We start from the raw sequence: 143,143 nt of genomic DNA on the forward strand, positions 1-143,143 counted from the left end.
GCAGTGTCTCGCCTTAAATGTATGAATGAAAAGTCAAACTCCCCCCAAATAAATACAGAATGCCAAATCAAGTTGGAAGTTGGTGTTTAAGATCTTTGTTTACATTATAGTTTGTATATTACATTTTAACCCCTCCTGGAACCGTCACCTTCACATGGTGGAGGGGTTTGAGCCTGAATGATCCTGGAGCTCTGTTGTCGGGGGCTTCGTGCCCCTGTAGGGTCTCCCAGGGCAAACTGGTCCTATAGGTGACGGGTCAGACTAAGAGCGGTTCAGAAGCTCCTTATGAGGAACCAACAGGCCTGAGAACCATGAGGCCGTCCTTCTGTGGACCCACCACCTGCAGGAGGCGCTATAGCGCCTGGTGCAATGTGATTTGCAGCTGCCTCCACGACCTGGCAACGGACAAGTGGAAGAAAATAGATGGATGGACATTACATTTTTAAAGCTGTCACTACTCATACAGAATATATTACAATTTTAAAATAACTTGCCCAACACTCCCCGTGTCTGCGTAGGTTTCCTCCAGGTAAATGGCATTTTTCTACATTTTTCAACCTATCTTTTTTACCTTCATTAGACCCAAAGTGCTGCAATGTACACAAACACTGGAGTCAAGGTGGGTGAGGTGTCTTGCTCAAACACAGAAGCGGTATGTATATTACATTTTACCCCTTCTGGAACCGCCACCTTAACGTGATGGAGGGGTTTGAGCGCCCGAATGATCCTGGAGCTCTGTTGGCTTCGTGCCCCTGGTCAGGTCTCCCAGGGCAAACAGGTCAGACAAAAAGTGTTTCAAATCTGACACCACTAAATGTCGTCCCTACAGTATTTGCAAAATGTGCAGAAACACCGGAGAAAATGGAGATATTAAATATACAGCGTGGCGTTCTGTGAAGCGGTACATTTGTCTAGCGGCCCATCTGTGCTTTGTAAATCTACTGTTATTTATTTATTCATTCTCCGTTACTCTCTTCACAGTCACAGCGGGAGGACAGCCCCCTGTGGAAGAAGATACATATTTCCTCGTTAAAGGATCCGCACTATTGTTCCCTGTTTGTTCCCTGAAAGTTCAACAGCAAAAGTGAGTATTTTCCCCTTGAGCTCAACCCTGTGTGGCCTTTACGGTGAAAGATGACAAAGGATTAGCATGTAGACGTGTCGGTCTGTGCACTCTCAGAAAAAAACAAAAACCAAACCGAGTGGAACAGAGCGTCTGGTCGAAGCCTCCGACGATCCAACATAGTGACATTTGAAATTACAGCTTTCATCTTCGGCCCGGGAGCATCAAAGTCGTCTGTCCGTCTGTGATCGGCTTCAAAAACAGCCCATTACGCTGCATTAGGATCTATAGGATCATCATAATGACCATGTCCATAGGTGAGATGGTTCACATGCTTTTAACTTCACGATAGCCGGACGCGGGAAGTAGGAAGGAACGAGGAATTATGCAACAAAGGCACAAGAATAGCCCTTCGGTTTGATTCTCCAACTGTGTCTGGAACCATAATGGTATATAGTGCTTTTTCACCTACATTAGTATAATAGCAAGGAACCACTCACCCATTCACACTCTCATTCATACACCAGTGTACGTAGACACTGGAGGCAAGGAGGGTGAAGTGTCTTGCTTCAGGAGGTGGGATTCGAACCCCCGACCTTGCGATCATGAGACGACCCGATCATGTTTTGTTTCTCATCATTTGTCACAACTGAAACATAAATCAGACTTTTACGCTGAAAGTTACTCAGTGCTCAAGTAACATTTTCTCCAAGTGCTTCTGTTGTTTTAAAGTACTTTGTGATTCCATATGAAAAGCGCTTTAAAAGGTTTGATTGATTGACCATGACCGTGGTAAATATTTGGGCGAAAAGGCTTCATTTGACACTTCCACTAGTACAGAAGATGACTCAAGAACCTTCATTGAAGATGGACAACTGGATGGATGGTCGGTTGGATGGATGGATGGATGGATGGATGGATGGATGGATGGATGGATGGATGGATGGATGGATGGATGGATGGATGGATGTTTTGATGGATGGATGGTTGGATGGATGGATGGATGGATGGATGGATGGATGGATGGATGGATGGATGGATGGTTGGTTGGATGGATGGATGGATGGGTGGTTGGATGGTTGGATGGATGGATGGATGGATGGTTGGATGGTCGGATGGTCGATTGGATGGATGGATGGTCGGTTGGATGGATGGATGGATGTTTTGATGGATGGATGGATGGATGGTTGGATGGATGTTTGGTTGGATGGGTGGATGGATGGATGGTTGGATGATTGGTTGGATGGATAAGATAAATCTCAATCTCCTTCTCCCATCCCATCCTCAGTGTCCAGGGTCCGGCAAAAGACATCCTTAACTCTCTTCTAACCTATTAACAAATCCACTCATAGCACCATTGTATGTCTCCTGTCGAGGTCTGAGCGCCAAAACTTGAAACCCACCATTGAAGACTGATTTAGGCTTTCTTATTCTTTACAAACAGTCATGGGGTCATACTGGACCGTTGAGAAGATTTACTCTGTGAAACATTTCAACCAAACATTTGCATTCATCTATTTCAGTCTTGTTCAGTGGGTAACCCAGAAGTTTTAAAACCATCTCACACGTTTTTTTTAGTATTATGATCATGATGTTCTTGGACATTTACAAATGGCTTATTGAGTCCTTATAAGGTGTTAAATGCTAACCTAATCATTATTTTGGCAGTGCACTATGTTCATTCATAAGTGTACATTTATTAACTCTGTATTTCATGTTTTCTACAAAGAGCTTTAGCTTTGAGCCATGTGCGAACAGAAAGGCTCACGATAGGTATTGATGTAGTTTAAATGAAAGTGTACAATATATTCATTTCATTTCCTTCGCTCCTGGCAAGGTTGATATATTTTGCACAAATTACTTCTCATGTTTCTTGATGAGGAACACGTGCAACATTTCAGTTAAAAAAAACCTGCTGTCAACCTTGCAGTTCTACAATGTGAACATAAATACTCGATCTAAATCTGGATATTTTCTAATGTTTTCCACTACATTTGTCGGCTGCTCATTAGCTCTACTCCAGTGATATTTCGTAATAGTACTTTTACACCAAACTGCTTCAGGAGAACACAAACTCCCACTCTGTGATCAAACTTTAATGGCGTCCCTGCGGTGTGTTGTGGGTATTTTTCAGCCCTGATCGAACCCCGTTGGCTGCAGGCGACCGGCGACAAGACGAATGGCCGTCGACGGGGCAGGATGCATGGTGGGTCTGCTGTAGCGTGGCCCGAGCTACATGACAAACAATCCGACAAACGAGCGTGTTTTTTACCTTTCAGTGCACCCCGGCTGTTTCCCCCCCGCGGCACTGCACAGAGGAACAAAGCGAGCGTGCCGTTTGTGAAGCGCTGTCAGGTGGATGGAGCCCAAAGAGGAATTTAAACTGGCTTTCCAAAAGTCAGGTTTGTAGTCGTAGTTATGAGGGTATTTTCATGAGTCACGAATAGTTTGGGGAAGAAAAGGGTGAAGGATTTCATGAAAAGCCCTCCAGCGTTGGGGTAGATCGATCGTCCTCTGGGGTTGTGTTGCAGCCAGTGGCACAGGGAACGTTTCAGGGATTCAATTAATTTACAACAAATCCTGGAGGAAAACTTAACACCATCTGTGAAAAAGCAGATGAATCCTTTAAATGGGTAGTGATTACCTTAAAATCCATGATGGACGACCTCAAGAGGAGCAGACTGAGGGTTTTGCCGTCGCCTCGTGTGTGGCTCTCAGCGTTGTCTCAGGAATCAACTGTACTTTTAGAAACATTAAAAGTCTTAAAGGAACAGGACACCATTTTTTCCATACTGAGACATGTTCTTACCTGAGCTTAGACAAGTTGATGCGTACCTGTCTGGTCTTTGTGCGTGCCCTCAGTCACACAAAGCGACCAAAGATGTTGTTAGCATTTGGACTCTCCCATTGTTTTCCTATAGCTCCAAACGGGGTGAAGTTAGAAGCGACCAGGCTTTTCCAAAGACCAGACAGGTGCATCAACCTGTCTATGTTGTTCTTGTTATGTCTCTGAAAGGCGCTATATAAATAAAGATCTTCTTCTTCTTCTTCTTCTTCTTCTTCTTTTTCTTTTTCTAAGCTCAGGTAAGAACATGTCTTAGTATGGAAAAACGGTGGCCTGTTCCTTTAAGAGCCAGACTTTAAAGTTGTTTTTGAAACATGTAAAGTCCCCATGCATTTTTGAATCTTCTGGAGTCACCCCTAGCCACTAGGAGGTGGTATTGCAGCAATGCCAGCCCCCTGCCATGAGGACCAAAGAAAGGCGCTTTCCATTGTGTTGCCTGGCGAGGTTTAGGTTTATTAAATTTGACATCGCAGGAAAGAACAAAATGTTTAACCTGAACTATGTCAATTACAATAGATTAAAAACGCAATATACAAAAAAATGAATAAAAACATCTATAAAACAGATTAGTAAAACAATGTTAATGCTCGAGGAATAAAAGACATTTCCTGTTTTTTTGTGTTGCTCTTCTTGGCTGTATATGGCCTTCGGTGCCTGAGCTGGTATCCAATGGTGGGGGCCTGAGTTATGAAGGTCTGCAGAGGAGAGGAACTGTCCTTCATGATATTCTGGAGGGCCTGCAGTGTGGCCATGTCCCGCCTCTCACTCAGAGATTGGATTGAGGATGGTGGGATACCAATAATCCTGCAGCACCTTTTCTGCACCTGCTCAAGTTCCCCTGACAGGTTCTTAGAGAGGCCGCCCCACACAGGACTGGCACACTCTAGAACAGGTCTGTTGAAAGTCCACTCCTGCTTTTTGTATCATCTAGCAGGACCGTCTGGAACTTTGCTAACAGCCAATCAATAGTCATAAAGTTGTCTCTCTATCCAATCACAAAGCACATGTGGATTTTCTTCTTGTTGCCGTCAATCAATAGGTGTGTTTGAGATGAGCCAGACGGACGCAGTTTTTACAGCCGACTGCAGACGCACGGTGCATGCCGGTTAGATTTCTGTCCGACTTGCTCCAGACGGGCTCTGATGTCACGGGCACGTGGGGCACGGAAAGATCGTGAGACCCCAACGAGAGCAGCCGACTCGATCAGCCGCTGCATCTCTCCAGAGGCAACTGCAGCGGCTCCACGGCCCCGTGCATGACGGGAAAACGCCCACCTGTCCGCGGCTCACGCTCAGGTGATTGGATATGAGTCTGCTGTGATCAGAAACATGCTCCTCGCCCCCTCCCCTCTCCTCTTTAGATCTGAACAAATAAACTATGACTGAAACTATTTAAGTTTTGTATCGCCCCTAAAATAGAGCTCATGTTTGATGCTTTTCAGAACAAATTAATGATTTAAAAGGACGTATTTTATCTCACAAACTTGAACAAACAAACGAATGGGAAAGTTTTCTCTGATGAAGAATTATGTCTCTGGAGTAAAGGAAACAGAGCAGGTGGTGAATGACTTTTATTTAGGATAAACTTTAAATTAACGCGATATCTGAACGAGAAGCTGCGTGATCAGAGGCCACTCTCGTTGTTCTCTGCATGTGGAGGGTCGGATTGGCTTCAGACTTTTTTTCTCCGCCCCCGTTGCGCCGGCTACTCTCGCCGATCATCCAGGCGAGCCGCAACGGCATCTTAAACACACCTAATGTTTTTGTCCCGTTCCAAACATGGATTTATTGGCAAAGCCGTTGCACATTCGTGTTGATTTCTCCTACGTTTTAAAATCTGACCCGATTTGCTAATGGCTAGGCGGCACGATAGCGCAGCCATTAGCTCGTGCTTCACAGCTAGAAGATTCCGGGTTTGATTCCCACCTGGACGGGGCCTTTCTGTGTGGAGTTTGCATGTTCTCCCTGTATCTGAGTAGGTTTCCTCCAGGTACTCCGGTTTCTCCTACACTGGGGGTGTTTCTGACCATCAGCCTGGCTCCATATCTGAAGACGGGTCCCTGGGTGCAGCACGTGTTGGGTCAAATGTAGAGGAGAAATTTCCTTGCACATGACTAATAAAGCACCTTTACTTTTATCCTTTGTGGCAAACTCTTTATTACCACTCACTTCCTTGTTTACAAAATACGCCGCTTGATTTATATCTGGCTTGTCTCTGATTGGGTGATACGCTTGTCAATCATGCCCATCGGAAACACCACAGTGAGAAACGCCTGGACACGGGTCCCTGGTGAGTCGGTGTGTTTGGAGTTGAAACCGAGGTCAGAGGTTAAGTTGTGTGGAAAATGCAGTTGAAGCCGAAACCTGTTTTACTTTTAGCCTAAAGCCATGTTTGAAATAGCTGCGAATCCTGCTTCATTATGAGATTAGAGAAGCAACTGTCAACAAAGACCCAATTGTCAAGCACTTAAAGTCATGACAAGATGCCAGCAGCAGCCTCATCATTCCCGAAATGCAAACCACCCTCAGCGACTGCTATTGACAGATTGGATATATGGTGATGTAAAAACCGACCTTGCCAGCGTAATTCGGCTTTGGCTAAATTTCCCTCTCGAGAATCTCCCCTTCTTTTCCCACACACTGACTAATTTATTTTGGTTGAGGATGCCGTGGGCCGTGAGACGCTGCTGTCCACTGGAAGTGTGCTCTGAGTGGGAGAGGTGAGAGAGACGAGAGAGGGGAGCTGTGGGCGAGGAGAGACATGAAGGAAGGAAATACTGTAAAAGCAGGGAGGGATTATGATGTTCTATAATGTATTCATCAACTACCCAAATGTATAGAGGCTAATGACCTGAATATCCCTGATAAGTAGTGCTGCAGGCTGTAAAAGTCCTCTGGTTAATGGTGTTTGTCAATAACATTCAGGAATATAAGCGTTTTATCTCTAATTTAGGCTGTTACTGCATCCCGTTGGTCAAATCTATAGAATGAGGAGGAAAGGGATGCAACACCGCCATCGTGTGGTGGAAAAGTTCATTCTTCAACATTGAACTGAAGGGTTGGTTTTGCATAAGGGGATGGTTTTGTCCTGTTGTCTACCGCCACCTGCTGGTTTATACTTATTGACGCCTGAAGAAATACCTGACCAAAAAAAGGGTAGGAAACTATCACGATTAACAGTATGATCGAAGACCTAATAATATACTGCAACAGAAACTAATTCTAAAGCTTAAAAAATACAATTAACCTCTGTTCAAAAAGTACTTCAACTTAAAGTATCTCACAATGAACATGAAATACGATGAAACACAACATAAGTTTGTAAGTATTTATTAGAAAATTGGGGGGAAATGCAAATAAATGCACAGATAATACATATCAAGCCCAAAAATGTATCCTTCATCTGTTATATATTTCAAGTGCATATGACAGGTTGTCAAGTTTTTGTTATTCTTCTTGATTTGGCGGGATAATAAACCTGTGTTGAGCAAAATATCACAGTTTTAGACACGTAAAGTATCAGTTTGTGGAGAAAATTTGGTTAAAAAGTCAAAACTTTGGTTGAATTCATAGATACAGGCGGCATCTCTTGAATCACCCATATATGGTCATGTTTTAAAACAGTTAAGGGGGAAAACAATTTGGAGAAAACTCTGAACTTTCTCTAATTATTCAAAAACTACTTTAATAAATGCTGAATTATGAATATAGTTTTCCATTAAATAAAGATACATAGACATGGAGAGGAGCGAAGTGGTTAAACAGCCCATAAATACATTTAAAAAAAATGTATTTATTTTATGAATAATGGAGAATGCTAATGCTAACGGTTAGCTAGTGCTAGCTACAACTGCCGTTTTTTTTTTCCACTTCTACTAAACAATCTGCTGTGAGAAAATATCCATATGACCAATTTACACTTGACGTTATTAATGTGTGATGAATAAGTTTATATTCTACCAGAAAATGGCTAAAAAGAGAATGTAATATCTATTTCCCCCTTGGCGAAGCCACGCCCCCTTCTATGACGAGATGCCGTCTGAAAATACAGTAAATGGCGCTTTTTTTTCACGACTTTTTTCTTCAAATACTTTTTATCAGAATTTATGATTAGCTATATAAATATTAAAATGCTTTGGTAATTTTAATAATTTTAAGTCATTATTGGTTCCTGGCAGCGGATAAGCTCCTCCTTCACTTGCACAGGTGTAAAGTGTAAACAAAGCAGACCATGCTGACTGGACACACCTGCATCTGCATCTGGAGGAACAGCTTAATAATAACAGGACTTTATCTGTGCACACTTTGTTCTGCCTGCAGGAAGATTTCGTTTTTTACTTTACCAGGATGGATATTTTAGCCTGCGGGGACTGAGGAGCCGATGTTTTCAAAAATTTGGACTAGTTTATTTATGGGATATTCGCTTTGGAGGCTTTTACACAACAGAAGAGCGATGTCTGCGTTTGGTGAGTAACTTTTTGTTTTCCCGCATGTTTGGTGAATCAACAGTTGGCTCATACTGCTGCTTTGTGGTGGTTAGCATGTTAGCTTGTTAGCTTCTTACAGCTGGTGTTGACTGTGCGATTTGTTTTGGCCTAATAAGATTTTAAGGTGTCACATTGCATGACATTGGGTTTGTTTTAAGTGTTTGTGTTTGTGAACCTTTGTTTTGTGTTTGTAAGTGTGTGGATGTCATTTGTGGTGTTAGCTTTGGCTACTGTGTGCTACAGTGCAGAGCAGGGGTCTCAAAGTTTTTTCTCTGGGGGCCACATTATCATTCCTGACTGGGTGGCCGGGCCGGTTTGGCTTTAACATATAATTGTATGACCCAGACCAAAATACAGCAGCCTCATTGTGAAGTAGAGATTACTACCCTGGCACAGTCACTACTATATCCACAAGATCAACACTTGATTCAGGCACATATTTGTTTTGCTGCAGTGGTTTGCAAAAATACTAATCAAGTCTTAACACTTTTTTATTTTCATTGCGTAAAGTGACCAAAGTAATAACTGCTTATACTTGTATTGTGCTTGCCTGTGTCACAAGTTTCTCAAAGTATAGTCATTATTCATTCACTCCAAGCTCCATTTACCACGTGGCTATAATGTGTTGTTTATATCCTGCTCTCTAATGTCAGTGCCCTCTGCTGGACAAGTGTGGAAGTCTTTTTATTTGTTTAAGTTGCCCCCTAGTGGCTGAGCATACTGCTTATTTAGTAAAAAAAAAAATCATAACTCCACACGGGAAGGGGCTAGAGACTAAGGGATTTGTGCTCCACAAGTCAAGGGCCGGGTTAAATCATTTCGCAGGCCAGATTTGGCCCCCGGGGCCGTAGTTTGAGGACCCCTGGTGTAGAAGCAGATCATGTCCGGCCAAGTTTTTCATCAACAACTGTCATTTTAAGTCCCTATCATGAGCTAATCACTCTCCTGTGAATGTAAAGCACAACATAAAGGTGGTGTATTTTGTATATGTAAAGAAAAAAGTATTGTTTGGGTATCAGTATTGTATCATTAAAGTACTGGCATACAAAAAAGCTCATATTTCGAAAAAATCCTACATAACCTACCCATAACTTGAATGTAAATTATCTGGGGCTATCTTTACATTGTTTTAAGCAGCAATTTGAAGATACTTCCTGGAAAATGGCAGTAAACCAAGTAGCAGTATAAGTTGTAGTAGTGCCAGCCCTAATACTGTCATAGTGCTTGTAGTAGTGTTGTAGTTTTTGTTTTCTAGTAGTTTTCCTTTTGGATATTTCCTGTAAAAATACAATAGTACAGATTCAGAACACACTAACATCTCATCATTAACCAACACACCGAAACCGACTTTATATGGACTTTTATTTTGAAAAGTTTCCAGTCACTTTGCCTTTTGAAACACAGTCACTTCCTTTTTCTTTTTAAATATATCCCCTCTTCTTTTATTTTTTTTTGTACAAACCAGATCATTGGTACGTCATGCATGCAGTACCGCATTAGCCGCTTAAGAGTTTAATTTCCACATAAAAGAAAGAAAAAAAAAGACCAAAGAAAGAGGAAGAAAAGAACCAAACGTTTTCCCCTTTTTAAGCTGCTTGGAAAATGTCCGTTTTTTTTTTCGGAGGAGGAAGCGGGAGCAAGAAGCCATGTCCACGTTTGCATAGACAGTCAGTGGAGATCCTCGGCATGCCTTTTTGTATTGCACGACTCTTCTGCGGGAGCAAATCTCTCGAAAGACAAAGTATGTACAGGGATTCGATAGAAAAATAAAACATATTCAAAACCTTCTACTCGGGAGGAGCCTCTTTTCGCTCGTCTTTGTGTTTGCAAAGAAATACTGGAGAGAAATGTGTGTGGGATGAATCAAGCAGAACATTATGACCACTGCAGAGATGACTGGGCGGAGTAAAGTATAGGATTAAATCAGGGCCAGGTTGTTTTTAACGTCATAAATCCAACACAGTTTTGCATTTATCATTTGTAGAGATTTGGAAACATGAGAAATGAAGCATAATGTGGATATTTGACATTTTGGGCAACTTTGAGAACAAAAACTGGGTCAAATAGAGAGAAAATATCAGCAAAACATTCACGGTTCACTATGCAATTTCACCGGATTTTTGGGAAGACTATCAAAACTTTATTAAAGCAGAACTAAGTAACTCGTGCCCCTAGAGGTCATAAGCGCCACTGTAGGTGTCGTGGCATGTTACGTTTTTTTACTCATTAATTGTCCGTGAGAGTAAATACTACGCTGACAGAAAACACAAAGGGACAGAGGAATATTGTTCATCCAATTACACAATGGAAATAATTTTTTCACTCAAACTTGGCTGTAAATGCTGTTTAAGTGGTGCTAGCCCACAGTTAGCTTTGCCCGTTAGCCTGTTAGCTTCTTCTTCCTGATTCCATTACTGTGTATTGGTGACTCCGACCCAGAAAGGTAAAAAAGTTACTTAGTGCTGCTTTAAAATCAGAAAAAACAATGTTTCCATTTGCTCTGATATGTATTAAAAATAAAAAATAAAAACATTTATATGGGAAATAAAAAACTTAGTTTGGCGGAAATTTACATTTGGTCGTTCCAATAAAAAAAGTCAATGAAACCCTTGTCGTATTTTTCACGGTGTTGCCGTAGCGACGACCAGAACTCCCCATTTACTCTAATGGGAAAATGGAATAATTGCACAATTTCACCAAATGACAAGGGCAAATGGAAACATTGTTTTTCTCATTGCTTAGACCATAAAGTTTCCAAAATTATATAGTTTTCATAAATACTCTCTCAACATTGGAAATGTAAACATAGTGAACCGGACTATACAGTTGAATGTGTTTTGGATCATAACTTTTGTATTTCATTTATGATTATTTTTAGTCTCTTAATCCCCACCTGAACCGAGAACATTTTCTCCAGTTTGGCATTACCCAATTCTAAAAGCTTCTTGAAAAAAGAGTCAAAATAGCGACAAAAAACTGGGGGGAAAAACTTCAAAAAAGTAACAACACATGAGGAAGAATATCGGTTTTGTTGGCCTTAGCTTTCAAATGAGGCGTTACACTGGGCTATAGGCTGTGAGCTCCTGTTAAGAAGCCGAACTGGAGAAAAGTGTGGGTTATTAAAGAAATTGAACCCCTGAGGACTAAAGCGGGGCGTGTCAGTGGTCATAATGTTATGGCTGATCAGCTCATTACTCACACTGTCGTCCAACTGATCAATAAAGTCACTTTTTCACATTGTGGGAACTCAAATGATAGTTTTGCCCATGGATTCTCGGAGCAGAAACACTATTCAAGATTTAAATAAGGTCCGTTTAGCCTGTTTTGTTTTCTAAGGTTAAAATTGAAGCTAAGTAATAACAACTAGTCGACAAGGATTTATAAAAAATACAGCGATTTGAATAAAAGCTAATCAAATATTCAACCTGCAACGTAAGCGCTACCATGGGAAAAACAGCCAACGAAATCAGCGTGTTTGGTCCTTTCAAAGCAAGTAGCAAACGGTGATATGTTACCAAATACAGATATGTACATGTCCGAGCTTTGTTTAGGCAAACTCATCCAGGTCTTTCGTCATGTTTTTTAAAGTGATTTTTGGCCCTACTTTTAGCATTTTAGTAGAAAATTGTGGTGAAAAACGTTAGTACTGCTGCCCTCTATCGACATGCAGCTAACCTCGAAACCCGGAAGTATTTCTCCCATTCATTTTTCCCATTGACGATCCGTAAAAAGAGTTATTTTCAAGTATTTCTTTGATATTACGCTAAATCGACTTGATATACTGTTGTTCCCTTGTCATTCAGTTTCATCCTATTCACTTTGGTTGTTTCTTCTTCTCCTGCTGAAGCGCTCAATCTGTTCTTTCTTGATTCTTTTAGGGATGTGCCGATCCACTTTTTTGAGCTCCCGATCCGATATTTTGACACTTCATCTGGCCGATACCGATCCGATACCGATCCAGTGCAGTCTTTTTGTATTATTATGTTTTTATATAATTTATATCAGGGGTAGGCAAGTTTTCTTGGCGGAGGGGCCGATTTTCTTTATTGGAAATAGACCGAGGGCCGAAGCCGCTGATTATTAGCCCAAATTAAAAGTTGAATTAAAGTTCTTCTATGTTGAATTTGAATCGGTTTGAACTAATCCAAGATACAAATGCTATAGCGCCAATGGAACAAGAATAAAAAAGAGAATAACTACATAATATATGACCTAATTGGGTGTATTGACAGTATTTCTACCTATATTTCTACCCATTGAACTCTAATAATGTTAAAAGTACTCTCTGATTTGTGTAATAATGTTACTCAAAATCATCTTGAGGGCCAGAGGTGTTGTGCTGGAGGGCCGGATTTGGCCCCCGGGCCTGACGTTGCCTACCCCTGATTTATATCATTATATGTTATTGCCTATGGATATTACAGTAGTTTTACCAGCTTTCTTTTTTTTTATAAGAGATTTTGGCTTTAGCTTTGAATTTTAAATGAAAACATTTTTCAGAAGCAGGTGTTGTAGGCAAATGAATTTATTCCCTCCTGTGTGATGTGGATGTTGTTCTGTTAGGATCGATTGTACAGTTTTTGTGATTTTATTTTGGCAGCCTCTGAATTCTGTTTTGAAATGTGTCTTGTAAACCCATGAGGGCACTTACTGATGTGCAAGACACAATAAGAAGAAGAAATCAAATCAAATCAATCAAATCGGTAGCCTAGCTTAGCGATAGCATGAAGGAATCTGTGGTCCTGGATCTGCAGCGGCTCCATCTGCAGGTTTACCACTGTACTGCAATACACCTCAAAGCACTGCAGATCCATGACCGCAGATTCACGGCCGACTTGCATCGGACCCATCCAGTCATCAAATTCGATCCAATCCGATACTGAACATCGGATCGGTACATCCTTAGTTTCTTTGCATCATCGAGGGAACACACACTTCTTTAATACCCATAATCCAACCTGTTCTGAGTTGTTCTTCGCTCAAAGTGTGTTCTTCACTGCTCCTTTGATCAATCAGCATACCATTCACTCGTTAGCCAAAACTGAAAGCTTGTTTTGTAGCACGTTTTCTCACTTCTGCCTGTCAGAGAGTTACCACGAAAGCAGATAAACCTCCTTTAAACCTCCATTAACTTGATATGTGGATATTCCTCGAGGTCTATGGGGAAAATGAATGGTTTCAGTTGTAGAAACAGTGGATTACGAGGAAGGCAGGACTGTTTTGAGCTCTACATAGCGTTACACAGTGGCTACTTCGATTCATACTCTCTAACGTCGTGTTACGATGTAGTAGCATTAACATTTTTGCCAAATTAGTATCCGTCTTCCAAGCTTCTGGCAGTTAAGGTCTACACTACAGGCGTGAGTTCACCGTTTTGCTAAATTTTGTTAGCGTCGAGCTACATTATCGTCTGACCGTTTTTGACAAATAAAACCCTGCTTCATGCGTCTGTTGCAATTTGAGTGGATTTTCGACCATTTTTGTTCATGTTTTCGCCCACTTCTAAAGCTCTGCAGACGTCAGGGAAGCATGCTCTGCGGTCAGAAACCATGCCAGCTACAGAAGAGCCCGAAAAGAAAATCAAGTTATCAAAGTTTACAACCTCGAGAGAAGACTTTTTCAAACAGAATCTCCAGCACAGACGGTAGAAGGATAGAAGTAGTTGGGCTGATAGGACATTCTGCAGGTATTTTACTACTTTCTTGTATTTCACTGTTTTTTGTGGAGTCTGTTGCCCCCTGGTGGTACTCAGAGGCACTGCAGGGGACCTCAAAGCTTGTTTACAAAGAATTACATTGAAACATACTTGGTTTAGATGTTTTAAATGCTAAAGGAAAATGGAAAATGTTTGCTAGCATAGATACGGACGGCATCTCTGGAATCGCCCATATATGGTCACGTTTTAAAACAGTTAAGGGGGAAAACAATTTAGAGAAAAATCAAAACTTTCTCTAATTATTCAAAAACTACTTTAACAAACGCTCGATTATGAATATAGTTTTCTACTAAATAAAGGTACAAAGACATGGAGAGGAGCAAAGTGGTTCAACAGCCCATAAATACATTTAAAAAAAGCATCGTGCTAATGCTAACACTAGCTAGGGCTTGCTAGGACTTGCTAGGACTGCCGTTTTTTCACTTCTACAGAACAATCTGCTGTGAGAAAATATCCATATGGACCTGATTTAGACTTGACTTTATTTGTATGTGATAAATAAGTTCATATTCAACCAGAAAATGGCTAACAAGAGTGAAAAATAGAAGCCACGCCCCTTTCTGTGACGAGATGCCGTCTGTATCTATCTACAAACATGTCGGATTTCCACGGCAACAGAGGATTTATAATAGTCCGATCCAAAATGTACTGGTAACTGGTTAATTTATGAACTCCGGCACTATGTAGCTAAACTCGGAGATGACCAGAGTGCTCCGTGTTCGGATACGAGATGAAGACAGCAATGGCGCCCCCAGTGGGGAAGCGCAAAACTTAGCTGCTTTGTTTACATACGAGTTTATTCGGATAAGTCTAGTGTTTTTTGGATGTAAAATAATATTCCAAGTACTCATAGTGAAAACTGTAAAGCGTCCTAAGTCAGCCGTCCACACTATCCTCGTACCGTCTGTGCTTTGTGCCCTATTTAGCTACAATTTCATCTTGCATTCGCCTCACACGCTCCGTCTAAAAACCGTCTAAAATCCATCCACATTGTCCAAAGCAAACCCCCAAAACAGAACCCTATGCTACAGAAAAGCTGACCCCAAAAAAAAAGACCTGCTTCTTCTTTTGTTCAAAATAGCAAAATAGTTTGGAAATGTAAAGCACCAGTTAGTTTCGTCGTTGTTCCACGTTCGATATTTTTAGCAGCCGTACCTTTCGCATACCGTCTACTGCCTACGATCGGGCGTGAGATTTTTAGAAAAAAGTTACTATGTACAAGCTCCACCCAAACGTTTTTTTTTTTTTTAGGTAGAAAACAGAGATGATGCAGTAGGCTAACTAGCATGCAGTAAGCTAAGTTGGTATTTTACACGTATGGGGGCTTTCGGAAGAAGCGGACGCCAGCGGCATTTCGCAGTCTATGTGCGGCGGACTTCCCTTCTGAGTCCCCAGGAAAATGGAGTCGCTTTAAGTCGCTTTAAATGATATTGTTTTGAGTTTGCTTTGAGTGGTACGGCACAGGTTGGATCAGTCGGTCGTTACCTGAAAGCGAGAGCTTGTTTTACGATTTTGTAGGACTGTCACAATGCAGTATTAATGACGATGTGTAGGGGCCCGTACAGGCGGCCATCTTTGGAATTGCCCATATATGGTCACGTTTGGAGCAGACAGAGTGGGAAAAAAATTAACTTTGTCCCTTTTCACCACCATTTCTTTAACAAAAGCTGAATTATGAATATATTTTTTCTACTAAATAAAGATACAGAGACATGGAGCGGAGCAAAATGGTTCAACAGCCCATGAATACTTAAAAACAGACAATGCTAACCAGGAAGCTACAAGCGCTGGGTTTAATTTTTCAATTCCGGTACTCCTAAACTATTTGTCAATACCTGTCTTAAACATTTGTATCATTTGTTTGAAGTGAAACAGCCAAGAAACTTCCTTTAGCAGTACTAAGTAACTCATGCCCCTAGAGGCCATAAGCGCCACTGCAGATGTCGTAGCATGTTGCATTCTTTTTTATACATTAATTGTCCATGAGAGTAAATACTACGCTGACAGAAAAGACAAAGGGACAGAGGGATATTGTACATCCAATTACACAATGGAAATATTGTCAAACTTGGCTGTAAATACTGTTTAAGTGGTGCTAGCCCACAGTTAGCTTTGCCCGTTAGCCTGTTAGCTTCTTCTTCGTGAATCTATTAGTGTGTATTGGTGACTCCGGTTGCAATTGTTGGTAATTTTTCATTTTTTTCCAAGTTATGCCAATTTTTTTTCCACTTTATCCCTTTAAAAAAAATGGAACATTTAACTTGTCTTTCACTTTTTTCTTCTTTTTACGTTTTAATGACCAACAGCATCAAAACTATAAATATAAAGATGTTCTATTTCTTTTCAATACCTGCTTTCGATACTTTTATTTTTCCGATACCAGTAAACCTTATTTATTCGATACCAGACTGGTATTGTTTAATGGTACCCAGCCCTAGAAGCTACGTTAGCTTAATGTTAAGTATGCTAACTTTAGCAACAAATTCTGTTTTCCGCTTTTACTGCAATTTGCTGTGAATAAACATCCGTATGGACATAATTTTGGCTTTATTAGTGTGTGATAAATATGTTTACAGTCCGCCAGAAAACGGCTAAAAAGAGGAAAAAATTTTGATTCTCATGAGAGGTTTACTTCCCCCTCGGCTACGCAAGTTTTCCATGGACTGCAAGTCAGCAGAAACTGATCTGTATCTATCTCTAAAAGTTTTAAATTACATAATTAAACCAAATTACTTTTTTGGAGAGCAGTGCTTCCTTATACACTGAAAGTTTCAAACATTTTCACGGCATATTTTAGTCGCTAGAAGACTTTTAAATGATGTTCGACCTGTTAGCTAGCCACAGTTGCTAATCATTCGTTAGCATTTCAGGCAAAATACTTCATAATATAGCCTATAGCCTAATATAATCCCTCTCTGTGACGGTAAAAAAGCGAGAAAGGCAGGATAGATGAGCAGTTAGTAGCTTTGTGATTTCAATTCAGGTTCAGTTTGACATTATTTGCTTTAGAAACATGATCCAAAATGGCGGCTGGCGGTGTTTTTGTTGCGTCACTCTCAAAAAAACATAATCTGTTCTGCTCCAGCCCAAACCGTACCACTCAATTAGCAACCAGTTTTTTTTTTTAAGTCTTGCCTCGAAGTGATCGGCATAATTTCACATCTTGATCGTGTGAAACGAAACCAAACGAGAGAAAAGGAAATTTGAAATCTGTTGGAAGAAAAGTGTCGGCACTCAGAGTCGATGCCTGGACTCGTGGCTGTAGTCCCCGGGCGAGCTGCGGTTCCTGTGGGGCTTATACGAGTCCTGGTAGGGGTCCTGGTAGGGGTCCTGGTACGGATCCTGGTAGGACTCGGTCTGGTCGCGGCTGTGCTGGGACCCCGAGGACATGCGGTTGCCGCGGTTACCCTTGTGGGCGCGCTCGTTGTGGTAGTTCTCGTCGGCCGTCATCAGGTTGCGCCGCTCGTTCGGGGTGGAGTGGTCGCCCGTGTGGTTGCTCTGCGGCCGGGCGGGTTTTTGGCTCTGCTGTTTCGGGACAAGAGAGGGAATTACGGAGGAATCTGTGTGTAACGCCCTCCCCTTTAACTCCTGCCTTAAAGGGGAGGCACTACACTGCAAAAAGTCATTAACTAGATGAGCATAAATGTCTCAATTTGAGCTTAATTATCCAAATTTGAGATGTAGTCGGGCATTTGTACTAGATTATCTCATTGGCAATTTTACTTTCTTATTTAAAGCAAGATTTATCTTAGAACTCGTCTGAAATATCCTCGAATTAACAAAGTAAATAGAGAAGGATACCACTTTTTCTAAAAACTGATACGAGTACTTTGATTTAAGTACTTGCTGATACTGAATACCGAGACGAGTACAAGGCATTTTCTTCAACATACTTACTTCTTCACAGCAGATTGGTTAGTAATTAGTTAATTTACTCATTTACATTTCCTTGAGTAAACTAGGCGACACTTTTAACCTCTTAACTCCCGCCTGAACCGAGAGGATCTTTTTCCTCACGTCATCAGATTTTTTTCCATCATTTTTTTGTTGGGTATTCGACTCATTTTTTTTTGGTCACATTTTTGTCATTTTTTCGTCATTTTTTTAAATCACATTTTTGTCATTTTTTTGGTCATTTTTTGTCTTTTTTTTGTTGTCAAATTTTTATCACATTTTTGTCAATTTTCTGTAGCATTTTGTCACATTTTGGTCATTTTTTTTGTCCATTTTTTGTCAATTTCTTGTGACATTTTTGTGACATTTTTGCTACTTTTTCCATCAATTTTTCGTCACTTTTTTATCACATTTCCATCATTGTTTTCGTCTCAGTTTTGTTGCTACTTCCACAGCTTTTTTCCAGAAGCTTTTGGACTGGGGTAAAGCCAAACTGGAGAAAATGTGCTCTGTTCAGGTGGGAGTTAAGGGGTTAAGAGTATCGACCCGATACTGGTATCGGTGCATACCTAAAAGTAAACTGGGTCAGATCAGGAAAAAAGTCTAAATGAGTGAAAACCGCTCAAAATAAAGTACATTTTCTTAATTTCAAGTCATTTAAGCCAATGTTTGATATTTACTTTTTTAGAGTGTACAGGCAAAACTACACTGGAAAAAATGAAATATTATCTCAAACAACAATGACTTAAAAGTGCTTGAATTATAAGAAATTGTTCTGATTTTGAGAAGGTTTGGACTCGTCTTGAAATAATAATACATTTTAATAATACATTTTATTTATATTGCACTTTACATTTCATGATTGCCAATGGAACTAGACAGACTTTTTTTTTCTCATTTCAAGGTTATTAATGCTGGTTCCATTGGCAATTATATACTCAATTATATACTCAATCATATACTCAAAATCAGCATTGAAAGTCTTTTTTCAAGCACACTTCAAGTCATTTTTCTAAGATAAGATGGCATTTTTTCCAGTGCATGTTTTCACTGCAAAAAGTAGTCTAGAAATAAGTGACTTTTTTTTAATCAGTAGATTTTTCTTTAATTTAAATAACTTATTTCAAGAGATCTTCCCATGAAGTACTTTTAAAACTTGAATTTATATCACTTTTTTTTGAGTGCGATGAAATCTATTCTTGACTGAAGTATAAAAAACATCACTCACTTCAAGACCAGAACAGAGCAACAAAAAAAGTACGATACTAAAACTACTACAGAATATACATTAGAAATACCTGCAGTCCGGTCATGTTGGCGGAGTACTGCGTGATGTTGGTGGGCGCCGCGTTCCGTCCAATCAGGGGGTTGAGGGGCGTGGCCAGCGACGTGTGCGTGGCTTTCCAGTACGCCTCCAGGTACTCCGCCAGGTGTTCGCAGGCGTCCTCCAGCTGGTTCTCATCCAGGATCACGTCGAACATCTCCTACGAGAGCAGACACAGGACGTCAGCAGGAGTAGAAGTAGTAGTAGAAGTAGCAGTAGTAGTAGTTTAAGTAGTACTAGTAGGAGTAGGAGTATTTACCGGTGGACACTGAGCCAGTTTGTCGGCGGCCACGAGCTGCACGTTCAGGTGTTTGCTCTGGCTCTTCCCTCTGGACTTCACCAACCGCTGCAAAACCTGAAAAAAATCACAATATTACAGTTAAAATGTAATAATAATTTAGATATTTTAAGTGTCTTTTTAAATATTTTGTTTCCTTATGTCAAGCAGTGATCATTTCATGCTCAAAGTGCCAAGTCATCCGGTTCAGTTTGTCTGGTATCAACCCTCCCTCACCGAGAAAACCTTGAATTGAAAGTGCGTATGACAAGTTTAAAACTCATAATTCCATGTTTTAAACTCGTCATTTTGAGTTATGAGTTCTTGTGTCGCAATTATGAGTTTTAATTTGAAAACTCATAATTTTGGGGACAGAAATAGACAATAGCAAACTGTCCTTAGGGCGTCATGCAGACAGCGCCTCCATGTCCTCAGGAGGTTCAGATCTTTTAATATCAACAAAGACATTTTATTTTTAGTGTTCACTTCACTCATTGAATCCTTCATCACATACAGTAACAAAACTCCATAGAAAAGTAAACCAGGCCAGTAAGATCATCAAAACCCCTCAGACCCGACTCTGTGACCTGTACAGAACATCTACATCATTCAGTTCTCTTTTGAGCAGACAATATTCTATATTTCTAAGTTTTTGTACTGTATATAAGATACCTCCATTTACTATTTAATTGTTTCCTGTCTGTTCTGCACCGGAGTGTTTCTTGAGAGCTGAATAACAAGTGAATTTCTCCATTGTGAGATCGATAAAGACTTATCTTATCTTCCCTCTTAACAGCAGTAAACCCGACACTTCTCTCTCGCTCTCTGGAAAGATCGAAACAATTGAGATTTTAACGTTTCTCTGAGTTTTTAAATGTTTAAAATTGGTCCAAGGACGACTGAGAAACATCCTGTTAAAGTCTTCAGTCCGAGAACCAGGCTGTTTCAATGCACACGATTGAGAACACGCGTGTTTCAAAACATGTCAACAATGTCGTCCTTGAAAACTGACTTGAAACTGAGATATTTAGGCATTTGCCTTTTCCCATAACGTTAGTGTCCGTCCAGAGAGGAGAGAGTTTCATGAAAGACGCAATATCTCCTAATCTAGAAAAAAATCTGTGATTTTTGATCAAAACTAGCCTCTGCTTAAGTTAGATTTCTCAGGAACCGAGGCACGTAGAATTAAACTGTTTTCACCTATGGGGAGTTTAGAGTCTCACCTTTCAAACAAGCTGAGTCCATAGCTATAACATAGAATACACTGTGGTGCTACAAATCTCATGAAAAATGGTCTGGATTGTTGGCACTCTACAGCTAAAACAGCGCGGCCTCTATGTGTTAAAAAGTAATATTATATATTATGAGTTCTAAAGTCAGAAATGTGAGTTTATAATGATGAGTTTTAAAACATTCAAACTCCACATAGAAAGACCCACACGAGGACTGAACCCAGGACCTGTCCACTGTGAGGCGCTAACCACTCACCTTTACCTTCAATGAACTGAATAAGAAAGTCAAAAAGTTATATATCATTCTGACATTAAGTAGAATGTTTTGAAATGTGCAATAATATTAATACCTATCCATGCAGTTGTGCCTTGATGGACTGTGAGACTTTTGAAACTCAAAAGATAAACTACATGTTAAAGTTTCATGCTGGTTTTGCAGGTGCTTGTGTCGGGAGCATGACCTCAAATGAATCCTATTACCTTGGCTCCGCCCCCTCCCTGCCTGTGCTCTAAACAGGACAGCGTTGTTAGCTTAGGTTTGAGCTGCAGGTGTGCGTGGTCGGGGTTTGCTGTACCTTGGGGGAGGACACCTTGACGTGGACGATGATGGGGGCGAGCGAGGTCTTGAGCAGCTGCGCCGGGTGGTTGATGGTGTCCGCGTCCAACACCACGAGCTGCAGGGACCGGGCCAGCTCGAAGATGCGCTCGATCTCGCTCTGCACTTCAGCTGCGGAGACGAGGGGAAGAAAGTTACAGTAAAAGTAGTTTTGTACATAAGTATTGTGTTTTTAACCAGCTTGGCACAACTAATTGAATGACTCTTAATCATGGACTGTAGAAAAACATGGACGAGGCATCACTTTTTGCTGCTGAAGCCAAACAGGAAGTAGCAGCAGGCTCCAGAAGCTCCTTGCTCTAATGGACTTTCCCTTAAAACCTTTTGCCTCTAAGTTATTATTGAACACAAGCTTCTCATCGTTCTATCAATTTTATTTTTGCCCTTTTCTAAATAAAGCTGGCTCCAAAAACCACAATGCTAGCATGACCGAGCTTCAGCTAGCCCACGCTGAACACTATGGGGTAAGCCACCCTCACTTATTTCAGGAGTTCAGAAGTATGGGTTAGAACAGTGGTTCTCAACCTGGGGGTTGGGACCCCCAAGGGGGTCGCGAGAGTGACAAAAATGTCACAAAAATGTCACAAGAAATGGACAAAAAATTGACAAAAAATTCACGAAAAAATGACAAAAATGTGACAAAAATGTGACAAAAAATGACATTGTTATCGTTTATTTCTACGACAATATACCACTTAGTATTTTAGTATAAGATTTACAACTGTACACAACATGACTATGCAAATGTGCCACTTACAATAACTATTTACAACTGTAAATCCATCTAAATAGTCCCAATAGCGAACCACATGGTAGAATAAATAACGTTATATAGTCCCAATGTCCTCAAACCAGTGCTTCACATTCACTGATGTCCTAGCGGCTACAATTACTAAAATACGTCAAATTTTAATCCCCACATGATGATAGAGACAGTGATAGAGACATAAATAAATGTCTTTTATTCATATAATTTGGATAGATTTTTTTCCTGGATCATTTTTCTTTCGAGAACTGGTGTAGAAGGATTTTGCTGATATTCCCGCCATCGTCTTTTCACTGACATTGGTGTAATGTTATGATATTACCACAAGATGGCGTGGGCAGTGTCCCCAAATGTGGCCAACAGGTCAAAGATGTACAAATATGACTATCAGTGTGTGAAGAGGCAAAAATGTAATGTCCCTGTGTATTTATAGGTGATAGCATCTTCATACCCAGACTGGAGCGGGTGTTGGAGCGCTCGATGATGGCTCTTTTACTGGGGTTGTTCAGGACCGACCTCTTGGCTAAAGAAATGTCCGCCGTGACCCGAGTGATGGAAATCCTGCAGGCGATAAAGTCGGAGACGCAGAAGTTAGTATTTAAAGTGAATCATAATAATGTAAAGGGTTTTGGTGATTTACCTTCCGTCGAATCTGTGTTTGAGGAAGTCAAAGAGGGCTTTCTGCATCATGTCCGTCACCTGCGAAAGGGAAGCAGAAACTCGTCACCATAGAAGGGGGCGTGGCTGCGCCGAGGGGGAAAATAGAATAATCTTTTGGGAAACACATTTTTTCTCTTTGTGGCCTTTTTCTGGTGGAATATGAACTTATTTATCACATATAATAAAGTCAAGTGTAAATCAGGCCCATATGGATATTTTCTCACAGCAGATTGTTCAGTAGAAGTGAAAAAACGGCAGTTGTAGCTAACCGTTAGCATTAGCCCGATGCAAACATGTAGCATTCTGTTAGCATTCTCTGTTATTTATGTATCTATGGGCTGTTAAACCACTTTGCTCCTCTCCATGTCTTTGTATCTTTATTTAGTAGAAACTATATTCATTTTTCAGCATTTGTTGAAGTACTTTTTGGATAATTAGAGAAAGTTTACATTTTTTCTTAACTGTTTTCAAACATGACCATATATGGGCGATTCCAGAGATGCCGTCTGTATCTATGGTTTAGAAAAATATATATTATATCCATATCCAAAAGCTGTGTCTCACCTAAAATATGTAGTTTGTTTCAAGCCTCTTTTTCCCTCCTCCTGGTGGATAGTTTGTGTATTGCAAGCAATGTTATTAAATAGGAACAAGGCACAGAAAAAGTGGGGGAGCACCTCCTCACCAAAATAAGTTCCATGTCACTGTCTATTTGAGCCAAATTTGTTTTGTTTTTTGCAGAGGAAAACTGTAATATTTCACAAACAAAAACTACACGCTAAATAGTGTCAGAAAACGATCATGATGGAATTATACTCAGGCTTGTTTGGATAAAATGATTCCGTTTCCATTCGCCAGTTCTCTACATACTTTTTTTGGCTCTGTCCACAGCTTTCAAAATGATTGTTTATTGAATTAGAACTGGATGTGTTCAGGGAAAACAAGAGTCCTTTTATTGCCCTGTTCGATAATGCACTCTCTCAATTACTTCCTCCCAAAAACCATCACTTCCTGACTCCGCTTGTACGTCCAGTAACGGAAAGCCCCGCCTTCTTCTCCAGAACGTCCGTAACTTTCCTCAAATTGAAGAGTCTGACCATTCCTCACCTCGTATCCTTTGAGCGAGGGCCCCACCAGGACCACGGGCCTCATGGAGGGCACCACATCGTAGGGCGGGACATGCTCCGTCTGTCAATCACCAACAACAACCGACCAATCACAAAACGGGACACGGCCACTTCACCGAAAGCTTCCACCGACACAAACGACGCAAGAAAGGCGGAGTTTACTCACATGCAGCAAGTTGTTCGGTATCTATTTCCACTGTTAGCCAAAATGTAGCACCGATAATTCATTTTTAACTCTTCTTTCTACTCACGGCGACTCTCAAATGAGGGAAATATTATCGTAAATGAGATGTTTCGTTTACATTTTGACTTGGAAATAAATGTGTCGTAATTTGCTGCATGTTTAGGTGGATATGGCGTTAGCTACAGTCGTAATGTGGAGAAAGAGAAAGCGCTGCAGCGTTGGCCAGGTTTATGGAGGCTGTTCCCATCCCAAGATGTGCCAAACCGAAGCTGAGGGAGGATCTAATGCTGCAGGACTGACCCCACTTAAACTATACGTCCAAACTGCATTACTGATCGTATCTCCAGGATGAGTATTTTTATGCTTTTTCGAAATATTCAGATATATGGACTTTAAAGGCAGGACGGCGGCTAATCAGCGGTATGCTAACTGTCATCAAGCAGATATTTTACAAGAAAGAAAAGGCTCAATACTTTATAGAGTTTTAGATAAATCTTAAATGTAACATTCTCTCTTACCCTCATAACTCCCACCTGAACCCAGCACATTCTCTATAGTTTGGCTTTACCCAAATCTAAATGCTTATTGCCAAAAAGTGTCAAAATAGCATCAAAAATGAGGATGAAAATGTGACAAAAAAGTGACAAAAATGTGGAATAAAACCCATCAAAAATGCGACAAAATTGACATAAATGTGACAAAAAAGTAAGCAAAAAGTGACAAAAAAGTGTCTCAATAGTGACAAAAATTAGGATGAAAACATAAACAAAAAAGCTACAAAAAGTGACAAAAAAGTGACAAAAAAGGGAAATAAATGTGACAAAAAAGTGACAAAAAAGTTACAAAAAAGTTACAAAAATATGACCAAAAAAGTGACAAAAAAGTGAAATAAATGTGACAAAAAGGTGACAAAAAATCGACAAAAAAGTTACAAAAAAGAGCGACAAAAACACATCAAATATGTGACAGAAATGCGGCGACTACATCGGTTTTGTAGGCCTTAGCTTTCAAATGAGGCATAACACTGTTCACTCTCCAGTCCAGCATTTAGATTTGGGTAAACTAGAGATAATGTGCTCGGTTAAAGTGGGGTGTAAGAGGTTAATATTAGAAGTTTCCAAAAAATGAAAAGTAATTTTTACTTCCTGCTCCCAGCATGTGACCGGAAGTGGGCGGGACTGTTGAGCTCTATTGGAATCTACTTTTGCTGCAACAACAGTAAAGATAAGGGAAAAAAAGTGTATTGCCATGGTAATGCGAGGGAACATTTGGGTTGAATTTCATTATATCGGTTCGCAGTTCCGTTGACATGTCACATCTTGGGTTGAGAAAATGTTAAAGTTATGAAAAAGTAAATAAAGTGCGTTTTCCCAGGACCAACTTACCACTTTCTGTTTCTGCTTCCCTGTGAGAGAGGAGAGACACAAGGACGGACATGTCAGAGCAACATCACGGCTGCGCTGACTTTATTTATTCACATGCTTCAAAAAACATCACCAAATAAAACCTATCAGTGTAAATGTGCGGTGGCCAGGAAGGCTCAAAACACACAAAAGCAAAACACAAATGGAAATATGTTTTGTTTCCACATGTTTGAGCCTTGGGGGCCACCGTACTCTCTACAGGCCTAAGTTACATTCAGGAGACGGGGCCGAGCGCTGGACTCTGGTTTAGGCCCAGTCTGTGAAGCTGCGCCCTCTACTGGAGAAGAGGAGGAGCACATCACCGTCAACTTGGTGTGAGTTTCTCTTAAACTCTACAAACTTAGCTCTACAACAGTTATCTATGGGGTATGGGAGTGGGCATAAGCACTGTCCACACAAATATGTTTGTAAATGAATATTTCACTAAACAGATACAGGCGGCAGCGCGTCATAGAAGGGGGCGTGGTCTTGCCGAGGGGGAAACTGGGAGACACCGTTTTTCAGAACATCACATGGACACTCTTTGCCATATCCTGGTGAAATATTAACTTATTTATCACATACTAATAAAGTCAAGACTAAATTGGGTCCATATGGATGTTAATTCACAGCAGATTGTTCAGTAGAAGCGGAAAAAACAGCAGTCGTAGCTAGCGTTAGCATTAGCACGATACTACTCTGCTCCTCTCCATGTCTTTGTATATAGAAAACTATATTTATAATTCAGCATTTGTAGTAGTTTTTGAATAATTAAAGAAAGTTTACATTTTTCTCCTAATTGTTTTCCCCCTTAACTGTTTCCAAACATGACCATATATGGGCGAATCCAGAGATGCCTACTAAATAAAGATGCTGAGGCATGGAGAGTGACAACAGCCATAAATACTTAAACGACAATGCTAACCAGGAAGTTATGTTAGCTTCAGTGGCGGAGCCTGGGGCTTAAGCCACTGAAGCTAACATATGTTTTTTCAAAAGCCCCAGGTCTTTTTATGATTTATAATTAATTATTAAAAAAAAAGATGTATAAATATAGATAAATGAGTTATAAATCAGTGTCAGGCTCCGCCCTGGTTAGCGTCATGCTACATATCGTTAGCCACATAGCATAACTGCCTAAGTCATTTTGTATTGTTAAAATGGCAATAAGAGAAAAACAATGTGTTTCCTATAAAACGTCTTTTATCTCTACATGTTTTCCAAAATCAAAACAAAAATTAGATAGGCAATTATGCTATGTGGCTAACGATATGCTAACGTTAGAGAATGAGTGGCGTTTTTCGCTTCTACGGAACAATGTGCTGTGAAAAAACGCCCATATGGACCCCATTTAGGCTTTACTATATTTGTGTAGGATAAATATGTTCATAGTCGGCCAGAAAACGTCTAAAAAAGCGTTTGTTAAGTGATAATGTCACCACTCTACTTCCGGGTCCAAATGAACTGTCGCCCTATTCACTATAATGGGATTTAGCTGAATTTGACAAGGCTCTTTCTAAAGATATACTACGTTTACTCTGGATTTCCTCTTGTGATGCTTTTCTAACATTAATCATCAAATTTGTGAGCTATATTATTCTAATGTAAAACAGTTTTCAGGCTTTTTTCTGTTGTTATTTCAGCAGGAGATTCAATTCATGTTGCTTTTTTTGCTGTATTTTTCTATAGAAGGTCAACTATTTGGACCCGGAAGTAGCTTATTGTTGTGTGTGATATCACGCTTAACAAACATATAGCTAAAATTGTGATTCCCATGAGAGGTTTTCGTCCCCGTCGGCTTGGCCACGCCCCCTAGTCTGTATCGTCTGTAGCTATAGCAACAGTACAAGGGTCCTTCTCGACATAAATATTCATTTACAAAACAATTGCAGGGGGGACTTCATACCTGACACTCCTAACCCTTCGCTTGCCCCTCACCTTAAAGCCACACTGCGGAACATTCTAGTTAAGAGCAACTAAACTGTTGTAAAATATGAATGAACATGCTAAGCTAGACAACAACAATGCTAATTCTGCTGTCGAGGCCCTATATTAAAGTATGGCGACGTATGACATGCCTGTTTTATGGCATTTATATAATTTCTGTGTAGTCTTTTTCATTAACATAATATTAAAGAAAGTTTAGCGGCTATTTCTTGTGTATCCGACACCACAAAAAGCAGAAACTTGACTGAATATGAGTTAGCATTTAGCTAATTCTTACCAAAAGTCAAATCTAAAAAGATCTGTATGTTGATTAATGATTTCTAACTAGGCTTTGACATGAGGTAAATGTGGACAATGGGTTGACAACAGCTAAAAACATCTGGATCGTTCATAATTTGCGATGGCTAAATGCTAACGGCTATAGGAAAAATGCACTGAGCAGGCTAGCCAACTTGCTAACTTGCTAGCTTCTTTTTATTCTTTGATATAAACCTCATATTTGACATAAAACCTTATATTTTGTTCAAAAATGTCACACAGTGTGGTTTTAAGCCCCTACGTGTCCTTAACCCCCTGCCAAGCGACTCGTCTGACACATTAGCGCCCCCTGTGGCCGGCCCCTCACCTGCGGAGGAGATGAGCGGGCGGATGGAGGCCGAGACCTCGTCCTCTACACTGGAAGAGGAGTTTCCCCCAGACTTACTGCAGAAGGAGCAGAGACACACAAAGAGAAAGAGAGAGAGCGGCCTGGCATTAATGCACACACACACACACCCCACACACCTAACGCTACAGGGACACAGCACTGAAGCCTTGTGTAAACACGCCTACATGTGTTCCGGGGACCTGTGAGCTCCACTTTTACATCCTCACTGCTCGCTTTAACGGAGGAGAGGAGTCGAGACAATGAGGGTTTGTAAGTCGTGGAAGGGCAAGAGCAAGCTATACGTTTCTTGACTGGAGTCTCATTTGAAAGCTAAGACCAACAAAACTGATTTGAACTGACCTTTTTCCTTGTGTTGTTGCCGTGTTGTCGCCTGTTTGTTTTTTATCGCATGTTTGCCACTTTTTCCATCACTTTTTATCACTTCTTAATAATATTATATAAATTAGCAACTTTTTTAGCTTGAATTCAGTGTTTGTTTGGGCTTCGTGTTTGTTAATGCGGGGCTGATAGAGTTTTGGCTCTCAACGCCTTAAAAACACAACTTTTACCACCTAAATCTAAGTGAATATGGACATGCTGTATATCATTTTGAAGCTAAGAACCGGGAGAATACAACCGCTACGTTAGTTTTAACCTCCGCAAATGTGTTTTTGATCGCCGCGCAAAACTCTTCAGCTAGCAATAGCATGCTAACGCTGGCGGGAGCTAATGCTAGTGAAAGCTAATCAAGGCTGGGACAGAAACTAACATAGAAATACCTAAAGCCACTGCTGAAGCCGAGTGTTTGTGTTTTAGTTAAAGAAATAGCTAATATATTTGTAGGATATTTAGTGTAGAAAAGTCCAGTGATCCTTGTTAAATGTTCATCCAAGTGCTTATCAGTAATTGATAATTGATCTGTAACATCATGACAACAAAATATGACTTTATTGACGAATAAGCCCCTGGGCATAAAATGCCGTAAGAATCTCCAGAACTGTTAGCCGCGAGTTAGCAGCTACTTAGCAACAATAGCAACGTTAGCCTGTATCTTGTAAACACAACATTTAGCTCTGGTTAAATCCAGCACAGACTCTGATTTAGGGAGTGTTGTCTGTAATAAAGTCAGCTCTATGTGGAATATTGGATTTACACTAAACAATCCTCCAGTTTGTTGCTATTTTCTCATTTTACTTTTGACATGATTTCATTCTACTTTTGCCTTTGACCTGGTTAAAAGCACTGACTCCAATTTGACTTGACAATGGAGAAAGTGGAGCTACTCGGGCTACTCAAACTTCAAACTGTATTAGCCCAACACGGTGGAAAACATCACTGGGGCCACGGTTATTTAAAAAAAATACTGACTACGGCTCGTTTTACATTGATAGAAAACAAACAACAGTAAAAAGAAGTCACTGGACAAAGCTGGATAGAAATACACGGAAATATTCAAGAATGTGTTGGAGTTCTTACCACTAATTATGGGAGCGCCTTTATACCGGGAAGCAACACGAGTCTATGTAATAAAGTATTGTTGGCCTGGAGGTAATGGACAGAACATTAGTAAATAAACTCTGACTAAAGTGAAAAGCAGGAAATCAAGTTTTTACAATCTGTTTATCTGTAGTGTGTCTTATTATGAGGCCTCGATCTGCTGACTCTTAAGCCCCGCCTTAAAGCTCTTAGCCCCGCCTTAACCGAGAGCATTTACTCCAATCAGCTTTAACCGAATCTAAAAGCTTGAAACAAGTGTCAGATAGGGACGAAACAAGATGTAAAGGAAGATGAAAAGAATGCATCAAAAGAGAGACAAAAATGCGAAAAGGAGGCAACAAAAAAGAGACAAAAAAGAGACAAAGAAGTGACAAAGATGAGACAAAAAGGAGACAAAGAAACGACAAAGCAGCGACAAGAAAGAGATAAAGAAGCGACAAAAAAGAGGCAAAGCAGTGATAAAAAAAGAGACAAAGCAGCGACAAGAAAGAGACAAAGAAGCGACAAAAAAGAGACAAAGAAGCGACAAGAAAGAGACAAAGCAGCAACAAGAAAGAGACAAAAAAATGATGAAAAAGCAAAAGAAAAACGCTACAAAAAGAGACAAAAACACCACGAAAAAGGGGACATAAAAGTGGTGAAAAAGCAACAAAGCAGGCAACAAAAAAAGCAATAAAAAAGCAACAAAAAAGCGAGAAAAATGCAGCAAAACAGGCAACAAAAAGTGATGAAAAAGCAGCAAAAAAGCACCAAAAATACAATGAAAAAGTGACGACAAGGCGCTGACAATACAAGGAACTCCAGTCGAGAAGCTTTTAGATTTGGCCAAAGCCGAACTGGAGAAAATGCACTCGGTCAAGGTAAGTAAGAGTCATGGACCTCCTCCTAAAATAAGCCTTTAAGTGTCTCATTTACAGGGTTTGACTTCCGTTATTCAGACAAACCTGTTCCTATAAGATTTCTCCTGCACCTTTAATAATCACACAATACTTTATCCTTCAACACATGTACGACTCATGATCTTTAGGTCTCGCTGTGGTAGAACTGATCTATGGAAAAGCGTGTGTGAAGTTTTGCGGCTCACCCTTGAACGCGTCCTCGCTTCTGCTCCTGCTGCAGCCGGATGTTTTCCAGTTTCAGAGGACTGGGGATGAACCCGATCTCGCAGCCCTCCTTCACCAGGCGCCCGATCCACCAGTCGTTGTTGAACTTCTGCAAAAACCACCCGGAGAAAGCTGGTTACGATCTATCAGCCACAAAAACTTAAAGTGATGAAAGAGTGATTAAAGAGTTTGCAAAGTGAGTAGATATAGAGTGAAATCTGTAAGTAAACAAACAAATCCCTCCCCTTTTTTACCCAGAAAGCCCTTCTTAGTTTGCAAAATGAGGAGAAGAGGAACAGAATTTTCAAAAGTAAAGATCAGGCTCCTCCCCCTCCCTCCTGATTGGACCTGACAGGCTGGTTCACAGGAAAAGCTCATCTAATTGGTCGATGCAGGAGGATACTAGAGTCTGATTGGTTGCTGAGATCCGGGAAGGAGGGACTTTACAAAAAAAATATTACTTACTTAACATCAAAATGCAAGACCAGGTCGATTTTGCACATTTTATACAATCTGTAGAACATTTAGACTTCCAGACTACCGATATATCGGCCGGCCGATTTTATCTTTTGATCTTGATACTTCTGCATATAATTTCGAAACCATAAGAGACAGAGATTTACCGTTCGACTGATTTTTGTCTTTCAAACAAGCTCCCTCTGAAGTAACTACTGAACATGAATATTCAGCGCCCCCTGCTGTCACAGTTCAGCACTGACACATTTAGAAGCTTCATACACAGGATTATAAACAGTTCTAAAATCTGACCGTGTGCAGTTACTAGGGCTGTGCAATTAATCGAAATTCGATTACAATTTCGATTATTCCACGAAACGATTACAAAATTAGCATAATCGGAAAAAAAAGTTTTTTTTCCCACTTTTTTTTCTTTCTTTTTTTCTTTTTTTGCAAAGCAGACTTGCATATTTCATGGCGCTGGGATTATTTCCCCTTCGCATTTCACGTGCCATGGCTCATGCTTTTGCCTGACATAAAAACAAACAGTGCTGCTCAGTTTGCTTGCGCTGGTGTGAGGGCTGGCCAGCAGGGGGCAGGTGTGAAACAGAGACCTCTCCTTAATCGAGGCAAACTTGAAATCATTTGTACTTTTATGACTGTTCAGAAAACAGAAAATATTCAGCATCGTTTTTTTTAATAATAAATATATAAATAAAATAAAGACCTTTTTTTTAATAATCGTTATTTCAATTATGATAAAAATAATCGTGATCATTATTTTTTCAATAATCGAGCAGCTCTACCAGTTACATTAAAAAGATGCTGCACCAGATTTAGCACTATGGAAAATCCCACATAGGTCTATCTATATATTTATATGAAGAAACCTTTACTATAATAATAAATGCTTAACTTAAGGCTATTTGAGAGATGGAACAAAAAACAACATCATCAAATTAAAATATCGGCCTTTAAATCGGCTATCGGCCATGCCAACCCCGTTCGTATCGGTGTCGGTATTGGACCCCGAAAATCCATATCGGTCGGGCATTTTGAGATTTGATCGGCCTGGCAATAGTTTCCCTCCTACTCTAACTTTGGATTATTTACAGTTTCCCCATTTTCAGTAAAACGATGCAAATTCTCCGTCATCCTAACCTGGCTAACGCCAGGCTGCTGTGTGCGCTCGAATTATTTCAAACTGCACAACAGCCTGGGGACCATGGCCGAAATCTCCGGTGGATTTGGGAACCAATCACAGAGCGAGGAGAGACGGCAAGACGATGACGCACTATTCGATATACGGACGTTTGTAGTTTATTTACGGATTAAAAAAAAAAAGTTTATTTACGGATCCAACATGACAGCAGCAGACACGATGGTATTTTTCGATCAAGCTTTAGACCTTGTTCTAAATAATTTAGCTCAAAAGTTTACAGCGGGTGCGTCATACGTCATCGGATACGATGATACGATTGGCTGTGGCTACGTGCAGACACATGATAGACTTTTTTTTTTTTTTTTCGTATCGCCCAATAAACGAGTATGGACGATCGTAAACCACACCTCTCCTACGAGAAAATGAATTGGTGGTCCCCAGACTAAATATCACTTGTGATTTTAGTCTGGTGTTAGCCAGGCTACCGTCATCCAGTGAGTTAATTCCATCTCCCGGGTTAAAAAACAATTCAGCTGGACTGAACTTTGAATCCCGAGAGCTTCCTCATGGCATTTCTTTGTGATAACAATAGTGGTTGTAATGATATGGCTCTTTGTTCTTCATGTTTTTACCTCTTTTATGTGCAGAAAGTCCTTGGCGTCGAAGGATATCGCTGTAGCCGGGACGGGGACATCCTCGTCCAGAGCTCCACAGTAGCTCACGTTGGTTCTGACGGCGAACGCTACTGGTTTAGTCTGACAAGAAGAGGGGAAAAGTAAGTGAAATATCTGTGTTTTTGTGGTTCAAAGCTCAGTAAACCAGGCTAAAGTGGAGATATTTTTACAGGAGAACAAGAACATGGTGTGATGGTACCTTGGCCCTCTCGAGCTGCACCGTGGCCTGCTGCTCCCTCTCCTGTCGGCTCTGCCCCGGGCCCTGGACGTGGGCCGGGCTCGGGGACTGGACCTGCGCCTGCACCAGGTCGCGGTCCTCCTCCAGAGACACATCGGAGTCCGAGGGCCGGCTGGTGTACGAGTCGGCTGAGCCCTGCGCCGGGAAACACAACCACACAGGAGGTCAAGGCACTGCAGGTGAATGAGGAAACTTTCTAAATGCAGAGGTATGAGTTTGAAACGTTTGCTGTGGATTAGTGGCGTGAATATCAGAAAAAAACGGAGGTGTTTGGAGAGGTCGAGTCCGGCGTAAAGGGCAGTGCAATAGTCTGTGCTCGAGCTGAGGCCTGAGGAGCGAGTCGAGGTCGGCCCGGGACAGGCGTGACCTTAGCGAGGACGGGGAGCCTGAGGTGGAAAAAGCTCGGCACAAAAATAACACCCAGATTTCTCACAAAAGGAGCAAAGTCAAAACTGCGAGAACAAGGGGGTGTGTTCAGTCTTTCCTTAAAGGGATATTTCAGGATTTTGGACATAGGGCCTCATTTCCTATAGTTATCCAGAGTGTTGTTGATTTCGGGAGATATTTTTTTTGTACTTTATGCACTTATATTTGAAGAGCTACGTGGCACTAGGCTAATGCAAGGCTAGTGCATTTCTATGGTATCAGCTAGCCTGCATTAAAAACAGTGTGACCCGCTCCACAGAGCACCTGAGGCAAATCACTTTAATGGTTATAGAATATTTTATGGAATATACTTGCATCACATGAATGATCGCATTTTGAGGGACTATTTTCTAGCAGATCACTCCACCGCTCCATAGCTTACAGCCAGGAAGCTGCTCAAATATAAGTTCTTCTAAATGCAGAATAGTTTAAATGATTCTATCGACACAGACATTTATATGGTTAGTCTGGTGTTATACGTGATTTGCCTCAGGCAGGGGCGGACTGGCCATGTGTCCTGTATTCTGGAAGAGCACAGAAGGGCCACTGGCTCTAGGGCCACCGGTCTGGCCTCTCACTTTACCTTATCCTCACCCCCGGGCGTAACCGAGCTTTACCCAAATCTAAAAGCTTAAAAGAAAAGCATCCTAAAACAAAAATGTGCTGGAAAAGCAACAAAAAAGTGACAAAAACACAACAAAATGTGACGAAAACGTGACGACAAAGCAATGAAAAAAGCGATGAAAAAACAACAATAACATGAACAAAACGAAAACAACGAAAACGTGCCAAAAAGCCACAAAAAAGTAATGAAAAAGCAACAAAAACATGACAAAAATGCAGCGACAACGTGACAAAAAGTTACCGTCACTTTCCTAGATTTTTGCTTTCAAATGAGGCGTTACAGCGTTGCTCTCCAGTCAAGAAACCTTTTGATTTGGGTAAAGCCGAACTGGAGAAAATGCTCTCGGTTAAGGCGGGGGGTAAGAGGTTAACATATGTATTTGTGGAAGTGTCACATATACGCTAATTTGGGCCAGGCTGACCAGAGTCCAGGGCTGTTTTTCAGTCCCAGTCCGCCCCTGGCCTCAGGTGCACTGTGGAGCGGGTCAGACTGTTTTTAATGCAGGCTAGCTGATATCGTAGCAATGCGCTAGCCTTGCACTAGCCTAGCGCCACGTAGCTCTTCAAATATAAGAACTGCATGAATTATAAAAAAATGTCCAGAAATCAGCAACACTCTGGATCACTTGGAAATGAGGCCCTATGTCAAACATCCTGAAATATCCCTTTAAATGAAGAGGAAAAGCAAATCACGTGACAAAAATGTGATGAAAACATAAATAAAACTTTGATTACTCCAGTAGCTACAGTAACATTGTACATTTGGAGATTTGAACTTGAAGGTAGGACCTCACACTACACAAAAAGGCTCCGTCCGTCATATAACTTTAAACATTGATAAAGAAGTCAGTATTCAAACACTCAAATCAGAAATGAAACTCATCACCAAAAAGATCAGTTGAACAAAGAATACAAAGGGAGGGAAATCACTATCCTTATTCTCAGGAGAAATACCTGCATGGTTTGCCAGTCCGAGAGTCTCCTCAGTCTCCTCAGCTCTGCTCCTCAAAGTCTCTGAACTGAACATCCTGAACTCTGCTTTTGTTCTTGCTAATGCAAGACTCTGCTTTGCTGTGGACCACTGACACCAAGGGCATCAATTCTGGCTTTTCCCCCTCCCCATTTCTTTAAACGAATGGAAGCTGCCCTCATAGTTGTGTTCAGACATCGTATGTGTTCCTCGTGGTTTACAAATCTGTGATATTACAACTCAACCTGCCTTACTTTAAGCTGTAAAGACTCAAGTTTGTGTTTGCAGACTGGTTTTGGCCACAGGATCGAGATAATCATTATTTTAGATTTATGACTTTTTCTAAGGCTGATGTTTTTTTTAATAATGGCTCGTGTAAAATTCTGTGTATCAGGCTTCTAAACTGTAAAATGTGTTGAACTGTGACAGCAGGGGGCGCTCTATTGAAGGTGTAGAGCTGATTTATTAGGATGTTAATGCTTAGTAGGCACTTCAAATGGAGTTTGTTTAAAAGAACAAAAAAGGTCTCTATGACTTATGGTTGCGAAGTTATACACAAAAGTCTACAGCAGGGGTAGGCAACCTCAGGCCCGGGGGCCAAAATTGGCCCTCCATCATCAAACTCTGGCCCTCGAGATGATTTTGAGAAATATCATGATCCAAATCAGAGCTCAAATGCCTGTTAAAGTACTCTAGAAATGTTAAAAATACGGTCAATCCCAAAAGACTACTCTAAGAATACTAAGAAATGATTTAAATCTACTTGAATTAAGAGATTAAATCTAAAGATTGAGTGGATTTGGTCTGGCCTCAAAACAGATGAAACCTATTCTTGCCACTGGAACAAGCAGAAGTTTCTCTTAATTCAGATTATTTTGTATAATTGATCCTTTTGGCCCTTGGTCTTTTGACGATGAAGAAAACTGGCCTTCCACCGAGCAAACTTGCCAACCCCTGGTCTACATCATAAAATATATGAAATACCGATTACCGATACTGAATGACCGATTTTCAGCGCGATGTGTCTCATTTCCCCTGAGGCCTAGGAAGTTGTGGGTGGGCTCATTTTAGGCAGCATAGCTCCACTGTTTATTTGGAACTGAAGTTTCACACAGAGAGAAAGTGGCTGCGGCCTATGCCAGGCTACATTTTAAAGCAGAGCTAAGAAACTCATGCCCCTATAGGCCATAAGCGCCACTGCAGGTGACAATGTTTTTTTTACTCATTAATTGTCCGTGAGAGTAAATACTACGCTGACTACATCCAATTACACATTTTTTGTCACTCAGACTTGGCTGTAAATACTGTTTAAGTGGGGTTAGCCCGTAGTTAGCTTTGCCCGTTAGCCGGTTAGCTTCTTCTTCCTGATTCTATTAGTGTGTATTGGTGACTCCGACCCAGAGGCAGGAAAGTTGCAATTGTGGTTTTCTGGCCAGAGACACCAGGGGGAGATGAAAGACCCTCCAATCATCCCATTAACATATTAACATATCCTTAATTTATTAATGTAAACAAGTTACTTTTTTTATTTTCGGTTCTACTGGTTCTACTTCTACACTGCAAAAAGTAATTAACTAGACTAGTATAAACATCTCAATTTGAGCACAATAATCCAAATTTTAGTTTGTTTTGACTAGTTAAGAAGTTCTTGGGCATTTGTCCCAGATTATTTCACTTGTTCTGAGATGTTTCTGACTCGTTTCGATACATTTCGTCCTTATTTCAGGTCATTTTCTTTGCCAATGGGGTAAGAAAATTGGTCTTATCTCATTGGCAATTTTACTTTTCTTATTTCAAGCGAGATTTACCCTAGAACTGGTCTGAAATGTCCTCAAACAAGCAAAGTAAACTTGGTCCGATCAGGAAAAGTGTCTAAATGAGTGAAAACCGCTCAAAACAAGATACACTTCCTCAATTCAAGTCATTTAAGCCAATGCTTGATATTTACTTTTTGTAGTGACTTGTAGTGGAGCGCTTAAACTGTAAGCCATTATTATTATTACATGGCAAAATCAAACAGTAACACATTTCCAGCTCAAACTGTCACTCAGATTTTACCACTCGATTCAGAATGTTATAATATGATATTTTTCTCTCTAGAAATAAAGGAAATTGCAGTATTTTTAGCATTTTCATCAGGTATTTGATTGATATGTGAGCAAATATTCCTCTAAATCATCTTGAGGGCCAGATGCTGGAGGCCTGACGTTGCCTACCCCTGCTCTATAGGTCATGTTAATGAAATATACACACAAAATCCTCCATTCCCGACCTTTAAAGGCTGTGCTATATGTTAGAACAGACCTTTAACAGTCGCCACCTTCACACTGTGCTTGATAAACTGGCCCCTCGGTCGGAAACCTGCACTGGAAGCATTATTTCTTCTAGCTCATCCTGGACTCATACAATGTTTAAAATCTGAAACGTTTGCCCCCGCCCCAGCCTAACCCCCCCCCTCTGCTCTCTCAATCCTGCCCACCGTCCGCTAATGACAATTCAATTAGGAGAGACCATTAGCCGGGCCGGTCGATGCTGCAGTCATCACTAGCTAAGCACTTTACACGAGCCACAGCAGCACAAGGAGCGCTACGTTAGCAGTTAGCATGGTTTAGCTTAGCCAGGGCCGGGCCGTCCCACACAGCAGAAACAAACGCTGACTGGACCACAATATATCTATAGGCGGAGAGATGAAGAAATGTACAAAAGTGTTGCATCTTGGGGATTGTAGGAGTACATGTGGTCAGTCTGGGGTTGTTAGCCACGGTTAGTTCGAATTAGCTAAAGTAAAAGTGGCACATGTGTTTTTAGACATGGTTTATAACATAATTTAGAGAAATCTGTGGCTGTTTGGAACCAGTTTAGTCCCTGTTTGAGCTGGATCCAGGTCTGGTGGTGATGAATTGATAGAACTGAAGCTTTTATGACTAATTTCCAGGGGGTTTGTCTTATTTTATAGTGACACATTTGACACAGTCTTTGCTGAAACGTAGTTAACACAATTATATTTAAGATTTTGCTAAAGATTGTCCCCAGCTTTCTTTAGGAGAAAGCACAATGTCTCGAGTTCGTGTCTCCGATGGTAAACACACTTCTCCTGTATAAGACATCCAGACTGCGGCCTATTCTTCATCCATCCTCTCAAACACCATTGTTTACTCTCTAACATTGTGGCTGGAGTGAGTATTCTGGCCTCTGGACTCCACACAGGAATCAATCAATCAAATGTATTTATAAAGCGCTTTTCATACCGAAAGGTATTAGAAAGTGCTTTACAGATTACAACATTTAAAACAATACGCCTGGCACAACCTCCCATATATATATTTTATATATTAGGATTATAAATAGATAGTCAGTTAAAAGCTAAGCTAAAAAGGTGGGTCTTGAGCTGCTCTTAAAGACATGAACGTTCTCTGCAGCCCTGAGCTCCTCCTCGGCCCTGAGCTCCTCCTCAGGTCTGAGCTCCTCCTCAGGTCTGAGCTCCTCCTCAGGCCTGAGCTCCTCCTCAGGTCTGAGCTCCTCCTCGGCCCTGAGCTCCTCCTCAGGTCTGAGCTCCTCCTCAGGTCTGAGCTCCTCCTCAGGTCTGAGCTCCTCCTCAGGTCTGAGCTCCTCCTCAGGTCTGAGCTCCTCCTCAGCCCTGAGCTCCTCCTCAGGTGGTTCCAGATTCGAGGGCCGTAATATTGGAAAGACGCCTCACCATGAGTCTCTTTGTTGACTTTAGGAATGGGCCAGAGACTTACTTTTTTGATTTTTTTGACATACTCATGAATTTGTGCTCTACAAGTCAGGGACTGGATCGAATCATCACGTGGGCCGGATGTGGCCTGTGGGACCTCTTTGGAGACCTCTGATATACAATATTCGCGTATAACCTAATATTTTATTGTAGCTCGTGTTCACAATTTTACCAGAGTGCCATTATTTGTTCATAATTTGATGAATTTATTTCAGCCATTTGTTTTTTTTCCTTTGTTTTTTCAGAACTATATAGGCTAATGTTCCTATTTCTCACGGTGTGACCCGGGCGGGGGGTCACAAACCCCTTTACCTGTTATAATGGGGGCCGCGGCTCCAAAAGGTTGAGAACCACTGCACTATTCCAATGGAAGTCTGGTTGAAAGCACTGATAGATTCAAATATTTGGGACTGTGGGTTGACCAAGAATGATCCCTTTAACCCCACATTCAATATAAAACAACAAAACAAAGTAAATGCTTGTCTTGGTCGACTCTACAGATCCATCCACTGCTTCACCCTCCATATTGTCATTGTTTACTGCAGATTTGTACTTCCATGTATTTGACTCATCACTATACCCTACATTTCTAACACAACATATAGTTTCTTCTATTTTATTGCACAATCACATTTTTTGAAGACTGTGGCATCATTTTATCTTGATACTAGTCCAGCTTGTCCCTCATTGCTTTAAATACATCCTTGTTTGCTGTAATACCTTCAAATCACACTGTTCACAAAGCTCCACCATCTTCCCACTAATTGGACCTCATTTTCTGCCGGATTCGCTCCTTCAATCCCCTCCCCATCAGGTGCATCATTTCTACCAGAGCCACATCTCGACGGCGGCGCCTGAATCCCCCTCATCCCCCTCATCCCCCGCCTCCAAACCCGCCGCACGTCCCCGCGCTCTGAGCAGCATTCATCATTTCCCTGCGTCTTCTCCGGGGCCCGGGCTCGGATGCAGCTGTAGCACATGTGAGTCATCGGGCACACAATGACCTCACGACGCTCGCCGCCTCTGAGCGAGAAACCGGGCGCCGCGCGTCACGCCCGACGTCACGCGCCACGACACACGGGGGGGAAAAAACACAAAAAACACCCCGGAGTTTTCACCATAGCGCTGGTTTTACCGGGGTTTAAGGCTTCGGGTTGGAAAGGGAAGTTGAAGGGGAGATGAAAATGCAGGTTTTTGTTCAGTCTTTTCCCTGATTTCGTACTGCAAGGCTTCTCCTAACTTCCAACTAATAAGGCAGACATGTTTTCTTCTGCTTAAATCCTCCATCTTCCTGCTTGCTCTCCTTCATTTGAATCCAAACTCTCCATCACTTTGCCTTTCACCTTTAATTCAGTTGCTCCACATGCTTTTTCACATTCATATTCCCTCCTGAAGACCTGGTTTAGTCCTGGTTTAGTCCTGGTTTAGCCTTATTCTTCCCATCTCCAAGCCCTGGGGCAACCTTTTGTATATTGTATCTTGTATAGGAGGAAAAATGCCTTCTTATTTGGCTAATCTGCAGGTTATGTGTTCGATACTTCCTTCTAATACACTTCCAAAGATTTTCCATGAACTTTGCTTGATGTTGAAGCTCCCAGACTATATTTTAGGTTTGTGTTTCCTCATTTAAAGGCCTGTGTATGTGATTTATCCCCGCTTTAGTCTCACAATCCCCTTCCTTTCTTCCACACGCTTTCCCCCTTTCTTTGCCCCTTTTTCTGCCCGATTTCCCCGGCTGAATCGAGCCTTACTCCATCGCAATGCCTCCTAGCCTTAACGTCACGCTAGCCTAATGGTTCCCACCCCCTCCTCCTCTTCCTCCTCTCCCTCCTCTCCTCTCCTCTCCTCTCTCTCCCACCCAACCCCCTCAATGCACCGCACCGCGTAGCATCCGAGCCCATCCGCCTCCACCGCTAGCATCCGAGCAGGCCCCTGTACGACAACACACCGAAAAATAAACACTCACCGCCTCTGAATCTTCAAATCCATGCAGGTACAAGTTGTCATACATGGAGGTCGGCTATCCCAGTCCGCCTGCTCTCTTTTCTTTGCCTTCCTTTCCCAAACGACAAGGAGGAGGAGGAGGTGGAGGACGGGGGGAAGAGGGGGAGGAGGAGGCTACGAAGCGTCCGAGAGGGTGAAAGGCTCGGGAGTGCGGGAGATGACGCCAGTGTGGTCCCTCCGATGCGGCCGGCGACGCTCATGCATGGGTGTGCGGGCTCGGGAGTCCGGCGCGGGGGGGAGGACGTGGGTGAAGGGAAAATAACAATAACAACATCCGACGGAGAGAGGAGAGAGGAGTCGACAGCGCGGGGGGGGGGTTAGCGGGTGGTCAGATCCCCACCGGCGAAGGAGAGATCGCTACCGGGAAGAGGAGGAGAAGAAGAAGAAAGGCTTTCCCGACAGGAGGCGAGAGCATCCTCAGCGCGAGCGGCGGAGAGAGGGGAGCTTTCCAGCGTCCAGGCTGCTGCTGCTGATGCGAGCGGAGAGCACAGCCCTGATTGGACCAGAGCTCAGAGAGGGGGGGGTTATTTATTTATTTATTTATATATTTGCCGAGGGAGGAGGGAGGAGGAGGGGGGGGGGAAGAGACCACCATTTTCCTCGCACAGAGATGGCATCATTAGCAGCACCGGGCCCGGGCACAGATTGGAGGATAACAGAGGAGGGGATGGAGATGGGTTTAGTCATCGGGTTTAGCTCCTATTCTTCTTTGAGTCTTGTGTCAGTCCTGAATCATAGTCTGCACACAGTCAAGTTAATGCTACAACGCCAAATACTATATATGATTAGACTCATTTTAGAAGATGGCCGCTGTGAGGAACGTGAGCTGAGACCGTCTCTACACAAGTCCCAGTATTTAATGTTATAAATAGCATAAATGCACCAGTAACATAAGATCGAAGTCGTTTCGTTATATATATCCACCTCTACGCAATTGGTGAGATAGATAACTACTCACGAGTGTGATTTGGCTAAAGATAAGAAGCCTCCAACGCTGAGTGGCCTATTGTTCCCCTGCAGCCATGCCAAAACGCGGATCAAGGGAACCTAAACGCATCCGTGATCAACTATCTTCGAGTGATCTGGACGAAAATGCAACATTTACTCCGGACGATCGAAAAATGTTGCAAGCCATGGTTGAAAAACTTGGAAAACTGGACATTTTGGATGAACTGAAAACTGACGTTGCAGAACTAAAAAGATCAGTCGAGTACAATCATGCTGAAATGGAGGAAATAAAAAGGGAACAGGCAACGCAAAAAGTAGAGGTAACAAGCCTGAAACTAGAAACTACTAGACTGACAACGGAGAATGAGAAGCTAAAGGCGGACCTGTTGGAGCTCCGCTGCAGGAGCATGCGGGACAACCTGCTGATCATGGGGATTAGCGAAGATGTAGGAGAAACTTACAGCATCGCGGAGAACCTCGTCAGAGCCTTTCTGCAGGAGCAACTCGGAATCCCGGAGGAAGACGTCAAGAGGATCCAAATGGAACGAGCACACAGGATTGGCAAGCGCAAGGAGGATGGTAAACCGAGACCTATGGTTGTGAAGTTTACTAGCTCCAAATGCAAAGACGGAGTGCTTGCTCTCTCCAAAAGGCTGAAAGGCACTACATTCTTCATAACCAGCCAATACCCAACGGAAGTGGTGGAGAAACGACGTAAGTTAATTCCAATTATGAAGTCCTTTAGGCAGAAGGGACAACAAGCTCGCCTTGTTGTCGATAAACTGTACGTTAACGGTGAACTGTACAGACATGGGGATACACGTGAGGAACAATAACAATGTCGCGCAGTGATTGCGTCATCGCGACATCACCATGACGACGGCTTGACTAACATGACTTGACATTTCGTTTTGGAGCTTTTCAGTTTATTCTGGGACTGGACAATGTAGTTAGATGTTGGGAAACGGTCAACGAAGGTTTTATTTTGGGGGGTATGTGTTTGTTTGTCCTGTGTGCTGTGGGTGTGCATGTGGGGTGAATGGTGTGTCTGTGGGTTTATTAGAGGGGATATTGATTTCCTCGGACATAGCAGGTGATACTGTGGTTTTTAGTTACAAGATTTTCATGGTTATGAAACTTATGGTATTAAAGGAACCAATAAAATATAATGAATTCACTCAGGTCTCATGATTTATAAGAACGATAATGAAGTTGGAATAATTAGTTATAATTGTAATGGTCTTGCAGACAACAGAAAAAGAAAACTTATATTTATGTGGCTGAAGGAAAAAAAACAAGATATTTTTTGTCTTCAAGAAACGCATTCAACAAATGTAGATGAAGAAAAATGGAGAAAAGAATGGGATGGTCCGATTTTCTTTTCACATGGTCACAGAAATTCAAGAGGTGTTATGATTTTGATAAAAAAACAAGTTAATTTTCAATTTAACTCTATGGAAAACGACTTACAAGGACGCTGGTTAATATTAAATATGATCATTCAGGGTCAAAATATTTGTGTTTTGAATTTGTATGGGCCAAATGGTGATGAACCTTCTTTTTTTAAAGAAATAAGGGAAATGTTGCAGAAACAACAAGGGGAAATTATTACTGTGGGGGACTTTAATGTTGCCCTGGATAAAGTTATGGACCGAAAAGGGAATTCTTCAATAGATTATCATCCTCAGTCTTTACAAAAGATTCAAAATGTTATGGATGCATTTGATTTAATTGATATCTGGAGATTAAAGAATCCTAGTTTAGTTCGGTATACATGGAGAAGACAAAATCAGGCAAGTCGTATTGACTATTTTTTAATATCATTTTCATTGCTAAGCAAAGTAACTGCAATATCAATCGATGACAAATTGCGCTCAGATCATAATTGTATAGGATTAAATATTGCAATTGAAGATAATACACGTGGGCCTGGATATTGGAAGTTTAATCAAATGCTTCTAAAGGATGATGAATTTATTGAAAAAACAAAGCAATTTATTACTGACTTTTTTAAAAATAACGTAGGATCTTCAAATCCCCAAATAGTCTGGGAAGCCTTCAAATGTTGTTTTAGGGGATATGCCATTGCGTACTCTTCATGGAAAAAAAAACAACTTAAAATGGCAGAACAGGAATTAAAGAAAGAAATTGAGGATTTACAACAAATTATTGATAGCAATGATAATCCAACTAATGAGCAACTGAATTTTGTAGCAGCCAAACAGGAGGAGTTAGCAGACTTAGTTGAAAAACAATTATTGAAAAGTTATGATTGCAATAGAGCAATCTGGATGAAAAAAGGTGAGAAATGTTCAAAATTCTTTCTAAATATCCAAACAAAAAATCATTCAAAAAAGAACATTTCCAAGCTTATTCAAACAAATGGAAAGGTATTGGCTACACACACCACATTGTTGAAAGAAATGGAAAATTACTTTAAAAATATTTTTTCAAAACCGGTAATCCCTCCTGAAACTACACAATTTTTTCCAGAAAATTATGAAGAAAAAAAATTGAATTTAGAAGAAAGCCAATCGTGTGAAGGCCTCATTAGAGAAGAAGAGCTCATGGAAGCTGTTAAGTCCTTTCATCCAGGGAAAACCCCAGGATTAGACGGAATACCTATTGAGGTTTATCAAGTATTCTGTGAAGAGATTAAGAAACCATTGCTTTCTAGTTTCAATTACTCATATACAATGGGTTCTTTGTCTAACTCTCAAACAGAAGGTCTTATTTCTTTGTTATTGAAACAGGAAGCAAATGGTCAGTATAAAGACCCAGTTTATCTAAAAAATTGGAGACCAATAACACTTCAGTGTTACGATGCTAAGATCCTGGCTAAATGTTTGGCTACAAGACTAAAGTCTGTTTTGTCAAACATTATTCACCAAGATCAATCGGGTTTCCTACAAGGAAGAAACATAGGAAACAATATTAGACAATTATTAGAAATTATAGAAAATTATAATACGGAAAATAAAAGAGGATTAATCTTTGTTGCCGATCTGGAGAAGGCATTTGACAAAATTAGCCTAGATTTTATTTGTAAAAGCTTAGCTTTTTTCAATTTTGGTGACTCCTTATTGCACTGGATCAACACGTTATATAATAAAACAAACTGTAGGATTATCAATAATGGATACATCTCTGGGACAATACCTCTGTTAAGAGGCTTAAAACAAGGGTGCCCTCTGTCTCCATACTTATTTATTATTGCTATGGAAATATTGGCGATAAAAGTCAGATTGAACAAAAATATTGAAGGGCTCAGTAATAATAATATTGAAAGTAAAATAACAATGTATGCAGACGATACAAGCTTCTTCATCAGTCCCAATCCTCATTGTTTACAAAACCTTCTAAATCTTTTGGACATCTTTTCACAGCAATCTGGACTAAAGCTTAATTATGAAAAATGTAAAATATTAAGGATCGGAAGTTTAAAGGGAACGTCGTTTAAAATGGAATGCAAAGTGCCTGTTGTGTGGACAGATGGACCAGTTAACATACTTGGTGTTGTTATCCCAGAGAATCTGGAAGACCTAGGTTCAGTAAATTATGATAATCGACTAAGAAAGCTGGATAAAATACTGCAATTATGGAAAGGGAAATCCTTAACTTTGTATGGTAAAATATCTATTGTCAACTCTTTAATTATTCCTCAGTTTATTTATCTATTTTTGTCATTACCAGCTCCATCACAAAACTTTTTTAAGGTTTATGAGCAGAAGGTATTCGATTTTGTCTGGGACGGCAAGCCAGAAAAGATCAAAAGAAAGGTTTTGTACAATGAATATGAATATGGGGGTCTGAAACTTCTAAACCTTGAAGCTATGTGTCTGTCTTTAAAAGCATCAATTGTTCCAAAGATGTATCTCAATACCGAGTGGTACACAAGTGTCCTGCTGGACAAAAAACATGTACTGTATCATAAGAAATTGTATCCGTTTCTCCAAGTGATGCCTTCCCATTTTCCATATGTAGTGAGTCTGCTGGGAAATATCTCGGGGTTCATAAAAGAAACAATCCACTCATGGTGGTGCTTTCAATTTTATGTACCAGAAAAAAGAGACGACATTTTGCAGCAGATAATATGGATGAACTCTAATATTCTAATAGATGGAAAGCCTTTCTTTTGGAAGAATATGTTTGAAAGAGGAATCATTTTTGTCAATGATATTATCAATGAGAACGGTAAGATCATGGAGTATGATGAATTCAGAACTACGTATGGCGATGCCTGTTCCAGCTTTTCATTTACTCAACTAACAGGAGTAATTGGGAAAAAATGGAAGCAAGTAATTAATTATGGAACTACTAAATTATCGGTCTGTAAACCTCCAATAAGAAACTCTAGTTGGCAAAAAGGAACAAAAATAAATAGAAAAATATACAATTTTTATTTAATAAAGAAATCTCTGAAGGCTGCCCCATATAGTACATGTGGAAAATGGGAGGACTACTTTGACTCCCCGTTGCCATGGGACGCAATATTCAAATTAATCTACAAAACTACTATCGATGTGCAAAATCGTTACTTTCAAATTAAAATTATTTATAACTTCTTACCCACGGGTAAAATGCTAAAACTGTGGAATATGATAGAATCAGATGTTTGTCGTTTTTGTGGTCACGAGTCCGAATCTACCCTGCATTTGTTTTGGTATTGTCATATTGTGTCTTTGTTTTGGGTAGAAGTTGAAAAAATGTGTTTAAGGATTGGTTTGTTTATGAAGCTTGATGTGGTTTCTGTTACATTAGGAGAATTTATTGACTGTCATGATTTAGTTAATTTAATTATTGTACTCGGTAAAAGGTTTATTTTTAAGGCCAAAAATAGATATTCACTTAATATTACTTTCTTTAAAACATTTATTCAGAATTTCTTAACTTTAGAAAAGTATATGGTTGAAACAGATAATGATGCCAAAAAACACAAAAGTAGATGGGATGGTCTCAAATGCTTATTTTGAAAGTGTCATTTTGATTAGATTATATGAAATCTGTTGTTCTCCTAATTTGAGTGTACATATAAATGAAAGTGTGTGTTGCTGAGCCCGACCTGGACATGATCTGGATTGGACCTGGTTTTAAGAACCCTATATAGACCTGGTCTGGTGAAGATAATGTCCTATAGTTTTTTTTTTGAAAAAGAAAAAAAATAAAAAATAAAAAAATAAAAATAAAAATAGACAAAAAGTACCTAAAATAAAATTAAAACAATTATGGATGAACTTGTAGCTAATGAAAATGGTGCCGTCAATGGACCAGCAACACACACAGTTTCCTGTGCCACGAACTTTGTTTCTTTGCTGACTGCAGTGATGTTTACTGTGGGAGCCTGAGTACTGTACTGTAGGTAAAAGCCCTTTTTGTGTGAATGAGTGTGAATGAGTGAGAATGAGTGTAAATGGGGGTGGAGGGAGGGAGGGAGGGTTTTTTGGGTTGGTGCACTATCTGTAAGTGTATCTTGTGCTTTTATGTTGAATGAATAATAAAAAAAAAAAAGAAAAAAAAAAAATAAAAAATAAAAAAAAAAAAAAAAAAAAATACTATATATGAATGCCCCTAACGCAGAAAATAATCAGCACACAATCCATTTCTTCAGATTTGCGACACAGAATTGGGCAAAAAATGGGTCAATTATGGGGTCGGTGTGTTTTAAACCGTCATCCTGGTGTTTCCAATGAACATATGCAGTAAAACATGTGGAGCAATGTCATAATTTTCCAATACATTAACATTTAATGCTTGTATGAATGACTCTCAGTGCATTTTAATGTAGCGTAATGATCATTAGTGTGACATCGTCCTCATTATTTCAGTGTTTTTCATTTAAATACATCAGACAATGTGTTCTGCGTTCAGTAGTTTTTATTATTGTGAAGTTTGTGTGTGTGTGTGTGTGTGTGTGTGTGTAAAGGCACTGTCAGTCAAGTCTATTTTTATCCCAGGCGTTTGGTGCATTGTTTCTGTGTTCCGCGCGCCGCTGGCCCCCTCTGCTGGCGGCGGGGCGGGACTGCGGGGGATTTACCTGTCGGAGGATGAAGCTGGTGGAGGTGGTGCTTCCGTCCGAGCGTTTCAGGCGACTCCTCCGGGAATAGGTCCCTCTGTTCACCTGGGGAAGAAGCAAACACACACAGGTTTATTTACAGTTTCATCTGCCTCAGTTTTACTTTGTTTTGTTTCATCACAGGTTCAGTAAAGTCTAAATCTGACTAAACATTAAACAAATGAAGTTGAGAATGTGGTGGTTTCAGGGTTAGCAGGATTTACACACTGCCTGAGCAAAACACAAATGATGCCACTCGGATTTAACATCTCCATCATCAATACAACACTGGATCTTCTGACATTGAAGAAGCTTTTTTGTGAATGAGCTGTAATGAGAGATAAAGGCGTCCGACCAGGGCGATGGAACCCTAACTTTCTCAACATCGATGATGAAATTATATTTTTGCACAATCAGAATCAGAAATATGCCAAATGTGCTGGTAAGCATTAAACGTACATTGCATAGTCGCTCAAAAAGATAATTGTTCTGAACAGACAAAGGGCAGAAAAAATTGTTTCCCTATTTCTTCCCTCCCCCTTTTTTTCTCTCTATTAATTTCCCATTTTTGGAAATTTTTCCCAAAATTTGCTTTATTTTTTCTGAATATTTCCCATTTTTTTCCCCCATTTTTTGTGCAACTCTCCTATTATTTTCTCATAGTTTTTCTCAATTCTTCCAATTTTTGTTTCTCAATTAATTTCCCATTTTTCCCAATTTTTCCCCCAATTTTTCCTGAATATTTTCCAGATTTTTTTTCTAATTTTTCCATTTCTTTTCCCCCCCAGTTTTCCTCAATTCTTCCATTTTTTTCCTCAGTTAATTTCCAGTTTTTCAAAAAAAAATCCCAAATTTTTCCCAAATTTATCCCAGTTCTTCCTGAATATTTTCCAGATTATTTCCTAATTTTTCCATTTTTTTTTCTGCAACTTTTTTTTCTTCTCTTTTTTTTATTAATTTATTTTTCCCTATTTTTTTCAGTCCCCCCATTTTGTTTCCCTATTTCGCCCAGTCCCCCTTTTTTTCTCTCTATTAATTTCCCTTTTTTTTCTGAATATTTCCCATTTTTTTCCCTAATTTTTTTTTCCAATTTTTTGTGCAACTCTATTTTTCCCCATAGTTTTTCCTCAATTCTTCCATTTTTTTTCTCAATTAATTTCCCGTTTTTCCCAATTTTTTCCTGAATATTTTCCAGATTTTTTTCTAATTTTGTTTCCCTATTTCGCCCCTCCCCCTTTTGTTTCTCTATTAATTTCCCCTTTTTGTAAATTTTTCCAAAAATTTGTTTTATTTTTCCTGAATATTTCCCTTTTTTTTTTCTAATTTTTCCATATTTTTTGGGGGATTTCTTTCCCCCCAGTTTTTCTCAATTCTTCCATTTTTTTTCTCAATTAATTTTTTTCCAAAATTTTTCCCAAATTTAGCCCCGTTTTTCCTGAATATTTTCCAGATTTTTTCCTAATCTTTCCATTTTTTTCTGCTACTTTTTTTGTCTTTTCTTTTTTTTTTCCTTCAGTTTTTCTCAATTCTTCCCATTCCCCCCCTACTTTTTATTTTTTATTTTTCTTCCCACATTTTGTTTTGCAACTTTTCTCTCCCCACACACTTTTTTCTCCATCTTTTTCCTTTGTCGCCCCTCTGTGTAAATTCTCATATCTCATATCTGAATGTTCTGCTGTATAATGTTTTATTCCCAGGGTCAGTGAACACAACAGGTGACACATCAAACCCTACACGAGTCTCATGACAAACTTCTCCTTTAACTCTCTGAATAAAAGCGCCTGTACATAAATCATCCTCTCTACCTCACGCCTCTCCTCTCATTCATCCTCCGATCCTCCATTAAAAGCCTTTTTAAGCCGAATCCCCGCGGACCAGGGCTAATTATCTGACTCCGCTTCGACCCCATTTTGTTCAAATCTCCAGGCGACCACAGTGGAAAAATAACCGCGGACCTACTTCCCCAAATCTGACTGAAAACAGGCTACCTATCTGGGGCAAGGTCCAAAAAAGAAGCCAAAGAAAAGCAAAAATAGCTGATCAGAGTTACTATTATTCAAGATATTCAGATGAAATGTGCTTTAATGGCAGCTCTGTGTCTGCAGATGCTTTACCTGGAAGATGGGCGCGTGGATCCCCTCCCCGATCTTGTTACGGATGTAAATGTGCCGCGACATTTCGGCCAGAACGTCCGTCCAGAGTCCAGGCTGCTCCGGACCGGCCCGGCGGACTGAGGGAGCGGGATGGGGGCTTCTGGGATCCAGGGTCTGGGACTTACGACTGGACCGGGGAGCGACTGAACGCGAGGCAGAGACGAGGTGATGGAAAGTAAGTGTTGGAGCGAGGAGTTGGTGAAACTGAGGAGAAAAGAGAGAGTTTGGGTGGAATGAGGGAGGGAGAAAGTCCAGGTGAGGAGGAGAGAGGAGCCGGAGCGGAGCTACAGGAGAGACGAGGCGGAGCGGAGCGGAGTGGAGTGGAGTGGGGGTAAATGAATGAATGAGAGGAGAGAGAGGAGAGAGAGAGAGAAAGGGAGAGGAGAGAGAGAGGAGATAGAGAGGAGAGAGAAAGAGAAGGGAGAGAGAGAAGGGAGAGAGAGACAGAGAAGGGAGAGAGAGGAGAGAGAGAGAGAGGGGACGGAGAGAGAGAGAGGAGAGAGAGAGGGGAAAGAGAGAGAGGAGAGAGAGAGAGAGGAGCCGGAGAGGAGCTACAGGAGAGACGAGGCGGAGCGGAGCGGAGTGGGGGTAAATGAATGAATGAGAGGAGAGAGAGAGAGAGAGAGAGAGAGAGGAGAGAAAGAGAAAAAGGAGAGCGAGAGAGAGAGAGGAGAGAGGGGAAAGAGAGAGAGAGAGAGAGAAGGAAGAGAGAGAGAGAGAAGGGAGGGAGAGAAAGAGAAGGGAGGGAGAGAAAGAGAAGGGAGAGAGAGAAAGAGAAGGGAGGGAGAGAAAGAGAAGGGAGGGAGAGAAAGAGAAGGGAGAGAAAGAGAAGGGAGGGAGAGAAAGAGGAGGGAGAGAAAGAGAAAGAGAAGGGAGGGAGAGAAAGAGGAGGGAGAGAAAGAGAAAGAGAAGGGAGGGAGAGAAAGAGGAGGGAGAGAAAGAGAAAGAGAAGGGAGGGAGAGAAAGAGAAGGGAGGGAGAGAAAGAGAAGGGAGAGAAAGAGAAGGGAGGGAGAGAAAGAGAAGGGAGGGAGAGAAAGAGAAGGGAGAGAGAGATAGAGAAGGGAGAGAAAGAGAAGGGAGAGAGAGATAGAGAAGGGAGAGAAAGAGAAGGGAGGGAGAGAAAGAGAAGGGAGGGAGATAGAGAAGGGAGAGAAAGAGAAGGGAGGGAGAGAAAGAGAAGGGAGAGAGAGATAGAGAAGGGAGAGAAAGAGAAGGGAGGGAGAGAAAGAGAAGGGAGAGAGATAGAGAAGGGAGAGAAAGAGAAGGGAGGGAGAGAAAGAGAAGGGAGAGAGAGAAAGAGGAGAGAGAAAGAGAAGGGAGAGAGAGAAAGAGAAGGGAGAGAGAGAAAGAGGAGGGAGAGAGAGAGAAGGGAGTGAAAGAGGAGGGAGAGAAAGAGAATGAAGAGATAGAGAAGGGAGAGAAAAAAAGAGAAGGGAAAGAAAGAGAAGGAAGAAAGATAGAGAAGGGAGAGAGAGAGAGAGACAGACAGTTAAAGAGAAGGGAGAGTAAAGGTGGAGAGAGAGAGAGTGAAGGAGGTGGTTATTATAAGAAGTGGGTTGGCATAATTAATTCAAATAAGGCTAAAGCAAGTCCTCGGGCTACTTTACTTAATATCTAAAGAAACAAAGATGGTGTTAAGGACAAAACTTTATCCGCTTTTTAACTCAAAATCAATCATTTGTCCATTTTTTGGGTGGGTTTTATTTGCTCAATTTAAATAACAACAGGCTGGAAAATGTATGGATCACGACTTTGACCAGCAGAGGGCGACACTGTAAGAAGCTGCTCGGCTTTACTTTGACCAGCAGAGGGCGACGTTGCAAAAGAAAATAATATCACTCACCTGAGCTCATGCTTTTAGTTCATACACTACAACTGAACTGGGATATATCTTTCCCTTTATGTGGACATGCCATTCATTATTTGAAAGCTTAGAACCTCAAATAACCTCAAAAAGCTGCATCATTTATAGATTTTTATTATGGTTTTACAAAGTGGCTCTATTTTAGTTTGAGACACTTTCCCGAAATAGAAACCTCCACTCTCTCCACGACTTTCTCCACCTGGAAAGTTCAGCGACTAAGTTTAGATTCAGACGCAACTTTTCAAAAATGGGTCAAAACTTTGTACTTTCAGTCGCGACGCACTCGACTGGGAAGACCCGGAAAAGAAGTAAGGCAGGAATAAAGTAGGACAAAAGAGGAAGAAGGAAAAGGTTGGTAGCATTTTATCAGATATATATATATATATATATAGGCCCATGTGTTGATATCAAAGTAATTAAGAAATGTACAAACAAAAAAACACAAAAATGTGAAGAAAAAAAGACAAAAATGTGATTAAAAAGAAACAAAAATGTGATTAAAAAATGACACAAAAAAAGTGATGAAAAATGACCCAAAAAAATTAGGAAAAAAGAAAAAAATTTGAAGAAAAAAAGACTAAAAATGGGAAGAAAAAAACACAAAAATATGAAGAAAAAAACACAAAAATGTGATTCAAAAATGACAAAAAAGTTATGAAAAAGAGACAAAAAATTTAGGATAAAAGACAAAAAATTGAAGAAAAAAGACAAAAATGTGATGAAAAAAGTGATGAAAAAATGACAACAAATTTAGGAAAAAAGCCGAAGAAATTGAAGGAAAAAAGACAAAAATGTGAAGAAAAAACACAAAAATATGAAGAAAAAAACACAAATGTGATTCAAAAATGATGAAAAAGTGATGAAAAAGAGCCAAAAATTTGAAGAAAAATAGAAGAAAATTTTAAGAAAAAGAAGAAAAAAATTACAAAAAAGAGAAAACATTTTGATGAAAAAGAACATCAAAAAAGTGACGACAACACAGCAACAAAACAAGGACAAAGATCTGTTTACTTCAGTTTTGTAGTTCTTAGCTTTCAAAAAAGGGTAAAGCCAAACTGGAGAAAAAGCACACAGTGAAGCCGAGGTTAAAATACGACACATCTAAATCACTTTTCCATTTTCAAAAGTCCCAAACTGTCCCTAACCCTGTTGGAGAACCTCTGGGCAAACCTTCTATCTAAGCACTTTTACTGCATCTATAATTCACCGCCTTTTAAAAGGGTCCGGGCAGGTAAAAATAAAAGTCCGCGGAGAAATAAAAGTTTTGCCTCTACCTGGGCCTCCGTCAATTATTCATCACGATGATGACGGCGCGTCTGAAAGTCCGACAGAGAAAACCGGGGTTTATTTTGGCACAAACATGGATTTATTTGTTCTTACAGTGTCCATTATACAAAAATAGTGTTGGAAAAGATCTGACAAATGAAAAATGACAGAATAAACCGTGCTACAAAAGCGTTATTTCTGGATATTAACATTTCAGAAGCAGAAGCAGTACAGTACATGTGGTGATAAGTAGCACCCGATACAGTAGTGTCAAGTTAAGAGGTAAAAGTTCTTCTTTTTCTATATTTCAACTCATGAGTTTCCCCAGACTAACACTTTAAAGGCCAGAAGTGAAATAAAACTGGTTTAGGTTTTGCACAGTGAGCAGCAAGTCCATTTTCATGCTTTTTTATGCCATTTTATTATGTTACAATGTTGTTCTCTCCTCAAAACCTGCACAAATTATTTTTCCCTTTGTTGAAACAGCTGCTCAGCAAAGGGGAGCAAGAGGAGGGGGAATGGGAGGAGCTTAGGGAACCAGAAAGTGAAACTACTGGATATTTTCTTTCAGTTTAAGATCAATATTGCATTTTTCTAACCAGCAAAGTGTGAGATTGTGATAAAGACGTGTTTGAGATTATTTTTTACTAAATACCAGACGTGGGTACTAGTACTAGTACTGTTACTTTTACCCAAGTACAGGTACTTAAAGCTACTCTCAGCTGCTTCATTTTGCCGTACTGTTGCAGGGGGAAAAAGCTCTGCACTGTAGAAATAGTTCTAAAAGGAAGTATTATGTTCTAAATGCCAAAAAGAAAAACATTGAGACTTACATGAAAGTTGCAGTTTAGCAAATATATTTAAGTCTCAAATGTTTACTTTGCTCCATATCTGATTTACGCTGATAAATGTGTGTGATGAATGAGATTTACGTGTCTTATTGAATCCATGATCAGAGCAGCGTATGGAGGGGGGTGAGGGGAGAGGGCCTGGTGAGGAGGGGGCAGAGCAGGGCTCACTACTGACACCTACTGGCAGAAAAAATCAAAAAGAAAAATATGAGGGCAGCTTTAAAGGGACTATACGGAGTTTAAAAATGTTAAAATGATGTATTTTCCTCCCTCTACATGTTCCAGCCATGTCCTAATGTGTAGAACGATCTCAGACCTGTTCACCACAACTGCCTCTAAAATCCTGCACTGTTGCTCAAAAAGTTGTTATTTCGGGTCTGAAGTGCCGAGCTTAATATAGAAGCTGCAGTTACACGTATGACCTGAGGTGGCAGTAGTGAGTATAAAATGGCTAACTTGCATCTAGCCCCTTTAAAGGGGGGGTATTATTATTATCATTCCCTCATTAAAAACATGCCTGAAGTGTTGCCTTGGCACATTCACGTATTTTTGAGTAATCTGTAAAAACTCTGATGGCGGCCATTTTAGGGATAGGTTTGCCTGAGTCCTCCTAGGAACGCCCCCACCTCCTGGAGACGCCTCCAAGCTTTCATCACCAGCCGAGTAACCAACCACTGCTCCTCAGCAGAACCCCCTCCCCACTGATGCCACAGACAGAGTGTGAAGGGGGCGTGTCGGAAAGGCTCAGAGGTTCAGAGGCCTATTTCAAGACATTCACTACAGCCATTTTGAGAGAGTAATTTTATACAAGGCAGTTTTTCTAATTTACTGCATTTACAGACCAACAGAAGGTTTGGTCATCATTGTAGAGTGATATAGACTGGTGCTATGTGACTGAAAAAAGCAGAATACCCCCCTTTAAATAAGGAAAATGTGGAAGACGGCATCTTGTCATAGAAGTGGGCGTGGCTTCTCCGAGGAGGAAAATAGAATCTGTAGAGAAACCGTTTTTTTCGCTTCTACTGAACAATCTGCTGTGAGTAAACATCCATATGGACCCAATTTACACTTAACTGTCTTTATGTGTGATAAATAAGTTCATCTTCCATCAGAAAATGGCTAAAAACAGTGAAAAATGTCTCTAAAGATTCTATTTTCCCCCTCGGCGAAGCCACGCCCCCTTCTATGACGAGATGCCGTCTGTATCTACTCCTATAGCTCCAAATGGGGTGAAGTTAGAAGCGACCACGCCCTTCCACAGGTACAAAGACCAGACAGGTACGCATCAACTCGTCTAAACTCAGGTAAGAACATATCACAGTGTGGAAGAACCTGTTCCTTTAACTCTGTTTTCCCGAGACTTTTGTCAATACATGAAATATCTGTTGATTCATTGTTTATGAATGAATAAAAATAATAATCGTGATCCTTTTTTAACGCTTCCAGTGAAGCCAAAACATTCACATTTCAAACAGCTACATTTCGCTACTTACATTTACATTTAGCAATAAATACGGTCACTTGAGAGAAAGTCCGTTAATACAAACTGAGTAAAGTTACATTCAGACAAACCTTAAGTGCTCGATGGTAATGTGTATTTTTACCTTTTCTTCTACTCTACCTCAGCGATGCGTTCAATATCAGTCTGGAAAAACAGCAACAACGAGCTTAATAATTGTAGCATTGTTTAAACACAGTTGACGATCACAAAGATTCATTTTTTTTTTGTCATATTGTACAATTCAGTCCCGGAACAATGTCTTTTTTTTAATTCAGAAACCACGAAAAAATGAGGTTTTATTCATCTTCTCCGAGGATAAACGGACTTCTCGTCTTTTAAAGTCCTTGGACGAGCCTCCTGACCCCGATCGTCCACGGGGAGGGCGTCTGATTCCAAGTTTCTTCTTTCAAAGTCGGTCCTCGATGCAACCAGGAACAAAGTCAAGCAAAACAATGAAAAGTTTCCCCCCCAAAAAATCTGCTTTTTTTGTAATTTGTCCAGTCTGGAGATAAATATCAGCAACAGCAAACGGACACAAAGCAAAAGGGGGAATCAGACGTACGGGATTTTGTTCTTTGTTTCCTGTTTTGGGCAGGAGTAGCTTAAAGGGATGTTTCAGGATTTTTGACATAGGGCCTCATTTCCTAGTTATCCAGAGTGTTCCTGATTTCTGGAGATTTATTTTTTGTAATTCATGCAGTTCTTATATTTGAAGAGTTTCGTGGCGCTAGGCTAGTACTAGGCTAGTGCATTCCTATGGTATCAGCTAGCCTGCATTAAAAACAGTCTGACCCGCTCCACACCTGAGGCAAATCACTTATAACACCAGACTAACCATATAAGTGGAGTGATCTGCTAGAAAATAGTCCCTCAAAATGCGATCATTCATGTGATGCAAGGTCAGTTATATTCCAAAAATGATTCTATGGACACAGACGTTTATATGGTTAGTCTGGTGTTATAAGTGATTTGCCTCAGGTGTGGAGCGGGTCAGACTGTTTTTAATGCAGGCTAGCTGATACCAGGGGCGGACTGGGGCTGGACTCTGACCCAAGCCTGGCCCAAGCTAGTGTAAATGCAGCACTTCCACAAAGACATATTTTAACCTCTCACTTCCCGTCTTAACTGAGTGCCTTTTCTCGAGTTCAGCTGTACCCGAATCTAAAAGCTTCTCAACGGTGTAACGCTAAATTTGAAAGCTAAGCCTACAAAAGTGATCGCTGCATTTTTGTCACATTTTCTGTTGTTTTTTGTTGCTTTTTCATTACTTTTTTTGTCACTTTTTGTTCCTTTTCCATCGCTTTTTTCATTGCTATGTCGTCATGTTTTCGTCACTTTTTTGTTGCTTTTCACCCTCGTTTTCGTCACTATTTCAACGCTACTCTTTTAAGCTTTTAGATTTGGGTAAAGCTCGGTTATGGTGGGGGGGTAGGAGGTCAAGGAGAAAATTGAGAGGCCAGACCGGTGGCCTGAGAGCCGGTGGCCCTTCTGTGCTCTTCCAGAATGGACATATGGCCAGTCCGCCCCCGGCTGGTAACGTAGAAATGCACTAGCCTAGCATTAGCCTAGCACCACGAAACTCTTCAAATATAAGAACTGCGTGAAATACAAAAAAAAATATCTCCAGAAATCAGCAACACTCTGGATAACTAGGAAACGAGGCCCTATGTCAAAAATCCTGAAATATCCCTTTAACGTGACAGACAGTGGATGGCAAGAAGTGGAAAGTACTAAACAAGAAATGCCCAAATATCGTAGGAATTCCAAGTCTTGGTAGAAAAAAAGCGTCTCCTCTCCTCACTTGTAGGTTCAGGTCTTGTTCGTTCCCTTAGCTGTGCATGTTGTAGGTCCGGCAGGGCGCCTCCTGGTGGTGGTAGTCGTACTTGCTGAGGCCGGGGGGGTAGTACGTGGTGGTGAACATGTTGGAGGAGCCCAGCGCTGCAGAGAAGTGGTTACAGCTCTCGTCGTTCACGTGGAGGTTGTTCTTGTTTAATGTCTGGAATCAGAGAGAAGGAATGTATTTATATATTTAACAGAGATGCAAATATCACGGTTCTTATCGACCACGAGGGGCAGGACATCAGGGAAGATCGTTGTTACGTGGCTGATTGCTGTAGTACCTTCCATTAGACCCATTAGAAAGCATTGCACTTTAGATACGTTAAAAACTACTTTAAAGTCTGGTTTCAAATTTTCCTAAACTTTCTACAGAGATCTTCCTCCTGTGATAACGCTGGGTTAGTTACAATTGAGGGCCGGACTTTGATTGACAGTCTGTTAGCATTAGAGCTAACGGCGCGGGCGTGGCTACGACTGAACTACACGCCACGCAAGGGCCGAGTCTACAGTGAAGAGTTGTGGCCGTCCTGGGGGTGTTAGGACCGGACTGGAAGTCTTAGCCAGAGCATGCAGATGTTGTGACCGGCCTGGAGGTGTTAGGACCGGGCTGGAAGTCTTAGCTCCAGCCTGGAGGTGTTTCCGGACTGGGGATAAAAGCTTACAGCACCTGGTATTCCCAGGCGGTCTCCCATCCAAGTCCCTTATGCCCTTTTTAGGAAGCTGCTCCGTCACAGCAGGGTAGGAGGAGTCTGTAAATCCTCCATGATTTCCCCCTCGAATGTAGTCATGGTTGAAACTAGGGCGGACTCGGGCCGACCCATGAGGTGCTGCTACATGTATGAAACCGAAGTTTTAGTCCTACCCCCAGATCCCACATGTTTTGAATGTTCTGAAACCTTCCACACCGTCCGCCCCTCTCCGCCTCTCCACGATAAAAATACGGATCAACTCTATTTTCAGCCACATCAGCTCCAGCCGGATCAAGCTCCACAGCTCAGACCGCACAACGGGAAAAAAGAACGACAATATCTGAATTTTCAAAGTAAACACCCTTCGAGTGGACTGTATTATAACGAAAATGTCACTATTTCACACAAAGTGCCTTTATCTGGCTTTAATGAGACGAAATTGTGACAAAAATGTGATGAAAAAAGTGACAAAAAAGTTACACCAAATTTACAAAAAATGGACAGAAAAGTGACAAAAATGTGACAAAAAAAATCCCCCAAAATTACCATAAATTGACAGAAAAGTGACAAAAATGTGACGAATAAGTGACAAAAATTGGACAAAAAAGTGACCAAAAAATTTGCAAAAATGTGACAAAATTTTGACAAAAATGGGAGAACAAAGTGACATAACCGTGATGAAAAAGTGATAACATTTTGAGGTAAAAGTGACAAAAATGTGACAAAAAAAATCCCCCAAAATTACCATAAATTGACAGAAAAGTGACAAAAAATGTGATGAAAAAATGTGACAAAAAAGTAACAAAAAATTTACACCAAATTTACAAAAAAATTGACAGAAAAGTGACAAAAATGTGACAAAAAAGTGACAAAAAAATAACAAAGAATTTACAAAAATGTGACACAATTTTGACAAAAATGTGACGAACAAAGTGACAAAACTGTGATGAAAAAGTGAAAACATTTTGAGGTAAAAGTGACAAAAACACCACAAAAGAGCAACAGAAAAGTGGCAACAAATCGACAAAAAAGCAATGAAAACATATGTCAAAAAAGTAACTGCGATGCAACAAAAACGCAAGAAAACAGATCTGTTTAAACTAGTTTTGCAGGTCTCAGCTTTTTAAATGAGGCGTTACACTGGCCTATAGGCTGTGAGCTTTTTGGGTAAAGCTGAACTAGAGAAAATGCACTTGGTTAAGGCGGGGGTCAAGAGGTTTATATATCTCTATCACATTTCTCTAATATCAAAAGTAAAGTTTATGATCCTCCTCCTCACCAGTAAAGGCGTGGTAGAGCCAAACAATCACACGACCCGATCAAGCTTCTGTTGCGTCACTTAGCTACTGTATTTGCACTAATTCATTTCAGTGAGTAGCCTGTGAGCATTCTCCTTTACATTAGAAAAAGCTAAAGGAGTGGATAAAGCGCTGACCTTGAACTCCATGGGGATGTACTTCTCGTTCTTGGGCGCCGCGTTGCCAGGTTTGTTGTAGTTCAGGTGGTTGGGCGTGCTCGGGTGGATCACGGCCGACTCTGAGGTAGTGCGGTTCAGGTGGTAGCAGTAGGAGTAGCCCATGGCGGAGAGCAACGCCGCCACGAAGAAGCTGGCGAGCCCCACCGCGATCAACTGGAACAGGGTGTACGCTAACGGTGACAGGAAACAGGAAGTGTGCAGGGTTAGACGCTTTCAAGATGGCGTCACAGTAAACAAGCATAGGAAAGATTCTTACTTCCACAGCTTTGGTCTTCTTGTCCGGGTAGAATGACTGTAAAAGAGGACATTTAATTACGCTTATTTTCTCCAGTTCTCTCCACATTAGAGTGAGACTGACAGACCTGGGACCTCGTGGGGCTGACAGCGCCTGGACTGGGACACGTTGTTCAAACAGAGTCCAGAGTCTCCGCAGCTCTTCGTCCTGAACTGGAGGCCGTTCTCGTCACAGTCGCCCCAGTCCGTCCACTCCGGCCAACCTGAGGGAGGAGACGGAGACGGGACGGGACGGTCAGGACGACAACTCTGCTGCTGCTCGTGGAAGCTGAGGTCTAAGCCAAAACCGGTACAAGTGTTTGAATAGTGCTGTGAGTGAGGAGGGAGGGAGGGGAAGGAGCCTGTGTGCTTCCTCTTATAGCTCCTTTAGCTCCTTTGGGGACCTCTGGAGGTTCCTCACCAGAGATTAGGAGCTACAGTGGAAAGAAAATCAGTCAGTATTTTAAAAATGTCCCGTCAGAACATCCCGCTTGGTCATATAATGATAAACAGTGATTCTCTACTAGTGGGTCGGGACCCAAAAGTGGGTCACGGCAACATTTTCAGTGGGTCATGAGTCTATAGGGAAGTTTTATTCAATATTTTCCATCTGAAACTGCATGGAAACACTAACTGTGTCTGTTAAAATGAATGTTATTGGGTTGTTTTGATCATAATTTCAGTCTTAAAGGGAAATCTACGGCTTGTTCAACAAAAACTTGCGTGGAACGTACAATATTTTATACGATATATGACAAATTGCAATTTTATTTGGGTCCTGGGCTCGTCATCCGAGGGTAATGGTGGATCACAAAGCCACCTGAGAACCACTGATGTAAAACATTGGCATTTGCAGAAAGTAGTTCTTTTCTTTAGGCCTTCTTATGAGGTTCGGCCCTTGGGCGTTTTGGCAATGACGACCCCTGGCCTAAACTGTGGTCTGATCTTCATCAAAATCATAAGAATGAGTGAAGAGTGTCTGGTTAAACTAATACCACCCAAACATTTGCATTATATCATATTTTTATTGGCCACAACATGCAAACATTCACAGGACAGGGAGGAATAAGTAAGTGAACCCAGGAAACTCCCTGAACTGCAGCAGGTTTGTAAAGAGGAATGGTCCAAGATACAAGTCCCTTGTATTAATAGCTGGCTGATTCCTGGGTTCTCTGCCCTGTGATGTTTACATGTTATTGGTGGCATTAGTTTAAGCAGACACTGTGTATTCATTGTTGTGATTTTGATGACCACATTTTATGACCAACTTAGGCAGAAATGTGAGAAATTCCAAAGCGTTCACATACGTTTTCCTCCCACTGTATGTGCCATCCGTCTCCCGATGTCATGTGAAACCCCTAGATCAGTGGTTCCCAACCCTTTTTTTCTCACGTACCCCTTGAATAATTAATTAATACTCTGAGTACCCCTGCCTTGAGGATTTTATCAATATGATTACAAACTGCAACTAAACTATGATTATTACGTATTTAATAGTGTGTTGAGTTCAAATTGCCAAACTACATAGGACCCTTATGGTTGACCTTATCACATGACAAAGGAACAGGAGCGAGGATCAGGACTCAGGAGCTCTCATTGTAGGGATTCAGATTGAGCCTCATGGTCCTCGTACCCTCACAGCCGTGCGTGTTGCAGAGCGCCTCCTCCGTGTGCAGCCCGATGCAGATGTCTCCTCCCTGGGCAGGAGCCGGGTCGCTGCAGGTCCTGGTCCTCTGGAAGTGCCCCCCTCCACAGGACGAGGAGCAGGGGGACCAGGCCGCCCAGCAGGACCAGCCACCGTTCACTGGAATATATATTACGACTTTAACTCATCTCCAGTGTCTGTAGTATTAGTATTAGTAGTAGTAATGGTAGTATTTGTACCCGGGCACGGCTGCAGTCCACAGTCCTGGTACTCCACGGGGGAGCCCACGCAGTTGTAAGGGTTGGTCCGGCCCTGGGGGGTGGAGCAGAGGCGCTTGCGAGTCCTGAAGCCGCGGGAGCAGGTCTGGGAGCACACGGACCACGTTTCCCACAATCCCCAGCGGGCGCCCTGCGGGACGACGGGGGATTGGCCGCTGGACTTCACCAGGTCCTCAACCAGGGCTGAAAGTCACCGCAGAACAATGCATCAGGACAGGTACAGACAGTGTAGTGTTTATATCCTGGTGCCCCCCCCTCACCGTCGGTCTGGCAGGCCCCCGTCCCGTCGTTGGGACAGTAGCGCGTCTCCGTCTTCTTCTTGCCGAGCTGCAGCAGCGGAGCTTTGGGGAGGAGGGCGCGGCAGGTGTAGCGGGACCTCTGCTCCAGCCGGGACCCGTCCTGGCTCACGTTCACCGGGATCCAGGGGGTCCAGGGGGTGTTCCTGCGCACCTCCGGGCACGACTCCAGGTTACAGGCCCGGTACTCCTGCCACAGGGGAGCAGCAGAAGGAAGAGTTTATATAGCACCGGTGGAAGTGAAGTATCCAAACCAGTCAACTGTATTTACATAAAGCGAGTAAAGAGACTCAAACCAGACAAAAATAGGACTGGGATTGGAAAAAAGGTTTATATACTAATGATATCCAAAAAATGTAAGTATTATTTTTCATTTTTTATTATTTTAATTTCATTTAATGTTTTCAAATTTTTTTGTCCCCATTTTTAAGAATTTTTTTAGACATTTTTTTTTATTTTGCCCCAATTTTTTCAATTTTTCCCAATATATTTCCCTAAATTTTGCTCATTTTTTATTACTAATAATTTCCCCCATTTTTGCCCCATTTTTGCCTAACCCCGCCCCTATTTTTTTGCTCAATGTTTGCAGCATTCATCAAATTTTTAAAAGATTTTTTTCTTATTTTCCCATTTTCTTTTTTTTTCCCCTCAATTTATTTCCCTCATTTTTTATAACAAATATTTTCCCTATTTCCACCCATTTTTGCTCCAATTTTTATTTTTTTCCCCCTTATTTTTGCCACAATTTCTCAAAATTTCCCCCCATTTTTCCTCAAATTATTCCCCATTTTTCACACATTTCTTGATGACAAATATTTTCATATAGGTTTTGGAAAAGGTATCGTTCAGGTATCTGTATCGAAAACCAAGTATCTTTAAAGTACCGGTGTCTAAAAATACTGTAACGGTTCCCAGGCCAAGACAAAAATCTTGACTGAAACCACATTTCCTTCAAAGATGTCTGTGTCTAAATGAACCCCGCTCGTACCGTGGCACAGCCGGGACAGGAGCTTCCGTTCTCACAGGTCCTGCTCCGGGAGTGGACTCCGCCCCCGCACTCTGAGCTGCACTTGGCCCAGGCCGCCCAGGGCGTCCAGGAGACGGGCAGAGGACAGGGCCGTCGCTCGTTACAAAGCCTGGAAGACACGAATATCACACAGATCTGACCAGGATCCAGGGTTCACCCTTATCCCGGGCCCGTCCCAGCCCCTTACCTCTCCTCTCGTCCCTGTCCCACACAGACCCGGCCTCCGTGACGAGGAGAGGGGTTGTTGCAGGACCTCTGCCGGACCTCGAAGCCGATGCCGCAGCTGCTGCTGCACTGGCCCCAGGACGACCACGGGGTCCAGCCGCCGTTTCTATGACGACAGGAGCAGAAAGTGAAGCCACAGTGAAGGTGAGGAACGTCCTCTCCCCGTCCCGGGCCTTCACCTGGAGCAGTTGGCGACCTGAATGGTGGGCCCTTTGCACTCCTCCCCCCCGCAGCGCGCAGACGGGCCGTCACAGGACCGGGACCGGCACAGGCACAGGCTGGACCCCTCCCCGTCGCTATGGGAACAGGACTGCCAAGGAGCCCAGGGGCCAAACACGCCGTCCTGGGTCAGATTCCTCACCTGCTCACACGGGGTCAGAGGCGGAAAGAAACACGCCAGGGTTATAAAGGTTCAGATTAAGGTGAACTTTATTAAAATGTTAATTATTAGTAATGTAAAGGATTTAACCTCTTAACTCCCGCCTGAACCGAGAGGATCTTTTTCCATCATTTGTTTGTTGGGTATTCAACTCTTTTTGTAAATTTTTTGTAATTTTTTGTCAAATTTTATCGTATTTTTGTATTTTTTTTGGAACATTTTGTCACATTTTTGTCATCTTTTCGTCATTTTTTTATTACATTTTTTTATTACATTTTTTTTCACATTTTTGTAATTTTTTCGTCATTTTTTGTCATATTTTTGTAATTTTTCCCTTATTTTTTTTTCGTCATTTTTTTAAAATCACATTTTTGCCTTTTTTGTCATTTTTTTGTCCATTTTTTTGTCCATTTTTTATCATTTTTGTATTTTTTTGTAACATTTTGTCAAATTTTTGTCATCTTTTCGTCATTTTTTCATCACAATTTTTATCACATTGTGTCATTTTTTTCGTCACTTTTATGTCAATGTTTTCTCACTTTTTTGTCACATTTCCATCATTGTTTTCGTCTCAGTTTTGTTGCTTTTTTCCAGAAGCTTTTGGACTGGGGCAAAGCCAAACTGGAGAAAAATGTGCTCGGTTCAGGTGGGAGTTAAGGGGTTAAACGGGTAAAGGCCAATACACACAATACACCCACCCAGAGACAGGGGGCGCTGTAAACTTAAGTATCGCCTGACTGCAGACTCCTCAGGGCTATAAAGCTGGCTGAACTAAGTTTCTCTCACTTCGACGAACCAAAGTTGTACTACAGATGAGAATCAGTCGGCTGAGTTAAAGCAGTACTCAGTAACTTGTTTAATATGTAAAACAAGTGTTAATGGGATGATTGGGATGTCTTTCATCTCCCCCTGGTGTCTCGGAGGCCCCAATACACACTAATGGAATCATGAAGAAGAAGCTAACAGGCAAACGGGCAAAGCTAACTGTGGGCTAGCGTCGCTTAAACACTATTTACAGCCAAGTTTGAGAGAAAAATGAACGTTTTGTTTCCTCACAGGGCAGTCGGTGATGTTCTGAATCCACTGGTTCATGTTGGAGCTCTCTTCAAACGAGGTGCAGCGTTTCTTGAGCCGGTCCCAGCCACAGTACGGGTCCCGCGCCTCCACACACTGCCTGCATAATCAATAATCAATAATCAGTTAACGTCCAGACTACAGGCCTGTGTTTAAAGCGGCCTATACCTCTCGGACGCGTGGCTCGAGCACCGCTCCAGTGGGATCTTCACCAGCCGGTCACTCAGACCCACGAACAGAGACCTGTCGCTCTGCAGCAGACGCAGGCTCCTGATTGGTCCGATCAGTCCCGGTGGGAGGGGCCTGAGCTCTTCCAGGTAACAGCCCTGAAGCCTCTTATCGGAGGTGGACAGGGCTTTGAGGATCGTCCCGAACTCTGAAGCAAGAGGAGGAAACGGGGTGAAGCATCTGCCTTTATCTGGCTTTAGTGAGACGAAATTGTGACAGAAAAGTGACGAAAATGTGATGAAGAAATGAGACAAAAAAGTGACAAAAAAGTAACAAAAGATTTACACTAAATTTACTAAAAATTGACAGAAAAGTGACAAAAATGTGACAAAAAATGAGACAAAAAAAGTGACAAAAAAGTAACAAAAACTTTACACTAAATTTACTAAACATTTACAGAAAGTGACACAAATGTGAAAAAAATCCCCCAAAATTACCATAAATTGACAGAAAAGTGACAAAAAAGTGATGAAAAAATGAAACAAAAATGTGACAAAAAAGCAGCAAAAAATTTACACCAAATTTACAAAACAAATGACAGAAAAGTGACAAAAATGTGATTTAAAAAATCCCCCAAAATTGCCATAAATTGACAGAAAAGTGACAAAAAATGTGACAAAAAATTACAACAGATTTACAGAAAAGTGACAAAAATGTGACAAAATTTTGACAAAAATGTGACGAGCAAAGTGACAAAACTGTGATGTAAAAGTGACAAAAACGCCACAAAAGAGCAACAGAAAAGTGGCAACAAAGCGACAAAAAAGCAATGAAAACATATGTCAAAAAAGTAACTGCGATGCAACAAGGAAAAAGATCTGTTTAAACTAGTTTTGTAGGTCTGAGCTTTCAAATGCGGCGTTACACTGGCCTATAGGCTGTGAGCTTTTTGGGTAAAGCTGAACTAGAGAAAATGCACTTGGTTAAGGTGGGGTTAAGTGGTTTATATATCTCGATCACATTTCTCTCATATCAAAAGTAAAGTTAATCCTCCTCCTCACCAGTGCCGATGTACATGACGTGGTAGAGCCTGTCCCGGCCCTGCACGATGTCCACGGTGAGGCTGGAGAAGCGCACGTTGTCCTGGGTCAGCAGAGGGTTCACCGTGAGCGGCTGCACCACGTCGTTCATGAGGAACAGCCTCTGGGCGTCCTGAAGGCTGCGCTCCGTGAGGTTCCCGCCCGGGCCGCCCTCGTCCAGCGTCCCGCACTGAGAGAGAGGCGCAGGACAGAGTTATAAAGAGCCGGGTAAATACATGTACACACACGGACGAAGGGCACCTGAAAGTTGGGGATGGGGTTGGGCGTGTTCTGCCAGGCCGTGCGCGGGTTTTCCTGGAAGCGGAACGGCCCGTTGAAGGCTGTGGTGATGGCGCTCAGGTTGAAGGCGCAGATCGCAGACGCCGACAAACTGTTTCTGAGGAGTCGAAGCAAAGCAGAAAGACAAATCAGGGTTCACACAGGCAGCAGGAAGTCAAGTCGAAAGGTCAGCTCAGAGAGTGTTCGTAGCATCTTGGAAGTAGCTCTTGTATGAAAAATACCTGCTGTTTGGTACAAGCTCGTCTGCCTCTTTGCTACTACCATGTCCTCTGGATCTCCATGGTCTACGCAAAATCTCCCTAGTATTTAACCTCTTAACTCCCACCTGAACCGAGAGGATCTTTTTCCTCATGTCATCAGATTTTTTCCCCATCATTTTTTGTTGGGTATTCAACTAATTTTTGTCATTTTTTTGTCAATTTTTTGTTATTTTTTTGTCAATTTTTTGTCATTTTTCTGGTCATTTTTCGTCACATTTTTGTAATTTTATCGTCAATTTTTTATCAATTTTTTGTCGTTTTTTGTTACATTTTGGTCATTTTTTTGTCACATTTTTGTAATTTTTTTGTCAAATATTTATCACATTTTTGTCATATTTTTGTAATTGTTTTGTCACATTTTTGGTCATTTTTTGGTCATTTTTTGGTCAATTTTGTCACATTTTTTGGGTCATTTTTTTATCAATTTTTTGTAATTTTTTGTTACATTTTGGTAATTTTTTTGTCACATTTTTGTAATTTTTTTGTCAAATATTTATCACATTTTGGTCACATTTTTGTCATTTTTTCATAAATTTTTCGTCACTTTTTTGTCAATGTTTTCTCACTTTTTTGTCACATTTCCATCGTTGTTTTCGTCTCAGTTTTGTTGCTATTTTCACACCTTTTTTCCAGAAGCTTTTGGACTGGGGTAAATGTGCTCTGTTCAGGTGGGAGTTAAGGGGTTAAGCCTATATCCAGCCCATACAATTGAATATGGGACATATTTTGTGCCGGTAGCAAGTGAGTATAAGCCCCGTTAGCCCCGTTAGCTTGTTACGATCGCCAACAGCTCATTGTTGATTAAACCTCCGTGACTTGTTTACATCCGAGGGCCGGCATCTGCCTCGGTGGCTCAGCTCAGTGGGGAAAGCTCCTGATTGGTCGGCGCTCGCAAATTTCTCCAAAAAGTTCAACATTTCCCAACTCTAGCGTGTCCTCCATGTATTTCCGATGTCTCAGACTTACACGTTGGTGGTGAATATCCCGTAGATGAGGTCTTGCTCCGGGAGGTGGAAGGTGCTCTGGAGTTCGTTGAAGTAAAAGGGGATCTCTCCGGACCTGGAGCAGTTGAGCCGGGCCTTCATGAAGGTGGTCCACGTGTCCTCCAGCAGGAAGCGGCCGCCCATGTCGTTCTTACAGACCCGGGCCACGCGCGAGAACACCATTTTACCGCAGTCGTTCTCCACCGCCGTCTCCCGCAAGAAGAAGTAGGCGAAGCGGCCGATCTCGTACACGGACACGAAGTTCGGCTCTGAGGAAGGAAAAGAGAGAGAGAAACCTTTTTAATAATCGTCCTGAACCCACTTCCTCATTTATTAAACTGAAAAAAGTAGTTGTTCCTGTACCCGTACCAAATATTCTACGATACAGCGTTGTATTCTATTTTTGTGATGTTTATAGTTTCACTTCCTTCCTCCACCGACAGGAAGTGACATAGATGAAGGCAAACTATTTTAAACTGTTGCCGACCATGTTAAGTCAATGGGAAATGAAGCGTCTTTTCCACTTTCCAACAGTTCCGCCATGATCCCGCCCCCTCATTGTTCTAACTCTAACCAAACACTTTTTCCAAACCCTAACCTTAATTCTTAACCTTTAACATTTGTAAACGACATCATTAACTTAATAAAGCCAACTGACATAGCTGCATTTGGAAGGACATCCAATCAGAAATTTCGGGGGAAAAAGTATTTTGTGGTTTATAGATACAAACGGCATTGTGTCATAGAAGGGAGAAGCTTCGTGTTGTTTCCTGAGAGGAGGTGAAAGGATTCAGTCAAACTAATGGACTTGGGACAACTTTCTCCACTCAGAAGTCACGTCTAAACGGACTTTCCTGGAGGTAGCATGACGATGCTAACTAGCTCGTCTGCTTTAGCTGCTTGTTTATCTCACACTTTGGGACAACCCTCGCTGACTTGGACACTCATGTCCCAGGACGTGGACATTTGATGGAGAGAAGATTCAGGACCGTGAGGAGGAGCTACGACAGGAGAGGGGAACGTCATTCATTAGGTGTGTTTGAGATGAGCCAGACGGACGCAGTTTTGACAGCCGACTGCAGACTCTCGGTGCCGGTTAGATTTCTGTCCGACTTGCTCCAGACGGGCTCTGATGTCTGATGTCTGATGTCCGGGCACCTGGGGCACGGAAAGATCGTGAGACCCTAACGAGAGCAGCCGACTGGATCAGCCGCTGCATCTCTCCAGAGGCAACTGCAGCGGCTCCACGGCCCCGTGCATGATGGGAAAACGCCCACTTGTCCTCACGCTCAGGTGATTGGATACGAGTCTGCTGTGATCAGAAACGTGCTCCTCGCCCCCTCTCCTCTTTAGATCTGAACAAATAAACTATGACTGAAACTATTAAAGTTCTGCATCGCCCCCTAAAATAGAGCTCATGTTTGATGCTTTTCAGAACAAACTCATGATTTAAAAGGACGTATTTTATCTCACAAACTTGAACAAACGAATGGGAAAGTTTTCTCTGATGAAGAATGATGTTTCTGGAGTAAAGGAAACAGAGCAGGAGGTGAATGACTTTTATTTAGGATAAACTTTAAATGAACGCGATATCTGAGCGAGACGCTGCGTGACCTGAGGCCGCTCTCGGTGTTCTCTGCATGTGGAGCGGTCGGATTGGCTTCAGACTTTTTTCTCCGCCCCCGTTGCGCCGGCTACTCTCGCCGATCATCCAGGCGAGACACAACGGCATCTCGAACACACCTGTTAACTCAGGGAAACAGAGGTGGAGCTCCAGGTGCGTCGGAGGAGGAGGACTCTCTCCATAACGTGAGCTGCACATTATTTCTGAGCGCATCATTTGTCTGACGGTTTATACGGGTTTAAACCTGTGGTTCTGAGGCTCAGCAGGTCTGGGACTAAAACTGTACATGAAATCAAAGAGGAAACACTTCCTGCCTTTGATCTGGTTCTGTTGGTACAAAACACACATCAGTGGTGCACAAAACAAATATGTATACTGACTATCGTTACGCTTTAGTCAGAAATTCTTTATTTTTTAGTTGAATAAAACTAAATAAGTTTTGAATATATTCTACATAAAATAATAATATTAAATGCCTCTAAGATAACTTTCTTTTTTAAGCTAAAAACAATGTTTATAAGTATCTTCTAAAATATAATTGAAAGTAGGTAGAGGCAACAGCGCCCCCTGGTTTTCACATCACCAGCCGCCACTGTTAGAAACTGAAAAAAAGTTGCTCTGTGAAAATTGCTGCTTCTCAGAAATAAAAGGTAATAATGCAACTGATGTTTATCTAAATAAGTCATATTTTCAAAGTCATATGCACTTGAAACTTTTTAGTTCACATAAAACACACAAAACCCAGCGTGATTAAAAATATGAACCCAGCCCAGGATTGTCACGTGGGTCAAAGGTATTTTTAGAAAGAAAGAAAAACTCTTTGGAGCCAGACTTTTGAGCTGTGGAATCCCTTTAAAAATATATTGTTGGAGTTGCCCTTGGCCACCAGGGGGCGATAGTGCAAAAATGTCAGCTCCCCGCCATGAGGCCCAAAGAGAAGCACTTTCCTGACCCATTGATGTAGGTTTTGTATCGGCACAACCACAATAACACTCACCGTTTAGCCATTTGGAGTTGTACTGTGCGCTGCGGAGCGGGGGCATGTTCCCCAGGCTCCGGTACAGGACCGGGTCCCGTCCGGAGAAGTCGATGACGGTGGCGGCGTACAGCTCGCCCCTCGCCGTGATCATCGCCGTGGAGTTATGGCGCGGATCGTACGGACACCGCGCCACGCCGTTTATGGAGTCCAACACCTCGCTGATGTTCGAAATCTAAGGATAAAAACATTAACTCCTTAACTCCCACCTGAACCGAGCACATTTTCTCCAGTTTGGCTTTACCCCCAGTCCAAAAGCTTCTGTGAAAATAGCAACAAAACTGAGATAACAATGATGGAAATGTGACAAAAAAGTGAGAAAACATTGACGAAAAAATGTCAAAAATGTGACAAAAAAATGACCAAAAAACGACAAAAATGTGACAAAAAAATGACAAAAATGTGATTAAAAAATGACCAAAAAATTACAAAGATGTGACAAAAAATGACCAAAAAAATGACAAAAATGTGATAAAAAAAAAGGACAAAAATGTGACAAAAAAATGACCAAAAAATGAAAAAAATAAAATAAAAATTTGACAAAAAAATGACAAAAATTTGATAAAAATGTGACAAAAAAATGACAAAAATGTGACAAAAAAGGACCAAAAAATTACCAAAAAAAATGACAAAAAATGTGACAAACAAATGACCAAAAAATAACAAAAAATTGATAAAAATTTGACAAAAAAATGACAAAAATTTGATAAAAATGTGACAAAAAAATGACTAAAAATTGACTAAAAAATGACTAAAATGTGATAAAATGTGACAAAAAATGACAAAAATGTGATAAAAAAATTGACAAAAAAATTACGAAAATGTGACAAAAAAATGACAAAAATGTGATAAAAATGTATGAAAAAATGACAAAAAAGTTACAAAAATGAGTTGAATACCCAACAAAAAAATGATGGGAAAAAAAATCTGATGACGTGAGGAAAAAGATCCTCTCGGTTCAGGCGGGAGTTAAGAGGTGAATGAGAGAAATCCATCATCATGGTGCATTATGGGTGTTGGTCTCTCACCTGTCGGGTCATGCAGACCGGAGTGAAGGCGTTGGTGCCGCAGGTGAACAGCGTGTTCCCACTGGTCAACAACACACGGATGTAGTTCTGGCATTCGTCCTGCAACAACAACTAACACTTACAAAAACAATCCATAAAACAATCAAACATTTAACAATCGAACATTTAATTCACCCCTGATTTGCCTTTGCTCTGACAGGACTGTTTAGTGTCTTCATCTGGGGCCCATTCAGCCGCCTGAACCCGAAGATAAAAACAAGAATCATTAAAAAAGGCACCAGTGGCGTTAAATTACTTGTTTGTACAAAAGAATACCTGTAGCAATGAAATGTTGCTTAAGTGCAGCCTGAAGAGAAAGTTTCTGGGAATAAAACAAACCGTTAAAGCCCGTAATATATAAGCGTTAATTGAAAGTTCTTACCTCGCCCCGACGATGAGCTGGCCTCGGTTCAAATCCACCGCTAACTGAGAGAAGTCCTTTGCTCCCGGATGAGAAAAGTCCGACATCCACAACCGCAAAACTGGAAATGAAAGAACAGGTTTATTCATGTTCATTTAGAGATGTAAAAAAAAGTTGAGTTATAATGTTTCGTTTAAGGCGAGACACGGCAGGTTTAGATTTTTCACGCAGTGGTGAATTAACCCCTTAACTCCCACCGGAACCGAGGACATTTTCTCCTGTTTGGCTTTACCCCAGTCCAAAAGCTTCTGGAAAAAAGATGTTAAAATAGCGACAAAACTGAGACGAAAACAATGATGAAGATGTGACAAAAAGTGACGAAAAATGTGACAAAAAATGACCAAAAAATGACCAAAAAATGACAAAAAAGTGACAAAAATGTGGCAAAAAATAACAAAAAATTGACAAAAATGTGACCCAAAAATAACAAAAAGAGACAAAAAATGTGACAAAAAATTTACAAAAATGTGGCAAAAAATCACACAAAAAAGACAAAAAATGACAAAAAATTGATTTTAAAAAAAAAAGACAAAAAACTTACAAAATGAGTTGAACTTAACAAAATGCTGTATAACTGCTACTGGAAAGCAAGTATTGAAAGTATTGCAATACTTGATGAAGTATCGATACTTGGTATTGCGATCCAAATCTGATTATTTTGGGGGATTTTCAATATGTATTTCCTGCCTGATTCATCGAGTTGGAACCTCAAAAAAATGAGGCAATTTTTACATATTTAAGAAAAAAAAAACTAAACAACACGTAGTAGTTCAACAAAGCTATAAATTTAAACCTGACTCCATCCATTATTTAAAATATGTCGCTGAAAATAAAGTAATTTTGGCCAGTTTTATGCATAATGTTCCTTATTTTTTTAAAACATGAAATGGCAGAAAACTTAGCGATATATTCTTCTCTTAAAGGGACTATACAGAGTTTAAAAATGTTAAAACTAAGTATTTTCCTCCCCTACATGTTCCAGTAATGTCCTAATGTGTAGAATGAGACATATTCACCACAACTGCCTCTAAAATCCTGCACTGTCACTCAAAAAGGTGTTAATTCGGGCCATGCAGGAGCTTAACATAGAAGCTGCAGTTACACATAAGACCACAGGTGGCAGTAGTGAGTGTAAACTTCCCCCCTCTCTCTCCCGCAGGGTCTCGCCTCTCATCACTCTTCGTCAGTACCTCTGTGTGGGACGATGGGGTGCTCCTTCCTGGTGCAGTCCTCGGCTTTAATCTCCGGTCGGGGCACGGACTGGGACCAGCACAGCGCCGCAAACAGGCCCAAGGTGGTCACTGCACCCAGCCCAGAGCTCCACATGACTACAACCACATCGACCAGGTCCTCAGAAAACGCCTGCACGCACAAACAGAACCGTCACATCACACCGAAACAAACCCAAAGCATCAGCGCTCACTGATATCCCGCTCCTCGAACTCGAATTCCCGAGCCTGGCTGGTTGTCCCGGGTCTAAATTGGTCTCACTACGCCCCATTGTCCTGCTCTGTGTCAGTGGAGCTCGACCCGAATTAGACTGACCCAAAAACAGCGGGACGCCCCCGGACAAAGCGCTACATGTCCCGTCAGAGGGACCCGGGCCTGAACTCTGATCCCTGAAAGTCTGTAATGTGAAGAAAATAAGCATGAAGATATCGGTTTATTACGAGTGAGGTATCGCGGCTGATCTCCATGGCAACGGGGGATAACGACAGCTTTATATGGGCTTAAAGTCGGCAGAAACTGATCAATATCTATCTCTAAACGTTTTAAAATACACAAGTAAACCAAATTGTCTTATTGTCCAGGATCCCAGACCCGATTTAAATTGAACTTTCCGGCCCCCCATACAAATATATAGAGAGGCAGGTGCAATACTTAAAGGGATATGTCAGGATTTTTGACATGGGACCTCATTTCCTAGTTTCTGGAGATATTTTTTGGTAATTAATGCAGTTCTTAGAGAGTTTCGTGGCGCTAGGCTAATGCAAGGCTAGCGTATTTCTATGGTATCAGCTAGCCTGCATTAACAACAGTCTGACCCACAGTGCACCTGAGGCAAATCACTTATAACACCAGACTAACCATATAAATGTCTGTGTCGATAGAATCATTTTAACCATTTTGCATTTAAACTACCTTATATTTAAGCAGCATCAGCTTCGTGGTTGTATAAGCTACGCAGCGGTGGAGTGATCTGCTAGAAAATAGTCCCTCAAAATGCAATCATTCATGTGATAGTGTCAGTTATATTCCAAAAATTACTCTATGGACACAGACATTTATATGGTTAGTCTGGTGTTATAAGTGATTTGCCTCAGGTGCTCTATGGGTCAGACTGTTTTTAATGCAGGCTAGCTGATACCATAGACATGCACTAGCCTAGCGCCACGAAACTCTCTAAGAACTGCATGAATTACAAAAAAAATATAGATAAAGGGATATAAACGTTTAAGCTTTAGAGCTAGTTTCTGTTGCATTATAATAGTTTCCTACCTCAATATATGGAAGGCCTAGTTTCTGCTCAACATTCACCTTTAAACCTTCTTGCACGTCTCCTGTAAAAGCCCCCGGTCGACTCCTGTTGACACTAACTTTCTCTCCAGTTTATCTCCATAAGTGAGACTCTCCAGTCGCCGCTGGCAGAGCTCCATAAACAAACCTCCAGCTCTAACACACAGTGACCGCTTCATTTCACACAGGTTTTCCTCTTCACACACGGAGAGACTGTATCTGAGCGCTCACGTGTTTTCCAATGTTTTTACAACAGTTAGTGGAAGTTTTATCGGGATTTTGACACCTTCAGACGCCGTATTTTGCTAGATTTAAGTTCCTCATGCAAAGTCCTGCTGAAAATGTCTTTCCTGCACCTGCTGATGTCCCACACAGCTTTACTAGACTCTCTCTCATTTCAGAGTCCGTTAGCAGTAGCCTGCTCAATGTACTTTTCCTATAGCCATTAGCATTAGCCACCAATCATCGCAAATTATGAACGATCCAGATGTTTTCAGCTGTTGTCAAACATCAACCACATTTAAGTGAAGTCAAAGCCTGGTTAGAAATGATTAATGAATGTACAGACCTTTTGATATTGGACTTTAGATACAAATTAGCGTCTAAAAGCTGCTAACTCGCATTCAGTTACTTTTTGTGGGATCAGATCCAACGACCACTAGATAACATCTTAACCTCCTACCTCCCGCCTTAACTGAGCTTTTCCAGCTAGTTTTTCTTGGATAATGCCAAACTGGAGAAAAGCTCGGTGCATGTGGGGGTGAAGAGGTTAAAGATGATAAAGAAATGAAATGAAATGCCATGAGAAGGACAAAACATACCTCCCCATACTTAAAGGGATATTTCAGGATTTTTGACATAGGGCCTCATTTCCTAGTTAGTGTTGCTGATACCTGGAGATATTTTTTTGTAATTCATGCAGTTCTTAGAGAGTTTCGTGGCGCTAGGCTAGTGCAAGGCTAGTGCATGTCTATGGTATCAGCTAGCCTGCATTAAAAACAGTGTGACCCGCTCCACAGAGCACCTGACGCAAATCACTTATAACACCAGACTAACCATATAAATGTCTGTGTCGATAGAATCATTTTTGGAATATAACTGACCTTGCATCAAATGAATGATCACATTTTGAGGGACTATTTTCTAGCAGATCACTCCACCGCTGCGTAGCTTATACAACCATGAAGCTGATGCTGCTCAAATACAAGTTACTTTATCGACACAGACATTTATATCGTTATTCTCGCGTTATAAGTGATTTGCCTCAGGTGCTCTGTGCTTGGGCAGGCTAATGTGCTAGCCTCGCACTAGCCTAGCGCCACTAAACTCATCAAATAAAAGGACTGCATGAACAAAAAAAAAATATCTCCAGTAAATAGTCTCTCAAAATGCGACAATTTGTGTGATGCAAGGTCAGTGATATTGTGTGAGTGGGTCAGACTGTTTTTAATGCAGGCTACTAGTTACCATAGACACGCACTAGCCTAGCGCCACGAAACACTTCAAATAAAGGGACTGCATGAGTTAACCCCTTAACTCCCACCTGAACCGAGCACATTTTCTCCAGTTTGGCTTTAGCCCAGTCCAAAAGCTTCTGGAAAAAAGGTGTGAAAATAGCAACAAAACTGAGACGAAAACAATGATGAAAATGTGACAAAAAAGTGAGAAAACTTTGACAAAAAATGACCAAAAAATGACAAAAAAATGTACGAAAAAGTGGCAAAAATGTCACAAAATTTGACCAAAAAAACCAAAAATGTGACAAAAAAAAGAAAAAAAGAAGAAGAAAAATTACAAAAATGAGTTGAATATCCCCCCCCCAAAAAATGATGGGAAAAAAATCTGATGACGTGAGGAAAAAGATCCATTTAGATGAGTTTTGTAGATCTTAGCTTTCAAATGAGGTGTTACACTGGCCTGCTGGATTTGGATCAGATTAAAGCTGAACTGGAGAAAATGCTCTCGGTTCAGGCGGAAGTTAAGAGGTTAAAAAATAAATAAAACATCTCCAGAAATCAACAACACTCCGGATAACTAGGAAATGACGCCCTATGTCAAAAATCCTGAAACATCCCTTTAACTCGTTATCGGTCCAGAATGCTAACGGCTACCGCATCACGGCAGCCGTTAGCATGTCCTGACCGCACTAGTTGTGATTGTTGTGGGGTTAAGAGGTTAAATCACATTTTTCTCTTCGTTTTTTCTGTGTGAAATCTCTTTTTGGACATTATTCATCAACTTTCAAACTCGCCTCAACCGTCCACAACACATTCACCTTCCCTTTAACCGGATCTGCGCCTTCTCATTTCCGCGGCCTCTCCATAAAAGCGAACAGTGATCTCTGGAGCGTCTGCAGCCTCCCGCCAGTCTCAATACGTCCCTTCTTTTTTTGAAGAATGTGTTTTTGTCCCGGACTGGCTGGACATTCGGGTCCTTTCAGCTCCTCACAGCCCTCCCACCGAGAGAAATCTATGAACAGGATGGGACACTCCGCAGACACTATAGGCGCAACGCGAGGAGGGGAAGGAGGAACCTCTTCTGGGACGTCCTGCGGGTTACGGGCACGGTTTGACTGACAGGCTGAGATGTAAAGGCAATATTCTTCAGTTAACAGGCAGTTTCTGGGCTTTTAGATGGATTATTTACCAATTTGACAGCGGAAATCCTGAGAAAATGAAAAAAAAAATCTAATTGTCACTGTAGTTATAACCACCAAAACACCACACATGCTGCATTCGAACAGGGATTATAAAGATTTCTCATGAGGTGACGCAAAACCATCCCTAGATTATTATTCCTCATCATTTCCACTCCCTGTGTACTTAATCTCAACCTATTTTACTGTGAAAATCTTGAGAATATTCAAGGACAAAATGCCCACAATCGTCACTGTGATCATGAGCCAAAATGCTATTATGCTATGTTTTGAAAGGGATTAAAAAATATATTTTTTAAGTGACATATAGCCATCACTATATTATTATTCCTCGTTCTTTCCACTACCAGTGTGCTTAATCTCAATGAGTTTTACTGTGAAGATCTTAAGAAGATCCAAGGACAAGATGCCGAACAATTGTCACTGTGATCATGAGCCAAAATAACACACATGCTACATTCAGACAGGGATTATAAAGATTTCTTATGTGGTGACACAAAAACATTCCCTGGATTATTATTCCTCATCATTTGCACTATCTGGGTATGTAATCTCAATCAATCTTACTGTGAAAATCTTGAGAAAATTCAAAGACAAAATGCCCATAACTGTCACTGTGATCATGAGGCAAAATGCTGTATATGCTACATTTGGAAAGGGATTAAAATAATAATTTTTTGAAGTGACGCAAAACGCTCACTAGATTATTATTCCTTGTTATTTCCACTCCCTTTGTACTTAATCTCAATTAGTTCTAGAGTGAAATTCTTGATAAGATCCAAGGACCAAATTCCCACAATTGTCCCTGTTATCATGAGCCGAAATGCCATAGATGCTGCATTCGAACAGTGATTATAAAGATTTCATCATAGTTTCCAGTACAAGTGTACGAACTCTCAACCAATTTTATTGTGAAAATCCTGAGGAAAATTCAAGGACAAAATGCCCATAATTGTCACTGTGATCATAAACCAAAATGCTGTATATGCTACGTTTTGAAAGGGATTAAAATAATATTTTTTTGAGGTGACCAAAAAAAAAACATCACTAGATTATTATTCCTCATTATTTCCACTACCAGTGTGCTTAATCAAAGTTAGTTTTACTGTGAAATTCTTGATAAGATTCAAGGACACAATGCAAACAATTATCACTGTTATCATGAGCCAAAATAACACATGCTGCATTCAGACAGGGATTAAAAAAGAAATTCTTATAAGGTTACACAAAACATTCATCAGATTATTATTCATCATAATTTAATCTCGATCAATTTTACTGTGAAAATCTTGAGAAAATTCAAAGACAGAATTCCCACAACTGTCATTGTAAGCATACGTCATGCTACATTTGGAGAGAGATTATAATGAGGTAACACAAACTCTGACTGGATTATAATTCCTGTGTTTTACATCTTAAATCCTGGTAAGATTCAGGTCTCTCATGTTGTGGATGGTGAATGTACAGAAGGATTACACAGCGCTCGACTTCCACAGTGATCTATGGCAGCAGCAAATGAATTACATCTAATTATTTGTCCATTCAAAGTGTTTTTAATGAGCCCCTTTGTGTCCTGACCTCTGTGTATCAGCCTCTCCATGTGAACACTTGGACCGCCGCCAAATACCACAGAAAAACACGCTGTGGAAGTACAATTACTACAACTGCAGCAAATTACTGAGGAATTTTAGTGAAATAAAAAAGGAGCGATAGTTTAAAGAGACGACGGCGGCTCAGAGCTTTCTCCTAAAGATCCAAGTGAAGTAATGCTATACAGGAATCGCCCATATATGGTCATAAGGGGGAAAACAATTTGGAGAAAAATCTCATCTTTCTCTAATTATTCAAAAACTACTTTAACAAACGCTGAATTATGAATATAGTTTCTACTAAATAAAGATACAAAGACATGGAGAGGAGCAAAGTGGTTCAACAGCCCATAAATACATAAATAACAGAGAATGCTAACACGATGCGTCATGTTAGCATCGTGCTAATGCTAACGCTAGCTACAACTGCCGTTTTTCCGCTTCTACTGAACAATCTGCTGTGAATAAACATCCATATGAACCCGATTTAGACTTGACTTTATTTATGTGTGATGAATAAGTTTATATTCCAGCAGAAAATGGATAAAAAGAGTGAAAAATTGTTACCAAAAGTTGTTTACCAAAAGATTCTGTTTTTGTATTTTTGTTGAGAACTTAACTTAACTAATGAGCTCTTCTTCTAATAAGCTCTACTTGTTTACTTTGAATAATTAAGTATTTTCTAAAGATTTCTAAAGAAAGAGCACTTTAACCTAGTCAGAATTACTCGATATAGTCAAATATATATCGTTGCTGTTGCTAAGGACATATTCCTGCTCATTTCAGCCATGGTTTCAACATTTTATGAGACTTTTCGTCACAAGCTGATATTTTAACGGAATAAAACTATAATTATTTGTTACTAGGGCTGGATAATGTTCATTTATTTTCCGATACCAGTACTGGTGTTGTTTAACAGTACCCTGCCCTATAGTTATTACTGGTATCATCCCACTAAAAGGAAGAATTACAAAGAAAACCAAGCACTTTTTCTCCAGTTCAGCTTTACCCAAATCTAAAGGGTTACAGTCTTTAGGCCAGTCTAGCGCCCCATTTGAAAGCTAAGACTTACAGAAGTAATTGTGATGTTTTTGACGTATTGTCACCATGTTTTGGTCACATTTTTGAAGCGGTTATGTCGTGTTTTCATCTCTTTTTTTTAGCACTTTTGTTCCTTTCTTCATCACTTTTTTGACTCTGTTTTGTCATGTTTTTGTCACGTGTTTTAGTCGCTTTTTTTATCTTGTTATTGCTGCTTTTCTGGCCCGATTTTGTGGCAATTTTTCATCCTTTTTCATCACTTTTTAATCGTGTTTTTGGCACTTTTTATGTTGTATTTTCAACCTTGTTTGTGTCGCTGTTTTGACGCTTTGTACAAGAAGCTTTTCGACTTGGGTGAAGCCAAATCAGACAAAATGTGGCTGGTTCACTCTGGCATTAAGAGGAAAATTTAGAGGAGAAACTTTAACTTGTATTGGATGAGATGTATCTATATTGTTTAGTCTTGTTTGCTAATATCTCTTCCCTCACAGTTTTCCTCCTGTTTTAGCTCCGGTCCGGCCTCTGCGTCGAAACAAAGCGCCGCAATAATCAAACTCTTCCTGTAAAGTCAGTTTGCAGATTTGCCGGGCCTTAAAGCGCGGGACAGAAGGATCCTCCGCATCGGAATATTCAACAGAAATGGCTTCCTTCCTCCCGCGCAGAGAAAGCCCCCTGTGTGCTGCGGGCCAAGTATCTGCCACGGCCGGCCTCTAAACGCGCTGAAAGAGTGGGGTTTAGCCACTGTTACAAAGAGCGGCTAACGTGCCATGGACGCGCCACAATGGAGCCCTCTGCCAAATCTGAGCCGCCGCTTCAGGGCCAGGGCGAAGCGGAGACGGCCAGGAATCCTAAAGAGGAGCAGCTGCAAGGAGCGAACTGCCTCCTCTGGGCCGGCAGTCTGGGGGGTTACGCTCTCGTACGGGATTAGGGGCAAGTAACGGGTCAGAATATGGGTTTAGCCCTGGTGGATGTGGTGTGGACGAGGTCGATCACGTCTGCAGAGTAAAACTACGTTAAAAGTGGCAAATGAGACTGGATTAGATGGATCGAGTCCAGATCTGAGCCCCAGTGAGAAGCTTTGGGAGGTGCTGGAGGAGAGGCTTTGCGCAGTGGTCGCACTCTCCCATCATCAGTACAGGATCTTCATGAGAAATTGATGCAAAGCTGGATCTTCTGACATCGCAGAGGCTTTTAGAAACAACGCCACAACGAAAGCGCGATGTGATCAAACCTAAAGCCGCTCCAAATATTAGAACGTGTGAGGTTTTTTGTTTTTTTTTGGCAGTCATGTTTTTGTTTGGTCCGGCAGCGAATAAATGACGATGGTTTGGCAGTTCGTGCTTGTGCTTCACAGGGAGAAGGTCCCGGGTTTGATCCCTGGACGGGGCCAATATGTTCCCTGGTTTCCCCGACTAATCAAAGCATGTACAATAGGTCAGAATGAATGAGTGAGTGAGTGTCTACCCCAAGGAGCAGCTGTAGCTACAATAGTTGTATAGTAGAATACTATTGTGAAGTTTGCAAGCTTGGATTGTTAATTATATGCAAACGAATCGTAAAAATAACAGATTTATTTATTTTTGATCAATAATATTCTGTGTTTTATCCAATTTTAACCGTAACTTTTAAAATATTATTCCGTTACAATATTGACACCTCTCCTGGAGCCGCCACCTTAACGTGGTGGAGGGGTTTGAGCGCCCGATCCTGGGGCTTCGTGCCCCTGGTAGGGTCTCCCAAGGCAAACGGGTCCTCAGCGGTTAGAACCATGAGGCCGTCCTTCTGTGGACCCACCACCAGCTGGAGGAGCCATAAGGGCTGGTGCAAAGTGATTTGGGCACCCGGAAACGGAAATGTGGAAGAAGATGGACGGACGGATGGACAATATTGACAAAAAAGTGCTGTATTTCATACAGTAATAATTAATAATAAGTAATTTAAACTTTTACAGGCAAATACTGTTGCCTTTTATACCGTTTTCTTCATAAAGTTTGCAAGCTTGGATTGTTCATTGTTTTTTTTATGTTGTAACAGAATTTCTTTTTTGGGGTAATGACCGAAAGGACAAGATCACGGATACAAGCGACCGAAATGAGTTTCCTTCGCAGGGTGGCTGGGGTGAGGAGCTCGGAGTAGAGTCGCTGCTCATACATGCCGAAAGGAGCAGCTGAGGTGGCTATAGGGCATCTGTTCCGGATACCTCCTGGTCGCCTCCTGCGGGAGTTGCTCCAGGCCCAGGACACGCTGGTGGGACTATGTCTCCGAGCTGGCCTGGCAGGGGAGGGAGGCCTGGGCATCTCTGCTGAGACGCCGCCTCCACGACCCGGCCCCGGATAAAGCGGAAGAAAATGGAAGGAATAGGTTTTTTTGTCAGTAATATTCTGTATTTTATCACATTTTAGCCGTAACTTAGTACTATACTCTTACAATATTGCCAGAACAGTTGTGTGTCGTTACCACCACAGAGTATGGAGCGAGTGAAATACTACAGTGTGGCGCTTTGAGAAACTTGGAAACACAGGCTTGAAAAGTACAAGTATAAGCTATTATTATAAATGAAGGTTCAGATGTACTTTATTTGTCCTCTGCATTCTCTCTCTCCAGCCTTCGATGCCGCTGGGACGACCTGTGAGGAGCACCCAGGCACCCATCTCCTAATGTGAAGCCAGGCTCATGAGGATTCACCTATTGTGCATGTTTTTGGTTGATGGAGGGACCAGAGGTAACACATCCAGACACAGGGAAAGAAACACTCACTGAGCCCGGGACCTTCTGCACCTTCATAAATGAAAACGTTTCTGCTGAATCACCCATAAACCCTCACTGAAGCCACGGCTCAAGACCAACACAAACATCTTCAATACGACGCAAATACTTCAAAATATTCACAAAGGACAAACTCGGGTTGAAGAACAGGGTCGAAGAAGTCGGCTCCTCCTCCTACACTTTGAATTGCTCTTAAATACTTGACCTAAATCCACTAATCTGAATGGGAAAGGACTAATACCATTCCACTCTCTCGGCATTAGATTCAGACTGGCCACAGGCACGGTGAGGTCAGCGCCTACATGGAGGAAGTACTAGTATTAGTACAAGTACAAGGTCTTGTGATCAGGGCTGGGCACCGTTACACAATAACAGTCTGGCATCGAAAGAGAAGGTTTAGGTACTACCGGTATTGAGAAAATAAAAGTATCGAAAGCAGGAACCGAAAAAAAATCTTTATATTCAAGTTGTGATGCTGTTGGCGATCCCAATCTAAAAGAAGTGAAAGACAAAAAAAAAAATTTTAGTGGGGAAAATTGGAAATAAATTGGGTCACATTCGGGAGAAATTCTGGAATTGTTTTTAGAAGATTTTTTTTTCCCTCTTAAAAAAAAAAAAAAAGAAATCCAGAATTTCTCCTGAATTTAACCAAATGTTTTCCAATTTTTCCCACTTAAATTTTTTTTTGCTTTCTCTTTCACTTTGTTTTTTTCTTTTAGATTTGGATTTTGGATTTTTTTCCCCCACAGGATTTATGTGGGGAAAAAATTAGAAGATTTTGTTTTTTTAAGGGAAATTTTTTTGGGGGGGGAATTGAAAACATTTATTAAAAATGGGGAAAAAATTAAGTTTTTTTCTGCCCTGTTGTAGTAAGGAAGTTTCAAAGTATCAAACAAATGATACAAATGTAAAAGAAATGAAATGGAAGGAAAAGGAATAAAAACATAATTCATCTTAAATCATTTAGTGTAGGGCTGTGTCCGAATGTCCAAACTATTCCTTATATATTGACTATATAGACCATAGGTGTCAAACTCTGGCCCACGGGCCAAATTTGGCCCGCAATGTAATTATATTTGGCCCGCTTGGCTATACCAAATGACTACTCGAGCTGGCCCACCGGTATTATACATTTTTTTTCAGATTTTGCATATCTGGACTATTAAGTTATATATTGTATAGTAATAAGTGTTGCTTGTTCCATATTCAATGTTAAAGCAAATCTTGTTTGGGTCCATATTAAAAGGTTCATTTGTTCAATGGTGGCCCGTGACTTTGTTCAAGTTTTACATTTTGGCCCACTGTGTATTTGAGTTTGACACCCCTGATATAGACCCTTTAATTGTTTGTAAACATTCGGGGCTTAGCTGGAGACGGGAAGCTCGATCCCTATCTATTTCCATTGTAGCTGTTGTCATAGTAACGATAAACTAATGTCTAACTGTTGTTGGAAATTTCAGATAAACCTTATTTTATCGTCTCAAATGTCGTTCCTCTTGTTCTTGAACCTTAAGCCACAACAGGACCACATTGTAGTTTTACACTTATAATCGCTAGTTTTAGTTTAATCTTATTTCTCTTGATCACTTCCTGCCTCCAGATGATGATGTCACTGATGATGTCAGCAGCTAAAGGGTCTATAGTGCTCACGCCATTGTGTAAGGGTGTAGGGGTGTCCGAATGTCCAGAGAGAAAAAAGTAGGGCACTCAAAAATTCCCACAATGCATTCTGAAAAGTAGTAGAGCAGCGGTGGTCACTAAACGGGTCAATATAGACCACAATGCATTGCGAGAGTCGAACTAAACAACACGACTGAATGACATCAGCTGTTCCAGTCGTGTGTTGTGTATTGAAAAGTATAAACGACTTGAATATGAGATGAAAAAATGCTAACGCTAGCTGGTTAGCTTTAGCTCGAGCTAAATGACCGATCGCTCGAGGGGTTCGGGACGAGGGTGGACATTCAGACACAGCCTAGGTATCGAAAAAGTATATGAAAGTACTGGTATCGAAAAAATCTAGCGGCCCCCAGCCCTACTGTTATTAGACACAAGGACGTCTTTAGTATTCTGCATCAAACCACAGCGATTTGTCAAGAGAAAAACCCCAAAAAGTAAAGACTGTCCCTCACTCCTGACTCCATTTTCCGGCTAAATCTCAAACTCCTCTAAATGTCACGCTAAAGATGGCTGTAAGATTTATAATGTCCCCTTCGAGAGAGGCAGGAGACACAGCAGGGCCTAATTTAGTTGCATTATCTGGAATGTCCCGGGGCTGGCTTAATAATGTGTCCCCATTTGGCGAAAGTTTGAAAAAGCAAAGTTATAAATCAATGTAAAAGTGATGCAAGCCGCTTCCACCTACAACTAAAGCCCGGGTAATAACGCTCAGTCTGGGGGTGAATCGATTCCCCCGCATTGTTCCCAGGGCGATCTGACAGTAAATATGTAGCCGCTGTTTTAACACGACGGGATAAGTCTGACCTTGCCTCGGCTCAAAGCGAAGCAAAGAGGAGGGATATGGATTGATCGGCCTCGTTTAGCTCGATCCGATCTGTCTCCTGACCCGAGATGAACCGCCACACGTCGCGCAAACACTCGCCGATTGATGACACTTTGGCTTCGCGCCGCCGTCTGTGCCTTTTCCAGACACAGCTGTGAAGTCGCTAACGTGCTAATGATGAGGAGTCTGCCGCCTTTGACGGGTCTGAATGAAGAGACGGATAACGACCCCGGGCTGCGGTGGGGGAGATACCGAGTTATGAGAGATGGGAATGTGACACTTCACGGAGACACAACACTTGTATAGGCTCAGAATGTTGGATAGCGACATGATGCTAACGACGGCTTCCTGTCTGTGAAATCATGCAGCTATTGGATTATTACATGTTAAAAACTTTACTAATTTACTGCATTTACAGACCAACAGAAGGTTTGGTCATCATTGTAGTGTGATATAGACTGGTGCTGTGTGATTGAAAAAAGCATAATACCCCCTCTTTAAAGCAGAACTATGTAACTCTTGCCCCTAGAGGCCATAAGCGCCACTGCAGGTGTCGTGACATATTGCAATTTTTTAACGAAAAGATACAGAAACATGGAGAGGAGCAAAGTGGTTCAACAGCCCATAAATACATACATATATCGGGCTAATGCTAACGGTTAGCTAGCGGTAGCTACAACTGCCGTTTTTTCACTTCTGCTGAACAATCTGCTGTGAGAAAATATCCATATGGACCCGATTTACACTTGACTTTATTTATGTGATAAATAAGTTCCACCAGAAAATGGTTAAAAAGAGTGAAAAATTGCAGCCACGCCCCCTTATGACGAGATGCCGTCCCTAACCATCCCTAACGCTAACCTACCCATCCATGCTAACTTTAATCCATGTATCGATGTCTACTGCCGGGGTATGATCGCCAAAAATATGTAGATAAATCTTTTCTATTTTCTAAACTGTATCCAGGTTAAAATGAATTATGCCAAAATTAAAGGAACAGGCCACCGTATTTCCACGACAACTTGATGCGTACCTGTCTGGTCTTTGTGTCCGTGGAAGAGCTCGGTCGCTTCTAACTTCACCCCCGTTTGGAGCCATAGGAATACAATGGGAGAGGCTAAATGCTAACAACATCCAACAACAGGTACACATCAACTTGTCTAAGCTCAGGTAAGAACATATCACAGTGTGGAAAAACGGTGGCCTGTTCCTTTAAGGCAGTGGTTCCCAAAGTGGGGTCCGGGGCCCTCTGAGGCACTACGGGGGGCCCCCAAAGCTTGTCTGCAAAACAAGTACAATGAAAAGAGTTCATTTTGATGGACAAATACACCAGTTTGAACCAGTATTAAGCCTACTGTCCAGTGTTAATTTCGTCGACTAAAATATTTTATCTTAATTTTAGTCAGTGTTATTTTTGACGACTAAAATTGGACTAAAACTAAATTAAAAGTTTTTCATGAGACCAAAACTATGAATAAAATGTCCAGATATTTTAGTCGACTAAAATGAGACTAAATAAAAATGAAAAGGAGAGACTAAAATCATCCAAACTTCTATTGACCGTCTGAAAGAGCCTCAGATCATGTAAATTCTCTGCCAAAGGATCAGCTGAGCTTTGTTCATGTGGAGCAGCTCCATGAAGCAGAGGAACAAGATTAAATATGATTATAATGAATATTATCAATGCAAAGTCCACTAAATTCGTCTTAAATTTAGTCGACTAAATTTACTTGCAATTTTTTTTGACTAAAACTAGACTAAAATCAAATTACATTTTCATCAAAAGACTAAGACTAAAACTAAATTAAAATATGTTATCAAAATTAACACCGTTAGTGTCATTACTAGATGTTACTTTTTAGCTGTAAAATTATTTAAAATTCCTTTGATTGGAGTAAACTATTATGATTTGTGGGGCCCCGAGAGATTTTGTGATCAATAAGGGGTCCGCGATGTCCCGGACTTTGGAAGTGGCTGCTTTAAGGCATTCAAAGTCATTAAAAAGCATTTACATTGGATTCAAACTGGCATTAAATCAACATTTCCTTAACCTCTGACCCCCGGCCTGGACCGAGTGCAAATCTAAAAGCAAAATCGTGCTGGAAAAGCAACAAAAAAGTAACGAGAACACAACAAAATTGCGAGATTTTCAAAGAGAGCGAGTTGAATCAGCTGATGTGACACTGTTGACCTCTTTTGCATCTTGTTTATTTACTCGTGTGGAAAAGGGGGGAAGCTAAAAAGGCTTTGTGGTTTGAAGTGTCTGGGGTAAATCTGGACGAATGCCCTGAGCAAACTTCAGGGGCAGAACACGTCGAAACCAAGAGTCGGACGCATTAATCTGGTTTATAATGATTTGTTTGTGTTTATTGGAGTCTCGTCCTGTTTACTCCCGGGTCTCGCGGTCCTGGTTTTGTTTATTTTAGATAAACTTCCAATCAATCGATCCCCCTGGATTCCGCTGTTTTATTTCTCTGTGTTTTGTGCCAGCTGCTCACCTCGCTCCTCATCCGTCTCTCAGCGGTAACTCTAAAAATAGCCGAGGTTGTAGGCTAATAAATCTGATTCCATACATGCTTCCCTTAAATGGTCACTGAAGAAAACTCACCTTCTTCTTCTCCTGTCCAGCCGGTTTCTTTCCATTTATTATATCTCTTTGTGTATTGGCAGAACTGGTTCAGGAAGTAAAAAATGAAGATGCAATTTAGGGAAAAGTAGAAAGATATTGGTTTAGTTGGACGTATAGTTTAGTGGTAGTGGGTTTTGTATTTGTAGTATAGACCAGGGGTTCTCAACCTGGGGGTCGCGAGACAGATTTGGGGGGGTCGCCAGAGCATATAGATAAAAATACATATTGTTATTATGGTGTTGTAGCATACATGCTGTTTTACCAGGGTGCTATTATTTGTTCTAAATTTGATTAATTTGATTTTAGCCATTGTTTTATCTTTGTTTTTTAAAGCAAAATGGACTTTTTCAAGCTTTCCATCATGTTATTATGTCATTCCCTCATTAAAAACATGCCTGAAGTGTTGCCTTGGCACATTCACGTGTTTTTGAGTAATCTGTAAAAACTCTGATGGCGGCCATTTTAGGGATAGGTTTGCCTGAGTCCTCCTAGGAACGCCCCCACCTCCTGGAGACGCCTCCGAGCTTTCGTCACCAGCCGAGTAACCAACCACTGCTCCTCAGCAGAACCCCCTCCCCACTGATGCCACAGACAGCGTGTGGAGGGGGCGTGTCTAAAGGCTCAGAGGTTCTTAAAGAGACAGAGGCCTATTTCAAGACATTCACTACAGCCATTTTGAGAGAGACATTTTATACAAGGCAGTTATTCTAATTTACTGCATTTACAGACCAACAGAAGGTTTGGTCATCATTGTAGTGTGATATAGACTGGTGCTATGGGACTGAAAAAAGCAAAATACCCCCTCTTTAAGAATTATATAGGTTAATGTCCCTGTTTTTCCCATGGTCTGACCCGGGCGGGGGTCACGATCCTAATGAACTGTTATACTGGGGGTCACGGCTCCAAAAGGTTGAGAACCACTGGTATAGACGGATGACTGAATGGCTTAATATAGAGGGTGCAGTTACACACATGACCTGAGGTGGCAGTAGTGAGTATAAAATGGATAACTTGCATCTAGCCCCTTTAACCCCCCTTAACTCCCACCTGAACCGAGCAGATTTTCTCCAGCTTTACCCCAATCCAAAAGCTTCTGGAAAAAAGGTGTGAAAATAGCAACAAAACTGAGACGAAAACAAGGATGAAAATGTGAAAAAAGTGACAAAAAATTTACAAAAAATGACAAAAATTTGACAAAAAAGTGAAAAAAATTTGGCGAAAAATGGACAAAAAACTGACCAAAAAATATCGAAAAATTTGACGAAAAAGTGACAAAAAAGTCACGAAAATTTGACAAAAATGAGATGACTGCCCAACAAAAAAAGTGATGAAAAAAAATCTGATAATGTGATGAAAAAGATCAATTTAGTTTTGTAGGTCTTAGCTTTCAAATGAGGTGTTACACTGGCCTACAGGATTTGGGTGAAGCTGAACTGGAGAAAATGCTCTCGGTTCAGGCGGGAGTTAAGAGGTTAACAGCTTAGCATTAGCCGTCAAACATCGCAAATAATGAACGATCCAGATGTTTTCAGCTGTTGTCAACCATCGACTGCATTTAGGTGATGCCAAAGCCTGGTTAGAAATCATTAATGAATGTACAGAGCTTTGAGTTTTTACTACAGATATAAATTAGCGTCTAAAAGTGTCCTCTGAGCTAAAATTCAGTGAAGTTTCTGCTTTTTTGGAGTCGGATTCACATCTAACAGCATTGTCATCTTGGAATATCCCCGTGCCATCAGGGAAGAAGAAAACCCTTTGATTGAACCCTTTGATTCCTCCTCCGCTGTGTTCAGCCTCACACTTGGCTCTCCCGGGTCCCTAAACGGTTCACCCTTGTCCCCGCCGGGCCGCCGTACACGCGCCTTCCCCTAAGTGCTGTTTTACGGCTCCGTAAATCCCCAAAGTCAACAAGGCCAGCGCTTGTTTGGAAAGCAGTAGCCCCGAGTTCCAAGCGTCAAAGGTCAATATTTCTTTTTGCGAACAGAGAGCGCCGTGTCCCGAGTCCAGACCGGGTTTGTGCCGGGGTTTTTTCGGGAGGACTGGTTTGGGACGGACACCAGGGATCACCAAGCTCTCCCTCCACCTTAACCCAGCACATTTACTCCAGATCATTTGAAAGCTAAGACCTACTCATCTAAATGGATCCATCGCTTTTGTGTTGGGGTTCATCACATTTTTGTCACTTATTTGTTTTCATCCTTGTTTTCGTCGCTATTTTGATGCTTTTTTCAAGAGGATTTTAGATTTGAGTAAAGCTAAACTGGAGAAAATGTGTAAGTTCTTGAAAAAAGCTTCAAAATAGCAATGAAAACAAGATGAAAACAAAAAAGCCACAAAAGCCAGCAAAAGACCAATAAATAAGCTCCACAAAGTTATGTCATGTGACTTACACAATAATGCCACAAAACTGCAACTGTAAAGCCACAAAATTAAAGCAACAAAATGAATAAAAAAGCAATGAAAATGTGACAAACATGCACAAAAGAGCAGACAAAAAAGTGACAAAAATGTGGGGGAAAAAGTCACAAAAAAAACACAAAAATGCAACAAAAACATGAACAAAAAAGCCAGAAAAAGTGACCAAAAAAAGCACAAAAAAGTGACAAAAAAAAACACAAAAATGCGACAAAACATGAACAAAAAAGCCACAAAAAAGTGACCAAAAAACGCACAAAAAAGTGACAAAAATGTGACAAAAAAAAACACAAAAATGCGACAAAACATGACAAGAAAGCCACAAAAAAGGGACAAAAATGCTAAAAAATGCGACAAAAACTTGAACAAAAAAGCCAGAAAAAAGTGACCAAAAAAGCACAAAAAAGTGACAAAAATGCGGGGGGAAAAAAGACACAAAAAAAACACAAAAATGCGACAAAAACATGACCAAAAAAGTGACAAAAAAGCACAAAAAAGTGACAAAATGTGATGAAAACTTGACAAGAAAGCCACAAAAAAGGGACACAAAAAGTGACAAAAATGCGACGAAAACATGACAAAAAATCCTCAAAAAAGTGACAGAAAAACAAAAAAAGTCACAACAACACTTCAATCTCGCGACAACAAAGATCCGTTTAGATCAGGTTTAGATCAGGTCTTAGCTTTCAAATGAGGCGTTACACAACATTGCCCCAAAAACGCATTGTCTGTGTTTATTTCCTGTTTATTATTATTCCCTGCACTGTGCAAACCCAGGGTGCTGCAGTGCCCTCAGCACCCTGGGTTCCCACGGCCTTGGTTACACCGGCCCAGACTCCTGAACTGGAGAAACACTAGGTTAAGGCGGGGGGTAAGAGGTTAAATCTTTATAATGGTGTTTATTATGTACAACCACCATAATAATGAACCTGTCTTATGTTGACTTAGTCCTGCTTTAGTCCGAGTTTAGCTCCATGGTTTACTTTTCGCCTCTTACCCCCAGTGGCCTCGCTCGTTCCTCACCCACATGTGAATAAACACTATTAAAAATATCGTCTTTTTGACCTGGTGGGCCTTTTTCCAAGAAGGAAAACACGGATTTCTCCCGACTTCCCCCTCGGTAAACAGACTGTGAGGAGGCGAACATTGGCGGTGCTGTTCACGGCGCCCCGGCCCGTCCATCACGGCCTGAACCATGCGGCAATAAATGGGTTTTTTTAGTGCCCAAACATAGATCTTTCTTCACCTTTCCACCCCGCGAGGACCTCTGGGGAGACTGTGGAGGCCTGCGGTGAAGAGGATACAAGATAATCATTTCACGCCACTTATTTTGGTTCTGAATATGGAAAATGGGGTCAGCGTTTTCCCATTTTTTCCCACAATTTTTATTTATTTTTTCCCCTTGTTTCCTTTTTTTTGCCCCATTTTTACACATTTTTTTACTTATTCATGCCACAATTTTTTCTTGCTTTCCCTTTTTTTCCCCCTCATTTTTGCTCATTTTTATTACTAATATTTTCTCCAATTTTTTCCAATTTATTCCCATTTTTCCCCCCAATTTTTTCCAATTTATTCCCATTTTTCCCCCAATTTTTATTTATTTTTCCCTATTTTTTCATTTTTTTGCTCCATTTCTCCCCATTTTAACACATTTTTTTTCTTATTTATGCCCCAATTTTTTCTTGCTTTCCTATTTTTTTCCCCTAATTTTTGCTCATTTTTAAATTACTAACATTTTCTCTATTTTTCCCATTTTTTTTCAAATTTATTCCACATTTTTTCTAAATTTTTTCCAAATTTTTATTTATTTTCCCCCAATTTTTTCAATTTTTTTTGGCCCAATTTCTCCCCATTTTTACAATTTTTTTTCTTATTTATGCCCCAATTTTTTTCCCTCATTTTTGCTCCTTTTTTATTTCTCTATTTTTCCCAATTTGTTCCCAATTATTTCCCTATTGTTTTCTGGTTCTAGGAAAAAATATCGTTCAGGTATCGGTATCGAACACCAAGTATCACAAAAGTACCGGTATCTCATTTTTTTAAACGTATACCCAGCCCTACTTCTGCAATGTGGCTTTAAAAAAGTCTCCAGCAAACTGCACTAATTTAAAAACAATGAAATCATTCCAAATCAAAGTATTTCCTCACGTTAAACTCTTCCTACACCAGCTTTTGTCCGAGCCCGAGTGTCCCAGTACGATCTGCTGTCACTGCTCTCTCTCACGCAGAGCCCGGGACATTCCTCAATAATGATGTCCCGACAGGAGCTGAGCTTTCCCCACACGAGAGGAGCACCCGGCAGGAGCAACAAAGCGGGACACAAGTGAGGCACGGATGCTAGTATAACGAAAACAAAAGAATGACTAGGAAACTGCGATTGTACTGATGCGATATTGTACTGAGGGTCTTTTTTCTATGTTCTTCCTCCCTGTGGGCTAAAGCAGGCAAAATGATCTTCCAGTGGGGTTAAAGCAGAACTAAGTAACTTTCCGTAGTCCCTCTGGGGGTAATACAAGTGTTAAAGGGATGATTGGAGGGTCTTTATCCCCCCCTGGTGTCTCTGACCAGAAAACCACACTTGCAACTTTCCAGCACCGACCCTGAGTCACCAATACACACTAATGGAATCACAAAGAAGAAGCTAACAGGCTAACGGGCAAAGCTAACAGCGGGCTAACGTCACTTAAACAGTATTTACAGCCAAGTTTGAGTGAAAAAAATGAACAATATCCCTCTGTCCCTTTGTCTTTTCTGTCAGCGTAGTATTTACCCTCACGGACAATTAAAGGGGAGTAAAAAGCCGTAACTTGCTACGACACCTGCAGTTGCGCTTATGGCCTCTAGGGGCATGAGTTACTTAGCACTGCTTTAAAGTGATGATGAGGAGAGCAGGAACAGAATCGATCAAGCTCCTCCCCCTCCCTCCTGATTGGACCTGACAGGCTGGTTCAGAGGAAAAGCTCGTCTCATTGGTCAATGTGGGAGGATACTAGACTGTGATTAGCTGCCGAAATCTGGGAAGGAGGGACTTAATAAAAAAATATTTAGGTGTATTTGTACTTACTTCATTTTTGATTGATTTTTCACGTTTAAAAAAAATTGTAAAACATTTAGACTTCCAGACTATCACTTTAAGATCCAACAAATGAAAAACAAATACAGTATAAAGTGAATATCCTCGTATTTCCAAAGGATGTACCAGAAAAATACATATAATATGAAGAATTAAGTCCATGAAACACAAACTATATCTATGTCCTGTGTCACATTACTCAAGTAAGAGTACAGATACTACAATACCAGTAAATGTTACTGAGCATACTCGCCTCTGCATAGTAAAAAATCCTACTTTGTGAATGTGATTCTGATTGTGGAGACTCTTTATTCATGTTAAAGTCTAAGCAAAAATATCACAATCCGGAATCAGGAACCAGGAATAAAAAAACAAAACTGGTCTAGAACATGACTCAAATGGGTTAAACTAGGATTAAAATGTTGAAAAAGAACTCTACAATAGACAAGAGCAGCCAAATACAAGTAAAAGTGTTGATACTTGAATTATCACACGATTTCTGAACACAAACCTCTTTCAAAACGTAAGTGCAAAAGTATTATTGTCGTGTGTCTTTGATGCGTGTGTTAATTTGCATAAAGCCACATGCTCCACTGTGCACCTTACTTCTTCTCCGTGCACCAACTTCGCATGTTTGTTATCCTGCGTGCAAATACTCATAAAAAACGACTTAAAATTGATTTCTGCGCGTCGTTGTAATGTCGTATACGTGAATAACAAGTGCAAACCAGAACCAAAAGCGATTAAAGAAAAAAAAAAAACTTCATATGCGCATAATATGACGCACAAAACTAAATTTCTCCTTCAAAAACTTACCTTCTACTTTGGTGACATCGTCGGGCTCAAGTAGATCCAGTTTGGGGGGAGTTTTCGGGTCGTTTTTCCCCGAGGATGAAGGCGAGGCGAGGCGGACTGACTACTGCGGGTCGAAACCAAGTCTGGACCGAGGCTGGGACTCTTTGGGGGCTGTGCAGTGAGGCATAGCGGCCGATAGGGGGTGCGAAAGAGCAGCGTGACAGACACCGGATTTTGTTGTTATTACTACTAGTTGTTGTTTTTGTTGCTTTTGATGACTACGAATGACTTGATTGGGAATAGGCACAATATTAAATAAAGCATTTCGAACATAAATGCTAAATAAAAGCAAATTAATCTATAAATAAATCTATTAAATGCATCTTTATGTGTTAAAATGGGGAACGCCGAACATTAATGACTTTGGATCTGGCGCCCTCTGGTGTTGAACAAGAGCAAGACTGAAATAAATGATTGGAAGAAAAAGTCCTGTTAACCCCTTAACTCCCACCTGAACCGAGCACATTTTCTCCAGTTTGGCTTTACCCCAGTCCAAAAGCTTCTGTGAAAATAGCAACAAAACTGAGAAGAAAACAATGATGGAAATGTGACAAAAAAGTGAGAAAACATTGACAAAAAAGCGACGAAAAATTTATGAAAAAGTGGCAAAAATGTCACAAGAAATTGACACAAATTTGACCAAAAAAATGACAAAAAATGTATTTTAAAAATGACAAAAATGTGACAAAAATGTGATAAAAATGACAAAACATGACAAAAATGTGACAGTAATTTGACCAAAAAAAGGACCAAAAAATGTGACAATAATTTGACCAAAAAAATGACCAAAAAATGACAAAAATGTGATAAAAATGACAAAAAAATGACAAAAAAAATGACAAAAATGTGACAAAAATGACAAAAAAAAAATGACAAAAATTTGACAAAAAAAATTGACAAAAAGGACAAAAAATTACAAAAATGAGTTGAATACCCAACAAAAAAATGATGAAAAAAAAAATCTGACGTGAGTAAAAAGATCCTCTCGGTTCAGGCGGGAGTTAAGAGGTTAACAGACTAACAGTTTGCAGCTCAGTAATATCTTATTTTCTTATACTGAACATAAACTACAAATAAAAGTTAAAGTATGTCTGCGCTAAAGCTTATTTTTCTTAAACTTTCACTTTATAAATGGGACTATGGGGATTAAATTATGGGGTTAATAGACACATTTACTACTGATACAATACTGAGACTTCAAAGTATTGTAGTGAGGAGCTGCTAATCATTTGTATGTGCTGGCATTTAGATCATGTCATAAATAATGTAAGGCCAATATATGGTATGATTAAAGAAAGGAGTCATCAGACGTTCTACTAAAGAGGATTTATTTGTTTATTAACCTCTTAACCGAGCGCATTTCCTCCAGTTCAGGCTTTACCCAAATCTTAAAGCTTCTTGACTGGAGAGCAACAGTGTAATGCCTCATTTGAAAGCTAAGACGAAACTGATTTAAACGGATCTTTTCCCTTGTGTTGTTGCTGTGCTGTAATTTGTTTTTGCCGCTTTTTGTTGCTCTTTTGTGGCTTTTCCGTTGCATTTTTGTCGATTGTTGTTTGATCACATTTTTGTTTCTTTTTCGTCACATTTTTGCCACTTTTTCATTGCTTTTTTTGTCACTTTTTGTTCTGTTTTTAGGTTTTTCTGTTGCATTTTGGTCACTTTTTTGATGCTTTTCTTCACTGTTTTGTCTCTTTTTGTCACTTTTCTGTCACTTTTGTATCACTTTTTGTCTCTTTCATTTTGTGTCCCTTTTTCATCAGATTTTCTTCTCTTTTTTATCACTTTTTTCTCTGTTTCTTCACTTTTTCATCACATTTTTTTTTTGGTCATATTTTTGCCACTTTTTCATAGCTTTTTTTCTTCACTGTTTTGTCTCTTTTTGTCACTTTTCTGTCACCTTTGTATCACTTTTTTGTCTTTTTCATCACTTTTTTGTCTCTTTTTCGTTTTTTGTCCCTCTTTCATCACATTTTTTTCACCCTTTTGTCTCTTTTTTATCACTTTTTTGTCCCTTTTTCATTTTTTGTCCCTCTTTCATCACATTTTCTTCACCTTTTGGTCTCTTTTTTATCACTTTTTTGTCGCTCTTTTTCTTCACTTTTGTTTTATCACTTTTACGTCTCTGTTTCTTCACTTTTTCCATCACATTTGTCTCTTTTTTGTTGCGTTTTCCTCCTTATTCTCCTAATTTGTCGCTATTTTGATGCTTATTTCCAGAAGCGTTCAGATTTGGATGACGTCGACCTGGAGAAAACGTGCTCGGTTTTGACGTAGGTCAAGAAACTAAACTCACACTAAACCGATGACCAGGTTTTATCACCACTACGACGCATTTCATCATCGTATTGTTGTTGTGAACCAGCGGCGCAGATCCGCGCATAGTAATTTCCCGCGTTTTCCCTTTTCACCTCGCGCCAATCACTGCCCCGCACTCACTTTCTGCGCCTTTCTCCTCCAATGGGAGCCGTCGCGCTTCCCTAACCCCCGTAAGCCCCGCCCACTTCCCCCCTGTACGCCAATCAGCGCCGGGTGGAGCCGATAAACTCGACCAATCAGAGCGCGGGGAAGCTTTGTGGTGACCGAAGCGAGTGGTGAGCTGCAGCCGACCGGGGTGCGCTCATTTCGCCTGTGATTTCCCCCCCCCCACCACCCGGGCTGTTCCCTCTTTGGATCTTGAGTCGCAATGGCGGAGCAGCAGCAGTTCTACCTCCTCCTGGGCAACCTGATGAGCCCGGACAACACCATCAGGAAGCAATCGGAGGTGGGTGACTCCGGTTGTTGTCGTGGCGCGTGAGCCGATCGTGTCGGTAATCGTGAAGCTGCTCGATAGCCCACGTGTATTGGTGAACAGGGCACGCGCCAACTACAAGGCATTTCGCTCCGGGAGGGTCTTCACCTCGCACGTCACTCGACTAGTTGTTCAATTATAAACTCCAAACTGTTATAATAAGAAGTACGTCACTGTTAATAAGCCCTGAGATGAGGCTTGGTGTGTATTTATATTATAATCTCTCGTATGGGGGGGAAATGGTGGCCAATCTGGTGTTGCTGCCACAACTCGTGCACAATCAATCAAGTCATAACGTAGCTAAACGTGTTATAAAGCGTTCAATCACACACCTATTGACGTATAGCCTTAATCTAAACAATAACTTTAACATTTCTGCGATTACACTGATATTTATTGTCAGAAACGGCGTAACGTTGCATCCTCTCTCAACCATGACCACCCGGACCGAATGCCTGTGATTTAAAGTCCCGTTCGCGGAGAGAAGCCGCTAACTACAGCTTCCATGTTGCGTAGTTATGCCGTTTAAGCGCTACTTTTTACATTTTCACGTCCAAATTACGACAGGGACGCAGTTTGACCACGTACAACCGCCGTGCCGAGTAATTTAGCCTCGTTTAAGCCGATAATCGACCCAGCGGAGCCGTTTGATTCACCAGCTGACTGGGCTAGGCAGGAAGTAGCACGGCGCTAAACGGCCTGGCGCTGCCTGATCTGTATCGCCCCATACACCGATCATTTTAGGACAAATTACGTCGCTTTACTTCATAATAATCAAATAAAGGATGTTCTTATCCACGGAATATGGAAGATAAACCAAAAAGTCATTCGGGGTGTACGTAAAACCAGCCTTAAACTAAAAACACGAGGGGTATCTTTGAACATTGAGGCAAACAGAGATTCTTTCCCCTCCAATCGTGATATTACTTTACTATCTCAAAAACAGACTTGTAATGACTATTCGACTTTGATTTGCTGTCGTACTTGCTATTTATAGTCATTTTAAAGTGATCAGATTGGCACTTTATTGACGTTTGTCCCAGCAGTGTTGCCGTTACCAATATGGCAGACCGCTAACCTGTTACAAATCAGGCAGCGATGCTAGTTTGGAGTTGTATGGTCAGTTTCAGGGCGAGTTTAGCGCCCAGACTTGTTGACAGTTTTGGTTCATGGTTTCTCTTCTTTGTGGTCAGTTGTGTGAGGGGAACATCTGTGTTTTTTGTGTCGAGGAAGGTTTATCCAGGTGCTAGTACTAGTTATGTAATGGTATAGAGTTAGGGAATGTACACAGTTACCATGGAGATCCGCCATCTTTGCAGCTGTTGGCATACATTTCCATAGACTAACATTAGCTAAAAAACAGTATAAAAAGTGGAGAACAAACCAGTGGAACGACTCGGTTAACTGCTGAGATACTGCTGGTAAATACATGTAACACACTGTGGTCTCCAAGTGTTTTAATGTGAACAATAACTCCAGTATTGCAACTTTTAAAATCTCCATTAGTTTACAATGGCTGCCCATAATCCCATGATGCTTAGCGATATGACATCACATTCCCGAACTCTATTTAATTTGGAACGAATTGGGCTAGGGCTAGCATTAATGCATTATTTTTGCTATACGGTTAGCATGCTACCATATTAGTAGTACTTTGGCTGTTAGAAGTATTGCTTATACTTTGACTTGAGATTATTAACCTCTTAACCCCTGACTTAACTGAGTAGATCTTCTCCGGTTCATCTTTACCCAAATCTAAATGTTTACAGTCTATACACGTGCAAGTGGTGACGTCACAGCTCTACTTCCGGGTTCACAGATGTGCGAGAAACTACAAAAAACTCCACAATCAACAGAGTTACTGAACAGACTAATTTATCGAGAAATTTGCCAGAAATGCTGAACCTACTGCTATAAAAGTAGTATTTGCCAAAATCGGTACATCCGGGTTAGCGGAGACAAATGCTAACGGCGCAGCAGCTACGCTAACCCCGGAAGTAGTGACTTAAAGTAAATATTACATTTATAGCTTTAGCATTTTTGGCTCATGAGTCTGAGAAATAAGTAGGTTCAGTCACTCTCCGTTGAGTTTAGCAAATGTATAGGAGATCCGCCATCTTTGCAGCGTTTGGCATACATTTCCATAGACTAACATTAGTTAAAAACAGTATAAAAAATGGAGAAAAAAGCTGTGGAACAACTCCGTTAGCTGCTGAGTTACTGCTGGTAAATACAATAACTCCAATATTTTAACTTTTAAAATCATAGTTTACAATTGCTGCTAATCCCATAATGCTTAGCGATATGACATCACATTCCCGAACTCTATAGGCCAATAAAACACCTGATTTGAAAGCCAAGACCTACAAAACTCCTCTAGAAGGATCTTTTTTCTTGAGTTGTTGCCGTGTCATCGCAAATCTTTTTCGACGTTTCTTTTCATTGCTCTTTTGTGGCGTTTTTGTCACTTTTTTTTTATCTTTTGAGGCGTGTTTGTTGTTTTGCTTGTAGATTTGGGTAAAGCCGAACTGGAGAAAATGTCCAGGTTAATGTAAAGTAGGGGTAAAGTAGGCCTGTCACGATAACACAATTTGAAAGTCGCTATATTGAGGCAAGACACTATTGCGATGAAAGTTAAAAGTACTTTCTCTTACAAAACACAACTAACTTTGGGTAGAAATAAAGTATAACATTAGGAAAAAAGTGGGAATAAAGGCTAATAAATGAACAGATGATAAATATGGAGCCCAAAAATGTATTTTCATTGTCATTTATCGTACAATAAGACGGTATAGTATTTATCATGACTACTTATTATTCTTATGGGGGCATCTAAGTCTCTCACAACTGTTCTTCCATGCAGATGAATGAAAACACCTCTTCTTCTAACTAATGGATGTTCCCGACTATCTATACAGTGTCTAGTCTGAAGCTCCAACATAATGCTTTACATCCTACTAATGACATCATAGTCCGAGCTTCCCCCTCTCCCACTCCAGTCAGCGCTTCTCTTGACAAAACGTCGCTGTCTGCAGCTCTGGTGACTCTAAGCTCAATGGAATCCACTTCATTCAGCTGAGCCTCCAGGGTTTATTCACCGGGTTAGGTGTGGGTTATACAGGGATGATTCACCTCCACAAATGCCACATTAATCCCACGTGTTATTGTTTTATAAGACGCTGATTTGTGAATGACTGTTTGCGAGCTCTATCAGACTTTGAGTAAACCTCCTTGGCAACGATTTTCAGGACGCTTTCGGCTGATTTCTTTCAAAAAAAATATTACTTTTTACTTGTAGTTACTTTGTTTTGTTACTTCTCCAAACCATGACAACCAAAGCAAAGTGAGGTCGACATGTGACTCATTCGTAGGAGATACTGGATTTATTATGACAGTTAAAGCACCCATCTTTCTATGTTTTCATTCATGCACAAGTTAAAGCATCGTGTTATAGAAGGGGGCGTGGCTTCGCTATGGGGGAAAGTAGAATCTTTTGGGAAACATAAATTTCCACTCTTTTTAGCCATTTTCTGGTGGAATATGAACTTATTTATCACACATAAATAAAGTCAAGTCTAAATCGGGCCCATATGGATATTTTCTCACAGCAGATTGTTCAGTAGAAGTGAAAAACGGCAGTTGTAGCTAGACGTTAGCATTAGCACGATGCCAACATGAAGCATCGTGTTAGCATTCTCTGTTATTTATAACCTGGCTAACATCATGCTGCTGTGTGCGCTCGAATCATTTGGAACTGCACAACAGCCTGGGGACCATGGCTGAAATTTTCACGTGGATTTAGGAACCAATCACAGAACGAGGAGGGACGGCAAGATGATGACGAGCTATTCGATATACGGAAGCTTGTAGTTTATTTACGGATTTTAAAAAAAAGTTTATTTACGGATCCAACGTGACAGCAGCAGACGCGGCGCTATTTTTCGATCAAGCTTTAGACCTTGTTCTAAATAATTTAGCTCGAAAGTTTACAGCGGGTACGTCATACGTCATCTCATACGATGATACGATTGGCTGTGGCTACTGCAGACGCATGATAGACATTCGTATCGCCCAATAAACGACTATGGACGATCGTAAACCACACCTCTCCTACGAGAAAATGAATTGGTGTCCCCAGACTAAATATCACTTGTGATTTTAGTCTGGGGTTAGCCAGACTACGTTATTTATGCATCTATGGCTAAAAAGAATTTTCCACTCTTTTTAGCCATTTCCTGGTGTAATATAAACTTATTTATCACATAAATAAAGTCGAGTGTAAATCCGGCCCATATGGATATTTTCTATCCATTTTCTAGATTGTTCAGTAGAAGCGAAAAACGGCAGTTGTAGCTAGCCGTTAGCATTAGCTCGATGCCAACATGAAGCGTCATGCTAGCATTCTCCATTATTTATGTATTTATGGGCTGTTGAACCACTTTGCTCCTCTCCATGTCTTTGTATCTTTATTCAGTAGAAACTATATTCATAATTCAGCATTTGTTACGGTAATTTTTGAATAATTAGAGAAAGTTTAGATTTTTCTCAATTGTTTTCCCCCATAACTGTTTCAAACATGACCATATATGGGCGATTCCAGAGACGCCGTCTGAACCATTGCTGTGATTTTTTAGATTTTAATTGGCTCTCAGTTATTCTCTTGCTCTTGAGAATAACTGGAGCAAAAAGTCCAGGGAGTTTTGCAATTCTTCTCCAAAAAGTCAACACATTTTCACAACTAATTCCAAACTGGATGGAGCTAATTCATAAGAAAACTTTACCTTTTTATATTGTTTTATGCAAACCTGGCCTGAGAGGCTGTGGTTAAAGCAGAAGCGTCCGCCCTCTCCCCCTCTTGTCCGTGTGGTCTCCTTTGTTATGCTGATAAACTCCTGCTGCTGCTTTAAACGCATTTCAAAAGCGTTGGAAGCTTTTTCCTGCTCGCCTCCTCTTGGAGACAAACCGAAAGTGTCCGGGCCGTTTCACTCCCAGAGGACGAGACTTTGAAGTGAATTCCAGATTTACAGAGAAGTAGAACAAATAAAGTCCATGCATTTATCGTTTCCAAAAGAAGAGAAAGTGAAGTGTTAATTTTCTAAACGTTTCTGGACCTGTAATAAAGGCATATGAGTGTGTGTGTGGACTGTTTATTGAACTCTTTCCATGAGCGCCGTCTGTTTCCTGGACAGCAGCAGCTCCCTGTTCCAATTGATTTTAGGTATTTCAATTGCTTGGATACAGAAAACAATGTTCAATAGAAAATAATACACATTGATCTGTGAGAACTGGATGGAATAGACTGAGTTTTGAATTCTAAAAACAAATGTCGATTGGTTTCCCTCTCATACTTGGTTTTCCATTATGTGTAAGCTGTTTTTGAGGAATCCTTATCAGGAGTTTGTGTGAATGATTTTTATTGCTATGATAAAGTTAGAGCTGGACAATTACTCAGGATAAGATACGAGTATTGATCTCAAACTGGAGATAGAACATTCACAGGCTGCGATCAAAGAACAAGGTTAATGTGCGGACAATGAAACCCTCACCTGAACTGAGAACTTGGGACACAAAGCGATGGCAAAAAAACAAGAAAATGACGATAACGTGGAAACAACGCAAGGAAAAAAGAACCATTTTGTAGGTCTGAGCTTTCAAATGAGGCCCTACACAGCCGGCCTGTAGGGCAGGGGTAGGTGAACCCCACAATGGTTGCCCGATGTAGAGCTTTCAACAAATGCCTTTGCACGTCATTATGACTTAAGTGACTGTTCTGCAAAGAAATGTGAAGGATTTGACTTGATGTTTCACATTTTTGAGTGCTTGAACCTCTTCCCCCCCACGCCTTCACCAAGCACATTTTCTTCAGTTCAGCTTTACTCAAATCAGAAAGCCTCTGGAGCTTACAGCCTATAGGCCAGAGGAACCTTTTTTGTGGCGTTGCTGCCGTTTTTTTCCACATTGTTGTGTTTTTGTTGTGTTTTCATCCTCGTTTCGTTGCTATATTGACACTTTTTTTCAAGAACAGGCCTTTGATTTGATTTGAGTAGTTAAAGTTTTTTCTCAAAGTCATCTTGTGGGCCAGAGCTGCTATGCTAGAGGGCCGGATTTGGCCCCTGGGCCTGACGTTGCCTACCCCTGTTATGGGGCGTCAGCTGCGGTCACTTTTAAAGTTTTTTTTTTTTGTCAATGTAGTTGTAGTGTATACTGAAAGAAAAAACTTAAACTTGGATAGAAAACAAACACAGGATAGTTCTTATGATATAAATGACAGAGGAAAAAATACAACCTGGCTTAAACCGGACCAGTCTGGTATCGGTTCTGCTGGTATCGGAAAAATAAAAGTATCGGGGGAAGAAATGTTTTTAGATCCAAGTTTTTATGCTGTTGGTCCAGGGACAGCATTAAAGTGAAGAAGTGACATGGGTGTTTCAGCTCAAATAATATATTTTATTTTTACACATTTTATTCTTTTGTTTATTTTTTCCAATTTATGCCAACTGGTTCCTTTTTTTTCTTATTTTTTTTTACCCAATTTTAATATTTTTTTTACCCAATTTTTCCCTTTAATTATTTCTCATTTTTCACACATTGACACTGGAGATGAACCCGATCTTCCACACAGTATTCAGTTTTCTGTTTATTGGTGACATATATTGGATAAAGTATCTGTATCGTTAAAGTACTGGTATTAAAAGTACCCAGCCCTCGTACTTGATTTTGTCAGAGTGGAAGTGTCCCTCCGGCCTCCGTGTCGTGTTACGTACAGCTGTGGCATCGCTGACATGTTTAAAATGTCTGCTCCACATTCCTGGCTGCGTCTGAAGCTCCTGAGATTGTTCCTCTAAGGGAAGGCGGGCGAGGCTTTTCCAAAACGTGACCTAATCTGTCCTCCCTTTTCTTCCACAGGAGACGTACGACACCATCCCCGGGGCCAACAAGATCACGTTCCTGCTGCAGGCCATTAGAGATGTGTCGGCTGCAGAGGAGGTGAGTCTTCTCCACCCAGACATGGCCTTCAGCTTCATGAGGTGATGTAAGGAGGAGAAGGAAGGTCATGTCGGGGAACTGTGTTGATTTCAGTTTCAATATTACTCAAGTACAAGTAAGACAGTCCTACACTTTCTTCTTCTTCTGTCAGAATTCGCAGTACGTCTCTCACTTTTAGCCAGAGCTCATTAGCCAGTCATGGTTTCCCAGACTTCCCCGCAGCTGTTTACGATTCTGGAGTTCTTTTGATATTTTTAGCTTTCTCTGAACTGGAGCAGGGACCCGCCGCTCGCATCACGGCTTTTTATAGACGGCCAGGTGAAAACGCGCCGTGAAATTTAGGGCTCAAACAAGTGCAGGGTTTTGACCACACCATACTGGTACTTTAGCGATACTTGGTTTTCGATACCGATACCTGAACGATACATTTTCCCATACCTTTTATGAACCAGAAAACATAATAATAATGTTAATTCATTCCTTCCATTTTTCTCATGCATGTGTGTCATTTGTTTGAAGTGAAAAAACCAAGAAAGTTCCTTTAGATACTAAAGGGCAAAAGCACTTTTTCTAGTTTTAATTTTTTTTGTTTAACCAGTTTTGTCATGTTTCCCAAAAATTGTTTTTTTACATTTTTTCCCCCATTTTTGCCCCACATTTACCCAAATTTTTTCACTTGTTTTTGTGAGTTTTATCCATGTTTTTTCCACATTTTCCCCATTTTTTGCCCCAAATTTACCCACATGTTTCAACTTGTTTTTGTAAATTTTATCCATATTTTTCCAAAATGTTTCCCCAATTTTTCCAAAAAATGTCCCTCATTTCCCCCCAAATTTACCCCAATTTTTCCACTTGTTTTTGTAAATTTTTTCCATATTTTTCAAAAAAAAATCCCAATTTTTCCCCAAATTTACCCCAAATATGGATGTAAATTTCATCCATATTTTTTCCACATTTTCCCCAATTTTTGCCCCAAATTCACCCACATTTTTCCACTTGTTTTTGTTAATTTTATCCAAATTTTTCCAAAATATTTCCCCCATTTTCCCCCAAATTTTCCCCATTTTTGTACATTTTATCTTTTTTTTTTTCTTAACGGTCCCCAGCCTCGTCATTTGTTTGTCTTTTGCCCCATTTTAAACATGTTACTGCCCCTGTCCTCTCCATTTTTGGTGACTCGTGTTCCCCCTCCTGTATAACTGACCCGTGGTCTGTCCCGCAGGTTCGACAGATGGCGGCGGTGCTGCTGCGGCGCCTCCTGTCCTCGTCCTTTGAGGAGGTGTTCCCGGGCCTGACGGTGGAGATGCAGATGGCCATAAAGACGGAGCTGCTCACGGCCATCACCCACGAAACCTCCCCCAACATCCGCAAGAAGGCCTGTGACATCGCCGCCGAGCTCTCCAGGAACCTCATCGGTGAGGGGTCCACTCATCTATACTGTACCTTTAAAAGTATTTCATTTCTGTGTTTGATGAGGACGGTGAACATTAATGAACATCACAAGACTGTTTTACAGCCACAATCCCGAGGCAGAACACAGTCATCTATGTAACAGGAACAGAAATGTTAAACACTTCATGGTCACAAGACTGTTTTGCTTTAAGCCGCACTTTGAGTTTTGAGTTTTGTAAATGTGACGGTGACGGGGCGGCTGTTCCATCACGTACAGGCCACAGACGCAGCATTTGCACTGGTTTCACTGTGAAGCACTTTCTCATTTTATCTGTGAAAGCTGCGGTTTAAATAAAGTTTATTTTTTTCATCCCTCTCCTGTAGGGATGTCACTGTAACCGGTGTAGCGGTAAACCCCGGTAAAAATGTTGACGTTGAAAATGACCGTCTTGTTTTGTGTTTTTATTATTATCTCGGTGAATAACCGCGCCCGCGGTGTCGGCACGGTGAGCCTCACCAGCCACCGTCTCATCTGCTGCAGCTTCCGCACATGCGCACTTTGTTGTTTGCAACCCAAACAAAACTTTCTCGAAGCTGGAATCATGTCCGACACGACAGCGCAGGATCAGCCTCAGAGTTCAGTTTGCGGAGCGTGAAGGAAAAAGTGTCAGCAAATGCAGCAATACTTCGAAACTCTGACTCTCCTGCGTGACCGTCTCCCACAGCTCTATAGCAGTAAGCTAACGTTAGCGCTTTAGCTGAAATGCTGATGTGGGGTTGGGTTGAAGGAGAATGTAACGAGTCGCCCCATAGTGCGGCTGCAGCGCCACCGCCAGCATAAGCCATGTCCGGATACCTCCGCACGATGGCACAATGCATTACGGGGCTCCCGGTAGCAGATTCACTCTCGCCGCAGTTTTATGAATTTAATAATGATGGTATTTTCCCAAATCTGCAAAGTGAAAGCTCACTGGAATGACAACAACAGTTTTCCTGATACAGACGGTTTATCTTCGTTTCTGACGCTATAAATAGTTTATGTAACACCCTCGAAACATCAACACATCGTTATAGTTCCTTTGCTTTGATGGGAAAAGGCTTTGTCTGTATTTTTTTATGTAACAAGCACAGTTAAACTTTTTTGAAACGATTCCAGTTTGTGCAGGACGATCAATGCTTTCTCAACATATTAACACACATTAAATAAAATACCGCGATAAAACCGAAAACCGTGATCATTTTGGTCACAATAACCGTGAGGTAAAATTTTCATACCGTGACAGCCCTACTCTCCTGTCCTCTATACCCTTCTTCTCCTTTCCTCCTTTTAATTCTTCTTCTTCTATTCCTTCTCCTTTTCCTCCTTCTCCTCCACCTACTCCTTCTCCCATCTTTTTTTTCTCCTTTTCATCCTTCTCCTTCTCCTCCTTTCTTCTCCTTCTCCACCTCCCTTCTACTTTTCTTCTCCGTCTTCATCTTTTTTCTTTTTCCTACCTTTTCCTCCACCACCTCTTCCTCCTCCTCCCATCTTTTTTCTTTTTCCCCCTTTTCCTACTTCTCCTTCTCCTCCATCTACTTTTTGCCCCTTCTCTTCCTTTTCATTCTTCTTTCTCCTTCTCATCCTCCTTCTACTTCATCTTTTTGTTCTCTCCATCTTTTTTCTTTTCCTTCCCCTTTTCCTTTCTCCTTTCCTCCTTCTCCTCCTTTACTTCTCTTCCTTTCCCTCCTCCTCCTCCAGAGGCTGCTCCTCTGAAGGGATCCATATAGTTTTCCTGAAGCACAGTCTCTCTTCCTCACTAGTATTCCATTAAAACAAGTTTCCTTTTCTCTTCAGACGACGACGGCAACAACCAGTGGCCGGAGGTGCTCAAGTTTCTGTTCGATTCAGTCAATTCGGACAACGTCAGTTTGAGAGAAGCCGCTTTGCACATATTCTGGTAATTTCTTTCACATAATCCTCATCATCTTGTATGTAAATAAAGCTAACTGTTTACTGTTTTTATAGGAACTTCCCGGGAATCTTCGGCAACCAACAGCAGCATTATCTAGACGTGATCAAAAGGATGCTGGTTCAGTGCATGCAGGACCAGGCCAACCCACAGGTAAAGATCTCAGTCACTCAGATCATTTTTATACAGAGTGAGTTAATCATGGTCTTCTGTTTCAGATCCGAATGCTGGCGTCTCGAGCTGCTGCCTCGTTTGTTCTGGCCAATGAAGGAAACACTGTTCTTTTCAAACACTTTGCAGATCTGTTACCAGGGATCCTACAGGTAAGGATGTTCCGGACAAAACCACAAAGCCGGTTTTCACTTCTAAAGGGAATGTTTTTCGTCCTCAGTCCGTGAACGACTCGTGTTACCAAGGCGACGACTCCGTTCTCAAGTCGTTAGTGGAAATCGGGGACACGGCGCCCAAATATCTGCGACCGAACCTGGAGGCCACGCTCCAGCTCAGCCTGAAGGTGAGGGCGGCCATGTTTGTGCTTTAGTAGCAACATATATTCTATAAGTGATTCCCAACCAGGGGTACGGGGATCCCTGGGGGAACTCGAGGACCAAGCAGGGGGTACTTGAAACTAGTTCAGATTAAAAAAAGGGGGAAATTGAAAATAATTTTTATCGGAAAAGCTCTATTTCTCAGTCAAATGTGTTGCCTTGGGAGAATTTTTTTTTGGTTTAACCAGTTTTGTTATGTTTCCCAAAAAATGTTTTTTAATTTTTTTTCCCCCATTTTTGCCCCACATTTCCCTAAATTTACCCCAATTTTTCCACTTGTTTTTGTAAATTTTATCCATATTTTTTCCACATTTTTCCCAATTTTTGCCCCAAATTTCCCTCAATTTTTTCACTAAAAAGAAAAAGAAAAAAACTACCCATATTTTTCCACAATTTTCCTCAATTTTGCCCCAAATTCACCCCAATTTTTCACTTGTTTTTGTACATTTGTACATTTTTGCCCCAAATTTAGCAACATTTTTTCTCTAGTTTTTTGTAAATTTTATCCATATTTTTTCCAATTTTTTCCTCAATTTTGCCCCAAATTTCCCCCAATTTTTCAGGTGAGGGCAGCCAACGTTTGTGTTTTAGTTCAGTTTTTTTTTTAATCCCACTGCAAACTCGTCTCATCACTGGTAGCAACATATAATCTATAACAGTGATTCCCAACCAGGGGTTCGGGCATCCCTGGGGGTACTCGGGGGGCCTAGCAGGGGGTACTTGAAACTATTTCAGATTGAAAAAAAGGGGGAAATTGAAAATATTTTTTATAGGAAAAGCTGTATTTTTCAGTCAAATGTGTTTCCTTGGGAGAGCTTTGTCATGTTTCCCAAAAGTTGTTTTTTAATTATTATTTTTTCCATTTTTGCCCCACATTTCCCTAAATATACCCCAATTTTTCCACTTGTTTTTGTAAATTTTATCCATTTTCCCAAATTTTTGCCCCAAATTTCCCCCAATTTTTCCACTAAAAAGAAAAGAAAAAACTATCCATATTTTTTCCACAATTTTCCTAAATTTTGCCCAAATTCACCCCAATTTTTCACTTGTTTTTGTACATTTTATTTATATATTTCTTTCCAAATTTTCCCCAATTTTTTCCACATTTTTGCCCCAAATTTAGCAACATTTTTTCTCTAGTTTTTTGTAAATTTTATGCATATTTTTTCCACATTTTTCCTCAATTTTGCCCCAAATTTCCCCCAATTTTTCAGGTGAGGGCAGCCAACGTTTGTGTTTTAGTTCAGTTTTTTTTTTATCCCACTACAAACTCGTCTCATCGCTGGTGTGGATTTAGTTCAGTTTCGTAGCTGCACATGTGACGTAGCAACATATAATCTAAAACGGTGTTTCCCAACCAGGGGTACGGGGATCCCTGGGGTTACTCGAGGACCGAGCAGGGGGTACTTGAAACTATTTCAGATTGAAAAAAGGGGGAAATTGAAAATTTTTTTTTAGGAAAGCTTTATTTTTCAGTCAAATGTGTTTCCTTGGGAGAATTTTAGGTTTATTTTACTGCAACATTGTCCTTTTTCTTACAAATACCGTTCTTAAGTAATTACTTTAGAAGAGGGAAGTATTTCATGGATACGTATGACCTCAGGAGTTGTTTAAAAAGTGGATTTGCATAATTGTACAAACTACAGATGAATTAGTTCTGCCTGAATAGTTTAAAACGGTGTATTGTTTTGTGGCAGCTCTGCGCGGACACGAACCTGACGAACATGCAGAGGCAGCTGGCTCTGGAGGTGATCGTGACGCTGTCGGAGACGGCGGCGGCCATGTTGAGGAAGCACCAGGCGCTGGTGGCTCAGAGCGGTGAGAGACCAGGGCTCATGTGTGTGTGTGTGTGTGTGTGAGGCGAGTGGGTCCTGATGCCCGGGCTGTGTGTTTCAGTGCCCCAGATGTTGGCCATGATGGTGGATCTGGAGGAGGACGACGAGTGGGCGCAGGCGGACGAGCTCGAAGACGACGACTTTGACAGGTACGAAACAGACATTCAGTACTGGGTTTCTACAATAAAGTGTCATTGTGTTTTAAAAATGTCTGTTTCTAAATGTTGATGGTGTTGGATTGAATGTAACTATAACGTTGCTGTAAAGACACGCCACTTTGGGGGCGGCTTTTAAACATTTTCATAGACCGTTAGCTTGGAAACTACAAAAAAATGGGTCTCGTGCCTCATCCAGTGAACCTTTTTTTAATATATTCCAACTGAAACTGCCTGGAAACACCACCTGATGAATGTTACTGTGTTGTTTTAATCATTTTAGTCTGAAAGGCAGATCTATGGCTTGTTCAATAAAAACCTGCATGAAAAGTACAATATTTTATACGATATAGGATGAATTAAAAACCTTTTGGGGTTGTGGCTTGTCGTCCGAGGGAAATGGAGACCCCGACACAATCCTGAACTCTATTGACTCAACATAAAATATTCAGAGGAAAAAGACTCCGCTTTAATGCCAGTTTAATAGAAATAAAATGGCAAATAAAGTCAATCTAAGTAACTTGTTTACCTTTTTAGTAAATCCTGTCCGTATTCCCTCTGGGGGTAATACAGGTGTTAATCTTCCCCTGGTGTCTCTGGCCAGAAAACCACAATTGCATTGTGAATACCAGCGGGTTGGAGGTGCAATACAATAGATTAATAAACAAGAAGCTAACAAGGTAACTGGCAAAGCTAACTGTGGGCTAGCACCACTTAAACAATTTTTTCACTCAAACTTGGCTGTAAATAATTTCAAAATGGTAATTGGATGAACACTATCCCTCTCTCCCTTTGTCTTCTGTCACTGTAGTATTTACTCTCACGGACAATTAATGAGTAATAAACCGTAACTTACTACGACACCTGCTCTTGCACTTATGGCCTCTAGGGGCATGAGTTACTTAGTTCTGCTTTAAACCTACATTTCTTCATCAAGAGTCACATAATAAAGTTTATATCGCGTTCAGGGCCACAAACTGGTAGTAAAACCTTGAATGTTTCCCTGCATTGAACTCCCCACACCTTAATTGGACTTGGAAGCTGAACGCAGCTTTGTTTCACTGGAAAATGTTCATTTCTGAGGCTATAATCGTGCATCGACCTCTGTCAATGTGAGAGGTAGTACCGCATTTTGGGCACCGCTGCAAAAGTTTTTTCCCTCATTCCCCTTTTTTTTGCATTTGTGGCAGTATTAAGGCATTAAAATGGCGTTGTTTGACTTGCTCTCCCTGTACTCGCCCTGTAGCCTGATGATTTTCTCATTTCTCTGTGTTTCCCTCAGTAATGCTGTAGCTGGCGAGAGCGCCCTGGACAGAATCGCCTGTGGCCTCGGAGGAAAGATCATTTTGCCCATCATCAAACAACACATCATGCAGATGCTCTCGAACCGTACGTCCCACACGCCGCCGTGACCTTTACCCTCCTCCGCCTCCTCTTACCTGGCTCTGTTTGTGCCTTTAGCCGACTGGAAGTACCGGCACGCGGGGCTCATGGCTCTGTCCGCCATCGGGGAGGGATGTCACCAGCAGATGGAGACCATTCTGAACGAGATCGTGCTGGCCGTGCTGAGGTTCTGCGCCGACCCGGTACGAGCAAAGTTTAAAGTTCACCAATATGAAGTCTGTAAAAACATGTGCAGCTTTTTACACGTCCTGCCCCCCTTTGAGCTTTGACTTTTTAAGTGACTTTTCTACTTTAACATTTCTGTCCTGGTAAGAATGTTTCTCCAGGCCTCGTTCTTGAGCTGAGACACTACACAATACTATTTTCCAGATTGTGGGATAATTTTTAAGTTTAACAATAAATGGTATAGAAAAAAATATCTTTAGATCCAGTTTTCATGCTGTTGATCTTTAAAACTTGAGAAAAAGAAATTGTGGGGGGAAAAAATTGGAGAAACATTTACGGAAACGTGGAAACATTTTGAAAAATAATTGGGCAAAATTGTGAAAAACGTTCCGGAAAACAAAAGGGTTGTGGGGAAATGGAGAAAGATTTTTTATTTTTTTTTCCTGCCCTTTGTAGTCAAAGGATGTTTCTTGGTTAATTTACCTCAAAAAAATGATACAAATATACAAATTTCAATGGAAGCGAAAGGAATAAATTTGCATTATTTTAAATCTGTATTGAAAAAAATGAATCCGTTCCCAGCCCTCGGCACAAATGACTAATGGCCACATCCCCACAAAGACCCCACCAAACTGCACAACAGTATCACAAAAAGCTCACAAGAACAACTTTTTACGGCTCTGTTTAAGCTTCAGCTACTTCTCTCCTCCGTCGTGGGGCTGACATCTCCTTATTAAATCCACTGGAAATATCACTCGCTTCTTCTAGTCGCCAACTTTAAATTCCCACTTGAGAGAACGATAAATACGTTTTTCCTGCTGCTCTGAACTGTTGAGCCCACAGTGATCACATGACACTGTTGACCAATCTGGATCTCACACAGAGAGGCTGATCTTTGCTGATTTGGGGTCAGGGTTTCGCCTCTGTCCAGCTGCTGCATTTCTCAGACGTCAGCATCTGTAAAAGACTGGTGGAGTGTGTTCGCTCTCAAGATCGTCACTAGTTTTGTTCCCCCAGTCATTCTTTACGTGACTGGATTTAGCCTGAATAATGGGACCTCCATTCTTCACAAAGTGTGGGGGGTAAAATAAAAGACAGAGCGTGAAATCGTGCAGTCTGTGTGATGAGATAAGTGGTAGATGTCTAGAATTATATCCCTGCGCCTCTGTATTATTAACCTCTTACCACCCGCCGAAACCTAATGAATTCTGTCCCCTTTTGGCTGTGTAACACCTCATTTGAAAGCTAAGACCCACAAAACTGACCTTTTTCCTCGCGTTGTTGCTGTTGTGTCACCTTTTGTATGTTTTTTTTTTCTTTTTCCTTTTTTTTTTTCATATTTGTGACATTTTTGTTGAATTTTTGTTACTTTTTGGTTGAGCTTTTTGTCACTTTTTTGTTGCATTTTTGTCACATTTTTGGTGCTTTTTTTCCCAAGAATCTGTTTGATTAGGGTAAAGCCAAACTGGAGACAGTGGGGTCTGTTCTGGTGGGAGTTAAGAGGTTAAACTGCTGTCATTGTTTAGTTCATGTTCTGTCTCCCTGTAGCATCCTCGTGTCCGGTACGCCGCCTGTAACGCCATCGGTCAGATGGCCACAGACTTCGCTCCCACTTTCCAGAAGAAATTCCACGATAAGGTACAGACGGATCATTTCAGTCCCGTCTGAGTCTCTTTAAACGTCTCCTCACCCTGATGCTGATGCTGCTGTGTCTGCAGGTGATCGTGGCGCTGCTGGAGACCATGAAGGACCAGGGGAACCCCCGAGTCCAGGCCCACGCCGCCGCCGCGCTCATCAACTTCACCGAGGACTGTCCCAAGTCACTGCTCGTCCCGTACCTGGACAGTCTGGTGCAGCACCTGTGCGCCATCATGCAGGCCAAGCTCCAGGAGGTGAGGAAGCAGCAGTAAAAACAGTCAGCAGGAGCCATGAGAGGTTTCCACACACTTCAGCCCCGTAACCCTCTCCCCCCCCCTCTCTCTCCTGCAGCTGATCCAGAAGGGCACGAAGCTGGTGCTGGAGCAGGTGGTGACGTCCATCGCGTCCGTGGCCGACACGGCGGAGGAGAAGTTCGTGCCGTATTACGACCTGTTCATGCCGTCGCTGAAGAACATCGTGGAGAACGCCGTGCAGAAGGAGCTGCGTCTGCTGAGGGGGAAGACCATCGAGTGCATCAGCCTCATCGGGCTCGCCGTGGGCAAGGAGAAGGTGAGGAATCAAGTCAAACTCAACCTGAAGGAACTGCTGATATCTGCTCAGGGTTTATTTATGGAATAACTTGAGAAACTCTTCACTCTTTAGTTCATGTCTGACGCTGCCGCCGTGATGACGCTGCTTCTCAAAACCCAGACAGACTTCAACGACCTGGAGGACGACGACCCACAGGTGAAAAGATTCAGATATTATGTTTTGTCCAGTAAAAGCATCAGTAAAGAAACACAGATGCAAATGAAAACAGCAGTCGAGTCAGAGTGTGGAAAGCTTGTCTGAGTAGATTTAAAAACACAACTCAGTGATGACCGGCCTCTAAACTTTGTGCTCTGAACACACTGGTCACTCCCAAGTTCAAATATACAGAGTTCTGACCGGCGAGGAAAAAGGATTAAACTTGATTCCAGCAGGGAGTTCATTTACATTTGTTTGGAAATAATGACACAGATTGACTTATCAGAGGGCAGAGCAGCCGAAATAAGTTTACTCAAGTAAAAGTTAAAAAGTATGTATGAGAAAATGTTACGCGAGTGTTGTAACTGAGCGAAAAAGCCAATGAAGCTCATAAATTGTGAAACAAAACATAAAATCATGTGGAAATCATGGCATTTACAAAGAATATTCAAAGAAAATGTCAATAAAAACAAATAATTCCAACGAATAAGGAGCACGAGATGATCTAGGTCTGTTTTATGGATCAAGATGAAGCTTTAATATTTACTCGAGGAAAATTATGAAGGATCTGTACTCTTACCCGAGTAAAAATTGTTACTTTTTCCACTAAAACTACTCTAAGAAGTTCAAGTGCTTTTCAGAAAGTTATTCAAATACAACTGAGTACTACCCGCCTCTGCTTATGACTCCAAAAGTTCCAAAGAAATTCAATAAATATGGTTCAAAACACTGATTCAGGCTTCACTAAAGTTTTCTGGGAATGCTCTTAAAATTGTACTGAAATCTTTGCTCAAAACTCTCTTGTTGGGTTTAGTTTACATTTTACATGCATAAGTGTGTCTTTAAACCTGTAGAAAGTAGTTAATTGTAAACCGTAAGTAAAGGCTTGTCCCTCTTTCCCGTGTGTTCCAGACCTCGTACATGATCTCGGCCTGGGCTCGCATGTGTAAGATCCTGGGGAAGGAGTTTCAGCAGTACCTGCCTGTGGTGATGGGGCCGCTCATGAGGACCGCCTCCATCAAACCAGAGGTGGCGCTGTTGGACAGTAAGTCACTGATGCAGGAGTTCAACATTTTACTCAGTTATTATTAAGAAGATGGATGTTTTTACAAAGTGCTCGTTCTGTCCCTCAGCCCAGGACATGGAGAGCATCTCTGAAGACGACGGCTGGGAGTTTGTGAATCTGGGAGATCAGCAGAGCTTCGGCATCAAGACGGCGGGGCTGGAGGAGAAGGCCACGGCCTGTCAGATGCTGGTACGTGCAGTTATCGAGGAGTTTTATCACCTCAACACTTACAGATGGTCCTGAGTGTTGTGTACCTTGTTTTTCCAGGTGTGTTACGCCAAAGAGCTGAAGGAGGGCTTTGTGGAGTACGCAGAGGAAGTGGCCAAACTCATGGTGCCGCTGCTCAAGTTCTACTTCCACGATGATATCCTTTTACCATCATTTACTGTCAGATATGGCAACGTGTGGAGGGCGAGCCATGATTTTGAAGAGGTTTTTAATGCAGGCTACTAGTTACCATAGACATGCACTAGCCTAGCACTAGCCTAGCACTAGCCTAGCATTAGCCTAGCACCACTAAACTCAATCAACAACACTCTGGATAACGAGGAAATGAAGCCCTATGTCGAAAATCCTGAAGTATCCCTTTAACCTCTTAACTCCCGCCTGAACCGAGAGGATCTTTTTCCTCACGTCATCAGATTTTTTTTCCATTTTTTGTTGGGTATTCAACTCCTTTTTGTAACTTTTTTGTCAATTTCTTGTGACATTTTTGCCACTTTTTATACATTTTTCGTCAATTTTTTTATCACATTTGTCACATTTTTTGTCAATTTTTTGTAATTTTTTGTCAATTTTTTATCACATTTTTGTAATTTTTTGGTCACATTTTGTCACATTTTCTTTTTTTAATTTTTTTTGTCACATTTTTATTTTTTTTTGTTAATTTTTTATCAATTTTTTGTCTTTTTTGTTACATTTTTGTCATTTTTTGGTCACATTTTTGTTTTATTTTTTTGTAAATTTTTTGTCAATTTCTTGTGACATTTTTACCACTTTTTCATAAATTTTTCGTCACTTTTTTGTCAATGTTTTCTCACTTTTTTGTCACATTTCCATCATTGTTGCGATTTTCACAGCTTTTTTCCAGAAGCGTTTGGACTGGGGTAAAGCCAAACTGGATTAATGCTGTCGGTTCAGGTGGGAGTTAAGGGGTTAATTGTTCTAACATGTATATTAAGTGTAACTGAGCACACGGCTGTCGTCCTTGACTCCTCCCCCCTCACGTGTGCGGGTGGCGGCGGCTGAGTCCATGCCGCTGCTGCTGGAGTGCGCTCAGGTGCGCGGGCCCCAGTACCTGTCCGACATGTGGAAGTTCATGTGCGACCCGCTCATCAAGGCCATCGGGACGGAGCCGGACTCGGACGTCCTGTCGGAGATCATGCACTCCTTCGCCAAGTGCATCGAGCTGATGGGCGACGGCTGCGTGGAGAAGGCCCAGTTCGAGGAGCTGGGGGGGATCCTCAAGGGGAAGCTGGAGGAGCATTTCAAAAACCAGAGGCTCAGACAAGGTGAGGAGACGGAGAAACTGCTTTACCCTAACAAGTGAAAACAACACAGAGAAGTGACCAGGGTTTCTGTGTGGAATTAAAGAGCGTTAAAAGTGATTAGATGAATGATTCCAAAGTTAAAGGTTGCAGGTTCTAGAATGTGATGTCACAGGACCCAGTGGGGGCGGAGCCAGTTTTTCCTATTAACCGCATTACACTTTCACAAGTCGTATCTAAAAAGGAAATGTATGAAACAAAAATGATCATTATTATCAGTCACTGGGTCCTATAGAGCTTATTTCCATATTAGATGTTTCTAAACTTTTCCTTCGGCCTTTGTAATTATTGGAAGTTTAAAATTGAGACATTGGCCTTTAGTATCTAATTCTGTTCGACTCTAACCTTTTTGTTTCCTCAGACAAACGGGAGGATGAAGACTATGACGAGCAGGTGGAGGAGTCGTTACAGGACGAGGTAAACGGCTGTAAAAATCTACCTTTATAAACTTTCTTTGTTTTTAAATCTGAATCCTTGACTCTGACGTTTGTTTCCAGGACGAGAACGACGTTTACATTTTGACCAAAGTGTCGGACATCCTGCACTCGGTCTTCAGCTCTCACAAGGAGAACGTGCTGCCGTGGTTCGAGCAGCTGCTGCCGCTCATCATCGAGCTGCTGGTGAGTGTCCGACCACCAGGGGGCGCCTCCTCCTCCTCATGTTCTAACATCTGTGTTCCTGCAGAGGGCGGAGCGGCCGTGGGCCGACCGGCAGTGGGGCTTGTGTATCTTCGATGACGTGGTGGAGCACTGCAGCCCGTCTTCCTTCAAATACGCAGACTACTTCCTGGGGCCGATGCTGCAGTCGCTCACGGACGCGGTGCCCGAGGTCCGGCAGGCGGCGGCGTACGGGGTCGGGGTCATGGCGCAGTTCGGAGGAGCCAACTACTGCAAGTTCTGCACCGGTGAGATGAAGACTTGAGTAAAATATCTACAGTTCGGTTAGTGGGACCTACAGCCACAGGCCCCACAAAGGCGCAAAGCATTATGGGTCATGGGCAAGTAGAGAATTTGGATAAATACACAAGGAGCAAAGACGATAGAGAGAAGGTGTGCGGAGGTAAGGGGCGTTTCCAAAAGTGAAATGTGAGCCTCAATATTGACGAGTATCTGATCCTCATTTGAGACTTTTCCACACGAGTTTTGACACATCTTTGTTTCTAAATTCTTGCTCCAGATCATGTTTAGTTCAGCTCCATTTATCCCACAATCTTACATTATTTCCTAACATTGTCACACTCCTTTTTAAAAACCTGCTCTTGTTTAATGAGATATTTCTATCGATTTTCCGATATATCGTGATGTTTTGCGGGACGATACCGATACTATACTTTCTATTCCGTTATCAATACTTTTAGTGACGTCACGCATATTAATGAGGCAGCAGTGTTTTCAGAGTCAGAGGCCAATAATGATCAAGTATTCAGTCAGGACAGCAGGGGGCAGCACTACGGTTTTAAGCAAATGGACCAAACACTGTCACACAATTTACTTAAATGATGAGATTAATTTGGGGTTGATTTATTCCTTTTTCAGTGGGATTGTGGTTGTTTAAATGTAAATGAAGTCACTTACACACTGAAAATGGGTCTATAGATCTGTCAGGGAAAATGTAAATGATGAATAATATGTAGTTTTAAAATAAAGGTTAAAAGTGGCATTTTTTTTAATCGTGATGTATCATAGGTTATTTTTGTGCAATGCATCGATTATCGCAGTATCGGCGCATCGTGAGATGATCATTATCGTGAGCCATGTATTGAATCGTGAGGTACGCAGAGGTTCCCACCCCTAGTTTTAAAGCAGGTGCCGGGAAAACAAAAAATAGTTTTGATGCTGTTGGTCCAGGGACAGCATTGAAGCACAGGACTGGGTTGTTTCAGCTCAAATAGAATGATTTGTTTTCCCCTATCCATTTTTTTCCAATATCTTCCAGTCTATTTTTTTCTTTTTTTTAAACTTATTTTTCCCCAATTTTTGCCCTTTTCCCCCCTTCCCCCAAAATGTATTAACACATTTTTTCTAGCCACATTTTTTCCCCAAATTATTCCCCATTTTTCTCACATTTCTTCACATTTCTTCACATTGCAGATGAACCCTGAATATCTTCTCTTGGGACTTGGTTGTTTCAGCTCAAATAGAAGGATTTCTTTTCTTTTTTTTTAATATATACATTTCTTCCAATCGTTTTTTTTTTGCCACAATTTTCTTTTGTTTTCCCCAGTTTTTGCCAATTTTTTTATCACTACTATTTCCCATATTTCCCTTTTTATTTTTCCCACAACATTTTTCCCCCCTTATTTTTAGCCACATTTTCCCCCTAAATGATTCCCCATTTTCCACACATTTCTTCACATTGCAGATGAACCCTGAGTATCTCCTCAGTTCAGTTTCCTGGTTCTCTGACACACACTGTAGTATTACTGTAGCATCGTAACTATGACTACGGTGAGGTCTGACTTGTGTTTGCTTGTGTCTGTCCCGTCAGAGGCCATCCCGCGGCTGGTGGGGGTGATCCAGGCCCCGGACTCTCGCTCCAAAGAGAACGTGAACGCCACAGAGAACTGCATCTCGGCCGTGGGGAAGGTCATGCGCTTCCAGCCGGAGTGGGTGAGCGTGAACGAGGTGCTCCCCCATTGGCTGAGCTGGCTGCCGCTCAACGAGGACAAGGAGGAGGCGGTGCACACGTTCGACTTCCTGTGCGACCTCATCGAAAGGTAAACGCCCCGTCCCGCGCGCGGACACACCCTCAGAGACGCCCTGTGCTTTAACCTCCTCGTCTTCACAGTAACAACCCCATCGTCCTGGGCCCGGACAACGCCAACCTCCCCAAAATCTTCCTCATCATCGCGGACGGCGTGGCCAGCGAATCCATCAAATGTGAAGACGCCTGCAGCAAAAGACTGGCCAACGTTATTCGACAAGTTCAGGTCAGGAACCTCTGAGGAGCTTTACTTAGTTACAAAGCTAAAGGGAAGATGTGATTGTCCTGTGTTGGTCTGAAGAGTTTTCCTTCTTACCAAATCTTTATTTTGAATATATCAAATAGTGGTTTAGTTCCATCATAACGACGTCCTGAAGGCAGGAAGTAAAGTTCATGATTTCGATGATGCTGAGTGAGGGTTGGCTTTCCTGGAGCGCGGCGGCTGAGCTCAAGGATTTTAGAGCAACTCACTAAGGCCCTGTCCATATGAAGTCAGGCTGAGGACCAAACACAAAGATATTTGATCAGTCCAGTGTATCGTCCATACGAGCCCAGTGTCTCCGCAATGTTTACTTAAACGATGACATCACAGCTGCAGAGTCTGTGATCCATAATCCACTGACCTTATGATGAGTTTGACTCATGGATCTGTGAAGCCACAGGTGACAAGTAGAAAAACAGAGTCAGTCTGTGTGTTTGGACTGACAGTAAAAGTCACTGACAGGTTTTTCTGCTTTAGTCCCGTTACGTCTGAAGAATAAACTCTCCTCTTCGTCTCTGTAGATCCAAAATCCTTGATCAGTTTCATTTTCACTGTTCATGTTTCTCAAACTGCGCCCTCGACATCTTGTTGTTTTATCTGTATTAGCGTCACAGCGCCTCACACAGGCCTGGAGGATGAACTGCACCGTTTTCACAGACCTGAGTCGACCCATGTGGACGCACACATTTACTAACCTGGCCTCGTGCTTACAAAGAAAGTTTCTGAAAACGGAAGCGTTTTGTCTTCGTGTGGATAAAGCCTTAGTTCAGAACATTTTTATCTACAAGTGAAAAGTTGTTAAACCAGCAGATATAACAGAAACTCAAGTTCTCGATAAATACTTCTTAGAGCTCTGCCTCTGTCACTTTAACAAATTCTCTGAGCTTATTCTACACATTAGGACATGGCTGGAACATGTAGTGGAAGGAAAATACATAATTTTCACATTTTTAAACTCTGTATAGTCCCTTTAAGTGACTAATCTTCAGTGAAGGTTCTTGAGTCGTCTTCTGTACTCAGTTATTGAAGATGGACGACTCCTGTACGACTCCGACTCTTTAGGGCTGAAACAGCTGATCGATTTTTGAAATAGTCAACAACTATTTTAGTAATGAAAATAGTATTTTTTTAAAACCTACTTTTTATATATATATATATTTGGTGTATGTAGTGTGTTGTACATTTTTAAATTTCATAAATGTGTCTCATCCAATCAGAAAGCAGAATTAGAGCCTCCAACAGTTTGAATTTACTCCCTCACGTCCTCAAGCGACGCCACTTAAGGACGTGAGGGAAAAAAATTTAAATACAATTTTCCTGCACCCTTCACAGCCAAACGTTTAATAGAGAAAATAATCGATTACAAAATATGCTTTTCTTTTGTTGACTTCATTCTTAATAATTATGTTTATCGTTTTATTTCTCATTTATGTCACTACTGAAGCACAAATCAAACTTTTACGCTACGTTACTCACAGTACTCAAGTAAAAAGTCGTGGCCCAAATATTTACTTGAGTGAAATTATTTTAAAGTAACGTCACTCTTAAAGGGACTACACAGTTTAAAAATGTGAAAATGTTCCTCCCCTACATGTTCCAGCCATGTCCTAATGTGCATAATGAGCTCAGACCTGTTCAAAACTGCCTCAAGGTGCAGTTACACGTATGACCTGAGGTGGCAGTAGTGAGCATAAAATGGCGAACTTGCATCTAGCCTCTTTTTAAGTATTTTACTTACTCTATCCACTTCTATCTCCACATAACAGAAGTAATTGTTTTAAGTTTATCTTTACAGTTTGAAATGTAAAGTTTGTGCCACAAGTGAAGTAAAAATGACAGTTGTTTTGGGCAAAAAGCAATGAACCAATCTCCATTTAAATGTGTTTTTTTTTTCCGTTTCCTTCCCAGGTTTCCGCCGGTTTATGGACACAGTGCGTCTCCACGTTGAACGAGACGCAGCAGAAAGCCATCCAGGACCTGCTGAACACCGCCTGATCCCCGCCTCCCGCCTCCTCACCCCTCGCCTCCTAACTCTTAACCCCAGACGTACAAACCCACCTCCCCCTTTTTCTCCGCTGCTCCGGGACTAAAACCACATCCTGCGATTCATTTCGGACGGACTTCGACGCACCTTTTTGTTTTCTTTTTTAAATCGGGGGGAGGGAGGGAAGGAAGCGCCATCTTTGGATCGTCTTCTCTCCAAGTTCCCAGCATTCCTCCTGAACCATCGGAGAAATCTGGATTCGGACACTTTAAAGAGGACGGTGGAGTCTGAGGCGCACACTGCCCGTCTCCTGTGAATTACTTTTCTCTTTTTTTTTGTATCGTATTTTATTTTTTTCCGCGTTTCCGGCGTCAAGAAGTTACGGCATGTTTCTAATAAGTGGCTAACTCTAGACATTATAATATCTTACTTAGGATTTAAACTGGGGCGAGCCGGGTCGGCGCCGCTTCCCCCTTTTCTTTCCGATAGAACAGTTTGAAGGTGATCTTTTGAACGGATTGGACAGCCTGACAAAGAGCATATTGCTGGTTTCTGAAGGGCTGCGCACGTGCAGACGCTGGTATTGTATGTTTGAAAACAGACGCGACTCTCGGGGAGGTTTCCGAGCCTTCGCGGTCCTGCAGAAACGTGTGATGGAAGAGCAACACAATAAATTCCATTTGAGAGAAGCGGCCATGTTTCTGGTTCTTTTTAGATGTATAGGAGTTCAAAGGTCATGTGACTTTACTGCACAGGAGAGCCAGGAGGGAGACCCGGGTCCATCTCGGGCTGGTGCTGTGAAAAAACTATTCAACTCAGCCTGTCACGATAATGAATTTGAAGTTCGATATATCGAAGCAGGAAAGTATCGCGATAAATGATATTATTGACTTTAACGATACTCGATACTGTCGACTCTCAGGCAAGAAAAATGCAGTGTTCATTTCGTCGACTAAAATATTTAGTCTTAATTTTAGTCAAAGTGATATTTTTGACGCCTAAAATTGGACTAAAACTAAATTAAAAGCTTTTCATGAGACTAAAACTATGACTAAAATGTCCAGATATTTTAATCGACTAAAATAAGACTAAATAAAAATGAAAAGGAGAGACTAAAATCATCCTAACTTCTATTGACCGTCTGAAAGAGCCTCATGTCATGTAAATTCTTTGTTCATGTGGAGCAGCTCCGTGAAGCAGAGGAACATTATTAAATATTATTATAATGAATATTATCAATGCAAAGTCGACTAAATTCGTCTTAAATTCAGTCGACTAAATTGACATGCAATTTTAGTCGAATAAAACTAGACTAAAATTGAAGATATTTTTTTGACTAAAACTCTACTAAAATCAAATTACATTTCGTCAAAAGACTACAACTAAAACTAAATTAAAATATGTTGACAAAATTAACACTGGAAAAATGACAGTAAAACTTTTCTATTCTAAATAGTGCATCATCATCACATCCAAAGTTTTGCAAATATCGAGCCCAAAAAAATATTGTTTATCTGCTATTTATTGAACGATAAGTCGATTATTTAATTATCGTGACAGCCCTTTGTTCAAGTTTGGATGCTGTTGGTCGATGGTCCGTCCGGGTCGTGGAGGCGTCTCGGCTCCTCCAGATGTTCTGACCCCGAAGGCGACACCAGGCCATCTCGGAGACAGAGTCCCACCAGTGTGTCCTGGGTCTTCCATGAGGCCTCGTCCCAATAGGACAAATGCCTGGAGCAGCTCCCGAGAGGAGGTATCCGGAACAGATAACTTTAATTTTTTTCTCATCTTTCAAATTTTGATTTCAAAACAACAGCTGCTTTCGGTCATCAAAATTGTAAAGAGGGAAAAAAACACAAGTCGAGTTTTTTTTAACGGAACATTTGGGGAAAAACAAGTGGAAAAATTTGGGTCAATTTGGGGAAAAATTGAAACGTTTGAGGAAAAAGTAGGAAATTTTCACCAAAAAAATTCAGGAAAAATTGGGAAAATGTGTTTAAAAAAAGAGGAAAAAAATTGGTTAAAAATGGGGCGAAAAAGAATTTTCTCCAGTTCGGCTTTACCCAAATCTAAAAGCTTACAGCCTATAGGCCAGTCTAACGTCTCATTTGAAAGCTAAGACCAACGAAACTGATGTAAATTGATCTTTTTCCTCGCGTTATTGCTGTGTTTTTATTGAATTTTTGCCACTTTTCATCACTTTTTTTTTTTTTCTGTCACTCTTCCTTTTTTGTGGCTCTTTTTATTGAATTTCCAATCAATTTTCGTCTTTTTTTCTGGTTTTAGGATGCATTTTTCATTGCTTTTTTTGTGTTTCATCCTAGTTTTCCTTTCGTTTTTGTCTAAGCTTTTAGAATTGGGTAAAGCCAAACTGCAGAGGTTAAAGGAAAGTACTTGGTCGTTTCGGCTCAAAAAAGAAAAAAATCCCCAATTTATTTTCTAAATGTTTGCCCCATTTTCCCTCATTTTTCTTGACCTTGGAGGTGAACCCGACATAAGTAAATCTCACGGTTTGTAAAAAGGAAACAGTTGTTCAGTTGGATCAGTCATGCTTTGAATTTATTAGAGCAAATGTGAACATCGGGAAAGTAAAGCCTGAAGCTCAGAAAAACAACGATGGAAATGGACATAATTCTCTTCCTTTTTACAAAACTTTACACGCGTGTGAGACGGGCCGGTGAGACTGTACACGTGATGCTATTCACAATGAGCACGGAGAGTTTCCTCAACTAAATCACCCGTTTATACTGAGGCTGCAGGAAAACGCAGTTTGCTTTTTGGAAGTTTTCCCTTTTTCAAATCCCAAACCAGCTGGGAAACCAAAGTGTGACTGAGAACTGGCAAAGTCAAATGGTTGGATTATAATAAGCAGAATTCCTATGACCTCATCGCAGCTAAATCTCTAAATACTGGGCCTTTCCACGTGAAGCAAAAGCTGGCACAAAGTTCTGCGTCTTCTCTGTGAGTATGAAGTAATAATATGTCAGTAGTGTCAAAGTGGAGGCGTTACTGCAAAACACGGCGACGTCATGAAATCTCAATGTTTTTGGCTCCGATTCGAGAAAGTGTGATGTCTGTCAAAGTACAAGTACTGGAGTGAAAGTACAGGTACAAGAGCAGCACGTTTACTGAAGTAAAAGTGTCAGATAAATATTGTACTTCAGTAAAAGTATCCACGTGCAAAGGTACTTCAGGAGTAAAAAGTAAAAGTATTTGGCTTTGGGTATCGTTTTTAAACCAGGACTTAACCAGGACTATTCAATGTTTAAACTGGGGCTGAACCTGAGGACTAAACTGGGGCTGAACCTGAGGACTAAACTGGGGCTGAGCCGGGACTAAACTGGGGCTGAACCTGAGGACTAAACTGGGGCTGAGCCGGGACTAAACAAGGACTAAACTGGGCCTGAACCTGAGGACTAAACTGGGCCTAAACCTGGACTAAACTGGGCCTAAACCTGGACTACACTGGGCCTAAACCTGGACTACACTGGGCCTAAACCTGGACTACACTGGGCCTAAACCTGGACTACACTGGGCCTAAACCTGGACTACACTGGGCCTAAACCTGGACTAGACTGGGCCTAAACCTGGACTACACTGGGCCTAAACTGGGACTACACTGGGCCTAAACTGGGCCTAAACCGGGACTAAACTGGGCCTAAACCTGGACTAAACTGGGCCTAAACCTGGACTAAACTGGGCCTAAACCTGGACTAAACTGGGCCTAAACCTGGACTACACTGGGCCTAAACCTGGACTACACTGGGCCTAAACTGGGACTAAACTGGGCCTAAACTGGGCCTAAACCGGGACTAAACTGGGCCTAAACCTGGGCTACATTGGGACTAAACTGGGACTAAACTGGGCCTAAACTGGGACTAAACTGAGCCTATACCTGGACTAAACCTGGACTAAACTGGGCCTAAACCTGGACTAAACTGGGCCTAAACCTGGACTAAACTGGGCCTAAACCTGGACTAAACTGGGCCTAAACCTGGACTACACTGGGCCTAAACTGGGACTAAACTGGGCCTAAACCGGGACTAAACTGGGCCTAAACCTGGGCTACATTGGGACTAAACTGGGACTAAACTGGGCCTAAACTGGGACTAAACTGAGCCTATACCTGGACTAAACCTGGACTAAACTGGGCCTAAACCTGGACTAAACTGGGCCTAAACCTGGACTAAACTGGGCCTAAACCTGGACTAAACTGGGCCTAAACCTGGGCTACACTGGGACTAAACTGGGACTAAACTGGGCCTAAACTGGGACTAAACTGAGCCTATACCTGGACTAAACCTGGACTACACTGGGCCTAAACCTGGACTACACTGGGCCTAAACCTGGACTACACTGGGCCTAAACCTGGACTAAACTGGGCCTAAACCTGGACTAAACTGGGACTGAACCAGGACTAAAATGGGGCTTAACCAAGACTAAACCAGGACTACACTGGGCCTAAACCTGAGGACTAAACTGGGCCTAAACCAGGACTACACTGGGCCTACACTGGGCCTAAACCAGGACTACACTGGGCCTACACTGGGCCTAAACCAGGACTACACTGGGCCTAAACTGGGCCTAAACCAGGACAACACTGGGCCTAAACTGGGCCTAAACCAGGACTACAAATGGCCCAAAAAGAGGTCACTGTTCAAAATCCAGTACTTTAACTTCAACTCCAAATCAAAAATGAAGCTCAGATCCTGCTCTGACGTGTAATGAAGTGAAAGTACCTCAAATGTACTTTTTACTTTGTTCCACCTCTGCAAACGACACAGATACTTGTTGAATATTTCTGGATTTCTGCACAAAACAAACGTCTTGAATCATCGTCGTTACTGCAGCATGTCCACGAACGCGTCAAACTCGTCCATGTTCTTCTCGTACACGGCCAGTTTCTCCGGTAAAGAGTCCTGTGGGGGGAGGGGTTAAAGGTTAAAGGTCACAGGTCACGTGGCTGTGTCGGGATCTGAGTTACTGACCAGGTCCTCGGCCATGGACTGCGAGCTGATGTGCAGCGAGAGGCTGGCGAGCTGCGGCGGGTTCTGGAACTCCCGGTAGAACGTGCCCAGGTCCATGGGCAGCAGGTCGTCTTTGGAGAACGCCGGGCGCTGCAGGCACGGAGACAAACGTTCTGAGACGAGGAGGACGAGGAAGACGAGGAGGAAGAAACAGGAAAGGGTTTTACGTACGAAGTCGACCATGACGAAGTCGTCCTGCGGCGCCGAGCCCTCGGAGCCCTGAGAGTGAAGGCTGCCCTGGAGCGGAGACGGGGAGGTGGGGGAGTCCGGAGGCTGCACCTGGATATATGAACACATGTTAACATATATGAACCTCTGACACCCCCACCTGGACCAGCACATGGTCTCCAGGCCGGCACTACCCAAATCTAAAGCTTCTTGAACCAAAAATGCAACAAAAGAATTCAAGAGCAACAAAAAATGTGAGACATGTGATTAAAAAAGCAATGGAAAAAGTTGTCAACATGTGACAACATCTGGACCAAAAATTGCGGGGAAAAAATAGTAATAAAAATGAGCAAATATGAGGGTGAAAAATTGGAAAAAAAACAGGAAATAATTGGGGGGGGAAAAAAGGTTTTTAAAAAATTGGGAAATTGGGGCAAATATTGTGCAAAAAAATAATAATTTTGAAGGAAAAAAATGGAAATGTGGAAAAATTAGGCAAACATTAATAACTGGGGGGAAATTATAAAAATGAGAAGAAAAAAATGGGGAAAACAAAAAATTATTAGGACAAAAACAACAAAAATTTAGAAAAATGGGGCAAACAAAAAAAATGGATAAAGGGAAAAAAAATTAAATTTGGGAATAGATTGCAGGAAAAAATTTAAATATTTGGGGCAAAAATAAGAATTTGTGTAAAAAAAAAAATGTGAAAAAGAAAAAATAGGGGGAAAAGTCATTAAAAAAATTTGAAAGGAAAAAAAAAAAGGCCCAAAAATCCCCATCAAAAATTAAAAAAAAAAGGGGGCGAAAATGCAATGGAGAAAAAAAGGAACAGAAGTAGCTGCAACAAGGCAAGGTAGAAGATCCGTTTCGTTGGTCGTAGCTTTCAAATGAGACGTTACACTGGCCTATTGCTCTCCAGTCCTGAAGCTTTTAGATTTGGGTAAGGCCGAACTGGAGAATGCCCTCGGTTAAGAGGTTTTAACCGACAGCACGTCCTTTATTAAAAGTGACTTCACCCCAGAGCCCAAAAAGTGCCTCCACTTTTAACGGCATTAAAATCCCTGTACTCGTGAGGGGGTTAAAGTAGATACAAATATTTTCATCTAATTGCAATTTTAATAAAGGTCGATCTGGATAATCGCGTGTTGCGTTGGAGAATTGGCCAGTATGGACAATGCTGCAGCGCCTGCCAGGTCAATCCCAGGGAAGCACAGGATGAACCTGCAGCAACAAGGACAGGACCAAAGTAACTCGTCTAACGGACAATAAGAAACACCTGAGGAGGAAAAGTTCACCTGTGAAGACCTAAACTCTCGCTGTTTGGACCGTGTGGATTATTACTGAGCTGCAGCCGTGGATTAGCCGGACTTAAACCGTGAATTGTAAGTTCGATCGTCTTTTATACTGATATAAATGCGCTGTGTAGAGTAAGTTCTTCACTAAAGTGGATGCTGCTCTGAAAGTACCATGCGGTCGTTCTCCTCCGGGTCGAGGCCTCTGGGAGCAAAAGCAGCGAAGGGCAGGTCCAGACTGGCCGCCGTCACCTGGACAAACAAAACAAATGAAGTAACGTTGATCCGCTTGAGCAGGTTCAGTCCCAGACTTACCTGTGCGTTTGGTTTGTTCACGAAAGCGCCAACTTTTCTGGTGAAATTTGCCAAAGACTCGACCGGATCTGAAGGAAACGTGTTTCTGCCGCTGTGGCAAAGGCCGTCGTCGTCTCCACTGGACAAGAGAAAACACACGGGAATATTTATATATCACCACTTGTATTGTAGTTAGGGCTGGGTTACCAGTACGATACTTCTACTAGTACTTATACAATACTTGGTTTTCAATACCTATAAATAAGTGTAGAATCAGAAAACAAAACGATGTTTGGAAGATCTAAAAATGTATAATATCGGGTTCATCTCCAATGTCAAGAATGTGGAGAAAAGGGGAGAAAATGTATAAATTGTAGGGGAAAATTGTAAAAATGAGAAGAAAAAATGTGGGAAAACAAATAATTGGGGCAAACATTGGGAAAAAAAGGGGGAAAAATGTGATAATTGCGGGAAAAAATTGTAATAAAAGTGAGCAAATATGAGGTGCAAAATTTGGAAAAACAATATAATTGGGGCAAAAATAAGAACAGAAATTGAGAAAAATGGGGCAAACATTGGGCAAAGATATATTGGAATAAATTGCAGGAAAAATTAGCAAACATGAGAAAAAAATGGGGCCATAATAAGAAAAAAATTAAAAAAAAATTATTTTATTTTTTTTTATTTAAAATTGGGGCCAAAAACAAAATGGAAAAATGAGGCAAACATTAGGCAAAAAAAATATGAAAAAATTAATCATTGGGAATAAATTGGGGACAGAAAATGGGGGAAAAATGTAAAAAATATGAAAAAATTGGGAAAAGAAATAATTGGGGCAAAAAAGGGGAAAAAAATTGAAAATTGGGAATAAATTGCGGGTAAAATAGGACAAATTTGTAATAAAAATGAGCAAATATGAGGGGGAAAAATTGGAAAAACAGGAAATAATTGGGGCAAAAATAAGAAAATTGTGTAAAAAAAAAAAAAAAAAAGTGGGAAATTGGGTCAAATATTGGGCAAAAAAAAAAAAAAAATAATGAAAAAATAATTTTGCAATTTAAAAAAATGGAAATGGGGCAAACATTAACCAAAAAAAAGGGAATAAAAAATAAAAAAAATATTTAAGCTGAAACGTCCAAGTCACTTCCTTTAATGTTGTGCCTGGACCAACAGTATCTAAACTTTGTTAACTGTGCCCCGCCCTGACTGTAATGCTGTGGAAGCCCAGTATGTGCTGTACCTGCTGCTGGACACGTTGGGCCCCTGCTCCACTGCGAGATGCGTCTCATGTGTTGGCACCAGCACGACTCCGCCCTCCTTCCCAGCATGCATCGCCTGAGGATTACACCTGATGTCACGCACGTGTTCCTTTAAATAGAAGCGGGTTTAATTCCCAGCGTTACCTGGTTGGAGCCTGGATGACACGGCTCCGGGCCCATCATGCCCGGAGGCTGGCAACACAATCTGGAACTGTACATCTGTGAACAAAAGCAGTCGATGAAATACGTTCTAAAGCTGGAGTGAGACGTCAATCATGCAGAATAACTAGTTTACTACGGCAGTGAGCGGTGAAAGACCAGGAATACAAACAATACACTCTATCAATGTCAGCTGCATGCCAGTTTGCAATACAGTCACCTATGGGAGATTGTACAAAACATAAATGTAGAGGTTTGGGGGAAACTATCAAAGTGAAAAGGAGTCTTTCAGCCGGTTTATTCTAAAATACTGGCTCACATGCTTAATGGATACAAAAGACCTCAAAATCATTTCAAATTCAACACCACACATGTAGGGCTGGATACCAGGGGACTCACATTGTTGTGAGTGACAAGTCCGGCAGCCAGTGGGAGCGGGAGGCTGTCCAGGGGGAGGGGCTTAGACAGTTTGGAGGGAGACGGACTCAGGGTACAAACGCACTGAGGTTTGACGGAGGGGAAAAATAAGTGAAAATAAAAAGGGGGAAAAAACAGAAGAGAGAGAAGCACATGTAGACTGTGAGAAGCAGTAACAGAGAGGGTGTGAAGTTTGAGCTTGAGATTAAGGCTAGCTGGACAGTTTGATCTTGGAGGTTTACCTGTGATGGAGGAGAGGTGGAGAAGGAGGTGGTGCAGACTTCCTGTGAATCTTGGACTCCGGGGAACGGGCCGGTGTCGTCGTCCTCTGAAGCTCTGAGCACAAACAACAGCCGCTCTTAAACTCTTTGCTAAATAGTGTATTCTAAGTACAAGCAAAAGCATTGTCCACAGTATAACAGATCTGCTTGATATTTACCCACTAAGGACATGAAAAAAGCGTTTGAATGTCGTATTTTGACTCCACCTGTAGTTGCAGGGCTGTCCCATGGTCACAGGGCGCTGGCCTCCGCACGGGCCGTCCACGAAATGATCCACGATGATCCCCATGATCGGAGCCGAGCGCTCGAACTGTCTGCAGGGGGAAAAGATATCAGAACGATTACCGTCACCCACTCAAAAAGAAATCTGATGCTGTACATGAGTAAGCTTTCTTCTCACTTACCGACTGGACATGAATGCGAGGTTTGTGCGATAGGCGCAGGAGAGGGTAACCGTGCCGACCGGAGTCCCGACCACGCCGACTCTCACTGTCTGAAAGCCTGGAGGAATGAAGCAGGAAAAGAGGTCATTTTAGAGAGATCGAATCCATCCCGAGCACGTTTTTAATTTCCACGTTACCTTCTCCTAATCCACTGAGCTGGACTTCACCAAAATAGATTCTAGAGACAAACAAATCCAGGAGAGATAAGCAAGGCCACAAATGTAGTTATACATGTCTTTCAGTCAGGTTACTTTTGTTGTTATGGCGGCCATTTTGAACATCAAAGTAGAATTATGCAGTAATACAACATGTAACAATATTGTAACAGGATATAAATGAAAGACAATTGACTGACAGTGGCATTTTTATGTACTCGTAATCTTTGCTCAAGAAGAAAAAAGTTAAAACACGGCCCCAGAGACGCACGTTTATGTGAAGAAACTAGCGAGTCAGTGTTTAAGCTGCTCAAGATGTTAGCATTTAGCTTCTTTTAGCTTCTCCGAGAGAAAGCCCTGAACCACAAACATCTAGCCTTGGATACAACATCTGACAGACGTCAGAGGTCAGAGCCGTTACTGTAGTATTTCCTCAGTGTTCATAGATGTGAGACAAACATGTGTTTTACAGTTGCTAACCGGTAGCATGCTAACATCTTGAGCAGCTTAACCACTGACTCAGACTGAGACTCTGTTGACATGACAAACTGTAAAAATCACAGAGAAAGGTTTTCTGTTTTCTCTTTGATGTGTTCATTTAGTCTTCAGAGTGAAGCAGCTCTTTAGTAAATCCTGCTGTAGCTCGACAGACAGAGCTGCTACGTCTGAGCCACATTTGCTGCTTATATCACATAAACTCTCTCTCTGGGACCGTGTTTTTACTGATATCTTCATGAGCAATGAAGACAATCAGTAAATCAGTTGTCTTTCACTTTCATCCTGAGTAGAGATATTGTTACATGTTGTAGTATAATATTCAAAATGGCCGCCTAACTATGTGTGATGTCACTGGAAACACATGTATACTGTTATCTTAGTTGTATGAAGTTGTGTTCTATGTTTTAATACTACTGTAATGAAATAATAAAACGTCCCTTTACCTGTACAATATAACATAGTCGTGTCCTTGCTTCCGGGACAGTTTGTAGGCTGGCGTGACTCTGGCGATGGCTAACAGTGACTTCAGCAGCACAGACAGACGATTATACACAGTGTAGGAAACTTTAATGTCCTTGTCGCACCTGGAAGAGAAGCCCAGATTTAGCGGCTGTGATCTGAAAATGATTTTTCTTTATAGCAACAATAAAAAAAACAACACTCACTTTTCATTCATTTCGACACACCACGTCTCCAGCTCCATAGAGTCACCCTGAAAAGAAAGCATGCCATGTATTTAGACAAAGTTGTATGTTTGTTAGAAGGTTAACCGTCTAAAAGTCTTGCCTCTGATGTTTTCAGTGAAATCTCCACACACATGGACCGCCCAATGCCGGGGAGCTGTCCGGCCAGGGCCTTTTTAGCTTCATGGGTCACCTCCGGGATGTCTTTGATGGCTAAATTGAACTGGAATAAACCAACACAAATATTATAACTAACCTTATGGAAGACTGTTAATGCATTGTTATCATTGTTGACTTACCCAATCTGAGCCTGTTGGTGATGACGATGAATGAGTGCATATCTTCTCCCCAAGTCGAGCCTGAACTATCACCTGGACAGTCTGGAAATTGTGAAGAAAAGCATTAAAAGGGAGCCCTTCATCCAATCCTCTCAGAACATGGCAGCCTTTGAAATGATAAACCTCACCTTTAAGGCAAAGAACTTAATAAATTTGTCCAGGTCTTTTTTATCCTGTGGACTCAGGTCACTGTCCATGATGAACCCTTAAAAAAGCAAAACATCAAATAAGTATAACAATAAAATGTGACTTTGCAACAGCTTATGCACTAAATAACTTGTAATTAAACAAAACGAAACAACCATGAAAAGATCGGGGTGTAATAAACGTAGTGCCACGTGTTAACATTATTGTGTGTATATTTTATTGGCCTATTTCAGCCAATAGGCCTGGGACATCGCCTCAATAGTACGAACATCACCATTAAGGGGGTAAATCACATCTAAACAACACTGACAGCCACATCAAGATGCACAAAGCATGAAGTATACACGTTATGGTTGTGAATAAGAGGGATTTAGAGCAGTTTTCTCCGTGAAATAGACGAGGTTGCTAAAGGTGAGTCATTGGTTAGTGCGCTAGCTACTGTTGCTAACGCTACGGAGCTAACGCACACGCATTTCATCCCAAAGCCAAAACACTGTCACTTACATTAGATATTTCCCGGTTAGTGAAGCTGTAGCACGGTGTGACTCGACACAAAGTCGATAACATTCAGCGACGAACTCCACATATATTAATACGCTTTTAATTACACATTTACAACAACGAGAACAGAAGCCCGAGCCACTGCACTGTTTATCTCCAGTTTGTTTGGGTGGCGGGGTGTTTGCGTACGCACTTTCAACACGCATTCAGCACCATTTTATTCTAAAAGCTCAACAAGGTATTTAAAACATAATTATTAGCACTGAACTGAACTACTCTCCCTCATGGAATATATTTGTATTAATATAAAACTGTTTACCGATATGACTCAAATTCCTTATGTCGAATCTGCGAGTGCATTCAGCGCTCTAACAGTAACTCTTGTTTGTTTTGGTTCGTTAGCCTAGCCAGCTAGTAGTTTCGATGCTTTCTTTGAGGATTTTGAGTAAACTCGCGTACATTTTGATTCAACGATGGGCAATAATGTATTATGTAAATTAACAAATAATTTACTACGTCCATGCATGTAATGATCTAAAGAACTTTGACGCTAATCTCCAAAAAAGTAAAGTAAGTAGGCAATGCATGTATCAGTAGCAGTGATACTGTATGTTTTCTATTTTTCATTTGATCGAATTGGATTTGAATGTTACAAACTAAAACATGGTCAGAGCGTGTTTGCAATTTATTATTAAAGACACACATTTTTTCCTTTACATTTGAATTATCTTTCAGTCATTATGGCCATCTCCATCGCCATCCTGGACTGCGATCTGCTGCTCCACGGACGAGGTCAGAAGACGATGGACAGATTCGACCTGGACTCTGTGTCAGATGACTTCCTCATAACAAACTTTGGTTTCCCCAAGGCCTTTATACTGTATTTAGTTGAGTTATTGAGAGAAGTAAGTGTCTTCTGCTTGACCACTCCCTATACACTAACATGAAGACTCTGCATTTCTACTTATTATTGTATCATTATAGTTACAAACAGTTCTAGGAGCAGAGTTCTAGTTACAAGAGATAGTACTCGGTTACTTTTACATTACATACAGTACCTTTTACATCTACTTGAGTAATAGGAAAATGAAGTATTTATACTCTTATGTTTCGCTTTTAGTGTTGTAAAAGTACTTTTTGCTGCTCAAATAAACTCATAAACAAAACTAACCTCTTAACCCTAGAACACTATCACTCAAATTCAACACCATCACTAACGCCGGGTGATTTTCACCCGATAAAAAGTACTTAATCAAAATCTATCAAAACATGACACATGTGAGTCGTGTTCTTTTATATTAAACTGTGTCATGTCTAGTAAAATGAAAGAAAAGCATCATAAGATAAGATAAGATAAGATGGTACTTTATTGATCTCACAGATGGAGAAATTGCATTCGATGAGAGAGCATCCGGCAGCAGCACCCATTCAGTGCGCACCACTCTTTTTTTGAGAGGACCAGATCAAAATGCTCCAAAATTACTGGAAAATTAGAGACTTCTCTTCTATGTGAGACTTCTCTGGTAAAGGCTCAGTGTCCTCGGCACAAACAGCCGCAGGAGAGAGAAACTTAATATGTCATATTTTGAATGGGTGTAAATGACCAGCTGACTAAAATGACTGTGTTCCTCATTACTGTGAGGCCAGAGACACCGAACTCTGCCACAGGAGCAAAGCTGTAGATGAAGTTGCAAAATAAATGTGTCAGCCCTGAATGTCAGCCTTGAAAGGAGACAAGATTGTCTGATTTAATACACTAACCCTGCCCTAACTTCTATCTCTATCGCTGGGTGAAAATCACCCGAACATGTGTCTGTCTGAAAACGTGTACTTTGGATTAGGAAAACCCAGGCCATCAAAGATGTTAATGATAAAGCTGAAGCTCAGAGACCCAGGACACATGATGAAAATCACATAAATGTATTTGCTCGGGTGAAAACCACCCGGCAATAGTGTTCTAGGTTTAAACCAGCACTTTTTCTCAGCTTTACCCTAATCGAAAAGCTTCTGAAATGGAGAGCAACAGTGTAACGTTTTTGTTGTCTTTTTTCATGTCTTTGTAGTTGTTTTGTCACATTTTTGTCGCTCTTTAGTCACTTTTTTGTTGCGTTTTCGTCCTCGTTTTTGTTGCTGTTTTGACGTTTTTATCCAGTTTCTTCTTTCATAGCGTTAACACTGAATAACATTTCGTCCTTGTTTTCCGTGTGCATTTCAGAGCCTGTCCCGCCGCACGCAGAGATCCAGGGCCATCAGTCCGGAGGTGCAGGTCATGGCCGCGCTGGGTTTCTACACTTCGGGCTCGTATCAGACCTCGATGGGCGACACGATTGGAATCAGCCAGGCCTCCATGTCCCGCTGTGTCTCTAACGTGACCAAAGCACTGGTGGAAAAGGCTTCGCAGTTCATCGCTTTCCATCGGTGAGAGGGATTTTCACATGTAGAGGAGAGGGGAGGATAAAGTATACACATGATAAAGCACTAGATGTTTGTATTAAAGCTTCTCTTCTGTTACAACAGAGATGAGTCCAGCAGAGACCAGTGTTTCGAGATGTTCCAGAGAGTGGCTGGTTTTCCTGGAATCATCGGTGTCCTCGACTTCGTTCAGGTTTGTCACTGAGACATGTTTCACTTTAGTCTCAACCCCCGACATAACCCAGCACGTTATGGCTTTACCCAAATCTAAAAGCTTCTTGGAATGATTATAGCGATGAAAACGCAACAAATAAGGGACAAAAGAAGCAACAAAAAAACGACAAAAACAACTAGAAATGCAATGGCTGCGCCATTGCGATTGACTGCGGAATTGCGGGAAGCGAATGCAGAAATTGCATAAACTGTTCAAATTGCATAAATTGGTTATATGCGAAAATCCCTATTGAGTTGCATAATAGTGCTTTAACATGCCTAAACTGTTTAAATTCCATAAAGTGGTTAATTTGCATAATCTATTTTGCATAAACTGGTAAAATGCATGAATGGGTTAATTTGCATAAATTATGTAAATTGCATAAACGCTTTAAAATTCATAAATCCTAAATGGCATAAACTCTTAAGTTGCATAAACGGTTTAAAATGCATTAACTGGTTAAATTGCATAAACTTTTAAATTCCATAAACTGGTCAAACTGTTGAAATGGCCTCAGTGCTTGATTGGCAGAAGCTGCACAAATGGCTGAAAGGCCTGGAGTCTCCCCATTGGCTGGATTCCCCCATACACACTAATGCAAAAATTTCAAACTCTCGTATAAAATAACTGGAAAACTGCAGAAGGCCAATTTTTTCTCAAAACCCACAAGTTGCAGAAGCTGAACATGCACAAAGTGCAGAAATTGCATAAAATGCAGAAGAAAGTGCAGAAAAGCATGGATTTGCAGCAGCCCCATTATAAGTCAATGGGAAAAATCTCCGACATTTTGTCCGATTGCGGAAAAACCGTAAGTTGCAGAAGTCCCAAAAGTAATAGCACCCTTCTCCTCAACATGCGGAACATTTTGATGCATAACTTGCATAAATTGCACAAAGCATGAAGGTGCTGAAAGCTCTAGAAAATCGGGAAAAAGATGGAAGAGGAATAATAATAAAGAACATGAAAACCAATAATTGACTGCGGAAGAATTCCGCAGTCAATCAAAAATGGGACGAAAGAGTGACAACACGTGATAAAAACATGAAAACAAACCCGATTGAAAAGCAACAAAAACATGACAAAAAACTATGAAAAGGCGCCAAAAAAAAGAGATGAAAACACAATGAAAAAAAGATGAAAACACGATTAAAAAAATGACAAAAACACAATAAAAACAGACAAAAAAGAGACAAAAAAGAAACGAAAACACGTAAAAAAAAAGACGAACACAATAAAAAAGACGAAAACGTGATTTAAAAAAGAGACAAAAACCCGATAAAAAACAGACGAAAATACGTCAAAAAACAGACGAAAACACAAAGCAGTTACGATCAGTTTTGTGGCCTTTGCTCCCTACATGGATCAGATCTCCGGTTGTGAAGCTTTTAGATTTGAGTAAATCTGAACTGGAGAAAATGTGTTGGGTTAAGGCGGGGGTTAAGAGGTTAAAAGTGCTGTACAAACTCACTATTGTTTTATTCACTAAGCTTCTTACCATATGTCACTTTTCATTTCATCTTATTTATTTCATATTCTTAATGCGTGTGATTATTTCTGTTTATTGTATTTCATAAGAAAAATGTTGCAAAGGGTTGTGATTGAGTTGCATTATTTGTGTTCCGTTTGCACCTTAGCTTTATTGTAATTGTCTTTTCCTGTTTAAACCCTTTTATTTGATTTGTGGCGTTGTTTTGTGTGTGCGCAGGTGGCGATCAAAGCCCCCAACAGCGAGGACTCGTCGTACGTGAATAAGAAGGGCTTCCACTCGGTCGGGGTGCAGCTGGTGTGCGACTCCAGGGGTTTGCTGCTCAGCGCCGAGACCCACTGGCCCGGGGCGCTCCGGGACTACGACGTGCTGCAGCGCTCCGCCCTGTACAAGAGCATGGAGGACTTAGAGGAGGGCTGGCTACTGGGTGAGTCCAAACACAGAGACATCAGGGACCAGTGAACGTTAAAGCAAATACACTGTAAAACTGCACTCCAGAACCATCACACTGAACACGGGGGCTCCCCAAGGCTGTGTGCGGAGCCCCCTCCTGTTCATTTGTCAAGTTTTGGGCCTGTTTGCTCTGAGCATAGAAACTTGACCCTGGAAACAAATAAATTAAAGAGGGGGTATTATGCAAAATGGACTTTTTCAAGCTTTACATCATGTTATTTTGTCACTCCCTCATTAAAAACATGCCTGAAGTGTTGCCTTGGCACATTCACGTGTTTTTGAGTAATCTGTAAAAACTCTGATGGCGGCCATTTTAGGGATAGGTTTGCCTGAGTCCTCCTAGGAACGCCCCCACCTCCTGGAGACGCCTCCGAGCTTTCGTCACCAGCCGAGTAACCAACCACTGCTCCTCAGCAGAACCCCCTCCCCACTGATGCCACAGACAGCGTGTGGAGGGGGCGTGTCGGAAAGGCTCAGAGGTTCTTAAAGAGACAGAGGCCTATTTCAAGACATTCACTACAGCCATTTTGAGAGAGACATTTTATACAAGGCAGTTATTCTAATTTACTGCAGTTACAGACCAAGGTTTGGTCATCATTGTAGTGTGATACAGACTGGTGCCATGTGATAGCATAATACCTCTTTAACTAATCTTCACAATCAGGTGACAGAGTTTAAAGTTTATAAGCACATTTCACAACCACACCATGATTCTCCTGCTCCAGATTTCACAGTGAGTGAAGTTCAAGTCATGTGTGGAGGCCATATTGGAACATCACCAACATCTTTACCCTCTCCTCGCTGTGAAGTCTGGAGCAGGAGAATCATGGTGTAGGGCTGTTTTGTTGCCTCAGGGCCTGGAAAACAGATCATCAATAGAAAAGTGAATTCACAAGTTTATCCCGATACCAGTGTGGAATAAGTAAGTGAACCCCTGATCCTACTTTTGCAGCAATAACTGCTTTTCTGTAGTTGCAGATTAGACTCTCACAACAATCAGGATGAATCTTAGACTATTCCTCTTTACAAAACTGATTCAGGTGGTGTACTTACTTATACATGTTATTGCCAAGTTGGGAGGTCAAATCGATTCATTTTCATGATTATGGAGCTCTCTGCTTAGAAGAAGAAGGTCCCGCTGAACAAATGTGCCTCAGTGACCTTTTTATTAGCATAGATAATTTGGATTTTAACAATCTTTGTTGCACAGTGACTTTTCAGTTAGAGAAAGGGTTTGCTTTTGCAGTTTTGTTTATCAGTTCAGTTCAAGTTCTTTATTCAGCCATGGCGTTATTACAGACACAACAACAACAACAACAACAAAATAATATTCAATACTGAATAGGAGCATGAGGAAGACATTGTCTTATAAATTTCATGCCCCTTTTTTTTTTTCAAAAATCTAAGCTGGCTCTGAACAGACGGCTTGCCCGTTTTTGTTCTAGCCTATATCAAGGTACAATAATACTTTACATCTAAATAAATGACTGTCTCAAATTTGTCTTGTTTATGTTGGTGAACTTTCATTAAATACAATGAATATATATTTCTATAATATATTTATAGTTCGCAGTTTTTTTGTTTTAAATGGGGGGGAAGAATCGAATCGTAAATCAAGTTTTTTATTTTAAAAATTGCTGATTTTTTTGGGGGGGGAAGTCTCCCAGCTCTACAATTTAGGCAGAAATGTGAGAAATTCCAAAGCGTTCACATACTTTCATACATTTTTCTACTACTATATTGTTCTAGTCTTGTGTTTTTATGTGTCGGTTAATTATGAATAAAACCATACATGTAATATTGACATTATCGATATTTGGTTGTCGGGAAATAGGCAATTTTTGGTCACTAGTAGTAGTTTTTTGTTATGAAAAAACACCCTTTCGCCCTCATATTTATATCAGTAATCTACAGCAAAAAGTTCAAATCAACATCTCTAAATGATTTTCACCTGCAGCTTCTCGCCTCAACCTTCCCAGATCAAAGCCAGCGTGAAGTAAATCCAGTGTCTCTTGTTCCTGCTGTGCTTTATCGGCCCTTTTCTTCCTCCTCCTCTTCCTCCTCCTCAGGCGACAGCCGGTACCCGCTGAGGAAGTGGCTGATGACGCCCGTGGACTACCCAGCATGCCCTGCGGATTTCCGGTACAACCTGTCCCACAGCACGACGCACGAGATCGTGGACCGAACCTTCAGGGCCATCCAGACCAGGTTCAAGTGTCTGGACAGCAGCAAGGGCTATCTGCAGGTAACAAAGCCCCGGGTTAGGCTTGGTTTAGCCCCCGCATTTTCTCCAGAGTGGCTTTACCCAAATCTAAAAGCTTCTGGAATAAAGCATCAGCGTCCGCCATGATAAGAAGCCCCCGAATTGGGCTGTCATTTAGGAAGGAGGTAGGAGAAGGAGCCTCAATGCTAACTTTCATACATTAGCATAGGGACCTCTGGTGGTTCGTCACAGGCAATTAGGAGCTATGTGCCATCCCATAAGCCACCACGCCACCAATCCCCCTACCCTCAGGGATTCATGCCTCAGTAAACGGCCTAAATGAGGGCAGTTTGTGCTTTTGCTTTCATTTAGTAGAAACTTAAAGGTATAGCGGAGGATGTTCTATTTCCGGGTGGATCATCAAGACGATTGATCCTCCTAATTGTCAATCATTCTGGTGATTTGCCTACGTAAGGCCGTCGTGCGTTCTCGCCCCTTGTTCATTTCTGCGCATGCGCACTTTCAGGCCTATGTGAGTTACGCTGCTCGCAGAACCCACCGAGTCATTTGAAAATGGCAGAAAAAGTGTCTTCGAAGTGTATGAGAAGAAGAGAAAGGCTTCAGAAGAGAGAAACAAGACCAGAGTGTTTTTGGGAGATTCTTCCTCCTCGGAGGCAAGTTTTTTTAAAGTGGAGAGGGCGGTTCTTTCCTAAAATTTGGGAAAATCCTCCTGTATACCTTTAAGTACGTGGACAGGATTTGGTGGAATGTTTAACCAGAGCATTTTTTTATTTCTGTGATAAAGCTGTAGGTGTGAAACAGCTCTATATCATCGTCTGTTTTCTGTGTGGCTTCATGTCATTATTGTGGTTGTAGCACCCGCAAGGATTTAGCATAGGCACGAGGTAGTTAAAAACAGGGTTTATTGGCTTGACAACCTTGGCAACCCATGAGAACTCGTGAGCTGACCTCCACGAGGGGCTAAATGTCCATGAGCTCTTAATTTGTCTTCTCCACCTTCAAATTCAATTTGCGGAACGAGCTGAAACGTAGCTGCTGCTAGTTGTGGTGAATCTGAGCTCATTGTACACATTAGGACATGGCTGGAAAAATTAAACTCTGTATAGTCCCTTTAAAGTCAGTGACTGCAGTAGGAGGATTTTTGTAGTCTAATACGATGTGGAGGATGTAGTTTTTCATGACACATCTGTTGGTGATGTCACTTCCTCTGTGTTTTTCGCGTTGGGTGAGGACGGTCGGATTGGGAAAATGCTGCTGAAGCTCTAGTTCCTAACAGTGGACCCAACAAAAGAGTGAAATGGGACTAAAAAAAGTGATGGAAAAAGTGACACAAAAGCAACAAATTACCAAGAAAAAAGTGACAAATATCTGAAGCTGCACTGGAGAAAATGCACTGGGTTACGACTTTAAAAAGATCTCCTCCATTAAACGTCCTTCCTTTTCTGGGCAGTATGCGCCGGAGAGAAGCTCGTCCATCATCTTGGCCTGCTGCGTTCTCCACAACGCGTCCCTGCAGTCCGGACTCGACGCCTGGACTCTGGAGAGGACGGACCCGCGAGAGTGTCCCGAGCAGATGGAGGAGAACCCAGAGGACCGGGACCACAAGGCCCACGAGCTGCGGAAGGACATCATCCTCAAAAGCTTCAGCTGATGCAAGAACTCACACACTTAAAGAGACAGTGTTATGGTTTCCCTCACGAACTGAAATGTAGAAACAAAATATGCAAAAGTTAATTCTGGTTTCATGTCAGAAAGTGAGGAACAAATGTAAATATGTCTTTTTATGACGTGTATATGAACATATGGTTCTGCAGCCACCAGTAGAGAACAGACTATAGTGTTAATAATGTTTGTTTTTTTAATGCCACTGATTTATGGGCGGCCTTTGGGATAATAAAAATAATAATAATAATAGTAATATATCAAACTTGTAAAACACTTTGTTTGGACACTCAAAGACGCTTTACACGCGGGATAAAAAAAACAAAGAAGACGTTTCGTCGTTTTTGACCCGGATTGTTGTTTTTGACCCACTTTTGTCGCTTTTTTGACTCTTGTCGTTTTTGACCCTTTTTTTTTTGTCGCTTTTTTGACCCGTTTTTGTCACCTTTTTGACCTGGTTTTGTCATTTTTGGCGCTTTTTTGACCCAGTTTTACCCGTTTTTGAACCAATTTTGTCGCTTTTGAACCCATTTTTGGGTTTTAAAAAAAAAAAAAAAATGAAAAAAAATGCGGGAAAATGCGGGGGGAAAAAAATGCGGGAAATTTTTTTAGATTGCTTTTTTGTCCCTTTTTCTTGCTGACCCATTCTTGTCCCTTTTTCCCCCCTGTTTTCAGTGGGGGGTTCCCGAGTTTGTCCCTTTTACTCATTTATGACACATTTTTTTAACCTGTTTTTGTTGTTTTTTGACCCTTTGTTTTTGTTTTTTTGACCCTTTTTGACCGGTTTGTTTACCTCAGTGACACTGAGACCAGAGCCAGGCTCGATCCCACAACCTTTGCGGACAGGCTGCTCCGGGGAGCAGGCCGGCCAGTAACCGGGTTGTATTCCGCTGCTCGAGCAGAACACAGCGGGGTTGGGCCGTAGGCAGCCCCGGGAGCTCACAGCACAGTCACACCGTGACAGGCGGCAGATGCGGACGACCGGGCAAACACTGGTACCAGGCGACATCGGTACGTAAAAACCGCTTTGAGAAGCGGCCGCCAAACCGCGCCAGCGTCCTCTCACTTCCGGTCAGTTACGGACTCAAACGAAGCGTAAAAAAGAGCGTTTGTTCACTGGTGTGTCGTCTGTAAACCAAATGTTATGGGCTCAGTTCCTCCTCTCTCAGACATGACTCTGTAACCTGAAGTCACTGTTTATGTTTGAGTTTGTGAACTCTTGGGAAGTCCTGTGTGGTCAGGGGGCCAGTCTGTTTCACCTCTTCAATAAACGGAGATCTGACATTTGTCTCCAAAGAGTAACCTGGCTCTGCCTCTCTCTGCTCTCGCACCTTCCAATACTTAGTTCTGTCAGACACGGTTTCTTGGGGATTACCGTCTTTGTCGGGTTTTTTTCGACCCGTTTTTGACCCACGTTTGTCACTATTGTCGCTTTTTTGACACGGTTTTTTTCGTTTTTGACCAGTTTCTGTCACTTTTTTACCTGTCTGTCGTTTTTGACCAGTTTTTATTGTTATCGACCAGTTTTGTTGCTTTTTTGACCCGTTTTTTGTCACTATTGTCGCTTTTTGACCCGGTTTGTCATTTTTGACCTGTTTTTATCATATTAGGCCCGTTTTTGTTCCTTTTTTGACCGTTTTGATCGTTTTTGACCCGACTTTGTTGTTTTATGACCAGTTTCTATCGTTATCGACCAGTTTTGTCGCTTTTTTGACCCGTTTTTTGTCCCTTTTGTAGCCTTTTTGACCTGGTTTTGTCGTGTTTGGCCCATTTTTGTCGCTTTTTTCATCCGGTTTGTCATTTTTGACCAGTTTTGTTGTTTTTTGACCCGGTTTTATCATATTAGGCCAAGTTTTTGTCCCTTTTGTAGCCTTTTTGACCCGTTTTAATCGTTTTTGACGAGTTTTGTCGCTTTTTGACCCGGTTTGTCATTTTTGACCCGTTTTTGTCATATTAGG

The 143,143-nt window shown here is 41.3% G+C and overlaps 5 protein-coding genes across 7 annotated transcripts; 2 read left to right on the forward strand and 3 right to left on the reverse strand.

Annotated features, from left to right (window-relative positions):
• Positions 1 to 17,174: 17,174 nt before the first annotated feature.
• LOC306982191 (voltage-dependent L-type calcium channel subunit beta-4-like) lies at positions 17,175 to 50,421 on the reverse strand. 3 transcript variants are annotated; one of them, XM_079582039.1, is made up of 14 exons: positions 50,191 to 50,421; positions 48,059 to 48,142; positions 33,278 to 33,451; positions 33,037 to 33,159; positions 30,768 to 30,895; positions 28,166 to 28,242; positions 25,576 to 25,595; positions 23,987 to 24,067; positions 22,860 to 22,918; positions 22,671 to 22,780; positions 21,413 to 21,564; positions 19,588 to 19,683; positions 19,303 to 19,488; positions 17,175 to 17,635 (listed from the first exon to the last, which is right to left on the reverse strand). In XM_079582039.1, exons 1-14 carry the CDS (start codon positions 50,251 to 50,253, stop codon positions 17,345 to 17,347), a joined length of 1,644 nt encoding a protein of 547 aa, XP_079438165.1. In that variant the 5' UTR covers positions 50,254 to 50,421; the 3' UTR covers positions 17,175 to 17,344. The 3 variants fall into 3 exon arrangements, with proteins under 3 accessions (XP_079438165.1, XP_079438166.1, XP_079438167.1); XM_079582040.1 differs by lacking the exon at positions 28,166 to 28,242 and having other exon boundaries at positions 25,576 to 25,593; positions 30,767 to 30,895; XM_079582041.1 differs by lacking the exons at positions 48,059 to 48,142; positions 50,191 to 50,421 and adding an exon at positions 41,039 to 41,307.
• Positions 50,422 to 57,540: 7,119 nt separating this feature from the next.
• On the reverse strand, positions 57,541 to 93,999 carry LOC306982165 (semaphorin-5B-like; the record flags this gene model as incomplete). Its single annotated transcript, XM_079581985.1, has 22 exons — positions 93,858 to 93,999; positions 73,043 to 73,214; positions 71,814 to 71,913; positions 71,708 to 71,753; positions 71,567 to 71,629; positions 71,393 to 71,491; positions 70,326 to 70,539; positions 67,688 to 67,973; positions 66,423 to 66,558; positions 66,144 to 66,351; positions 65,083 to 65,290; positions 64,897 to 65,014; positions 63,641 to 63,822; positions 63,424 to 63,567; positions 63,198 to 63,345; positions 62,174 to 62,399; positions 61,875 to 62,096; positions 61,624 to 61,794; positions 60,080 to 60,214; positions 59,974 to 60,009; positions 59,676 to 59,887; positions 57,541 to 57,708 (listed from the first exon to the last, which is right to left on the reverse strand). Exons 2-22 carry the CDS (start codon positions 73,176 to 73,178, stop codon positions 57,541 to 57,543), a joined length of 3,258 nt encoding a protein of 1,085 aa, XP_079438111.1. The 5' UTR covers positions 73,179 to 73,214; positions 93,858 to 93,999.
• Positions 94,000 to 96,469: 2,470 nt separating this feature from the next.
• Positions 96,470 to 121,249, forward strand: kpnb3 (karyopherin (importin) beta 3). Its single transcript, XM_079582092.1, has 25 exons — positions 96,470 to 96,660; positions 103,594 to 103,674; positions 104,897 to 105,089; positions 106,901 to 107,003; positions 107,072 to 107,168; positions 107,234 to 107,338; positions 107,407 to 107,529; positions 109,261 to 109,381; positions 109,460 to 109,547; positions 110,836 to 110,942; positions 111,015 to 111,139; positions 112,671 to 112,760; positions 112,841 to 113,014; positions 113,112 to 113,330; positions 113,424 to 113,507; positions 114,420 to 114,552; positions 114,641 to 114,762; positions 114,841 to 114,937; positions 115,800 to 116,084; positions 116,482 to 116,537; positions 116,618 to 116,740; positions 116,805 to 117,024; positions 118,608 to 118,836; positions 118,908 to 119,049; positions 120,994 to 121,249. Exons 1-25 carry the CDS (start codon positions 96,583 to 96,585, stop codon positions 121,078 to 121,080), a joined length of 3,282 nt encoding a protein of 1,093 aa, XP_079438218.1. The 5' UTR covers positions 96,470 to 96,582; the 3' UTR covers positions 121,081 to 121,249.
• A 4,661-nt stretch (positions 121,250 to 125,910) lies between these two features.
• Positions 125,911 to 132,898, reverse strand: atg13 (ATG13 autophagy related 13 homolog; the record flags this gene model as incomplete). The annotated part of the gene is made up of 18 exons (XM_079582097.1): positions 132,738 to 132,898; positions 132,215 to 132,291; positions 132,048 to 132,128; positions 131,852 to 131,971; positions 131,731 to 131,777; positions 131,509 to 131,649; positions 130,550 to 130,590; positions 130,374 to 130,470; positions 130,176 to 130,283; positions 129,931 to 130,024; positions 129,671 to 129,772; positions 129,257 to 129,331; positions 129,094 to 129,188; positions 127,875 to 127,992; positions 127,734 to 127,811; positions 126,268 to 126,375; positions 126,058 to 126,186; positions 125,911 to 125,988 (listed from the first exon to the last, which is right to left on the reverse strand). The coding sequence occupies exons 2-18, from the start codon at positions 132,281 to 132,283 to the stop codon at positions 125,911 to 125,913; spliced, it is 1,581 nt and encodes a 526-aa protein (XP_079438223.1). The 5' UTR covers positions 132,284 to 132,291; positions 132,738 to 132,898.
• A 241-nt stretch (positions 132,899 to 133,139) lies between these two features.
• Positions 133,140 to 141,174, forward strand: harbi1 (harbinger transposase derived 1; the record flags this gene model as incomplete). Its single annotated transcript, XM_079581637.1, has 7 exons — positions 133,140 to 133,304; positions 133,470 to 133,639; positions 134,950 to 135,152; positions 135,252 to 135,339; positions 137,066 to 137,273; positions 139,369 to 139,544; positions 140,974 to 141,174. The coding sequence occupies exons 2-7, from the start codon at positions 133,475 to 133,477 to the stop codon at positions 141,172 to 141,174; spliced, it is 1,041 nt and encodes a 346-aa protein (XP_079437763.1). The 5' UTR covers positions 133,140 to 133,304; positions 133,470 to 133,474.
• Between the last annotated feature and the right edge of the window lie 1,969 nt (positions 141,175 to 143,143).

This window comes from Gobius niger (assembly GCF_951799975.1).
Source record: "Gobius niger genome assembly, chromosome: 23".
Lineage (NCBI taxonomy): Eukaryota > Metazoa > Chordata > Actinopteri > Gobiiformes > Gobiidae > Gobius > Gobius niger.

Excerpts from the sequence above, each read along its gene's own strand:
- kpnb3 (XM_079582092.1), top strand. The coding sequence starts at position 96,583 with ATGGCGGAGCAGCAGCAGTTCTACCTCCTCCTGGGCAACCTGATGAGC. Across the intron at positions 107,530-109,260 it reads CGCTCCAGCTCAGCCTGAAG|CTCTGCGCGGACACGAACCT; the intron begins GTGAGGGCGGCC and ends GTTTTGTGGCAG. Across the intron at positions 109,382-109,459 it reads GGCGCTGGTGGCTCAGAGCG|TGCCCCAGATGTTGGCCATG; the intron begins GTGAGAGACCAG and ends TGTGTGTTTCAG.
- LOC306982191 (XM_079582039.1), bottom strand. The coding sequence starts at position 50,253 with ATGTCGCGGCACATTTACATCCGTAACAAGATCGGGGAGGGGATCCAC. Across the intron at positions 48,143-50,190 it reads TCCACGCGCCCATCTTCCAG|GTGAACAGAGGGACCTATTC; the intron begins GTAAAGCATCTG and ends CTTCTTCCCCAG. Across the intron at positions 22,781-22,859 it reads AAACACAGATTCGACGGAAG|GATTTCCATCACTCGGGTCA; the intron begins GTAAATCACCAA and ends TATCGCCTGCAG.